This window comes from Pongo abelii, chromosome 18 (genome assembly GCF_028885655.2).
Source record: "Pongo abelii isolate AG06213 chromosome 18, NHGRI_mPonAbe1-v2.0_pri, whole genome shotgun sequence".
Classification (NCBI taxonomy): Eukaryota; Metazoa; Chordata; class Mammalia; order Primates; family Hominidae; genus Pongo; species Pongo abelii.
The window spans coordinates 49760727-49903482 of record NC_072003.2 but is presented as its reverse complement, the minus strand read 5'-3'; the positions used below and the strand labels follow the sequence as shown (position 1 = coordinate 49903482).

At 51.2% G+C, this 142756-nt stretch overlaps 2 protein-coding genes across 5 annotated transcripts in view; one reads left to right on the top strand and one right to left on the bottom strand.

The window, feature by feature from the left end:
* SNX20 (sorting nexin 20) overlaps positions 1-1759 on the top strand; it is a 7988-nt gene extending 6229 nt beyond the window's left edge. For both annotated transcript variants that reach the window (XM_054533901.1, XM_002826412.4), the window contains one exon: positions 1057-1759. In XM_054533901.1, coding sequence (XP_054389876.1) covers positions 1057-1725 — 669 coding nt within the window. In that variant the 3' untranslated portion in view covers positions 1726-1759. The remainder of the gene's footprint in view (positions 1-1056) is intronic.
* Positions 1760-25090: 23331 nt separating this feature from the next.
* Positions 25091-125499, bottom strand: NKD1 (NKD inhibitor of WNT signaling pathway 1). Of its 3 annotated transcripts, none has more exons than XM_054533900.2 (10): positions 124275-124359; positions 118772-119010; positions 117545-117897; positions 66483-66549; positions 53047-53153; positions 49194-49289; positions 44424-44571; positions 43847-43931; positions 42356-42483; positions 25091-41571 (listed from the first exon to the last, which is right to left on the bottom strand). In XM_054533900.2, the coding sequence occupies exons 3-10, from the start codon at positions 117566-117568 to the stop codon at positions 40982-40984; spliced, it is 1245 nt and encodes a 414-aa protein (XP_054389875.1). In that variant the 5' UTR covers positions 117569-117897; positions 118772-119010; positions 124275-124359; the 3' UTR covers positions 25091-40981. The 3 variants fall into 3 exon arrangements, with proteins under 3 accessions (XP_054389875.1, XP_054389874.1, XP_002826457.2); XM_002826411.6 differs by lacking the exons at positions 117545-117897; positions 118772-119010 and adding exons at positions 125083-125115; positions 125260-125499 and having other exon boundaries at positions 25092-41571; positions 124275-124408; XM_054533899.2 differs by having other exon boundaries at positions 117545-119010.
* Positions 125500-142756: the final 17257 nt, after the last annotated feature.

Genomic DNA, 142756 nt, shown 5'->3' with positions numbered 1-142756 from the left:
CTTACCTGGGACCAGGATAAATAACATAGCTACCACTGAATGCCAATGGCATGCCAGGCATAGCTCCATGTGGTTTCAGTGCATTAACTCATTTAATCCTCACTGGGTGAGGTAGGCACTATGCCTATCCTTGTTTTATGAATGAGAGAAGTGAGACTCGGAGAGGTTAAATTACTCATCTAAAACCACACAGCTAGACCATGGTAGGGCTATAATTATAACCCATGCAATCTGGCTCTGGAATCAGATGCATGGGTTATAATTGCCCTTAATATATAATTGCCTGTAATCAGGATTCTCTTGAAAGATAATTGAAAAGGATTGATTTTCTTACCATATAACGGCATCACCAGTGTACCTAAATGATGTTATATTGTACCTAAAACTAATTCCCAAGTGTGAAACATTTGGAAAACACAGCATCTCTGTTCAGAAAACAGAGGCCCAGTTTTAGCAAGTAAAGCCAAGAGGGACCCCAGCAACCTGCAGGGCAGGACCCTCTGCCCTTTCTCCTCCCAGATGTCCCCACCTTGCTGTGTTGTTGTTCCAGGGTTGACACGGCTGATGCCAATAGCAATTTAAAACAGAATTGGGCCAGGCGCAGTGGCTCATGCCTGTAATCTCAGCACTTTGGGAGGCCCAGGTAGGAGGATTGCTTGAGCCCAGGAGTTCGAGACCAGCCTGGGCAACACAGCCAGACCCCATCTTTAAAAAAAAAAATAAAAAAAATCTGTCGGGTAGTGGGTGTGCCTGTAGTCCCAGCTACTCAGGAGGCTCAGGTGGGCGAGTCAATTGAGCCCAGAAGTTCAAGGTTGCAGTGAGGTATGATCGCATCACTGTACTCCAGCCTGGGTAACAGTGCGAGACCCTGTCTCTAAAAATAAATAAATACATACATACATACATAAATACATAAACAAACAAACAATTGCATATAAGGATCGCCCGTTTTCAGGGCATGCTTTACACCAGCCTGGTTAACTTTACTCTGGGGGTGCTCCGTCCACCGCAGCCCCTGCTGGGAGGTGGCCACAGCTCTCTCTGGTTGCGCCCTAGGTGTACCAAATCATCGTTATCCAGACTGGGAGCTTTGACAACAACAAGGCCGTCTTGGAACGGCGCTATTCCGACTTCGCGAAGCTCCAGAAAGCGCTGCTGAAGACGTTCAGGGAGGAGATCGAAGACGTGGAGTTTCCCAGGAAGCACCTGACTGGGAACTTCGCGGAGGAGATGATCTGTGAGCGTCGGCGCGCCCTGCAAGAGTACCTGGGCCTGCTCTACGCCATCCGCTGCGTGCGCCGCTCCCGGGAGTTCCTGGACTTCCTCACGCGGCCGGAGCTGCGCGAGGCGTTCGGCTGCCTGCGGGCCGGCCAGTACCCGCGCGCCCTGGAGCTGCTGCTGCGAGTGCTGCCGCTGCAGGAGAAGCTCACCGCCCACTGCCCTGCGGCCGCCGTCCCGGCCCTGTGCGCCGTGCTGCTGTGCCACCGCGACCTCGACCGCCCCGCCGAGGCCTTCGCAGCTGGAGAGAGGGCCCTGCAGCGCCTGCAGGCCCGGGAGGGCCATCGCTACTACGCGCCTCTGCTAGACGCCATGATCCGCCTGGCCTACGCGCTGGGCAAGGACTTCGTGTCTCTGCAGGAGAGGCTGGAGGAGAGCCAGCTCCGGAGGCCCACGCCCCGAGGCATCACCCTGAAGGAGCTCACCGTGCGAGAATACCTGCACTGAGCTGGCCTGGGACCCCGCAGGGACACTGGAGATTTGGGGTCACCATGGCTCACAGTGGGCTGTTTGGGGTGCTTCTTTTTTTTTTTTTTTTTTTTTCCTTTTCTTTTTTGTTATTTGAGACAGTCTTGCTCTGTCACCCGGGCTGAAGTGCAGTGGCTCAATTATGGCTCACTGCAGCCTCAAACTCCTGGGCACAAGCAATCCTCCCACCTCAGCCTCCCAAGCAGCTGGGATTACAGGTGCACACCACCACACCAGGCTAATTTTTAATTTTTTTGTAGAGACAGGGTCTCTCTGTTGCCCCGGCTGGTCTCTAACTTCTGACCTTAAATGATCTTCCTGCCTCAGCTTCCCAAAACACTGGGGTTACAAGTGTGAGCCACCACCCCTGGCCTGGGGTTCATTTTTAATGGGAAAAGCCATTAGGGGCTCTAACTCGCTGGGTGACTTTGGACAAGCCCCTCCTCTGGTCCTCAATTTCCCCATCTGTATCAGACAGAGGTGCTCCTGGGACCCCTTGGAAGCCTCTGCTTGTGTCCCACGTCCCCTTGATGCCAGGGCCACTTCGTCTCCAAAACACAAAACCAACTGCCAAAACCATCCAGAGCAGTGTCCACCCCACCAGTATCTTCATGGGAAGCTGGAGGAGAAGTTTACCTCGCACATTCTAGACAAAACTTAATCCATTTGCTTGAAAACAGTTCCCTCCAGCTGCTCCAAGTCTTTTCTCTCTGTTCCTTCCACCTCAGAATTGCTTTAAAATATTTCCATCCATTATCCTACTACTATCTTAGTATTCTAGCCCTTCCGCCCAGTTGTAGACCTGACGAAGCAAAACAAAAGCTCACTTATTGCCCTCAAGAACAGCCTCTACACACACACACACACACACACACACACACACACACACACACACACACACACGGTGGGAGTTGTATGCCATCCTTTTGAAGGGTGGGAAGACCCTGGGCCAGAAAGTAATAATGGCATAAGATTCTGTGATACAAGGCATTTTTGGCAAGGGAAGTTGCCAACAATTTTTCTGGCTGGGATGGCATAGCACATTGTCTAGGGGTGGATTTTCATTCATAAGGCAGCTGTTCCCTGAATGGCTTCCCTGGGTTGTGTAGAAACAGCCCTGGGAGGAGGTGATACAACATACTTAATGGGGCCTCTGGGTAGAAAACAGACTGAATCCTCAACACTGCCCCTTTTGAGGGTCTGTGATCCTGGAACCTCTCTGATGGACTGGGATGCCCTTAACTGAGGTCTGCTGTCTGGAAAGGACACCACAGGCCCAGAATGAAGGGGTATCTGGACCAGTGACCTAGATTCAACACAGGGCTTGGAGCTGGTGGTACTGGCTGGTTTTGGCCCAATGCGTGTTGGAGGCTGGAAGCCCCTGAAGACCTAAACTGCCTGGATGAGCTTATTAGGGTGAATTAATGAGTCTGTAATTTGGGAACCTTAATGTGAGGCACCACTTAAGGAGAGGAACTTGGCCCAGCAAGTGATCACTCTAGAAGTGGACAACTATGCACTAGACTGCACCAGAATCTGTTCAACAGCGACACCTTGTGGTAACAACTGTAGACGCCCCATCAGGCTGGATGGGAAACTAGAAACAGACTGTCTCGTCTTTGGACAGATGTCCCTCAAATCTCCCAATCTACTCCAAGGAAAAGACACTTCAAGTGAGAGATATTGGACTTCTTGAAAATCTAGGCCTATGGAAAATTAAAGTGTTAAATGTAAAAATTAAAGAGCTATGAGTCTATTTGTAATGATGAAACAGATGATATTGATTTTGTCAGTTATTTCTTCAAATCTAAAATGCTATCAACTCTAAGATGCACCAAATGTTTACTAAGAAAGAAAAAATACCCAATATGGACAGTTTAATGGGGTATTCCAGCAAAAAACTGGAAAACCGAAGAGTTAGACCCCCGATGTGAGGGTTAACACCAAATAAACCTGTTGTACAGGAGGGGACATTAAGGAAATTTGCACAAATTAAACTTGGCACTGGGTGGAGTACAGGGAACTTCCTCTGAGAATCTGAACTGCAAGCAGGCACCCACGCATGTTTTAGGGCTGAATACACACAGCGTGGTCCAAAATCCCTCAAGCAGAGAAATCATGTTAAAGTGGTCTCAGATGGAGGTGTTCCAGGTGCCTCGAGACCTGGAGATCTTTATTCCCTGGGGCTGAAGGATGTCAGCATCAAGCCAGGCCTATAAGAAGTGTAGGATCCTGTTGAGTTCAGAGGTGCTGAAACGTGAAAAAGAAGTGCATCTCAAAATCACAGATAGATATGTGTGGGATGTGTGTGTGTGTGGTGTGCACAGAGAGAGAAAATACTTACATGGGAGTAAAGGAGCCTATAGAATCACATGGGGGGTTCCCCATCAGTACCTCTGAAGAGGGGTTGGCTTCCCACACAGTGCACAGGAAATGGATTTATTCAGGCTTCCCAAAAAGGGACTGGCCACATGGGGCAGCTTCAGGACCATCACCTTGCCTCTACCTGATGACACTCAATGCTGCCCCTCCTCGTGCTTCTGGCAGCCTTGGCCTGAGCATCCATGGGAGTTTCTTCTGGCCATAGACATTGTATCTTCATCCACTACAAGTTGTCTGATGGCCTGGAATGGCCTGCCACAGCCAGCTCCTCCTGGCATCTCCCATATGCTGCAGCAGTTAGAGCCCACTCATTCCTTGGGTTCCTGGAACAAGTCCTTGAATTCCTCAGGCCCCCACCTCCAGCAAGCTTTCCGGGGGGCCCACTGCAGCCCCACCGGGGTACCCCACCTCCCTGTTTGCCTGGGCCCTCTCCCACGTCACCTGTATTAGTCCTTGTTTCTAGGGGACCTTAGAGTGGTGGCAGCTGGGACTGAACATTCTTCTCCTGACCCCTCAAAAGCTGGGTCCACAGGAGAGGTGAGGAGTACCTGACCTCCATACCCAGGATGGAGCCTTGTTAGGAACACAGAATTTCAGGCCCCACTCTAGACCTGCTGAATCTGAGTCTAAACTTTAACAAGAGCATCCCCCACTGCCACAGGTGACTCTTACCTGCATACCTCAAAGGTTGAGAAGCCCAGTGTTGAACTGACTTGAAGGCACCTCGATGAAAATCATCCATGGAACTGGGCCATCTGTGGTCCTGGGTTCATCCCCATCCTTGTCTTCTCTCCACCCAGGCCCTCTACCATAGAGGTGCCCCATCCCAGGGGACTGCAGATGGGACCACCATGCCAGCCTCACAACCATACCTGCAAAACCACTCTGGGCATTTGGCCTGGAGCTTAAAGGGGTTCATTCCAATGAAGCCCTGCTGCAGCAGCCACTCCCCCCCACTGGCTGTGACGGAGTCCTGGGGTCTCCACTTTGAGCTGGGATTAGGCATCCTCATGAGACCCTGTCCCCTGGGATGCCGGCAGGTCCCTGCCAAGCCCACGATTGAAAACAAGCTCTGCAAGCAGCTCCCTGTGCGGTAAAAGTCAGGGCTCCCCAGGCCTACTGTGTGACCAGGCACTGCCGGGCCATTGATAGCACCGTCACTCCAGCTCTGCTTGAGACATATTCCTATCCCATTTTTCAGTTGAGGAAAATGGGATCATTTGTAACATTGTAACCTGAGGGGGTTAAGTGACTTGCCCAGGGTTACACAGCTAATAACTGGACCAGTAAATTAAGCCCAGGCTTTAATTTGACCCAAGCCCTACTTTCCTTGCTGAGCCCCACATTAAAGGATGTGGAGGAGAGGGGAAGGGATATGTTCCTGGTCCCCTCACCGAAATGGGTCGTTGATATGGTTTGGATGCATGGTTGTCACCTCCAAATCCCATGCTGAATGTGACTCCCAGTGTTCAAGGTGTCGCCTGGTGGGAGATGTTTGGGTCATGGGTCAGGTCCCTCATGGATGGCTTGGTGCCCTACCCTTGGTAATGAGTGAGTTCTCGCTCTGTTAGTTTACGTGAGAGCTGGTTGTTTAGAAGAGCCTGACATGGCTCTTGCTCCCTCTCTTGCCATGTAAGTCACGAACTCCCCCTTCCCCTTCCACCATGAGTGGAAGCTTCCTGAATCTTCACCAGAAGCCATGCCAGTGCCATGCTTCTTGTACAACCTGCACAACCGTGAGCCAAATAACCCTCTTTTCTTTATAAGCTACCCAACCTCAGGAATCCTTTATAGCAATGCAAAATGGACTGACACGCCTTTAAGGGTCATTTCACTCATCTCTGTTTACAGATGGGGAAATCAAGGCCTGGAGAGATGACTTACCCAGGGTCACATGGCGAGACAGGGACAGCACCAGAACCAGACCCGAGATGTCCACGTCAAAGTGACATGCTCTGAGAGGCAGCACACACAGAATAACCCTGCATCCAAATTCCAGAAAGCCCTTAGGGGTCATCCAGCTGGGCCTAGGGGTGCAGGGTCAGTGCTGAGGTCTGGGCAGGGCCTCTAGCCTCCCTGAGCTTTCTGGCTCCAGGCTGGGAGGCACAGTTCAGGGTGGACTGTGACCCCTTGGCCTAGAATGGCCTTAGCTCTGCTCTATAGTGGCTGTCCCCATAGCTGGAACTCTGTTTTGGAGCAGCAAAACCAGTTCCACCTGCTGGTAGGGGTAGGTTGGCTCCCAGCACATCCCCAGCAGGCCTCTCTTGGGCTCAAAAGCCAAGCTGTGCCCAGCAACGTCTCCAAATGCTTCCTGGCCCCCATGTAGTAACTGCATTTAGCTGCCTTCCCAGAAATTCCTGCATGCTCACACAGCCCTTCCCTCTGGGGCCCAACAATGCCACAGCCTGTTCTAGCAATCACCAGCTGTTTTCCTTTGAGCAGTCTCGTTTTACTTATGCACATTTACTTGAAAAAGAAACTTCCTATTACTATCCTAAATGGAAACTCAGAATCACTTGCTATAATTAGAAAGTAGCTATAAAAATAAACACAATGAAACCGATCACTGTTATTACACCCTAACCCGCTTTTACCTGAGACAGGCCCTGAGCCTGAGGCCGCTGGTAGACATTTGTTAAAAGAGAGACAGCCAGAGACAGGGAAATAAGCATTAGAGACCTGCAATCACCAAGCTGAGACTTCTCTTTGATTTACTCAGAAGGACTGGAAAATGTTGTCCTGTGAAAGGAGGTAAGTTTCTCACCACGTAGCGCTGATCATCCCGTGTTGCCTGTGCATTGCTGCAGACCATCTGGGGTCTTGCCGAAGCACCCTGGAGACTTTGCTCCCTGGTTTCCTGGTCCCCAAGCTGTGTGTTCAGCCCTGTGTGCTCTCCAGCTCCTAAGTCGTCAGCCTGGTTTCAGCTTTGATTGCCCACTCTTGGCTTTCAACCCATAGGCTCCGGCTCCTGACACCACACCCTGATATCAAGACCCTCAGATGGAGCGAGTGTTCTGGGCTGGTCGAAGCCTGAAGCCGCAGTATGTCCTTGTGTGGGTCCCCCCACCCATCTAGCTGTTGCCCCCATGGTAAGAGCAAGAAAATGCCCTCCCCTCCAAAAGTCCCCACACCAAGCCCCCATCTGTCAGCTCCCAGGTTCGGCCCCCTCACTAGCTCCAGGCTGGGAGGCACAGTTCAGGGCGGACTGTGGCCCCTCAGCATAGCATGGCCTTAGCTCTGCTCTCTAGTGGCTGTCCCTATAGCTAGAACTCTGTTTTGGAGCAGCAAAACTAGTTCCACCTGCTGGTAGGGCTAAGTTGACTCCCAACATGTCCCCAGCGTGTTGGTGTTGGGAACCTTGATCTAAGCTGCTCATTTTCTCAGTAACCAAAGATCCCTGGCACTCCTACGATGTCTCAGGCCTTATCTAGAGCTGGGGATACAGCAGTGACCAGGACAGAACTGGTCCCTGCCTCATGGAAGTGAAGTGTCAGGAGGCCACTCCCAAAGCAAATGGAAGCTGGGACAGAATGATGTCCTCAGCCAGGTGGTCGGGGAAGGCTTCTTAGAGGGGATGCTGTTCAAAGAATCGCAGAGCATACAAAGGAGCTGGCCCTGGGATCACAGATAGGGGAGAATTTTAGGCAAAGGGGTAGCAGGAGCACAGCCCTGAGGCAGGAAACTACACCCCCACCCTCGGGATCCTCAGTTCTGGTTTGCGCCCAGAAAGGGGGCAGATCCAGGACACACCCGGCCTGATGTGTCACACTGGCTGTGCCAGCTGAGAGAGTGGGCTCCAGGCACCACTAACAGAGAAGCCTTGCAAGGCAGGTCCATGCACCGCCCGCCTCCAGTTACCACTCATTGCAAAGGAAATGAGCTGGGAGCCTGTGTGTGGGCCGTGCAGACCCTTTTGGTTACAAGCCACAAAAACCCAGGTTAATCTGATGAGGAAGGAATTTATTATCTGTAAAGTCCAGGAGCAGGCTAGCTTTACACCAAGCAGGATCCAAGGACCCACACTTTGTCATCTCATGTCTCTCTCTCTCCCACTTTCGCTTTCTCTGTCTCTTCTTAGTTCTGCTTTCCTCCACTGTGCCTTCGCTCTCAGAGAGAGCTCTCCCCTGGCAGTGACAAGATGGCCGCAGCAGCTCCAGCAACCTCAGAGGACTCCCCCATCCAGGGTCCTTGTGAGCTCCTCATCTGTAGGATGTGCAGTAAACACTCACATGTCCTTTCCTGAGGATCCCAGTGGCTGGGGTGGGGGCCGAGGGGCAGCCCCTTCGCCCTCAGTGCAGCAACCTTGGTTAGCTCACCCATCAGGGCAGACTTGGGCAGAAATCATGTCTTGGCATATTGTTTTGTAATCTGTTTTTTAAATTGTCACTATATATTATGAGCATTTCCCTATAATATACAGTATTCTTCCACATTATGTTTAATGGTTTCATTGTATTCTAATGCATATTCTATAGTTATTTTAACCACCCCACAATGTTGCAAAATGCCCTTATTTGGGACAACACTGCTGCAAACACTTTGACCCATATGTCCTTTTTGTGTGCACTCTTATGGCAACTTCTAACCGTGGCATTTCTGAATCACGGACACTTTTTTGACTTCTACATATTTTATTTTTTTAGTTGACAAATATTGTATTTATGAATCATAAACACTTAATGATTTTGCTATTACTTAATTTTTCTCTCTTCGGAAAGGCTGTATTCACTCCTCCACCAGCTAAGTGTGAGAGAGGCCCTTGAACATTGCATAACAGTGGCTGTCGGCATTTTAAACTTTTTTTTTTTTAGATGGAGTCTTGCTCTGTGGCCAGGCTGGAGTGGAGTGGCATGGTCTTGGCTCACTGCAACTTCTGCCTCCTGGGTTCAAGTGATTCTCCTGCCTCAACCTCCCAAGCAGCTGGGATTACAGACGCCCGCCACCACGCCCGGCTAATTTTTGTATTTTTAGTAGAGACGGGGGTTTCACCATGTTGGCCAGGCTGGTCTCGAACTCCTGACATTGTAATCCACTCACCTCGGCCTCCCAAAGTGATGGGATTACAGCTGTGAGCCACCGCGCCTGGCCTTTAAACTGTTTTTTTTCTTTTTGAGACAGAGTCTCGTTCTTGTCTCCCAGCCTGGAGTGCAGTGGCGTGATATAGGCTCACTGCAACCTCCGCCTCCTGGGTTCAAGCGATTCTCCTGTCTCAGCTTCCTGAGTAGCTGGGATTACAGGCGCCCGCCACCACGCCCGGCTAATTTTTGTACTTTTTTTAGTGGAGACGGGGTTTCGCCATGTTGGCCAGGCTGGTCTCGAATTCCTGACCTCAGGTGATCTAAACTATTTTTACTGGTTTAATCTTTTTCCCTTTCCGCGGGGAGAAGACCGAGAGGATCTGATCCTGCAATTTAAAGAGTAGACAGCAGATGGCGCTGCCGCCTCGGCGGCTCCGAACGCATCGCCGCGGTGCGGGCGGAAAAAGCTGAAACAGCTGGGAAACCGAAACTTTCTCCAGGCTTCTGAAAGCCCTTAGACGGGATTTGAAATCATGCTGCAAAGAGAGCTTTGCTGCCTCTATAACCTCTGCCCAGCAAGTGTTGGTGGGGGGTCCCCTCCCAATCGGGGCGACCTCCACCTGGGGTTTGGGACCTCACTCCCTTTCTGCCCCTCCATCCTCTTCCCGGAGGCCCCAAAAGGCGGAGGCCGCCGCCCTCCACCTCCCGCAAGCGGAATCCTCAGGGTTTCACAAGAGAGGGCGCTGCAAATAGCCAGTATCAGCGCCCCCAGGAGCAGGACCGGCCATGGCTCCCGGGAAAGGGCTTAACTGCGCCTCTCTCGGTCTGGGGGGAGAGGCCCTTCCCCAGTAAGGTCCTTGCCACGTCGCTTTCCAGGGGGAGAGATTGAATGCTCCGCTCCTCCCAGATCCCATCTCCCACCTTTTCAGGACCCAGATGGCGTGGGGGGCTCCCCACCCATCTGCCTACTGAACTGGGGGAGTGAGAAGAGGACTCCCAGGGGACGACGCCACTAGTGACCTTTTAATTCACCAGTAGACACACAAGGCTATAGAGACTGTGAGTAATGTGGGTTGGATAAATAAGTAAAAGAAAGGAAAATGGAAGGAGGCTGGGAGGAAAAGAAAGGAGAAATGACATTCCCTGTTTGTTAGAGTATAAATGGTACAACCACTTAAGAAAACCATTTGGCACCATCCCTCAAAGCTGAACGTAAACTGCCCTATAAGTACCCAGCAATGCCGCCCTTAAGAATATACCCTATAGACAGATAGGCAAGCATGCTCACCAAAAGACATGTACCAGAACTGCACAGCAGGAACCGTTCCTGATACTGTCCCCCAGCTGGAAACAACCAAAGTGTCTGCGAACCATAAAACAGAGAAGGGAATTGTGGTATTCTTACGTGGAACATGAGGCAGTTATGAAACAAGCTATGCTTGGACACAAGGAAGTGGATGAACCTCACAAGAGACTGCATGAAAGAAGCCAGACACAGACCAGTGCAGCCTGTGTGGTTCCATTTCCTGAAGGCTAAGGACAGGTCGGACTCAACCAGAGGGCTGAAGGATGCTTGCTTAGATGGCAAAACTCCTGTACTAGGGTTCTCCAGAGAAAAAGAACCAAGAGCAGAGATAGATATGGATATGGACAAATAGTATATGTCTATATATTTGCATATAAAGAGATTTAGTATAAGCGATGAGCTCCTACAATTATGTAGGCTGAGAAGTCCCAGCATCTGCCATCTGCAAGCTGGAGACCCAGGAAGGCCGGTGGTGCAGTTTCAAAGCCTGAGAGCCAGCGAGCTGACAGTGTAGACTCCAGTCCGGGTCTGCAGGCCTGGGAACCAAGAATGCTAAGAGCAGGAGATCCAGGCTCCAGCTCGGCAGTCAGAGAGGAGGCAAATCCAACGGTCCTCTGCCTTTTTTGTTCCAAACAGGCCTTCAGTGAATTGGAAGACGCCCATTCACATAGGGGAAGACCGTCTGCCTCACTCAGGGCATCAACTCCAATGCTAATCTCTCCTAGCAGACATACCCAGAGATAATGTTTAAGCAGACATCCGGGCATCCCATGGCCCAGTTAAGCTGACATAAAATTAACCATCACAACTCCTGAAATTAAAAAAAGCAGAAAGGGTTACTATAAAAGTTGAGATGGTGGTTATCACTTCCAGGGGGTGAGGAGGTTTTGATTGGGATGGGGACAGTGAGGAGTCTCAGTTCTTACTCTTGGGTGATGATTATAAGCGTATTTGCTTAGTAATAATTTGCTAAGCTATACACTTTTATGCACTTTTCTGTGTGTTATATTTCACAATAAAAATATCTTAATAGGCTGGGTGCAGCAACTCACACCTGTAACCCCGGCACTTTGGGCGGCTGAGGTGGGAGGATCACTTGAGGCCAGGAGTTTGAGACCAGCCCAGCCAACATAGTGAGACCCTATCTCTACAAAAAGAAATTAAAATTTAAAAATGTTAAAATTGGCCGAGTGCGGTGGCTCACGCCTGTAATCCCAGCACTTTGGGAGGCCGAGGCGGACGGATCACCTAAAGTCAGGAGTTTGAGACCAGCCTGGCCAACACGGTGAAACCCTGTCTCTACTAAAAATACAAAAATTAGCTGGGTGTAGTGGCGGGAGCCTGTAATCCCAGCTACCTGAGAGGCTGAAGCAGGAGAATTTCTTGAACTCAGGAGGCAGAGGTTGCAGTGAGTCAAAACCGTGCCAATACCCTCCAGCCTGGGCAACAGAGTGAGACTCTGTCTCACAAAAACAAAAATCAAACAAAAAACAGAAAAAAAATGTTAAAATTAAAAAATATAAATATGTTAATAAAATAATAAATTGGGGCATCAAATATAAATTCAATATTTATTAAGCACCAAGTCTGATAGCAGTCAGACAGCTAGAATTTGAGCCTGAGGCTAGCACAGTGTTCTAATTCCAAAGCCCCAGATTCTCTAAGGAAAGAATCAGGAATAGCAACCAGCTAGGGGGCCAAAGTTCCTCACAGGCACCTCCTTAACATACTAGTGTGTGGTGAATTGCAGCGATGGCCTGGGTCTTCATCCCTTGTCTCCATGCCATTTGCCACACACATTTGCAGTTCTTCTCACTAAAGAAGCAGGTTTAATTTCCCTCCCCTTTGAGTCTGGGCTGTCCTGGACACTGGCTTTGGCCCATGTCATGTGGCAGAAGGGACAGTATGCCAGCTCCAAGCCTTGGCCTCAAGAGACCTCATGCATTTCACTTGCCCCCTTGAGCTTCTGTTGTCGTCATGAGAAGAAAATGCCCAGGGTATCCGGCTGGAGACACAGGATGAGGTGACACGTGGATCTGAGCCAAGGGCAACTGAGATCCGTTGATGCCAGCCCACTCTGACATGTGGGTGAACTCAGCCAAGATCAGCCAATTCTCAGCCATGTGTTTTGTGAACTCAACTCAGATGTTATTGTTGTTTTGGGGCTGTTTGTTATGTAGGAATAGCTAGCTGATACATTGTCTATAGACAGTAGTGAGATCTGGGGATGTGTTGGCACAGGGTTCCTGAAGGGACCTGTCTGGGATAGGAAGTGATCAGCACCAGTCCACCCAATGCTCCTGCCTTCCCTGGATTCGCTTCGAGGCTCCAAGCAGTCTCCACATAAATACAACCACCAATTACCCATGCCTTGTACGTGGAGGGCACTCATGCCAGGCCCTGGCTCAGTACCTTATGAACCTGGCCCACTTAACCCTTACAAGTGGCCCTATGAGGCAGGCCCTATTACTGCCTCCATTTTAAGGTGAAAGGACTGAAAACAAGAGCTTAGCCCACAGTCACATGGCTTGTAAGAGGCAGAGCTGGGATCTGACTTCAGAGCCTGTGCTTTACCCACTGTGCCACCCTGCCCGCCCATCCCAGCCTGCTCTCCTTGAAGCCGCTTCCCCAGCCTTGGGATGCCAAGCCTCTGGGCTCTCAAAAGAGTGCCACCTCGTCCCCCTGCTTGCTTTCTCCTCTCTCCCAGGGTCCCCCAGGGCCCCAGCATGAAGATCATGCTCAGCGGCATCATGCCCCAGAAGATGAAGGCTCCTGTGAATAAACACGAGGCCACTCTCCAGGAAGCGGTCAGCAGAAAGAACACTTAGTGACAACCTCTAAACAGGACGTGGGCTGTTGGAAGAACATTTGTCATTCTGTTGGAGAATCTTGGAATATTTGGGTTGGAAGGGATTACAGAGCTGCTCCAGTGCAAGGTACAGACTTTTTTTTTTTTTTTAAGCCACAGAGTCTTTTCTTCAAATGGAATTTGATGCAGAAACTCAACATGTAAAAGAGGCCAAAGCCAAGTTTGTATAGCTGGGAAGCAAGGGAGCTCTGCCTTAGGCCTGTCGAGGGCACCCCTAGGCTTTGATGCAGCACCATTTGGGAGCCACTGGGATGGTTTTGCTGATGGAAAAAGAGCCTCAGAGCCAGAGAAGGGATGAGTAGAAGAGCGAAGACTTGAACTCAGCTCTCCTACCTCCTGCCTCTAGGGTTGTTACTATTCCAAGTGTTTAGAAACAAAAGCATGCACCCCAAAAGAAAGGTGTAAACCTGATTTCTTTTTTAAACATGGATTTTTCAAAATGACGCATGTGGAGGCCAGGTACCATGGCTCATGTTTGTAATTTCCAGTACTTTGGGAAGCTGAGGTGGGAGGATGCCTGGAGGTCAGGAATTCGAGACCAGCCTGGGCAACATAATGAGATGCCATCTCTACAAAAAATTTAAAAATTAGCTGGGCATGGTGATGCGTGCCTATAGTCCCAGCTAATCGGGAGGCTGAGATGGGAGGATCACTTGAGCCCAGGAGTTCAAGGTTGCAGTGAGCTATGATTGTGCCACTGCACTTCAGCCTGGGTGACAAAGCAAGACCCTGTCTCAAAAAAAAAAAAAAAAAAAAAGTCTTGGAGTCATTGGGATGAAATCATCCAGTCATGAGATTTCAGGACCCCACTTCTATACAGCATCACCGTGTTTAGCAGAGGGTCCACTGAGACCCTTGGCTGTTTTCCTTGGGGGTCATCTCTCATGACTCCTCTCCCTGCACCTCACTGCACAGCCCTTGTGTAGCAGGCTTTCGGCAGAGCAGCTGCCGCCAAGACAGCTTTTCCCCAGTGTCTTTGCAGCCTCTTTACTCCGGGGCTATAGGCAGGCTGCAGGTGTCGGTCTACAGGTGTGATGAGATGCTCCAGAGCATTCCCCAGGTGGGGAGGGGCCAGAGGCGCCCGGGAGGGAGCACTGAACCGCAAGTCATGCATTAGGTGTCTCTGGGTTTTTCCTGCCTGGCTCTTTCTGGAAATAGCAGCTGGTTATTCTTCTTCAGGAGGACACCCCTCCCTGCTTTCATTCCACAGGGTTTAGATGGACTGGAGCACCGGCTGCACTTGGGCCAGTCCCTCCGCTTATTGGGGCTCCATTTCTCTATTTGTAGATTGTATGTTTCCTGGGGCTGCGGTAACAAACACAAACTGAGAGGTGTAAGCAAGTTCTGGAGACTAGGTGTCTGAAATCTAGGTGTTGGTGGGGCCATGCTCCCTCTGATGTTTTAGGGAAGAATCTGTTCCACGCCTCTCACCTGGCCTCTGGCAGCTTCCAGCAAAACTTGGCGTTCATCGCTTTGTAGCTGCTTCACTCCTGTCACTGCCTCTGTCTTCACAGGTCTTCTCTCTTCTGTGTGCTTCTGTGCCCGAATCTCCCTCTGATTTTTTTTTTTTAGAGATAAGCGTCTGGCTATGTTGCCAAGGCTAGTCTTGAACTCCTGGCTCAAGCGATCCCCCTGAGTAGCTGGGATTACAGGCATGAGCCAGCATGCCTAGCAAATTCCACGCCCAGCAAATTCCTCCCTTCTAATAAAAATACCAGTCACTGGATTAGGACCCACTCCAAGCCAGTGTGACCTCATTTGAACTTGGTTACATCTTCGAAGACCCTATTTCCTAATAAGGTCACATCACATGTACCAAGGGTTAGGGTTTGAACATATATTTACAGGGAACACAATTCAACCCACAACAGAAATGAAAGGGTTGTGCTAGGAGCATGCTCACCTGACATTCCTGGATTTTCTGAAATAAGTGATGTTTCAGGGACTGAACCAAATGGTAGTTGATCCAGCCTTACCTGCAGTGTCAAAGCTCTCACCCTTTCCCAGAGGGCCCCACAGCACCCTGTCTGGGCCACTCTTAAAGCACAGCTCCCTTTCTACTTCCTTTCCCCTATTAGAGGGCGGGATGGGTCTGTTTCACTCCTTATCCATTGGCCCCTGGACCCACATCCGGGGGTGGCGGAGCAAACACCAGGCCTTGAATCCACCTCCCAGTTTTTTCAGTCCTACCTTCTAATACGGCCCAACTCACCTCATCCCCAACAGCCTCACCAGTTCCATCCCGCCCAGGCACCACTGCCCCCAACTCTAACATCTCCCTCACCGTTTCCTTCCTGCCTTGCCTCCTCCAATCCACTCTCCACACAGCCGTCAGACAGCCCTTTCAAAATGATAAATGGATCATCTCACTCCCTGGCTCAAAGCTTTCAGGGGATTCCCCTTATTCTTAGTATAAAGTCCAAGCTTCTCCACTCAGCCTCCACATCTGGCCTCATCTGGCCCAGATGACCTCTCCCACTTGTGTCTGCCATCTTTTTTTTTTTTTTTTTTTTTTTTTGAGACAGAGTCCCATTCTGTCACCCAGGCTGCAGTGTAGTGGTGCAATCACAGCTCACTGTAGCCTCAATCTCCCTGGCTCAAGTGGCCCTCCCACCTCAGCCTCCCAAGGAGCTGGGACCACAGATGTGCACCACCATGCTTGGCTAATTTGTTAATTTTTTAAAAAATTTTATTGTGGAGACAAGGTCTTGCCATGTTGCTTAGGTTGGTCTTGAACTCCAGGCCTCAAGCGATCCTCTGGCCTCCACCTCCCAAACTGCTGAGATTATGGTTGTAAGCCACCGCACCCAGTCTGCGTTTGCCCTCTTGATCCTCAGAAACACTGACCACTTCTGTGGGGTGTTTTGCTCCTGTTGCTCCACATGCTGGCTGCACTCAGGAGGCCTTCCCTGACACTTCTCAATCTTTTTTTTTTTTTTTTTTTTTTTGAGACAGGATCTCACTCTGTTGCCCAGGCTGGAGTGCAGTAGCATGATCTCAGCTCACTGCAACCCCCACCTCCCAGGTTCAAGTGATTCTCCTGCCTCAGCCTACCAAGTAGCTGGGATTACAGGCGTGCACCACCACGCCTGACTAATTTTTGTAATTTTAGTAGAGACGGGGTTTTGCCATGTTGGCCAGACTAGTCTCGAACTCCTGACCTCAAGTGATCCACCCACCTCAGCCTCCCAAGGTGCTGGGATGACAGGCGTGAGCCACTGCACTCGGCCATATCTCCATTTTTAACAAGAGGGAAGCCCCCTCCTGCTGCTTAGGGCAGGCCACAGTGTCCAGCTAGAATCGATGGCCATGTTGTTTTTCACTGTATGTATTTTTGTGGTGGTTTTTCTTATTATGGGCTGATACCATTTCTTCCATTTATGGTGGTGACAGAAATGTTCCATATTAAATGGAAAGCAGAGCCAGGTGATGATGGATATGGCAGAAAATGTGAAGGAGGCCTGAGGGAAAGAAGGTAGATTCTGAATTCTGATCCGGCCCCTGATCCGGAATGGATGCTGAGGCTGAGAGAGGGAAAGGACGGGTCTGGAGTCACACACAGTGCCAGAGGCAACACCAGTTCTCAAGCTCGCAGCCCAGTGCTCCTTCTTCTGAGCTTTTAGCTGTACTGGGCTCCAATGCATAATGAATGGAATTCTGAGCTGCCGCTTTCCTCCCAGAAACCCCTCCCATCAAGTCCCTTGGGGCCCCTCTCCCCACCTCGGGGTCCCTTGGCCCATTTAAAACCCCAGGCTGCAGGTGAGTGTGTGGAGTACATCCTTTTTTAACAATACTCAGACAAGCAAGTCTGGTGCCTAGAAATCATGTTTCTGCTTTGAAACCTGCCACCGACTGCCTTTCCCACCTTCTGCTTAGCAAATCTTCACAGGCCGTGTTTTAAATACTCTTCCTCCTTTTGCTATGATCAAAGGAATTACTTGTTCCCCTGATAGGTGACAAAAGATGTCAGAGAAACGAATGAGAAAATGTGGTCGCAGCCCCCTTTCTTTCACCTGAAGGAAGGAGAATCGCAAGGCATCTTGGGCTGGGTGGCCTTTAGCATTGAGTAGGGTGGGGGTGCAGAGATAAGGGAGGAGGCTGCAGGCAAGGGCAGAGGAGGGGTCCTCAGGCAGGCTGATAATTTGGCGCCGGTAGTTGACATCAGTTGGGTGGGCCGCTCAGCCTGCATTTCCCCTTCTCCCGGGCAGAACTTCCTAATTTTGCTTTAGGGTACCCACCCTTCAGGAGGCACTGACTCCGTCCCCAGCGCTGGGGCTGTGTGTATGACTCAGACCTGGCCGCAGTGATGGGCTTCAAACTGGGCATGTGACCTAATCAGAACCAAACAGGAGCAATCCTGGGCTTTTTGAGATTGACTTCTCAGAGAAAGAGAAGACTCCCCTTCCTGCTGGGCTTGGGGTAGGGGCCTGAGCCTGGAGCTGCAGGGAGCTTGGCCAAGAGGAACTTCGGAAATGGAGCCAAAAGATGGGGTGGGAAATGGACAGATGCTGAGTCCTGTCCTGATGATCTCAAACTCCTAGATCAAGCTGCATCTGACTATGTAAACTGTCTTTTTTTTTTTTTTTTTGAGACAGGGTCTCAATCTGCCACCCAGGCTGGAGTGCAGTAGCACCATCTCAGCTCACTGCAACCTCTGCCTCCCAGCTCAAATGATCCTCCTACTTCAGCCTCCAAGTAGTTGGTAGCTGGGACTACAGGCGTGTGCCCCCACACCTGGCTTTTTTTTTTTTTTTTTTTTTTTTGAGACGGAGTCTCACTGTTGCCACCCGGGCTGGAGTGCAATGGCGCAATCTCGGCTCAAGGCAACCTCTGCCTCCCGGGTTCCAGCAATTCCCCCGCCTCAGCCTCCGCAGTAGTCACCACGCCTGGCAAATTTTTGTATTTTTTGTAGAGATAGGGTTTCACCATGTTGCCCAGGCTGGTCTCAAACTCCTGAGTTCAGGTAATCTGTTCGTCTCGGCTTCCCAAAGTGCTGGGATTACAGATATGAGCCACAGTCCCGGGCCTGAACTGTCTTTTTTGATTAACCTGTTATTTCTTTTCATTTGTGACAAAAGACAGTCATTTCTGATGACCTTTTATCACTTGAACGTGTATCTTCAGGCATTTCACCCCCTGCAACAATCCCTAAGGACTTGGCAAATACAGTTTTTTCTACCTCTAGCCACATTTCTAGGCACAATTTCAGCCCCTTCCAGGCTCATCACAGGCCAACACTGGAAGAGTCTCTATTAGAGGACACAAGTACAGACTGGGAAACTGAGGCCCTGTGTTGGTCTGTTTTGCATCACTATAAAGGAATACCTGAGGCTGGGTAATTCATAAAGAAAAAAGATGTATTTGGCTCAGCGTTCTGCAGGCTGTTCAGGAAGCATAGTCCTGGCCTCTGCTTCTAGTGAGGACCTCAGGAAGCTTTCACTTGTGGTGGAAGGTGAAGGGGAGCGGGCATCCCATGGTGACAGAGAGGGCAAGATAGAGACAGAGAGAGACGCCAGGCTCTTCTAAACAACCAGCTCTCCTGTGAACCTACAGAGAACCTATTCATTACCATGGGAAGGCACCAAGCCATTCATCAGGGATCTGCCTCCAGGACCCAAACGCCTCCCACCAGGTCCCACCGCCAACACTGGGGATCACATTTCAACATGAGATTTGGATGGGACACACATCCAAACCTTATCAGGCCCATTCAAATGGGATACCACAGAAAGAATTGCTGTCGTAGGTCACGCCTTTGCTGTGATCTCAGCCTGGGTGTCTTCCCACCCAGCAGACAGCCTGAAAAAACGATCAAAAGCCCTTGTAACCCTGTGAGTCCTGCAACCAGTGTCCCTCTCCTTTAACCTGACAGTCCCACTATACAGGTTCGGGAACTGAGCCAGCAGGGACAAGGAACTTCTGGCACACCAACTCTCACCTCCTTATTCTGGCACACACTCAGTGCTTCCTCCTTCATTTTTCAGCTAGGAGAGAGGGAGATTGACAACACTGATTATGCTTCTGGATCCAGCCATGCCTGAAGGCCCTAGAGCTAGCTCTTGGATCTTTCCAGAGCCAATCAATCCTCTTTTAGGCATAAACCACATTGAATTTGGATTCTGTTACTTGCAACCAAAAGAGTCCTGATTATGTAGCTGCTTTCAAGTCTCTGTGGGGCTGTGTGTCTGGGACAAAGACAGCAGTCCTGGAAGTCAGGAAGGCCTGACACAGGGAGATCAGGCTGCCCTGGACCAACCCCCAACCAAAGTTATCCCAGTGGGTTACAGGCCCTGGTAGCAGCTGGGGGCGGGGAAAGGCTGGCAGCATGGGGATGCAGTGAGGACCAGAATGAGCAGGGTGGGGCACCAATGCCAGGGCAAGGTGCTCTGGGATAGGGGCTGGTTTTCCAAGAACTGGGGGCATAGAAGCCTCAGACTGCTGGTTCTCCAAGTATGGTCCTCAGACCAGCAGCATCAGCATCATCTGGGAATTTGTTGGAGATGCACATTCTCAGGGCCTGCCTCAGACCCACCGAATTAGCAGCTCTGGGTGTGGGGCCAGCAAGGTGGGTTTTAACAAGGCCTCTGGGTGACTCCAATGTTGACTGCTGCTTGAGCGCCACTGCCTCAGACATTAAATGAATTAAATATGCTCAGAGAAGAAAGCAAATTATTTAGTATTGAGAACAGATGTGGGGGGCCCAGAGCATACTGTTCACAAGTGTCTAGGGGATGCTTCACAGCTACAGAGGCTGGGATAAGGACCCCCACACTTCTCCCCACAGGCCTGTATCAAGCAAGGTGGCAAAGCAAGGAAGGGCCACCACCTCCAAGTCCCTCCAGGCCCATTCTCCTGGGCCTCCTCCTGAGGACCCTCCTCCACCAAGAAGACCCCATACGACAGCCTGCCTTGTCTGGCACACAGAGAGGAGGGGATGGCCCAGGGGATGTGGGTGCCAGGCAGGGGTTGACCAGATGACCCTGAGCCTGTCAAACTAGGATCACACCAGCCAGATCCCTGAATCCAGCCCTCCCTCCCTCTCTAACGCCAGTTCAGAAACTCTGCCTTGTAGTCGGGATGGGCTGGGTCCTGTGGCAGGAACGTGTAAGTCTGCATATAGACAACAACCTTAACTCTCCGTGGCTTCATGCATCACAGGGTACTTCTCGTGCTCACGAAGTCCAGGGCAATGCAGGCGACTCTCCAGGATAATTTCTTTTCTTTTCTTTTTGAGACAGGGTCTCGCTCTGTTGCCAGCCTGAGAGCAGTGGCATAATCATGGCTCACTGCAGCCTCGACCTCCTGGACTCAAGTGATCCTCCCATCTCAGCCTCCCAAATAGTTGGGACTGACGCCCAGCTGATTTCTGTAACCAAGACCCTTTTCTTCCATGCCACAGCTCAGCAAACCAGGCTCCTCCTCTCTTGCAGCTGTGCCATGTCAACACAAGGCTTTAGGGGCAGAGAGAACTAAAGAGACACGAACTGGCTCTTAAATACTTTCATCCAGGCACTTCCATTCCCAGCCATAGGCCAGAATGAGCCTCATGATCATATGCAGGCAGGAGGGAGCTGGAGCACATGGGGAGTGTGTGCAGAGCCAGTGATCAATAGAAATCTCTGTCACCTGCCTGCTGGATGCCGCCAGCTGCGGTCCACTCTGCTACCTCCCATGGGATCACTACCTCTCAAAACACCTGCTGAGGACTGACCTGACATAGACCTGGCACTGTGCTCAGCACCGGGTCTCCCATAATGACCAGGACAGACATGGTCCCATCCCATTCCTTAAGGGGCTCATATCGGAGAAGGGAGGGGATTGAACAGACCCTCCTCAAAGTTTCCTGGCCCCCATTTCTGTGTCCCTTTTTTGTGAGCATCACCATCCTTCCTGACTCACAGACCAAGCTTAGTCAGCTCTCAACCCTGGAATGAGCCTCAGTTTTCTCATCTGTACAATGGGGATAAAAAGAGACTTAACAGAGGTCATCTGATGATCATGAGAAAGCGAGTCTCCAATTGGTGCAGCCTAAACAGCCACCAGGCAGTGGGACCAGGATTCAAGCTCCATCATCTGATTCCACCGCTTGAGTCTCTTCTGTGGCCCTTCTTCCTCCTTAGCTGGGTGGACCCTGCAGAGTTTGCCTCAAACATTGAAGCTTTTGCTAAGAAGGAGGGGATCTGAGAGTCCAACTTCCCAGCCACAGCCAAGGTGAGCCGGGCCTGGCCTTGAGCCAACTTGGTCCCCTGAAGACTGCCTGAACTAGCCCAGCCTGATCCCCAAGGCATCCCTGGAACTGGCCCCAGCTCAGGTCATTCCAGGAGGGCCACAGCAGCTGTCCTTCAACCCAGGACCCAGACAGGGCCAGCTCCAAGCCCCTCACTCCCACCACCCTTTCTCCACATGTAGATGTGGTCAAAAACCTTACCATGGGACTGGTAAGGCCACCACGGCCACCATTAGAAACCTGATCCTGAGTTGCTGATTAAAACCAGGAGGGGGTTTTAATCAGCTGAGGCCATATGCTATTTAACCAAAGATGAAAGCACGAGTGATAAGCATCGTCTCAGAAAGGATGTCATTAAAGGAAGAGCAGAACAGCAAGAGGCAGCTTTTATCATTAGAGAAGCCCCTTGCAAAGCTCTCGTGAGGGGCTTCGGGGAACATCTGGGCTCGGTCTATTATGCAGTACTTACAATGTCATTGTGTTTGACAACGGCTCCTGAGCCCACGCCACGCTAAACTTCTAAATATACAATTAATGTCTATTAATTATAGTTTTCAAATCAGCAAAATGAGCCTTCATTAACTTAATCGCCTCTTCTATTTTATCAGGAAATTGTACTCTTGGTGTTCATAATCCCCGCATCTGAAACCCCCCTTTGACAGGCGGCATGTGATGCTTGGCTGACTGTTTAAGGGAAGGCCTGCCTGTCCTCCCCACATCTAGGCACCCCACCTAATCCACCCTCGGCTATGAGATGTGAAGCCACTGAGGGCCTCCGAAGTATTCCAAAGGGTTTGTGAGCAGGCATGTGGTCCGGGAGATGGTGCTGGAAGTGAGGCGGCAGCTGTCATCATGGTACCTGGTCAAGCTGGAGCCCAGCTCAGATGGAACTGAATCTGAACCAGTATGTGTTGCGGGGATGATGTGGACAGGAAACTGGCCACTGCCTCCTGCATCTCTTTGGACCCTAGGCAGCCCTCCTTCTCACTGTCAGCAGCCTTGGGGATTATCTCGCTGCTCATAACAGCCGGTGTCTTATGATGTAATTAACCCCATTGCAGACATGGGCAAACTGAGACTTACAGAGGGGAAACGGTTTCCTCAGGACTGCAGAGAAAATTGTCGGCCAAGCTGAGCCTTCAACTCAGCTCATCTAATGCCCAAGAAAGGGTCTCACCCTGAGTTTGCATATATAATGGAGGTCACTGTTTTTCAGTGGACTTTCTCATCTTCTTCTCTCCCCTTGGCATGAAGAGTGCTCCCCTACCCCATGGCTTTTGGGCTTGGCCATGTGACTTGCTTTGGCCAATGGGATGGGAGTGAATGCCATGAGCTCAACCATGTAACTTGCTTTCACCAGTGGGAGAGGAATGAATGGAATCAGCTTGATGGTGTGGCTTGCTTTGGCCAGTGGGATGGGAGTGGATATGATGAACTTAGCCATGTGACTTAGTTTGGCCAATAGGATGGGAGTAGATAGGATGAGCTTGGCCATGTGACCTGCTTTGGCCAATGGGATGAAAGTTAATATGATGAGCCTGGGCCATGTGACTTGCTTTGACCAATGAGATGGGAGCAGATGTAATGGGCTTGGCCACGTGACTTCCTTTGGCCAATGGAACAGGAGTGGGTATGGTGTCCACCATAGCCCCTTCTTCTTGGGTGATCAGGAGATGTGCAGAGAAGAGGGGTGGAGAGAGAGAGAGAGAGCAGGTGAGAGTGTCTTTGGACCTAATTGGGTCAAATGCCTTAGACAACTTACACAACTTCCCAGCTTTACCGTCCTCTGGAATAAAATGGACGTGATAGAAAGGCCGCCTCCTAAGGTTGCTGTGAGGACGAAATGGGCAGTGCTTTGCCTGGAAGGCTGGAGAGTGGCTTTGCCTGGTGGGATTCTGGCACCATGGCACCTCAGAGGGCCCAGAGCAAGGAAATGGCTGTACCCCAACCCCAGCTCCATGGGTCGGCAAGCCCTGGACTGTTCAAACCCTGTTACAGCCTTCTATAAATGCAGATCGTCTTTATAGTTCTCTCCCCTTGGCTCCAACTTTGTTTCCATTGCCTTATTTTAAGCCCGTCACCTCATCTCATTTATGCCTTAAAGAAATTTATGGCTAAGTGGGGACAGCAGACAGGCAGCTGTGATCTGAGGCCTCTGCAAGAGGCCCAGGAGGGGCAGCTACCCAAGGCTTGGGGGTCAGGGAGGGCTTCCTGGAGGAGCGGGGTCTTGAAGAAGGAAGGGGGCAGATGTACTAGAGACCCACGGCCACCTGTCATTTCAGCTGCAGCTATTGAGGACAGTCTAGCAAGCACAGACTCACCTCATCCCCCCAGAACTGTACCTGGCCTTCCTGCCCATTCCCTGGGCCTTCTTCAGTCCTGCAGGAAGTGAAGGGGCATCAACACCCCCAGAGACACCCCCAAGACTCAGGCTGGGGCCAGTGGAGCACATGCTCCAGCCTTTCACCCTGCAGCCAGACACCCCAGGGTCACTCTGTCCTCATCCTAGAGGGCCACTGTCTCTAATGGTGACCTCAGCAAGGCACCCTCATGTCACTTTGTCACCTGCCATCTTGCCCTCCTGCCCCATCACTCCTCTCTTGAGCATCGCCCTACCAAAAACCTACCCCCAAGTCTCTGTCTTTAGGCCAGGCCTTGGGGAACCCAGGCTCAGGCCAGGAGCCGCTAGGTGAGAGGTGAGGACAAGCACTGCAGGGAGAAGGAGCAGCATATTCTGGGCTGGAAGAGAAAGGAAAGTCCTCCATTGTTTAAGGGTTGTCAGGGAGCACAGGGCAGTGGGTCAGAGGGGAAGGGCAGCAAGTCATGGAGGAAACAGGAGACAGGGAGCTAGTGGCTCCCGAGGGCCTGGTCTGCTGGGCTGAGAGCTGAGCCCTTGTCCTGAGGGCAATGAGATGGGTTTGTAGTAGGAGGTGCCATGGTCAGATTGGCGTTTTTGTTTTTGTTTTTTGTTTTGTTTTGAGACGGAGTTTTGCTTTTGTTGCCCAGGCTGGAATGCAATGGCGTGATCTCTGCTCGCTGCAACCTCCGCCTCCCAGGTTCAAGAGACTCTTCTGCCTCAGCCCCCCGAGTAGCTGGGATTACAGGCACCTGCCACCATGCCCAGATAATTTTTTGTATTTTTAGTAGAGACGGGGTTTCACCATGTTGGCCAAGCTCGTCTCGAACTCCTGACCTCAGGTGATCCACCTGTCTCGGCCTTTCAAAGTGCTGGGATTATAGGTGTGAGCCACTGCACCAGGCTGGTTTTTTGTTTTTTGTTTTTTGTGGAACAGAGTCTTGCCCTGTCTCCCAGGTTGGAGTGCAGTGGTGTGATCTCTGCTCACTGCACCCTCCACCTCCTGGTTCAAGTGATTCTCCTGCCTCAGCCTCCCGAGCAGCTGGGATTACAGGGATGTGCAACCACGCCTAGTGATTTGTTGTATTCTAGTAGAGACAGGATTTTGCCATGTTGCCCAGGCTGGTCTCAAATCCTGACCTCAAGTGATCCACCCACCTCGGCCTCCCAAGGTGCTGGGATTACAGGCATGAGCCACTGCACCTGGCCCAGATTGGCATTTTTAAAAGTGCTTTTTGTCTGCAGTGCGGGGACTGATGGGAGACAGCATGGCCAGTGGAGGAACCGTCCCCAGCCTGGGGAGAGCCGACAGGACTCTCTGCTAGGGTATGGAGGGGATGGGTAGAGTGGAAAAGGTCTCAGTAACCGGAGTGATGAGGGAAAGAAGAGTCAAGGATGGCACCCAAGCTTCTGGTCTGGGTTACTTGTTGGATTGTCTTGCCATCTGCTGAGCTAGGAGCAGGTTTTGGGGTAAGATGATGAGTTTGTTTTGAGGCATGTAGTTGGGACTCGTTGGCAGCAACCTAGAGACAGTCATGGCAGTGGATGAGATCCCAAGAAGTGAGTCCACGGAGAAGGCCAGGCAGCCAGCACTGAGATCTGAGCAACGCCACTATTTTTTAAATTTTTTTATTTTGAAATAATTATAAATTCTCAGAAAGTTGCAAACAAAGCCCAGTCAGGTCCCATGTACCAGTTTCACTGCCACCATCTTTAAAGGAGGATTAGACGAATCTGACTGCTAAAAGTGGCCCAGGGATTCTGGAGAAAATCCAACAGGTTTGCTATCAGGAAAGCAATTTCACTTACAATTCAGGTTTGACTGCTAGTGAAAGTGGTTGAAACAAGTGAGAAGTTGATTGCTTCCTCATATAATAGTCTAAATGTAGGTGTCCAAGCCTGGAATAGAGGTCCTGGTCCTCTAAGTTCTCAAGAACACAGGCTTCTTTTAGCCACTCCACATCTCTAGGGTGTTGTCCTCATGGTCCAAAATGGTGACTGGAATTCCAGCCATCACATCTGCTTTCCAGGCAGCAAAATGGAAGAAGGAACACAGAAGAACAGAGATGACAATAGGTATAAACAAGCTCTCTTTTTAAAGGAGATTCTCAGAGCTGCTACATGACACTTACTGTTGACTAGAGTTTAGTCACAAAATTTATTTGCGAAGGAGTCTGAGAACTGTAGTCTTTATTCTTGGGCTCAAAATCAGAGGCTCTGTTACAAGGAAGAAAGAGTATATCCAGGGGAGCAACTAGCTTCCTGTGCACAGAATCCAAGGGCAGAGGGTGTTCTGAAAGGGGGGATGTGTCAGTATCACAAAAATAATCAAGAAGTCAAGAAAGGTAGCAATGAAATGCCCAGTGGATTTAGGGACAAGAAAGTCCAGTGGCAACTTGGTGAGGATAATGGCAATTATCCATCTGACCCCAGAACCCTTGATTCTGAGTGCCTAATGTTTTCCAGAGTCAGCTTTTGTCCAGTGGATGGGGCAGAAAGACAGAAGTGTTGGAGTTGAGGGTGTTGGACCAAGAGTGCAAATCCAGGCCACAGGTGACAGTACAGCAGCAGGAAGTGGAAATGAGGGAATGAAAGGGACTCTAGGAAGAGCCAAGAGGGACTGACTGTGAGAAGGACAGGAATGAGGACACAAGGAGACGGCAGAGTGTGTGGCTTCCATGGTGTGGCATTTCTGGGTTCACAGTGGGGCCCAGGAGTGAGTGGCTACAGAAGAGAGAAAAGGAGGACTTCCTGGTGGTGGGGGCCATAACATTGAGAGATCGGGGTTCAGACACCTGCGGAAATCACCCAGGATGCTGGCAGGGTGTCAGGTAGAGGTGGACGCTGAGCCTTTGTGGAGTTTTCCCAGTTACTTCAACACCACTCCCAACTTTGCTGCCAAAAGAGCCTGTTTCATGTTCTTGTGGTTGACACCTGCCCCAAACCCTGAATGGTTCCCCCATGGATTCTCAGGAAATGTCCAAACCCCTCACCTTTTCCTTTGAGGTCCTTCTGTGATCACCTGGGATGGGTTATGATGCTTTCAACTCTAAGCAACAGGAACCCCAAGTAATAGACACTGCCTGTGCCTGGCTTGTATCCCCTGTAGGAATCATTTGTGTTTACTGGTCCAATTTCCAACTGCCGGTACCTGCAATTCTGCTGAAGCCTATGCCTATGCACAGAAATAGCCCTTGACCAATGACTGACAAGGATGGGTGGGTAAATACCTCAGCTCCCTCCCTGTGCAGGTGGGATAACTGAGGTATGTTCCATGTGGGCTCCTGGAGTGGAACTTCCCTTCCTTTCCTGCCTCACTTCCCCACTCTCCTCCTCGTCTTTCCCAGGACCACCGCAAAATCAACAACTTGCTCCTGAGTCTTCATCTCAGGATCTCCTCCTGAGAAAAACCAAATAACTAAAGTGCAGATGCTGGGTGGCTGCCAGGTCATGTATAAGTGCTTGCTCAACATCATTCCCAAGGACCCAGGACTCTCTGTGTGTGCTCTGTGGTCCTCAGGCTGTAGCAAGATGGCCACCATCATGACATGTTACAAGTTCCTCAACAGACTTCCCTTCAGATCTCATTGCCCAGAATAAGGTCACACATGATCTTTCCTGAATCAGTCACTGGCAAAGGTGAGGGCTTTGCCATGTCTGGCTTAGACAAATCACCTATGGACAGAAAGGATGATGGGGTCAACTACAGGGACCACACCACCATCCCATCACCTCTTCTAGTATGACTCTACCACTGTAGATATGTAATATAGTGAAAAGAAAGAGCTGGTTGTTGCTCCTTGCCAGCCAGCTGTGTGTTCTCACAATCTCACATTCATTCATTCATTCAACATGCACATATTGAATGTTGACTGTGTTCCTGCTAGTTACTGGGGCTGGGGATGTGGGAGACAAGAAAAGCACAGAGGGCTGAATGTGGTGGGGTCTGGGTGGCAGAGGCATGACCCTGGGGATATCCTGACCCAGCTGTTTTGCCATCTGAAATGTCCCACCCCACTGTCTTCCCCTCAGGATCATACCTGCCCCCTAGAGCCCCTCTCCTCCAGGAGGCCTTTTCTGATTTTCCCAAACCAGGGGGTTCCATCCTGCCTTGGAGCCCCCTTGGGTGTTCCAGGGTGTTCTTCTGGGCTGACACTGCCTTGGCTGGCTCTGAAGTGTCCTTGCATGCCCATTACAAGTGACAGTGTTCTTCTTGTTTTCCCCATTAAGGCTCCTAGAGGGAGGGCACTGTGTCCAGGGCCTGAGCCACAGCCAGGCAGCTCAACCCTGCAGGGCTGACCCACAGCCTGGGTGGACCCGCCCGGCCCCAGTCCCTGCCTCCCAGCACCTGCCGCAAGACTGCCTCCTCCCCTCCCCATGTCTCTCCCATCAATTTCTTATTTCATAAAAATCAATTTCTGTCCTGTTTTTGCCATGTACATAAAAGACTGTGGCATCAATTAGCCTTCGTTCTCTCTCTCCCCCTCTCTTTTTCTTCCTCGTCTTTTTTGGAAACCTCTTTGTAAGGAAAATCTCATATTTCAGCAATTTGCATTATCCACACACTCAGCTTTGAAGTTCTAAGTTATGGTAAGAAAAGGACCCACTTATCTGCCCATAAAAAATGTTCAAAGCTTATAAATTCCCTGAAACAGATGTACATTATCATTGGATTTGCCTTTCTTTTTGCTAGAGCATGCCTAATAGAGTTTCGGCCGCCCCCTGGCCCCCTTCCCCCGCCCCCGTTAGCATCTTGTCTCCACAGAAGCCTGCTCCCCACTGGGCCAGACCGACTTCAAAGGTCCCAGGCTTTCTGTTAGAAGCAAAGCACAAAGTGGGAACATAGGGGCCTTTTAAATCCCCCACGTTTAAGTCAATATCATGCCTCCCTCCTTTCCCCTCTCCTGGCAGAGGGACATAAGTCAGCCTTTCCCTTTCTGCCTTCACGAGAGCCAATTCAGCAACTAACAGAGAGAGGAAATCGGGGCCTCTTTCTCTCCAGTCTCTCTGTCTTTGCCGTTTCTTTCTTGCCAACTTTTCTTTTTGGTTCTTTCCTTCGCTTAAGAAGATGTTCAGCAGCACGGAAGGTAGTGCTGATCCCACATGTAAGCAAGCAAGCGGATCCTTGAGCACTTTCATGGGTAAGAATGTCATAAACAACGTGCATCCATTCGGTCACCGTGGGATCCTACCAAGAGAGCCTCCTCTCCGGGCTACTGTTTCCAATCCCTTCTCTGCGTGGTGGTGGCTAGAGTGTCACATCCTCTCTCTGCCAACTGACCTTCTAGCTTCCTGATGTGTCTCTTGGGGTGACGAGCAGACTCTCCACCATTCAGGCCCCCAGGTCCTGCCCATACCGGGCCTCCCCATTGCCAGCTGTACCCGGCCATACAGGCCTGCACCAGTTCATCAAGCGTTCATCCTCCATCCACCTTTGAGGCCCTTGTACCAGCTGCTCCCTCTAACTTTCCACCTGGCTAATTCTTCCTCACCCTTGAGGTCACCCCCTAAATGTGGCTTCCTGGAGAGTCCCTCTGCAGTCCCCCATCTCCATCATGTCCCCTCTATTATTCCCTCCCATGTCTCCCCAGAAGTTATCGCAGTGGATAAAAATGTCATTTCTGGGTGAAAGCAGTCCCTCTGTCCCCCACACTAGACTAAAGCTCCGCAAAGGTAAGTAGAGATGATGTCTGTTTTATCGAGTGCTGAACATGGTTCCTGACACATAGTACTTGATCACTAAATCTTTGAAAGTACGGATGAACAGAAAGCCTGGAGATGATGGTGGCAAAGGCCAGCCAGGCCTGAGCATGTCCTTTCTGGGCAGGAAGTGCCAAGTGTGGGTCTCTCTTTGCTCTGCCCACATCTTGCCCAGAAGCTCAGTTTTGGCAGCTCCTTGCCACTGGGGGGTGGTCACACCACAGAGACTGACCTGCAGTCTAACTAAACTGCTTAGCAAGACGGAGTGAGATACTCGAATGCCAAATTCTTTCTCCCCAGTGAAGAAAGGCGGGAGGAGGGAAGGAAGGGAAGGCGGAAAGTTCACATGCACCACACTGGAAATACTCTGGCCAGGAATTTCTGGACCAAATCACAATCAGATGCTGCCTTTTGAGGACAGAGTCAGAGGAAATGGAATCAGGTGATATTGGCTAAGATGGCCAGGGGTCCATCTGGAGAGGATCTGGCCAGGGCACTTGAGCCACTCAGAGTCACCCTGGGCCCCTGGACCTAGATGTGCTGAGAGCCCACAGGCCGAGCCCAGTGACACCATCTGAATATCCCCAGGAGGTTCTGGGTTTCCAGGCTGTCTGCATGCTGTCACCCTTCTCTGGTGGCAGCATCAACATTCCAACAACTCTCAGCATCAGGAAACCGCAAGAGGGGTGCCCCTTTTCCCATCTGTCTTTATGAATTCGATCAACAAAGACACATGGAGTGTCAACAGCCGGCCATGTGCTAGGTCCCGCTGGGGGCAGGTGGGGAGGCCAGGAATGTGTTGTCCTTCAGTCACTCAACAGACATTGAACAAGCGCCTGTCTTTGCTGGGCCTTTGGGATTACAAGATAATCTGGTGAACAAGTGCTTTGGTGGAAATCAAATAATTAGAGGCATAGATAAGTACGTACGGTGGATCCTCACCCTCCGTGGATTCTGTATTTATGAAATCGCCTATTCACTAAAATTTGTCTATCACCCAAAATCAATACTCATGGTGCATTCACTTCATTCGTGATATGCGCAGAGCAGTGAAAAGTTTGAGTGGCCCGACCACATGTTCTCAACTGAGGTCGAACAAGATGATGCTCTGTTTTCATGGTTCAGTTCTCATCCTATACGCAAACATCCTTCTCACAGTCTGTTTAGCATCATGCTTTGTGCATGTTTGTGCTTTGTGTTGGTGATTTGGCTGCTTAAAATGCTCCCCAGGCATGGCGCTGGAGTGCCATCTTGTGCTCTTAAGCACAGAAGGCTCTGATATGCCTTGCAGAGAAAATATGTATGCTAGATAAGCTTCATTCAGTCATGAGTTATAGAGCTGTTGGCTGAGTTCAATGTTAACAAATCAAAAATATATAGCAAATTAGGCATCTTCAAAAAGAAGCACACATAAAACAAGGTTATGCACTGATTGGTAATGAAAATGTTGTGACCAGGAGCTTGCAGGAACCTAACCCTATATTTCCCCTAGGATCAATAGTTCAGTATGCGCTAACTTAGTGTCAGAGGTGACTTTATAAGATGTAACTACTGCAATGAGTGAGAATCAACTACAGTTACAAACATGATCAATGTTATGAATGAAGGGGACCACAGGGCACCCTGAGAGCCTGGGGCACCATCTTGCTGAAGCTGAGGTCTCGGCCACACCAGCAGCCGCAGCTCCCCTTGCCTCACGTGTCCCTGGACTTGGCTGGAGTAATGACAGGCAAGGGAGTAGTACTGGTCTTTGTCAACCTGTATCAATGCCAGCAGGCTCCTGGAAAGGGAGGGTCATGTGGCTAGCATATGTCAGGCTTATGTTTAACCCTACCATGCATTAGCCACAAGTCAGGTAAGTTGCTTAACTGAACTGTAACTCTGTTTCCTCGTTGGTTTCCTCTCAAGGCTGTTTTGAGGACACTAGTGAATGTGGGCTGGGTGCACAGTAGGCACTCTGTAAGTGGCAGATATGGCAATGTGGATTCCTCAGCGATCCTGCAGCTTAGGAGTTGGGCAAGGACAGACCCAGATGCAGGGTAGCCAAGCACTGCTCCAGAGGCCGCCTCTTTCCCCAAGGAAGGCACTGCTGGCATGGCTTTCAGGCTGCCCATCCCCACCACTGCCCCTACTGTTTGTAGGACTTAGAGCTGCCACCCCCATAGTCTAGCTTCAAGCCAAGGGCAGTTTCATAATACAAATATGGTATTGAAGGCCAGAGACAGCAGGGGCTTGTCCAAGTTCACACCACAAGTCGGGTCTGGAAGGAACAGAGTGATCCCATCAAACTTGACAGGGAAAAGTCATGTCCTCAAGTGTTTCTTGAGTGTGTAGCAGAGGCGGCATGCCACAGCAGCTGTCTCACAGGGGGCTCTGCAGCCGGGGTGGGGGACAGGTACCCTTCATCCATCAGGACTGCACCTCTTTTCCCATGAGGCTTCTGGGGTTACATTCTCCTAACTGCAGCTACTGTTGCTGTTTTACTTATCGAGGGCCTATTACGTGCCAGGCTCTGTGCTGAACGCCTCACGCCCACTGGATCATTTACTCATAACAGCTCAGTGAGGTAGTTACCCCAATTAGCCCCATGTTAGAAAAAAACACCAAAGCACAGAGAGGGTGAGTCACTTGTCCCAAGTCACACATCTAGGAAGTAGTAGAACCAGGACTCAGCTCAGGTCCAAAGTCTCAACCATGGGCCAGTCTGCTTATCTCAGCCAAGCCCCCAAGCTGCATCCTGTGGTCCAGCTACTGGATCCTGCAACCTTCTCAAACTCTATCCATGAAGCCAAGTGCACAGGATCTAGGACATCAGGTCCAGAGAATTTGAGGCCACATCTTCCTGGATCTGCAGATGGGCAAGGACCAGACTCTAGCCTGAACAGTGAGATGCAGCCCAGAGAAGTGGGAATCCACAGACAGAGCCTGGCCTGAGACTCCTACTGAGACTGCCCATGTGGCCACCCGGGGAGTCCCCATCCCCTGCCCGATCAGCAGTCTTTCTGCTTCCCCCTCCAAGAGAGCTGGGGGCATTCATCCAGGAAGCCTGATATGTAACAAACTCCTTTCCCATTTCTTGCTTTGCTTAAATCTCCAAAGTCCCTGGAGCTGAAGCCAAGCGGGCCTCATTAGGTCCACTTTACAGAAAAGCAAACTGAGTCTCAAAGAGGGGAAGTCACTGAGTCAGGTACAATCCAGCCAGTCTTTTGAGTTGGGGCTTTCCACCTGTCTTGGCTGTTTAAGGAGTGCTGGGCGGGGTCTCACACAGCCTGGGACCCTTTGCCAGGGGTTCCAGCCCACCTTGCCCCATCTAAAGGAGGAGTGAGGCCACATTGTGAGGGTCTCCAGGACTGCCCCAAAGACTTCCCCATGAAAGTCCTCCCATGCCTGAAGCTGCTCCCTTAGCCATCCTCCTGTCTAACGATCTGCCCTGAACAGGTTTTTAAGTGGCATCACCGACCTCCAAAAATTAGGTGCTTGAGGCTGCGCCGGGGTCATGAGCTGAATCACATCAAAGCCAGGCCAAAAATCAGGCTGAGAGGGGCTCCAGGCACAGGGAAAAAGGCATGTGCACCATTGGACGGGGCGGGCGGATTGCAGCCGTGTGGGAATGGGAGACTGGGGTAAACACGCTTTCTGATTTTTACGAGAAAAGCCAAACATCCAGGTTTTTAGGTGAAACCCTCAGATTTTGGAAATTAATTAAAAATTTTTGAAACCCTTGATGGGTCAAACATGACACATCGATGGGCCAGGCTAGGTATGGTCCCGGTGAGCAGAGGATTGACTTCTGAAGGCTTAGAGTGGGCAGGGGACAGGAAGGCAGGGCAGAGTTCCAGACTCCACAGCTTCCTGGGGAGTGTGGCCCTGCGCAAGTTGGCCTCAGGCCCACTCCAACCCCTCTACCAGGCACCAAGAGACAGAGTTCAGCGCCGACCATTGAACTGGCCATGACAGGCCTGCTGACACAAGCAGACCACCCCCGCCAATGGCCTCTGTGGAGTTACCGACCAGTGTTGGAGGTTGCAGAAGCCCCCTCTCCAGACATCAGAGATGTCAGCCTCCCCCAAGTCCTTTGCAGACAGCTGAGGCCATGACTGGAAAAAGGACCTGCAAGCCGGTCTGTGCTCAGCTTTGGGAAGAACTGTCCATTTGGACTCCACACCCCCACCTGGAGTCTCAGGTCTCCCGTCTCTAAAATGGGAAGAGAAATTCTAGCCCTACTACAATGTGTGGTTGACCAAACTTTCACTGATTTCCGAGGAAAGAAAACAAAACAAAAAAAGACAACACAATGAGGTTGTTTTTTTTTTTTTCTTTTTAACTTCTTTTGGTTTTTCTTTAAACAGTAAGGGACTGCAGTTTTTTATTCTTTTTCTAATATCCTTATTTAGCAAAATTAAAAGTTGGCGATGATGTGTTGCTTTCCCAGACTTTTATTTGAAATGTGACTGCTCTGTAAAACTCCAGAGTCAAGGACTCATAGGCAGGAGGATGTCATAAATTAACAGGAAAGGATGAGAAATCTCCACTCCACTCCCTCCTCCCTCCCTTGATCGCTCATTCCCTCTCTTCCATTCATTAACCACCCACTACGTGCCATGCCCTAAGGAAGCAGCTATCTAAGAAGTCCCTGCCTGCAGGGGCTTTACAGTCCAGGAGGAAGGCAACCCACAGAGCCAGGATCCTGATAACCACTGCTGACTGCCCCTCTGCCTAGGCACCAGCTAAGGTGGCTCCAAAAAGTGAGGCCTTGTTGGGAAAGAAAAAAACAGCAAAGGTCAGCTTGGATGAACCCACCCAGAATTTTGCGATCAGAAATATCTAGAAAAGAGTTATTTTAGAAGAACAGGGGGATGCCAGGGCTTGGGGATGAGGAATGATGTTTTCAGTGCTTAGGGCCCCTGAAGGTCTTGGTCTTCCTGCTCAGAAGCCCAGGGGGTCCTGGGTTGCCTTCTCCAGTGCTTGCCTTTGGTTCCTGGCAGTTCCTCCAAGGCTGTTGTATTTTAGTCCTTCTTCTAAGCCTCGAATGCTCCTCCCTACCTACTTCTCTCCCTGATGTAGAGGCCGGGGAAGAGCTCTATGAAGGGTCTGACCAGATGTGACCCTAAAACAAACCCTACTAGGGGCAGGACAGGGCCCCCATAAGCTTGGAACCAAGCCTGAGTTTGCAGTACAGCAAAATGAGACAGCTGGTAGTCGCAACAAGCCCTAGTCTCCAAAGCCGGCCTTGACCAATGGCCCCCAAGCAGAGTGGGAAGATTGGGAAGAGAAGTTTTCAAGAAAGCCACTCATATCTCCCTAATTTCAGACCCTAGTCCTGAGCCAGAGGAGGGAAGAGAGTGTGTGGTCCATGCACCAGGGGCCACTGTGGACCCACCCTAGTTGGAGGACCTTAGGGGTCTCACTAAATGTGGCCGTCTTTCGCCATCTGTAATTTTAGGATGAGGGAGGAGAGGTGGGTTATCCAGAGGCCAGATGACAGGGCAACTAGAGAAAGAACTCAGCCCAAACACAGAGGGCTCTTACTAAATCTGCCAGCCTCATCCTCTGCTGCAGCATGGCTGCTTGCTCTAACATCCATGAAGTTTTTGGAGGTCGCTGGTGAGGCAGGGGGCAGGTGGAGTTGTCTCTGTCTCCCCTACCACATTAATGCACATCCTCCTCAAGGCAGGGCCACTGGGATTCCACCCCACGTGCACGAAGGCACAGGCAACAGGACTCTCAGACTGTGGTCTATGGGCCTAACCACAACACCATTTCCTGGAGGTGTGGAGCTTGTGAAAAACACTGATCCCTGCGCCTCACCCCTGACCCACCTCAGCTCATCTCTGGGGGTGGGCCTGGTATCTGCATTTCACATGCTCCCTGGGGGATTCTTACGGCCCCTGAAGTTAGGTATTTCCCTCAAATCGGGCCCTCTGGGGTCATTTGGGGGAAAATGCAAGGCTCTAGGGGCTTAGCTGGGCTGCCTAAGAAGTCACCTGGGGGCCTGAAACATCATGATGCCTGGGCCACACCCCAGACCCACCACTTAGCATCATCAGAGGTGGGACCCCTGCACTAGTATTTTGTGAAATCTCCACAGGTGATCCCAAGCATTCAGGGGATGAGAATTACTGGTGTGAGCATCCCCTCCACCTCCCTGACCCACCGCCAACAGGCTGGTCAATGCCAAAGTCACGTCTAAAGGGCCTCATGTCTAGATAGGGATCTGTGCTAGGCTCATGGGCTAAATGTGCCAGGATTCTTCTACTTTGTGGGAGACAGTGGAGGGAAGAGGAATCCCATTGGCTGGTCAGCTGGAGACAGGGAGTCTCCAACAGGCTCTGCCATTTCCTCCCCAGGGTCCCCATCTGCTACTGGCAAATGGGTCTCACCTATTCCCCCTTCTCATGCTGGAGGCAGATGCTAGGTATAGAAAGTCCTTTGTAGGGAAATACATAAATCAGGAAAATCATTTGGGGGTGTGAGCCCCTGAGCAGAGGGGTGGGGTACAAACGACTGCTGGTTTGGGAGATGATGAGACCAAACATCAGATCAGAGCCCCACACGAAGGTCCTGACTGTGGCAAGTGATCAAACTTTTCATGACTGCGGAAGAGTGTCCTGAGCACAGGTTTTAGAAGTTAATAAAGCGCGTGGCTGAAACATCTGTCTTTGCTCTGCAAAATGAGGCCCTGCACACATATGGAGAAGGGGTGCGTGTTGGGGGCTGGGTGCAGCTGGTCTGGGGAGGCCGAGGCAGGGGCCAGGAGGGTGGGTGCTGGGGTGTGGCTGGACAAGGGGCAGGCTGCCTTGGGGTCTTTCGGGTGTGCAGTGACCAGGAGTCTGCTGTGTGGCAGGTAGCACCATCTTTAACGAGGAGGTGAGGGTAGTGGGTGGAGGGCGTTCACAGCCTGCTGGTACTGAGCACCTCTCAGGGGTCCCCTTTCATTCCTGAGAGCACTGACAGGCCTCACAGAAGCCAGGTTATTAGTGCTGGCATCTGACAGACACACCAAAGTGCAGGCAGCCTTCCCCTCCTCCTGCCACACTTCAGAGGCTGCCTTGCCTCTCGCCCAGTAATAATTTGAGGTCTAAACACTGAGAAAACGGGGCTGGAGGGGTGAAAGAAACTGCTCCTAGCTGTTTCCTTTGCCAAAAAGTGTAATTAGCATGGCTGGATGTGAAGTGCAAGAGTCCCCTAGGCTCCTGACCCCTGGGCACTCCCAGGAGATGACAGCAGGCCCCAGTAGCTGGGATCCTCACCTGGCTGTCTGCCTTAAACACACCCAGTCCTAGGTACCCAGTGACAGATCAGCAGAAATCGGCATCCTCTCACCAGGAGTCTCCCCAGGGGAACCCCCATGCTCAGAGCTCAGGGGATGGGGCAGTGGCAACTGCTCCTCTGGAATGGTCTTCAGAAGATTTGCAAACAAGACCAAACCTCTCACCCACACCAGCCTGCAGGAAAATGTGCTCAAAACCTCACCAGCAATCATGGTTTCCCCTTCTAATTTTCCCTCCTTCCTTCCTTCCAACCTTCCTTCCTCTCTCTTTCTTCTTCCATTGATTCCTCATTATTCAGTATAACCTCTTTATGTATTTGAGATGAAGTCTCACTCTGTCGCCCAGGCTGGAGTACAGTGGTGCAATCTTAGCTCACTGCAATCTCTGCCTCCCAGGTTCAAACGATTCTCATGCCTCGGCCTCCCAAGTAGCTGAGATTACAGGCACGCACCACCATGCCCAGTTAATTTTTTGTATTTTTAGTAGAAACGGGGTTTCACCATGTTGCCCAGGTTGGTCTCGAACTCCTGACCTCAGGTGATCCACCCACCTCGGTCTCCCAAAGTGTTGGGATTACAGGCGTGAGCCACCATGCCCGGCCAGTATAACCTCTTTTAGAGGTCATGTACAATCGCATCAAAATTGAAATCACACTTGCTCTTGAACTCTGCAGTTCCACGTGGAAACTTTCTGTCGCCTGTGCTCCTGCCCGTGGGCACCGGGAGAGCTGTGTGCAAGGACTCTCAGCACAGTGTTCGCCAGAGCCTGGGATGAGAGATGACTCTTATGACCACCAGGAGGGGATGGGGCAAGCTAGTGACAGCACCTCTAGTCACAGAAGGCTAAGCAGCTGTTAGAGAGAAGGGGGCAGAGCTCTATGACCTAGGGAGGGAGATCTCCAAATATATTCAGTTACTGAAAAAAATAGCATAAGTATGAACACTATGCTCCTTGTGTAAAAATAAAAGGGTGGGGTGGGAAAAGGATTAAGCAGTAACTGCAGGGTTCCCCCCCTTAAAAATAGATCGGAAATAAATATTGCAAAATGTCAGCATTTGTAAATTCTGGGTGGTAAGTTCACAGTTAATGTTACACAATTTTCTGTTTTAAACTTTGTGTTTGAAATACTTTAAAAATTAACAAAATGCATATGGGGAGATATAGAAATGCATTTATTCTGGTAAAGAACAGCTAACACTTTCATAGTGTTCATAAGGGACAGGCACTCTCATGATTCCCGCCTTTATAAAGGAGAAACTGAGGCACAGTATTTCAGTTGAAGCACAGAGCTACAAAGAGGGAGTCAGGATTCGAACCTAGCAAGCTGGCGCCAAAGTCTGTGCTCACAACCCCTACATTACACTAAGGGGCCCTAGGCCACACCCAGAAAGCTGGCATCAGGGATGCTGGCAGGCCTGGGATGGAGGGAAGTTTACTTTTTACTGTACACCTTGTATATGTACTATTTGAACCTTCTACATGTGCACATTAATGTTTTTTTAAATAATGTTTTTAAAGTTGGGCAAGTCCCAGTTACCAAGAAGTAACAGAATCCTGACAGATGTGGCACTTAGGGAGGCAGAGGAACTGCTCTAAAACCAGTAGTCTCAACTCCTGGCTGGCCTCCAGGGTTGCAGCAATTCGGGGCGTGGGGTGCCATTACTTCCTGTCTGATCTGCACCCCTCCCCTCCTGTCTTCCGGTACAGACCCCACCCCCTTGCGGCAGGTTGGCCACGTGACCCCATCTCGGATGTCATGATTGGTCCAGCTATGGGTACCAGATCGAAGCCCAGCCAATCAGAATCCTGCCTTGGGCTTTACACTAATAGGTGGTCCTTTTCCTTATGGTTAGGGGACCCAGAAGGCCAGCAGCCAGGGCTCCCTGACAAAAGCATGTAGTTGAGTACAAGTATCAATCTGAGAGACAAGAGGGAGGGACAAGAACCAGTCTCTGCTGCATTCACATCCTGGACCCTGTCATCTCAAAGCCAGTTCCCTCCCTGCCTTCCAACTTGGTTTCATTCACTTCGGATTGAGTTGAGTTCTCACTGAACAGAAACCCACAACTCAAAACAAGGGCAGCCCATGGCCATGATTAAGCTCTGCACCAGTCGCGAAGGGATTGAGTGGGAGACCAGAATTCCAGCTCTGCCCTCTGTGCGGCCTCAAGGGAGTTATGAACTTCTGAGCCTCAGACATGCTTCCTGAGCTGCCACCAAGCTGCCTCATGGGGCTGTCCTAAGGATTAATGTATTAATCCAATCCCAGGCACATCAGTCATTAATAAAATTAAGAATATGGTGACAACCAAGCCCACTACCTTTGGAAGTTAACTCCTTACTAACTACATTAAACTCAAACTCGAGGCTCTGGAAAAGAGGATGCTAGCTGGGAGACAAAACGGCAGAAAGGAAGGTAGCTGGCGTCGCTTCTCCCTCTTGTGTCCCTCTAGATTCACTCTCCACTCTCCTCTCTGACCCGAGAACATGCCCCTGTGACCCACATCAACAAGCTCCCTTGGCCCGGTGGCTTCCAGTGGCCTCAGCCAATGGATTGAGGGGGGTAGGGGCAGGAAAGCAGGTCAGGATATTAATTTCCCTGGAGGGTCCCCATGACTGGCTGCATCCTTTAAGCAAAGGTCACAGCTCCTTCAGGTGCCCCTCTCACTCCTCCAGCAATCCTCTGTCTGCTAAAGATAACTCCTTCCCCACTCAGGCACAGGGGTGGGAATAGCGCCCCACACTGCTAGCCCCGGGGTTCTGCACTCTCCTGGGGGGCTTAGCCCACACTTCGTAAATACTGCCTTTATTAAGCTCTGCTCAAATTACCTAATTTGAGTGTGTAATCTGCTTTTCTCTGAGACCCTGGCTAGCTGACTGGTTCTTTTTCAGGTTTCTCCAGGCTCTGGCCAGACAAAATCCTTCTCTGCAGAGGTTGCTGCTCCAGGGTCCCAACTCTGGCCACAGTCCCCTTTTCCCTCCAAGCTTCTATATCCCAGCAGTTCTCTCCAAAATCCATCAGACCCCAAAACCCGAGAATGGACCTCTGATGAAAGCATCTGAGAGCTGTCCAGCCCCAAAAGGAGACAAGCAGGGTCACATCTGGGTTCCAGAAGCGTCCAGAGAAGCAAACCACTGATTTATACACACCAGAAAAGATACCTGAGAGTGTATATTTATAGAAAGATACATAGAAATGGACAGATGGCGTCTATCTATAGATACAGAAAGCTCTGTTAGAGAACCGTGTAGGTACGTATATATCTGCCACATCCTCCACCACAACCAACAGCATACAATTGCCTGGATCTTGGAAAACCACACTTGTTTAAGTGGTTGGTTCCCTCCCTAGCAGTTTCCAAAATGAGAAGGATGGTCTCAGGGATAGTCCTTAAATATGTGTGTGTATCACTCTTAAGTAGAGAGGAAAAGAAGGAGAAGGAAGAGAAGTGGATTTTCATGTTGTGCATGGCAGAAGAGATGGGACCGCTTCGGGGAAAAGGGCTTGATCCCACTGGAAAAGCATGAAAGACAACTCCAGAAAAGACAGCTAAGGTTTCTAGGTTAGGACATAAAAACACAACAGCAAGACGTTCGCACTCTGCAGTCCACTGAAATCCCTTGTAGCACATTACAATCAGTTAAGGGCAAAATAAAATCAGAATAATACTAAGAGGTAGCAGCTGTTTATCTTCTCGGAGATTTCGAGGGTCTCTGGAAGCCGGGCCAGGTAAGGGTGCTCTCCTGGAAGAGGCTGGGGTGGGGCAGAGTTGGGGCTGAGGGCTCCCTGGCTCTGGGAAGGGTGTGGGTTGATCCACACAGATGCTGCAGATCCCGAGCCCCGAGGGAGCCTCTGCCCGTTACAGGCCACTCCGAACCAGAGTCATTTCCTGGGCTAGTTATGCAGTCCCCACAACATATAAATAAAAGTTTAGTTCTGTGTTTCCATAGATCTTCTACATGAAGGCTAGCTAAATATTAGTGGAGTAACAATAATTATTAATAACAATAATCATCATAATAACAATAATTAATAGAATAATAATGCCTTGGGGTGTCGGGGGTGGGGTCCTTCATATGGCAGGGTGGGGCCCTGGGGAGGGGCTCTATGTCTGGTAGAAGTGGTGGTAATGGTGGTGATGTTCATGGTGGTGGTGGTGCTCATGTCTCTGGACCGGCTGCCCGCCCTGGCTCTCGTACACCACCACGGCGGGCAGCTCCCGCAGGTGCTCCCGCCCCAGGACGGGGCCGCCTGAGGCCAGTGGTGCCTGCAGGCCCCGGCAGCCCTGCTGGCTCTCCTTGGCTCGGTGCTTGTGCTTCTTGTGCCCGAGGGGGGCTAGGGAGGGGAGGAGGGCCGGGCTGGCAGCCAGGTGGGCGGAGGGGGACACCGCAGGGATGGCGGGTCCCAGAGGGGGCTTGTTTCTTGCCCCTCTGGCCACGTGGCCCACACCCACACTCTTGCCCTGGGCCTTGGGGGACCTCACAAAGTGCTTGCTCCCGTCCTGGGTGCCCCGGAGCTGTTGCTGGAGCTCCGAGACCTTGGCGATTGGGGTGTCAAGGAAGTGGAAGGAGCCCGGGTCCACGCCTTGGGGCTTTCGGTGTGGGACGTGGATGGCTTCCGGCTCATGGGAGCGAGATCGAGTGGGATTGGAGGTGCGGGGGGGCAGTTCTGACTTCTGGGCCACGGAAGGGGAGCCTAGGAACCAATTCAACAGACATTTAATGAGCACCTACTGTGTGCTGGGGCTTGCGCTGTACCCCAGACATCACCCCCGCCCCCCAGTTCTCCAAAACCAGAGCTACCCCCCAGTGCCCCAACTGCCCCTCACTGCCTTGCACGAAAACTCTCTGAAATGGAACTTTCCCATCTGCTAAGTGGGAAGAACTGGTTCTTTGGTAGGTCTTCAAAAATACTCTCCGAGAGGGAGCCGAGAAAGACAGATGGCAGCAGAGACCCTGAAAACTGTCTAAGGTCACTGGGGCAAGAAAGAACTCTAAGTATATTGCTAAAAACATACAGAAGTAACTCATAGAGGAATTAAACATATGAAGAGAAAGGGGGGAAGGGAGTTGTGGGAGTGAAATTGAGCAAGAGGTCAACATATGTCAAGGCTGATAAAGACACAGCAGCGCTGTACTTAGGGAAACCGAAGTTCTTGCTGGAAGAAACAGCTAGGAGAGGTAAAAGTGGTTGCCCCGGGAACAGGGCTTGGGTGGGATGGGATGGGGCACAGAACTGTTGTTTGTCATTGGGTGCTAAGCCTTTAGATACTATTTGATTTTGTTCAATTTTGTGCATGTATTACTTTAATTTTGAAACCATTTTTAACGTCACTTTCTCCAAGAAGTCTTTGATCTGTCCCATAATAGCTGTCTTACCGAAGCCTGGGGTAGCAGTGAACACCACCCGCATGGCCCGCCTGGCCCGTCCAGCCACGCCCTGCCCTCATCGCCCATTGCAGGGTGCTCGAGTCCCTTACCAGGCCCAAACTGGGACGTGTAGTTTTCTATCCCGGCGAGATCTAAGTAGTGGTTTCTCCTCTCGATGTTCTCATCTACACAATGGTGGTAGCAGCCAGACTGCTCCAGGCGGCTGTCACCCTGGAACCTACGGCAGGGGAGGCAAGTGAGTGGGGTAACACCAACCACCAGGTGGGGGCAAGCGCATAGGCTACTGGGAAGCCCCCAGAACGAACTCTGGACCCTTCATTCATTTCCTTCTTGGCCTTCGGAGAGGGTGGGGAGGAACAGTCCTCTATACAAACTGTGCCTCCATTTCCCTCCTTGCCAATGGAGAGACAGACCATAGACCACAGCCCACGGCCCGACCTCCCTGCAGCTTCTGGGAGGAGTGGACGGGGTTTTGCTCTGAACAGGTTCAAAGCAAACGTGAGAGGTTATTGGTCAACTTCTAAGAATCCCCCAGTGCCAGGCTTCAAGCCACATGTGCCCACTGCAGGTAGGCGACCTAACCCCTGGCCTGGTTCCCCAGGGGGTGCGGGCAGCAGAAGCCCCTTAAACTGTTGGAGTTGGGCCTGGCAGACCCCATGACCTGCCCTACGGCCCAGGATGGGCCTCACCAGTGTGTGAGTGTGTGTGTGCACACGCATGTGTGACTTACACAGTGTGTATGGAGGGGTGGGGAGAGATGCTGCCAGAGGCTTTCTTTTTCCCCTGCAGGGCTCGGGGCTCCCTAGCCTTCTCCTCCAAGGACCTCTTCGATCTGCTCCCATCCTGGCTTCCTTCCCACACAACACAGTACCACCTTCCCCCAGGATCTCCAGCCAGCCTGGGTCCCTCTGATTCTCAGCCCTGTCCCCACACCTGGCTGTGACTCTGCTTGAACTGTTTTTTCTTTCCCCTAAGCGAGTACTAATCCAGCTCCGGTCATTCCCTTACCATTTGCACACTAGAGGTTAACACAGCCTTATGCCTGCCGTGTCACTGTGGTTTACTCAATCCCTTTCTTTAAACAATCTCTCTTTCCTTCCTCCCTTGCAGCTGAAGAAGTAGCAGGTGAAAGGTAACTACAGCCTCGTAATTCCTTATCCACCATTCCGAAATCCAAAAAGCCGGAAAACTAAGAGTTGTCATAACCCATGCGGCAGCCAGGCCCACCCTAAAGGGATGGGAAGGTGTTTACAGTCTTTATCTCACTTAGTGTGAATATCCAATCATCTCCCAGCAGAAACAGCAACTCGTCAGAGCCCGATGCACTGCTGAGAGCACCTTTCCAAAGCCCAAAAAATGCTGGCCTCCAGTCCTGTCTGCCCAAGATGTGTTCCATAAAAGGATGTGGACTACATGTAGTTATTTATTAAGATTTTCATTTGATTTATGAGTCTGTGCATCAAAAGTGTTGGCTCCCTGAAGAGAACACAGACCAGAGCAAAACTTTCTGCTCTGAATCCTTCAGATGCAGGTACACAGCTGGTGCTCGACATACGCTCATGTGCACCATGCCCACATACCTGAGCGGGGCTCGCTGCTTCTTCTCCCAGCTCCGCAGGTCCTCAGTGGGCTTGGTCTCTGCTCGGGGCCTTGTGCTCTGCAGGTCTGAGTCCGGCCCGAGAAGCACAGGAGACACCAGGTGAGCCACCTGCTCCCACCCTCCCCAGGGCTGCCTGGCGTGCAGCTGCTTTGCAAGGCCACTGTGGGAGGGTGCCCTGAGCTGGGGCTAAATAAAGGGGTCTCAAGGCTACCTGCCCTGGACACATCCCCATCTAGCCTCACCTCCTCCCCGACTCCCCCTCCAGCCTCACCTCCTTCCAGCTGGCCTCAAGGCTTGCAGACGCCGTGCTGCCCATAACACCAGCCTTTACTCCAGCTGCATGGCTCTGCCTATATGAGGCCTCTCACCCAGAATCCCTTCCCTCCCCTTCCCATCCTTCCTCCTACCCCTTCAAGGACCCATTTGAACCCCACCTGTCCACAAAGCAGCTGCCCCAGAAAGCCCACAGATTCCCTTCCGGCCCTCCCAGGAAGGCTCTGGTCCTTCCTGAGAGATAGGAGGACATTGTTTCCCAGGCTTAGCCCTGCAGCCCTCACCAGCCTGATTGACAAGGACGCTCCTCTTGCTCTGGCTGCCATCGGGGGCCACGGTGAGCTTTACCCGCAGCATCTTGCTGGATGTCGGGGAGTGGTTCACAGAGGAGTCCACCACCTCATAGATGGTGTGCAGCAAGCTGGTGATGTCCTGAATGGGAGGGAAGTGGAGACCCATGCAGGGTTTCAGTCACAGGGCCTTGAAAATAGAAACCAGAGGGCCTGGTGGACGCTGCAGGCCTGAACCCCTCTGGCTGCCCCAAAGCAGACCTAAGGCAGAAACCTGGATGTCAGGTTCGTTTGGGAGGAGATCCTAGGAAGCAGAAGTGAGGAAGCAGGGAGAGAGAAGAGGAAAATCCCATAAGAGAAAAGGAAAAGGGCAGGTTACAGCCAGGGACAACTGGGGCTCAGTTGCACCGGGGCCCTGGAGGGAGAGTGTGGAGCCCACCTTGGAACAGCCTCATCTAGATAGAGGGAGGGTTTAGAAATGGACTCTCATTTCTCATTGCCTGAGAGCTCCCCAAGGATGCTACATTCCCTGTACTTTGGATTTCTGTTTGTTTGTTTGTTTGAGATGGGGGTCTCACTCTGTCACCCAGGCTAGAGTGCAGGGGTGTGATTGTGGCTCACTGCAGCCTCGAACTCCCAGTCTCAAGCGATCCTCCAGCCTCAGCCTCCCTAAGTGCTGGGATTACAGATGTGAGCCATAAGCCACTGTGCCCCACCCTCCCTTGTGCTTTTGGGCTTCCCTGCAGGGGCCAAGCCAACTCATTGTACCCGAGAAAGCTCTTATAGTGGGCACCATCCACCATGGCAGCAGGTGAATTTTGAGGTGGGCCCAGGGAAAATGAAGTGGGGGCATCAACAGCATCTGCTTCGGGTTCGAAATGAAAAATGGAAAGGGAGATGTGTCCCTGCTATGGGCTGAATTGTGGCTCCCCACTCACTTGCAGATCCACAGGTTGAAGCCTGAAGCCGGAACCCCCAATGTGATTGTATTTGGAGTAGGGAGATAACTAAGGTTAAAGGAGGTCATGAAGGCGGGACCATGATAGGATCAGGGCCTTTAGAAGAAGAGGAGAGCTAGGGATATGGCTCACACCTGGAATCCCAGCACTTTGGGAGGCCGAAGTGGGAGGATCACTTCAGCCCAGAAGTTCAAGACCAGCCTGGGCAACATAACATTCTCTATAAAAATTAAAAATAATAAAAAAAAAAAATCCATGTGTGGTGGTGCACACCTGTAGTCCCAGCTACTTGGGAGGCTGAGGTGGGAGGATCACTTGAGCCTAGGAGTTTGAGGCTGCAGTGAGCCGTGAGCACACCGCTGCACTCCAGCCTGGGCAACAGTGCAAGATCCCATCTCTTGTAAAAAAAAAAAAAAAAAAAAAAGGAAGAGACACCAGAAGAGGTCTCTCCACCATGTGAGGGCACAGTGAGAAGGTGGCCACCTGCAAGCCAGGAAGCAAGCCCTCACCAGGAACTGAAGCAGGTGTCCCCTTGGTCTTGGACTTCCAGCCTCCAGAACCGTGAGGAATAAATTTCTGCTAAGCCACCCAGTCTGTGGTATCTTATTACGGCAGCTTGAGCTGGCTGAGACTGTCCCTAAAAGATAAACTAATTTGTGAGAACTTGACCAAATCTCACCTCCTCTCCAAGCCTCAGGTACCCCTCAACCAGAACAGGGGTGTCCATGCAATGTCTTCCGGGTGTCTCAAAACCCTTCTGATTGGGGCTGGAGGGCACCGATTCTCCTCACTAGGCCCTTTCTATCTGGGTATCTGCTGTGGTCACTTGTCTGGTGTTGGGGTGCGGGGCAATGTCCTACTTTAAATGGCACTGGAAACCTCTGGAGAAGACATTGTTTCTCTATGAAGCAGATCCATCCATGGTCAGTTACCTGCCCAGCAATCCTTCACCTCCTGCCTGTAAGTCCCACAGGCTGAAGTAGCTGAGGCAACCCCAGCACAGCCCCAGCCAGGCAGGCATGTGGGTGGGTGGCCCAGAGTAGTGGGGGCCGACAGAGGCGCTGACCCTGTCCTGGGAGGCACAGCCGCTCAGCTCAGTTGACTTGTCCTTTGACAATGCAGGTGGGAGGGGGTCACACAGAAAAGCCAGAAATCCAGGATCTTCTGTTAAATCTTCAAAATCGCTGATCTTGGCAACTGATTTTTAACAAAACCTTTTGGGGGACCAGACCAGAACATCTAGGGGCCAGATTGAAATTGTGGGGGCCACAAGTTTGAGACCCAGGCTCCAGGCACTCCCTAGCTGCCTTGCTCATCTCAGGGAGGGATCCCACTTCTTCCGACGAGGCCTGCAGAGGACTCTCCTTGTTCCTCCTTTCCTTCCCTCTGGCTTCTCCATAAGGCCCCGTCTGCTCACTCTCTCTATCTTGGGCAGCCCATGAAGGAGGTTTCATTATACAGATGAGGCAGCTGATGGCCGCTCACTTCATCCCCCAAACTTCTGATACCTTAGAGGACCTGGAGCCCTGGAGTGTGATCAGGGTGGGGGTGGTCCCAGCAGACCGAGAGTCTCAGAGCCTATGTGCTTTGGCAATTCTAGCTTGAAAATCAACCTCACTGACGACACAGGGCAGACACGCAAGAATCGGTGTGCTCAGTATTTCCTGCATGAACGAACGCCTGAAGGAGGAGCAGGTCTTCTTTCTGATTGGAAATCTGGCCCACACCCCAGCTCTGGGCTGCAGATGCCGTGAGGTGGGAGTCCATCTGCCCTGGCACTCAGAAGGCGTGGAAGGGAACTGTATTTACAGCCAAATTTGAGGGGTGGCGTCAGGGCTAAAAATAGACCAGGGAAACACCAGATCGGTCCTCTCTCCACTCAAAACCACTCCCTGGCTCCTCGCTGGGAGGAAGACATGACCCAGTGAACAATTTCTCCAGGGCCGGGCTGGGCCACCTTCCTTGGAAACCCTCTCTCCCTTCCTCTCATTACCAAAGCAGTGAAGGACAATGCAGGTTGAAGCTGTCAGCAATCATCTTGCTACTGCCAAGGGGACAGTCTGCCTCACAAGAAGGGAAATAGAGCTGAGGAATAGAGGAAATAGACTGAGGAAACAGAGCAGTGATGAACACCTTGTCCTGAAGCCACCGAGCCTCTGTGTCAAGCCATCCCCAAAGTCAGACCTCGGACCAAATTTCAGTTACATGAGCCAATCTATTTCTTTTTTTTTTTTTTTTTTTGAATACAGCAGTTGGAGCATGTATTCTGTCACTTACATGTCAAGTCCTGGGTGCTTAAAAAGTCACAACTTCCTCCTCCAACCTGTTGAAACAGCCCCTAAACCATAGCCTGAGGAGGAGGTGACCTTTTTAACCCAGAACTCACATATGGCAGCATAAAGGTGAACTTCTCCTGCACTATCCACAGAGAAGAAAACACTCGCCCTGACCCAGGATGAGGAGACCAGACAGCAAAGCTTCAATGTCTCTCTGGGAATACGAGGCCCCCACATGCTGGACAAGAAGCAGGTGGAGCCCAGACGTGCTAACCTGCGACTGCCGTGCAGGTGCATGTAACCTCAGATCTGTAACAGGTCTCGTGCCTGAAGATGGGGTCCTCTCGGGGAGGGACAGGTCGTCAGAGAGGGACAGGGGAGGAAAAGGAATGAGGAAGCAGAAGGAAGGATACCAACCCTCCAGCGGTGCCCTCAGGACCTGAAGTCAAATCCAGGTTGCCTGCCAGGGCCTCCAAGGCCCCAGAAGTCTGGCCCTGCTGGATCCCCAGCCACATCTGTGTCTCTTCTGCTGATTGGCCACCACAGCCACCTCCTTCAGTTCCTTAAACACCCTGAGCCCCTGGCCTCTGCCTGCCCAGGACTCCCCCAGGGCTGTGCATGCTGCGTGGCTCAGATCCCTTGCCGCCTCCTCCAGGAGGCCTCCCCTGGACCCTCCAGGAGGCCTCCCCTGGACCTTCCAGCCAGTCTGTGTCACAGCACCTGTTTATTTCCTTCACTGAACACGTCACTGCTCACAGTTATCCTACAATTGTTTGGATCTGCCTCTTGTCAGAAGGTCAAAGCTCCAGGGCGAGGAACGTGTCTGTTTTGTTCCCTGCTGTGTCCTCGTGCCTAGTACCTAGCACCCAATAGATGCACACAGTTGGTGCTCAATATGCAAAGACACAGGCAGGAAGGAGAGAGCTGCGGGAGGAGGGCCCTGAGTGAGAGAGATCGGCCTGCAGAGGGATAAGGAAGAAGAGGTTCGGGATGAGGCTGTGACCAGAGCTGTGACTGCAGAGCCGCTGGCAGGGCCCTTAGCATTGGAGGTGCTCATTCCTGTAGCCTCAAAACAAGGTGATGTGTGGCCTCTTTGTGCCCCCACCCCCAAGCTCCTGGGCAGCATGGCTGAGCGAGGGAGGTGGCCTGTGGTGGTGCCAGCCCCACCCCTAGAGCTCTGGGACTGTGGAGAGAGGGAAGCAGGACAGGACTTGGTTGGGGCCTTGGGGCCTTCTCCAGAGAGGCCCTGGGGCTCTGCACCTGCCACCCCACTTCTTTCCCGGGAGGGACAGTGCCTGGGCTGAGAGCAGGGGAGCTGCCTTCCCTCCCTGTCCTCTTTTCCCACTTGCCAGCAGCTCTGGGACGCCCTCCAGATCTCGCAGGAGCTCCCAGAAACTCCCTGGCTGTTACAGCCATCCCTGAGGGGCAGGACTGATGCAGGGGTGAGAAGTGGCAATGGCGGGGTGCTGTGCCCAGGCCGTGTGCCTGCAGGCATGATACACGGCAAGAGGCCAAGCAGGTGCACTCACCTCTCGGGTGACCTTGCCATTGTTGTCAAAGTCATACAGGGTGAAGGTCCACTCCTGCCGGCTGTCCTCCTCCACGGACACGTCACACTGGAGCTCCTGGATGCAGAGAGATGGGCGGGGCTTGTCCCCTATCTGTGGCAACACTGACTGGGTGGTGGAAGCCTGGGCCTAGAGGCCAGGCCAAGGGGCGGCCACCTGTCCTCTGCCCTCCCCAGACCTTGAGTGGACAGGGAGCACCTTGGCCAAGACAGAACTGGCCCAGGAGGGCAGCCAGAGCCCAGGCAGGGGAGGTTTGACCTGGGGAGGGATGCCTGCAGGGGTGCCTGCTGGTCTGTGGGTCTTCAAAGACAAAGGAAAAACAGGGGGGGTCTCAAGAGGCACTGGGGCCTCAGAAAAGCTGAACTTGGACCAAGGGCAAGAAGCTACTAGAAGGCAAAGGGGCAGCAACTTGGGAGCCCCAGCAGGATGCTGGGGTAGGAGAGCATGAGCATGAGGGGCTCAGGTGTCAGTCAGCCCCGGGCCCAGGCCCCTGCAGGGCCCTCCACAGCTGTGTGACCCTGGGCATGTCACTGCCCTCTGCTGTGCCTCAGTTTCTCTTTGTATACATTATGGAAAATGACAGCCTCTCTCTCACGAGGTTGCTGGGAAGATTAAATGCCCCACCCACCTGCCCTCAGCCCAGCTGTTTCCCTGCAGCTGTGGTGGGGACAGTTCCCGACCTCCTGCCTCATGTACACTTTTCTGTCTCAGGGCAGCCCTGAAGAGCCTGGGAAGGAATGCCCAGAGGCAACGGAACAAGGGAGGGACAGGAGGCAGTGGAAACGCCAGACCTCCTCACCCCTCCCTGGGACAAATCTGAGTGCATGCTACATGGCTCCTAGGAGGCTCTCCAGCAGTCAGAGCCCACAAATAAACCCAGCCTTCACTGGCTTCCCTCCTTCCTTGCACCTGCGCCCCAGGATCGCCTCCCCTACACACTGCCTGCTCCCAGTGCCGTGTGGTCAGTTCTGCTTAGGGGAATTGGAAACAGGAAGTGGAGGGTAAATGCTGGTGTCATTTATACCCGTGCTTGGAGCACTGTCTGGCACATGGAAAAGCTCAATCAACGGTAGTAGCTGTTATTTTTGCTGTAATGATTAACAGTCATTGAAATAATTGTTTCAATCAATAATCAATGAAACAATCATTTCATTATTATCATTTTCAGCAACCTGAAGTGTCTGACCCCAGGGAATGTGAGCCACGAAGTGGTGAGCTGGTCACCGGAGGGCTGTGTGCAGAGGCTGGCTGAGTGTCAGACGGACAGTTCTAGGAAGCATGCTGTTCAGCAGGAAAGGGCTCCACAAATGGCCTTTCAGATCCATAAGATTCTATGGAAACAAGACCATTTTGTTCCATGGCATGCCAAAGTCCACCTCTCCTTCCACCATCAGGAAGGTGGCGCCTGGCTGGCCTGGCAGGAGTAAGGCTCAGCTCCCCAGAGAGGGAAAGGCACCTGCCTACAAACGCTAGTGGAGTGAGCCCCAGCACGGCGTCCTGGCCCTGGCTGCTGCAGCTCTAAGCTGTTTCCCTCCAGCAATTCCCGGGTGCCCACGCTGAGTTCAAAGCCAGCCTTGCTTCAGCCACGCCCGTTTGATACCTGCCAAGGGCCCTCATTGCTCTCTGAGGCACTGTTTCATGTGGCATGACACACGTGCCTACATACATACCCCTACACACACACACGCATACCCCTACACACGTACCTACACACACGCATACCTACACAGGTACACCCCTATATGTGCACACCCTATGCTCACATACCTGTGTACACACACACACACACACACACACACACAGCATTTACCTGTTTCCAAGACAGCTTGGGTCTGAGCTTCAGAAACATGAGTTGAGTAACTGGCCACTTGTCCCACCTGTCACATGCGGGTCTCCTAGGCCTCTCCCACACCCCACCTGGGCTTCTCAGTTGAGTCCTGCCCGTGGACCACAGCTCAGTCCCAAGCCTGCCCCTCCAGAAGCAAGCACACTTGGGCTTCCAGGGAGGCAGGATGCCTGGGCCCAGTCTTCCTTCTGCCACTGAGTTCAGCCCTGGGCTTTGCCAAGCTCCCCAAAAGACCCTACAAGGACCCAGGTGGGCTTAGGGCGGGGCTGGGCTCCAGGAAGAAGCTGGCAGCCCTAACTCCTACTAGACACTACCTATCCTCCTCAGGCGAGCCTTCAAGCCTCCTGGAGGCTGGAGTGCTAGTGTGCTATGTGGGGAGAACAAGCTGTGTGGTGTGGCCTGTGCAGGATGGTGGGGCATGGCAGGGAGATGACACTGGAAAGGGGGTAAGATCGGTCACCAGGGACCCTGCACACAGGGCGTCTCCCCCATGACCCACCATCCAGCACAGGCCACATCACGCCACTCACTCTCTCCACACAGCACGCTGGCACTTCAGCCTCCAGGCCTTTGCTCCTGCAGCTCCCTCTGCCTGAAAGGCCCTTCTCACCCCAAAGGCTCCCCTGTGCACCCCTCGCCCAACTCCTATCCCTATGCTCAGAGCCTCACCCACCTCCCCAGTCTCTATCCACAGCCGCTGTTCCCTCCTCCAGGCACCACACAGAGCCTGGAAATGCCAACTGTCCATTACCACACACCCCTCGGCCTGACCCCACTCCGGGCTCCCAGATCTCATCTCATCACTGACTGTACAGCCACTGGGTTTGGGGCACTCAACTGTCCCCTGGTCACACTGTGCACTCCTTGACAGCAGGAACTACACCCAGTCTAAGCTGGGTACCCTGGCAATAAGCCGGTGCCAATCAGCCTTGGTCAGAAAGAGGGACACCCTCTTAAGCACTTTAGACCTTTAGGCGCACGAACTCGTGATGCTGACAACAGCCCAATGTGACAGACATCACCATTATCCCCACCTTACAGGCGAGGCACATGAGGCCACTGAGACTTTAGGGAACTTGCCCCAAAGTCACAGAGCTACTAAGTGTATAGCTGGGATTTGAACCCAGGCCTGCTGACTCTAGAGCTATGCCCTGGTGGTCTCAGGAAGGCAAACAGAGGGAAGGAGGGAGGGAGCAAGGAGGGCAGAGCAGTGGGGAAGCTCCATGCAGCAGGCCTGGGCCTGGCTGTCAGCACCGGGCACTGTGCTGGGTGCACAGGAGCGTGCTACACTATCAGGCGGTGGGGAACAGACTGTGCAGCCACTGGGTCTGGGGCACTCAACTGTCCCCTTCTCACCCCAAAGGCCCTTCTCTTCCCAAAGACTCCCCTGTGCATCCCTCTCCCAACTCCTACCCCTACGCTCAGAGCCTCACCAACCTCTGCCCACAGCCGCTACTCCCTCCTCCAAGCACTGCACAGAGCCACAGGGAGGCACATCCTTGGTGTTGCCCACATGGGGAAACTGAGGCCCAGAGAGCGTCAGGTTCCTGCCCGTGCCTCCTGTTCACCCATCCCACCTGACAGCCCCCACAGGCACCCCCAGAACAGCCTCAAGAGTTGGAAGGGAAGGTTTCACCGAGGAAACTGAGGTCCAGAGAGGTGACAGCAACAGCAGGGCCAGAGTCCTGCCTCCCTCGTCTACTCTCATGCCCTCTCCCAGGCTGCTGGGCACACCCCGCATGGAGGGGCTGGGGCTGGGCTGAGGGGGTGGGCAGCGGTGAGTCCCTGGGGTCTGCCCTGAGCCAGGACGGCCCCAGATGTGGCAGAAAGAACCTCCCACAGAGGGTGCTGTTCATGCAGGGGAGGGGCCTTCCTGTCTGGAAGGGCCTCAGCTTCCCTCCTCCCGAAGCCCCAAGCTGAGAAAACCCATCTCATCTCCCCAGGACCCAGCACCAAAAGGAAACTTACTTCAAACTTCAGCTGTTTCTTGGAGCCTGGGCAGGGTTCACTCACTCTCTCCATCTTCTTCTCATCTCCGCTGCCCAGCCCGTCAGTCTTCTCAGGAGGCAGGGCCACTGTCAGGGAGGCAGGCGAGGGAGCATGAGAGCAGGGTCTAGACGCCATGTGGCCACGCTCACTGCACCTTTGTCCTCCAGGCCTGGCCTGGACATTCTTGCCAGGGGGCTGGGCCCGCTCCTGCCCTGCCCATTTGCTGGGGTCAACATCACACTACTCTGGCACCTGGTACTGCCTGGGGAGACCTTCCCCCAACATAGTGCACCCACTTGCACCGTGGGGGGCCCCCTCAGGCCCCCACCAGCCTATGACTTCTGCCCTGTGGAGGCACACAGCCACCCAGAGCAGTGTCAGGCCAGAGGGCAGATGGATGAGAGTGGAGGGGTGCTTCTGGAGCTCAGCGAGGGAGCTTAGGGATCATAGCCATTTTCTGCAGTCTCACTGCCTTCTGTGTTGACATTTTGGCCTCCTCAAAGGTGCCACCCACCTGAGCACAGCCTACGGCACCTTGGTGGATGGCCAGGAGGAGTGCCAGAAACAGAGTTCAACTGGGTTGGCAAAGATGTGCACACATGCACTCGTCCACATACATGTATGCACAAGCACACATGCACACACATACACACGCACATGCACACATATGTACACTCATGCATCACACCTGCTCGCACACATATGCACACACACATGCACACACACTCGCATGTACACAAAAGGCATCTTCAGGGAGCACGCTCATCCTGAACCTTGCATTTGGCGTCTGCTCACCCCAGGTCCTCCCCTCTCTGCCAAAGGTCACGGTCCTGTGTGTGGCCTGCCAGGAACTGTGGGAGGGTGAGTGTGAAATCCCAGGACCTACTGACAGTATTTTCCTGAAGATGCCAGCTCAGGGTAGCATCGTCGTCCTTGACCTAGGATCCAGACTACAAAGTGCCATCAATTCTTGGAATGTCCCATAAGCCTCCTTTAGTCCCTTCTGCCATTTTGTCTCTGTCTGATGGGGGGCTGGGCTTTGCCAGAGACATGTTTTCCAGTCTACACCAACAGCTCCTCTCATCTGATTCCTTCTGTTGCCCTGGGGTAGTAAATTTGTTGTCCTGTTTTAAAGGTGAAGAAACAGCCTGGCTCCTACTCCGGGAAGGGACCCTGGCCCCTCCACCCTGACCCAAGGGTGGCCAGGGGGTCATGTGAGGAGCTGAGACTCCCCAGTCAGAGAGGAAGGCAAGGCAGGACTTTCTTGGGAAGTCAGCAGCCTGGAGAAATGAGGCCACTGGGCCAGGAAACTAGATGGGGGATTTGTGTCTCTCCGATCCCACACTCCCACCACACTCACACACCCTAGCTTTGCAAGCAAGGACCCAAGGGCAGTCCCTGGGCCAGGCACAGTGGAGATGCCCCCAGTGGGCCTGGGCCCCAGCTCTCCTGCTCTGCTCCGGTCCTGCGGGCTGGGAGCTCTCTCCTCTGCAGTTAACTAAGGTACTTCCCCTGGTGTCCTTGCGCCTTGGCGCCACTGTACATAAAGATGAGGCAGCAATGACTAAGCACTTGCTGTTTACCAACTCCATCCTCATGAAGCCCTGTGAGGCAGTTATTACGATTAGCTCCATTTTCCAGATGGGGAAACTGAGGCTTGGAGCGGATAAGTGCCTCACTAGTAAATGACAGAACTGGGATTTGAACCCAGGTAGCCTGAATCATGCTCACAATCAGTCCACTAGGCTGCCCCTCCATGCCTTTCAAGGCTCAATTCGGGAGACTTGGTGCTTCTCTCAGCCTGTCTCTCTCTGTCTCATGGAGGCCAGCCAGCCAGGGCAGTGGTCATCTCCATGTGGGTTTTGTTCTCTGGCACTGTGTGACCCTGGGTGGATCACATACCTTCTCTAGATGTCTCAGTTTCCCCAACTGTAAAATGAGGAAGCTACCAACCCCTTCCCCAGAGGATTCTTGTGTGGATGCAACAAGCTCTGATCATAACGAGCTAAGACCCCCAGTGCACTAGGTCTGGCCATGAGTAGTAACAGTCAGGGGACTGATGGCCCCATCCCACTGACTCTTGGGAACAGGTCAGTTAGCAGCTAAGTTTTCTCAAAACTGAGGCTTTAGGAATGCAAATGGACACAAAAGCATTATATCAAATACATACAGCCTGTGCGGGCAGCTTTGGACAAGGCCCTTGACTCCTCTGGACCTCAGTCCCCTTGTCTGTAAAATGGGAATATGATGGCCTCACCTTCACAGGGCTGTTGGGGAAGGGCAATGAAGAAAGTGCTTACTGAGCACAGTGGCCGGCACACAGTAAGTGCTCGACAAATGCTGGCTTTGCCAAGGATGTCTGCCAGCTGACAGCCCAGATCCCAACGATCCTGCTTGACCCCAAACTGCCCCACTGGAGAAACCAGAGTAATATCACGGCCTGCAGCATCCTCTACTCACCCCTCCCAGGCAGGGGGAAAGAAGAGAAAGAAAAAGAAGAAAGAAAAACAAAGCCCAGCTCCATCTTCAAAGCTGCTGCCTCTCTCTGCAGAGGTCCTGGCTGGAGATGCAAGCTGGCCAGGCTTGTCGAAACCAAACTTCAAGTTCAAAGGGAAGTTATCAGAAAACCACCTTCAGGTTCAATGTTGCCTTTCATGTTCCACTTGATAAAATCCAAAGAAAAGGAACCTCTGTCCCTGCTCTCTCCTCCTCTGGAGCACTCTTCCCCCGCCGTGCACGGACAGCCTGTCTTCCCTCAGGACCTCCCCTTTCCTTCCTTTCTCCTCACCTGAAGGGGCTGGAAAACATCCCCCTCGACCCCTCATATGTCTTCCCCAAAGACCAGTGTGGCCCGGATTGTCCTCTCTTCACCAGTGGCTCCCTCATCCCATCCCAGCTCAGAAAGCCACCCGGACATCCACAGGTCAGCTGACGGTCAGTGAACCCGCCAGGGGCCCCTTCCAGCATGAGGCCTGTGATCCATCCTGCCCTGGGGCTGTGGGGGTCAGGAACAAGGACAGTCAGCACTCTCTATCCCCACCAAAGAAGGTCGTTCACCCTCTTATTGTCCCCTAACCAGTAGCTAGAAGAGGTGGCAGAGAACCGGCCATGCAGACCCCAATGCCAGGGGCAGGCGCCAGGCCTCATCCACATATGCGCCCTCTGAAACTAAACTAAGTCAAGCCACCACGGCCCCCAGCCAGCCCTGTGCAGAAGAAACCACCCTCCACCCATCAGTGAGCGCAGGCCCACTGGAGGGGGGTGAGGGGGACTGGTGCTCGCTGCAGGCCGCCCAGGCCACGCCAAGGGGGATTGCACTGAAGATATTTCTGTTGAGATCAGCTTTAGCACCAGAGTCTGAGTCCATTCTCTGCCTCTGATTCCTCTTTAGGCCAGCCATTTTTCCCCTTGGGAAATTATCTTTTGGGGGCCTAATTTCAGGGGGTGCTGATCATACTGATCACTCTTCAATTGAAAGTCTGAGGAACTACAGGAGACACTGCTCATTTGGAAGAAAAAAGGAAAGCAGGGGACCAGGTGGGGAAAAAAGGCCTTTCACTTGCCTAAGAAGCACTTTTGGGTGACTTAGAGCAGGAGGTGGCAAACTACACTTGCTGAGCCAAACCTGGCCCACCTCCTGTTTTTGTAAATAAAGTTTTATTGGGACACAGCCATGCTCATTTGCATTGTCCATGGCTTCTTTCACTCTGTGACAGCAGAGTTGAACTGTTGCAACAGAGCCCACAAAGTCTAAAATACATACTATCTGGCCCTTCATGAAAAAGTCTGTGGATTGATTGCTGCTTTAGATGTGTGCCACCCTCCACTTCCACCAGGATATGTGCTTGATGAGCAGGGCACAGACAGTTTCACCTATTACTTGCCTGCTTGGCTGGAAACTCTTGTGCAATACACAACCTGCCCAACCATACAGTGGCCGTGGAAGAAAGAAAATGTCAACTCTGCTTTCTTAAGGCCTATTGTCAGCCCATATGAATCTGGGGGGTTGGTAATGGTTTGTGGAGCTCCTTCTCTTTGGAAACTGCTCCCTGTCCCTCCTCACACCACAGACACGAGGAGTCAGCTTGCTGTGTTTACCAAATGACGGTTCTCTCCCCATTAGCTCCCAGCCTGGCAGCTCTCCACCCTCAGCAACTGCCAGATTAAATGCATTACTTGACCATCTTCACCCGGCTCCCTTTGATGTTCCCTTCTCAAGCTTCAAAATACCTTTTGGAGGGAGATCAGACAGGATTAAACAGAATTACTAATTAATTAAGCAAAGTTAAATTTAAATTTTAAACACTGTTTGTTGTGTTAGCCAAAAGCCTGAACAGAACAGACTTTTTTCCTCCGCTGAGATCAAAGAGTCTCTTCCCTCTCCCCTCCCCCAGTTTAAAAAAAGGGAGGGGTGGGGAGGAAGAGAGAGCGAAAGAAGAGAGTGAGGAAATACCTGAATGGTGACAACTTTGACTGTGGGTCTAGACACCCCTCCCGCCTCCCCATGGGCCCAATGGGAGGCTCCTTGGGGACCGCATGCTGTGAGAGCCACAGTCACTCAGGACTGTTTACCCTGGCAAATGGCAGTGACCCACGGAGCAGGATGGCACAGTCCACCCAGCCCAAGCTGCTGACAGCTGGCGCCACCCAAACAGCAAGAGAAGAAGGCCTGTGAAATAAAACAGACCTGCCTTCCTCAACAGTCCGATAGGGTGAGCTCCTCGGGGCTCTTCCCCTTGGTCCGGGGTCACTTGAGGTCACTAGGAGACCGGCTCCAAGAAGCAGGCTGTGCACTGTACAACCCCAGGTGGTGCCACTCACATGACCAATACCCTAGATATGTGTATTGCTTATGACATCCTTTGGACAGATGGCAGAAAGGTGTCTTGAGGAGGGGCAGCTTTTTTCTAATTTGCATGAATGCATCCGGAGCTAGCGGGGTGCTATCTCCCGCCATTCAGTCTAGCACTTTATTCTGTACAGTCCTATCTGGGATCTTCTGATTGTTTCACAGGAGCCTCCACATCTGCACAGGCAGAAAGCAAGTTTCTTGAGATCTGGTGCCTTCTAGGCTTCTGCTCCCGGGTTTCCCAATGCCTAGCACTTCCCATACGTGCATAGGGCAGAGATTCCGCCAGGCCTGCTGAACTACAGCACATTCTCCAGGTAGGCATAAGGAAGCTTGGCTACATAACAAATATGCCATACCTTCTGCCTTGATGGAGACTGGGAAGTGCCATGGGGAGGTGGGGAGTTGAAATTTAGGTAAAAATCCAAACCTGGGATGATACCAGTAAATGCCAGCTTATCTTAACACAATCCAGAAAGGCCTGGTGCATATGAAACTTGGAAAGAAGAGACAAATTTGAAACACAGTTATGACTAAATCAGCCCCACTAAAGATCAGAAATTACTAACACTTCAAATGCATGGCAGACCCCTCTCTTAGCCTAGTTACCTGGCAAGTTCTTCTCAGTGAATACAATGTAAGATTTAACACAAGCCAGAACTTCCTTGCTAGAGTCTGGATGCTCGCCCTGACATATCCACAGTCCTTTCTCAATTGTCCACGTACAGATTATCTGCTGCAAATATTTCAGTCTCAGGGTTGCTTGCCAAGATGTTTGAGTCCACAACCTTCTGACAGCAGCTGTTCGAGGGAATGCAGATGAATTTTAATATTAGCCTCTGCCAAATATAATTAGGCGGGTAAATCTGCTGCCAGTAAAAAGAGAAAGATATCATATGTGCATTCCAGGCCAAATGGTTTCTTGCAGTATCTGTATCAGGCTCTCCCTAGGGAATGAGGGTCCTAGTGATCCCACCTCTGTTTGCAAACACAGCCACATACTTTGGTGGGCTGCACGGAGAGGCTGGTGAAGTTAGTAGTACCACACATTATTCCATTAAGTCCTCTTAACACTGTGCAGGGTGTGCTACTGTTGGCATCGTACAAAAGGGGAAACTGAGCTTAAAAACCAAAACTGCTTATGCTGTTTCCCTTCTTAAACCCCTCCAGTGGCCCCCTTTCCCCTAAGGAGGGGTCCAAAGGCTTCTACGACCCAGCTGCTGCCACCTCTCAGTCCCGTCTCTCTGTGGAACTGCTTTCCCTTTTCTGAGCATGCCATGCTCTCACGCTGTTATCCCTGCCAAGAACACTCTTTCCAGCTCTGCAATTCCCACTCATCCTTCAGGTCTTCAGTTTAAGCCTCCCTTCCTCTGAGCAGCATGCTGTCACACCCTCAGGGCTAGGTTAGGATTCCCTGCTCAGTGAGCCTTATTACACCATTATTATATCACTCATTTAATCATCAGAATCTTCCATCAGCCCAATATCTATACCCTGAGATATACATATCTATAGCGCAGTGTCTATCACACTATAGGTACTGCATCATCATCAGCATCATCAAAATGAAACAACGGTAAGTAGCAGAACCAAGATTTGAACCCAGAAGTTGTGGAACAAAGAGAACTAAATCCCAGTTTCCCAACTCCTCAACCACTGGCCTGTCCACTCTGTCAGACCACAATAGCAGACACCTGTTCCTGCCTGTCCAGCAATCCTTCTCCTCCTTCTGATAATAGCATCTGGCTTTCCTCCGCAGAGCCACTCATCCCCTACTCTCAGTCTAGTTTATGGAGACTGATCCCACTCCAGGGTCGCACTGTACTTAGTAACCCCACCTGACCCAGCTTGTTTCATCCTGAAGGCCACGTGGCTGGTCCTAGGTCAGTATGAAAGGAGAGTTTATGAAGAAGCTAATGAAGCTAGGCTTCTGGGCCCTCTCACCTACACAGGCCCTTTCCAAGTCAGAACGGGTCTTTGCAAGGTGTTTATGTGGTCATATGTGTTTGTATTTGTAACATTTTCCAAATTAGGCATTTTATCCTCAATCTATTAAGATTGTCATCTAACCATTCTGACATCCTGTGCTTGTGTGAGGTGATACTAGGGGAAATACAGGCATTTCTGGACATGAGCTAAGGAGAGACTGAGTTGGTGAGATATTTATTTTGGTTTGGCCTCCGAAAGCTTCAGGTCCCACAAAACCTAGATCTACCCTGGTCAAGTGACCAGTAAAGTGGTCAGTAAAGTGAGTCCAACATGTGCAAGAACCCCTGTGACCTGGGAACTTTCTTCTACCTGACAGGGCTGTGCTCATAGGATAGGAGTGCCCAGAGCTGGGTACTGCCACCCTCGCCCCCTGCGGGGGAGAAGCTACCAGGGGACAGAGGGAGAGATGATTGAGAGGGACAGAGAGGGTCAGCGAGAGAGACACGTGTGTGAATGTGTGAGTATATGTGCATGTGTGAGAGTGTGTGTGTGTGTGTGTGTGTGTGTGTGTGCATGCAAGTGTCCATGACACGGTTTTAGCTCCAGAATCCAAACAGGCCTTTTTAGGCAAGATCTACCCTAGGATTTTTCAATTTCATGAGCCAAAAGTTTAAGTGAGTTTCCAAAAGAACCGAAAGAATCCTGACTTAACAAATCCATCTCTCTGAGATCCTGCTTTTTAGGAAAAACCACCAGCACCAGCACCACAGCAGTAATTCACTCACCCAGGGCAGTCCCTCTAGAGCGATTTCCAGCTTTTTCACCAGTGGGTGTCTGCCCCTTCCTGAGACCAGAAACGCCACCAGGGCCTTCTTCTCCACCATCCTGCCTCCCAGCTGCATTTTACTGCCACTAGATTTTGCTTATGGACCAATTGTAACTGAGGGGAAACAAAAAACGGGGAAAAGGGGGTGGGGGAGGAAATCCTTCTCAACAAATAACATTCTGGCCTTTTTTTCCTCATCAGAGCATAAGGCTGGTGGCCACTCGGCTTTGAGATCTGAACAGGATTGAGACGAAACATCTGTTCAGGGAGGGAGGGGGAAGCCCCGGGAGAGAGAGAGGGGGAAAGGGGAGAAAAAGCCTTCTGTGGGCTAAAAATATCACGTCCCTTCCACTCTCCCCCGCCCATCCCCACCCAAGTTAAAACATGTGATGAAATTCGGCTTTTACAATCTAACCCCGAGCTACTTGAAACTATTAAAGCCTCTCCGGTATCTGACACAAGTCAGAATTTCCACTGTTCCAGCTGAGCTTTTATGAGGAGCAGACTTGAGAGAAACTGCCAAGGTAACAAAGTCTGCTTGTTCTCTGTCACCGCTGCAACTCAGCTTCTTGGGGGACTGCAGGGGAGTGGAGAGTCAGGGCTGCTGACACACCCCGACAGGACAAGCTCTGAACTGAGGGAGAGGAGCCGGCGGGACACGGGCACCTGCCCCTCCATCTGGGGGTCCCCGCTGCCCTCCCATGAACTCCTCTTTCTCCCAGCCTTCCTGGGAAGCCACCGCCAGCCCTGTGTATTGAGGAGCCTTGTCCGGGAGTCCCGGGCAACGTCCGTGGCTACTTCCTGAGAAGTCTTGACTCGCTCTCTCTCTCTGTTTCTTGTCCAACTGCTCCCTGAACCCCAAGCTCCAATCACCAGGTATCCCACGGCCTCCTCAGTACCTCTCCTTGGATGTTAAATGGGCATCTTGAACCCAACTGGTCCAAAAACGGGAGGCTTGATGGTCACCCGCCAAAACCTCCACCTCAGAAGTGACACTGCCAAATCCTTAGTTCCTGAAACCAAAAGTCTAAGATGCATCCCTGATCTCTGTCGTTCCCTCAACCCCCTTCTCACCAGCTCCAACCTCCAGCCCCATGGACCTCTCCCCAGCCCCAAGCTCCCAGGCTAGGCCAGCACCATCTCTTCTCGCCTGCAACCCTGCAATCACCTCCTGGTTTCATTGCCCCCTTCCTCCCTGCCCATGGGCAGTCCCTCCCAGAAGCCAGAATTCACTTCTTAAAACAGAGGTCAGAATCCAGCAGTCACCAACCCAACCATCTGGGCAGAACCACACAACCTAAGGGCATGGTCCCACACTTGCTGACCACCCCACTCTCATTCCTGATGCCACATCGACCTCCTTTCTGGTCTTCCCCAAACACCAAGTTCCCTCCACTCTGGGGTTCTGCTCACTCCTAGCTGCTCTCCCCCTACATTCTTCCATGGCTGGCTCCTTCCTGACATCTGCATCTCAGATGAAACATCGCCTTCCCAGAAAAGCCTCCTCACTCTACCTCTCCCTGGGTTTTACCTCTTAGCAGAGAACCACTACCAGAAACTTCCATGCTCCTTCGCAGATTTATGTATTCATCCCTGCCTCCCTCCTGTGGATGTCGTGACTGCTGGGCCTGCCTACCTTGCTCGTGCCTGTGAACCCAGGGCCCAGTAGAGCCCCTAGCTGCAGCAAATGCCCAGCACATACTGAATGGTGAGGAATGAGGGGCCAGATTCTGTTCTCAGTCTGCTGTGTGACCTTGGACAGGTCACTTCCCTCTCTGGGCTTCAGTTTTCCAACTACAGATGAAAGGACTACAAGCCTCTCAAGTCCCTTTGCCCAACATCTGACCCCTGGGAGCCTGGACGGACTGGCCCAGGCTCCAACACGGTACACAGGACCTGCCTAAGAGGCCGGAGGGGGAGGGGTCGCCGGCTTTCAGTGAGGCAGAGGGAGGGGTCACCTGCTTTCAGTGACTACAGGGTGTTGACTTTCCTTCTTCAGTGAGTGTTTATTTATTGAGCACATACAGCATGCCAGACCCTACTCCAGGCACCGGGAGTATGGGGAGGCCTTTGGAGATTCTAATAGGATTAAAGAAGCTTTGCAAAGAGGTCCTCTTTGATCTGGGCTAGGTAAATGATTATAAACATGGGCTGGCACCTCTTCAAGAAAACTGAACCCAGGAAACAAGAATCATGGCAGCTCAAGTGTGCTGGGCACTTACTCTGTACCAGGGCCACCCTTGGGACCTACATCCATCACCTCACTGTCTTCACAATAACCCTGGCAAAGAAGTGCTACAAGGAACCCAGTGAGGAAATTGAGCCACAGGGAAGTGACTCGCCCAAGGTCACACAGTGAGTGTGGGTAAGCCAGGCTGGAATGGGGTCTGAGCTGCGAATTCATAGAAAGTCAGAATGAAGGGAAGGAGAGATGAGGAAGGCAAAGTTAGGGACCATTGCAGAGCTGAACAGCTCCCGAGCTCCCAGAGTGCTGCTCAGCCCCCGCCAGGCCTCAGTCTTAACACTGCTCCCTGCTGGGCAGAGCCACCAACTCCAGGCACATCCACCCTTGGGCTGAGGAAGCAGAGACCACCCCGCGGGCTGCCACATCCGCACGCCAGGCCAGTAGGGAGGGGGCAGCAGGGCCAAAGCAAGGCCTGCCCTGGAAGCCGGGAGGCCTGGGCCTGGTCCCGAGGAGGAGAGGCTGCCTGACTTCAGTGGCTCTGAGCATCTCCTTTAGGGAGCAGGGACCCTGCAGGCTGGACCGTGCCCTGCAGAGCAGGCTTCCTAGAGAAGATGCCGGAGAGTGGGGAAATAGAAACCAGGCACTTGAGGATGCAGAGGGACAACGAGCAAAGGCCCAGAGATGAAACACAGAGATAGCCAAGAAGCTGGGCAGGGGCAGGGTTCACCAGGTGAGAGGCAGGGGGGACCTGGAGAGAGGGAGAGGGGAGAGGGGAGAGGGGGATGAAGCAGTGGCTGCAGCACCCTCAGACACAGTGACTCCTGGAGGCCATGCAGGGGAACGCGGCCTGGCCACCCATTCTCCCCATGGGGCCCAAGCTGCAGGCTGCGACTACCTGGAGCCCTGCCCAGCTGTGGGGGCAGGGAGGCCAGGTGTGCGCTGAAGGTGAGCATGGGGTCACCCCTCCCTGGTCCTCAGACCTCAGCTGGGTCAGCTGAGGAGGGGTACCTCTCCCCTTCTCCCCACGAAAGCCTCACCTCACCAGCCCTGCCACGCCCAGCCAGCTCTCAGAGCTTGGGACTTTTGATGTTTACTTTGTTCTTTCCCCAGTTCAAAAGGAGCTCTGCAGCCCTGGCCCTCGCACCAAACCCAGCCTTAATCTCCCATCCCTCCTGCTCCCAGCTGGCCAGTTAAGGCGGTTAAGACGCTGGATTAGGGCCGGCTTTACATAACAACGCGGGAGCTAAAGCCATCCTCTCCTGGGATGGCTAAAAGACTTCTTTTTATCTTCACGCCTCAGATGGCCTTTTTTCTCTCTTAAACAGCTCTCCAGCCCGCCAAGAGGCAATGAACTTGGCCAACAGGAAGACAAAGAAGAGATTCAGGATTCGGCTTGTTCTCCCTTAGTCAGTAGCACAGAGGGACCCCCCAGCCCCAGGTCCAGAGCAGGCAGCTGGTTTTCTGTGGCCAGAACTCAGTAGCACCTGCTCTCACCAGACCTAGCCATGTGGTGGCCTACCATCCACACCATATCCCCCACCCTGGGGTGGGCAGCCTCGGACCACAGGACCAAGGGTGCCAGAGCACCACAGATGGTCACTGGGCCCAGGGTCCCTCATGGGGTCTTAAGGGCCACAAGGACAGGTCCAGATGCCCACCTGACTCAAACCAGAGCAGCTCCACTCCTACTGCCTTATTTACGGTTTTCACCTTTAAATACTGACATTAGTTTTTAATTTCATAAGGAATACAAAATTGTGGTTTTTTTGATTTTTTAAAAAATATAATTTTAGAATTATTGATAATAGAGACAGGGTCTCACTATGTTGCCCAGGCTGGTCTTGAACTCATGAGCTCAAGCGATCCTCCAGCCTCAGCCTCCCAAAGTGCTGAGATTATAGGCTTGAGCCACCATGCCCAACTATGTTCTTATACAAGTTTAACCATGAAATGCAGATAACACAGACTTAAGTCTCCTCCCATGTTTGGAAAGAGCTATGGTTATCATCTGTCTAGGCCTCTATCCACACAGTCATATGCATATGTGGTACCCTAAGAAACTCCTGAAGATGGTCTGGTGCCTTTTTTTCACATAAAAGATATTAGACTGTATGCACACACAAAGCTTTCTGTTCATGGGACTCCTCCCCCTTGATCTGGGGCTTGCTTACATTTGAGCAAAGTTTGCTAGATACCTGGCTCTCCAGCCTGCCTCCAACTTCTAGGCAACGGAGTGAGTACCTTCAAACAGTGCTTCTTCGAGTACAGTGTTCATGCAAGTCACCTGGGGAGCTTGTTAAAATGCAGATCGGATTCAGCAGGCCTGGGCTGGAGCTGAGATTCTATATTTATAACAACTCTCAGGCCAGATGTGGCCACGGTCCTCAGGTCTGGCCCATGCTTCCCTTGAGAACTTCCCAGAACTGTCTGCTCTCCTCTTGTGGCCCTTCAGACCCCTGCAGGGCTGGATCCCCCTCCACAGACCCTTGCATCATGGCCCCCCAGCTCTCCAGCCAGCTGTCTGCCCTGGTCTCAGCAGAGAGGTCCTTCCTTATTCTTATAAGGCAGCCCCCCATTTGGTGATTTCTTTCCCTGTTTCTGAATTTAAAATCTTCCATTCAGGAAACACTCTGCTTCACACTGTCATCCGTTCCTGGCACCAACTCTGGGAGCCAAGCAAGGCAAAGACCCTTGTTCCCATTCTATAGATCTGGAAACTGAGGCTCAGAAAGGTGGGGTGGCCTGCCCAAAGTCAAACCAGCACACCAGCAGCCAGCAGACCCTCTACTTAAGCGTCCTGATTCTCTCTACAACACGGCACTTCACCATGAAGAAAGCAAGCAGCGGCCAGGTGCGGTGGCTCAGGCCTGTAACCCCAGCACTTTGGGAGGCCAAGGTGGGAAGGTCACTCGAGGCCAGAAGTTCAAGACCAGTCTGGGCCACATAGTGAGACCCCATCTCTACAGAAAAATTTAAAAATTAACTTGGCATGGTGGCTTGCAACTGTAGTCCTAGCTACTTGAGAGGCTGAGGTGAGAGGATCACTTGAGCCCAGGTCGAGGCTGCAGTGAGCTACGATTACCTACTGCACTCCAGCCTGGAGTAGGTAATCCTACTCAGAGTAGAGCAAGACCCCGTCTCAAGAAAGGAAGAAGGACGACAGAGGAGAGAGGTAAAAGCCTGGCTGTGTGTGTGTGTACACACTCATGCACCAAGAGAGTGACACGATGGAGGAAACAGAATAGGCACTGTGTGTAATGCTTACTCCATGCCCAACACTGCCTGATCACACTTCACACATCACTCTGAGCAGCTACTCTTATTATCCCCAGAGGAGCAGCGGAGTTTCAACAACCTGTCCGAGGTCCCCCAGCTAATCCGGTGCAGGGCCAGGACGTGGACCTAGGTGACCAGACCCCCATCTGGGCTTGGACCTACGAAGTGCCACACCTGTCTCTTACTCCTCTCCTCCATCCCACCCTCCAGTCCACCCCCACCCAGAGTCACAAGGTCCCTGTTGTGCCCTCCATCTGCAGATTTTCTGGAGTACACAGGGCACACGGCCAGCTGGACACCCGCTTCCCCCACTCGCTGCTGCTGGGAAGAGAGCAATGGACTCCGAATACCTTCCAGCCGGAAGTCGTCCTCCTCTTCCTCGCTGAGCGTGTCTCTCAACACGTCACCCACGAGCTCCTAGAAGAAGACAGAGCAGACGCATTGAGCAGGGGTTAGGGGGAGCCCAGTGCTGGGACATTAAAAGCGGCGCCATGAGGACCCTGGGCTGATTCTTCTGATTGGAATTCAGGTCAACTGAGGCAGATCCTATTGCACCTAAAAAGTTAAGCGCTAAGGTGGGTCCCTCCTTCCCTTAACATAAACCCACATGCATCAGCACAACATTCAGGCCCCCGCAGGCTATGGCTCCACTGGGTCTTCCATCATGCCTCCCATATTTCACCAACACACATGCCTTCCGGAAACCAGCCTGATTCCTTGCACACACCCTGCCCGTTCCCCACCAGTGAGTTAAGGATATCTGGGATCTCATCCCAACCAACCTGACCAGGAGGTGTCAAGCTAGCAAGGGCAGTGTTGCTGGTCCACGGGCTGGGAAATTTCTAGGATATCAACAAAGGCCCCATCTGTCTGACCCACCCTAGCAGGATAACTCCAAATATGGAAGAAGCTAGACCATACCTTGTCAAACTGTCTTCTGTATTTATTGGTATTCTGCCAGAAGAGTTCTATGATCAAAGAAGACTGTTTTAAACAAAGTTAAACAAGATCTCTTACAGCAGGACTTATCAGGACTTTTACTATGGTTCTAAACACTGAATCTTCAAGTGCTAGCATATTTTGCATTCTCCAAACTTATTTAGATCATGGAGCTTCGTTTTTCAAACGCATCACATGATATGCATGTCCCAAGAAACCCACTTTAGGAAATACTCCTGTTATGGGAGGACAGACAAGGGTTTGGGGGATGATGATGCTATGGTAGTGCTTCTCAAAACACAAAATGACAAGCAATAAAAAAGCCCAAACTCAGCAGCTGTCACCAACTTCTCTTTGTGAAAATAAAAGACAAAAAAACAAAACAAAAACAAAACCCAACCCTCTCCTTAGGGGAAAAAAAATTCCACACCTCAGATGATGCTTAAAAAAATACCAGTCCTCATCTTGATGAACAAAAGAAAAAACACAGCTTTGTATTGCTCATCTCATCAACTGGACACAGCTGGAGGTAAGCCTCTTGCTTTTTTTTGTTTTTTGTTTTAAAGACAAACAGCTAACATTTTGTGGCTGTTCTCTTTCTTCTTTCAAATCTTTCTAGGGCATTACACACTCTTTCTTAAAAGCTGTTAAAATGTGGCCATTCAGACTCCGGTGTCCCATTTACTTCAAAACCAGGCTACTTTATTGCTCCAGTCAGGATGGCTTCCCTCTCCTCCTCCGCCAATTATTATAATCATCGAACATTTCCTGGGCTTGTAAACTGGCTGTTTGTGTTAACAGAGCCCGAGTTGACAGGGGAGCTGGGAGACGATGACAGGAAAGGGATGCACACAGGTGGCATCATTAGATGGCTGGGACGCCCCAGCAGCCAATTAAAGCCCGTCTTTCATGCAGGAGAGAGACGGGTGCCGCCGCCCCCTGAAAGGCTGGTAGGCAGAGCTTCCTCGAGGAAACAGGCGACAGTCTTCAAGAGAATCTGTGCACCTCTTCACGCTGAGGTCTTCTGCAGAGAGGGGCTCTGCGCCTGCCACCCTGACTGCACTGCAGCCAGGTGACAGCATCAATGAAACGTCTGAGTACTCGTGTCTTTTTACTGGCACACTTGGAAGAGTTTAAAGACTCCAGACATCGCCACCAACAAGGCAGCCGTGTGGGACCCTGTGACGATGACCGCGTGTGCTCAAGGCACCCGTCACCACCGATGACAGCTTCAGCACTCCCTGCTCAGAGGACCAAGCTCTCTGACACACTCAGAAAGCAGAGTTCTGGCAAGTTCTGGCATAGGCTTCTCACCACTCAACAGTACCCTGCTCTGGAGAACACTGGAAAGCCCCCTGGAGCCATGGTCCATGGACGCACTGTGCTGTGCCAATGCTCAACTTTGCAAAAATTCATCTCCCCAGCCAGGCGCAGTGGCTCACGCCTGTAATCCTAGCACTTCAGGAGGCCGAGGCAGGTGGATCACGAGGTCAGGCAACCTGGCCAACATAATGAAACCCCATCTCTACTAAAAGTACAAAACATTAGCCAGGCGTGGTGGCAGGTGCCTGTAATCCCAACTACTTGGGGGGCTGAGGCAGAAGAATCGCTTGAACCCGGGAGATGGAGGCTGCAGTGAGCTGAGATTGCGCCACTGCACTCCAGCCCGGGTGACAGTGCGAGACTCCGTCTCAAAAAAAAAAAAAAATTCATCTCCCCAACTGAGCCACACGGCCCAGGGTCTATGGCGTGCAGCGTGCATGCTCCTAGAGCTTTGAGTCTCTAGGCCAGAAGCCATGTGGGATGTTGAGCCAAACACAGGATCACATCCTGGCTGTACCGCCTGCCTCGCCTTTGGACCTCAGTCTACTTATTTGTAAAATGAGCAGAGTTATCAACCATAATAATAATCAAACAGCTGACACTTACTGTGCATTTTCCATGTGTCAGGCACCATGCTAGGCACTTTATAGTCATTCCTCAGTACCTGTTGGCGACTGGTTCCAAAACTCCCTGAGGCTATCAAAATCTGTAGATGCTCAAGTCCCTTATATAAATGGTGTAGTATTTGCATATAAACTACAAACATCCTGCCCTATACTTTAAATCACCTCTAGATTACTTACAATACCTAACACAGTGTAAATGCTATGGAGATGGTTGTTATACTGTATTGCTTAGGGAATAAGGACAAGAAAAGTCTGTATGTGTTCAGTACGGATGCTTTTTTGTTTCCAAATATTTTCTATCTATGGTTGGCTGAATCAACAAATACAGAGCCCATGGATAAGGAGGGCCAACTGTGTAAGCGTGTATTTATTAGCCCCTTGAATCATCACAACAGCCCTGGTCTTTCCATCTCTCAAGAAATAGATGCTCATTAAAATGATTTGCAAATTGTAAAGCGAGAGGTATAATCATTACTGTTATTTTCTACAAAGAAAGTGGCCTCAACCCTGAAGTACTGTATGAAACCGGAAACAGTTCTAATGACAGTCACCCGTCATCTACCAAGTGCTCATAGTGTACGAGGTACTGACCAATGGGATCTTCATGGGAGGCTCCGGAGAATGGCCTCCCCACAGCCCTGCGTCTAAGCGGCTAGGAGGCTCCAAGAGGCTGAGACTCCCTCTGGATCACCTGCCAGCAAGGGGCGGAACGGGGACTTGAGCCAGCTCCTTCAGATGCCTCAGCCCCGGCTCCTACTCATGCAACCAGGGCTCCTGTGGGCATGGGAGCTGAGGTGGCCAGGAGTCCTGGCACCTACCAGGGACCAAGGATCACACCTAAAGGAGTGCAAGAAAAATAGCCCAGCTGGCAGCTCCAGTGGGTGAGTGGTCAAGGGCTCCCATCTGCCTAGCAGGACTCAAAGCTCCCCTGCTCCTCCCCACAACTTGGGGACTTGGCCCTGCCCTCAAGCTGAGCCCTGGCTGGCAGCCCCACATGTCAGGGCCAGGGCCAGGCCCTTGGCACCATCCTTCGGGAAGGCAGGTGTTGCCAGGAGACACATTCAGACCTTCGACGGCGCCACTGGAAGCTGCTGTGCAGAGGGCATGGAACTGGAGGGGGTCAGACCTTGGTTCAAATCCCAGCTCTGCTTCACACATGCTGCGCCACCTGGGGGAAGGAACTTTATCTCTAGTGCACCTCAGTCTCCCCATTTGTAAACAGGGGCGACAGCAATCAGGATATCTGGAGGGAGTGGGGCTATGAGGAGTGAGGAAGTCATTGCATGTGAAGCGCTTAGCAGGACAGCTGAAAGCATGAGTGGGGTTCATCAGGTCAGTAGTTACTGTTTATGACTCCTGCTATTGTTATTGTATGGCGACCAGAACACTGCTGGGACAAGCCGAGAGACTCGCCAGACCCCAGGTGCCCTCACAGACACCTGGAAACATGCCACATCCTGTCCAGGACCCTGTTTTCAGGGGACTGCATTTCAACCTCGTGTCAATCCTTTCAGGTATTCCAAAGGACTGCCATGATTACCCTGTTTTACAGATGAGATGATTGAGGCACAGAGAGGTTAAGTGACTTGCCCAAGGTCACACAGCTAGTAAGTGCCAGAGCCTGAGTCCACACCCTTCACCACTGCACCTGGGAAACCCACATGTGGGGCTTGGCTGCTGTGGTGACCCTCCTCCACTTATTTTGTCTACTTAGTTGTCACTCTGTGATCCCAGGCCCCTCCCCTCTGGCCTTCAGGACAGTGGGCCTTAGCCTCTGCTGCAAATTCTGATCAAAGACCTTCCTGGGTCTCCAGGGCCCCTGCTCCACGTGACCGGGGGCTGGGCTGCTCCTGTCTAATGGCCTGGATTGGTGGCCTCTCAGGCCACATGCCCAGATATGCCACCTTCCTAAGTCCCAGTGGTGCCCCATCAGCTGGCCCTGGGAGCCCCTCCTCTGCTCTACACTGGGCCCCAGGAAGAGAGGCCAGCTCCTCCGGGCACAGGGTGTGCGGCCAGCACCAGTCCAGAGCCCAGAATCCAGGCACGATACCTTATAAGGCCTCCGGGGATGGGAAAACCACATCAAAGCAGCCTTGGGGAGCGAGCTGGAGTTTGGTTGGGGTTTTTCCTCTGTCTTTGAGACTTCCTACTTCTGAATGTAACATCTTCCCCCACCGCCTGCCCCAGCAGTGCTTTGTCAATCTTTCTGTTCTCTAAGAGTTAACAGATGTTGGTGCCACGGGTTTCAAAGCAAACTCCCGGTGCCCACAGAACACGGCACAACTCACAGATTCCAAGAATGTACAGGGTTGGGATGTGCCGGGGAAAGAGGAGGGGGGCAGGGCCCAGGCCACCCTGTAACCCTTAGATCCAAGCAGCCTACCCTGGAGCTGCCCCAGGAGATTCCTGGCGAGCTCTCTCTTCCCAGCACACTGAGGCCGCAGCCCGGCCAAGCACTCTCAAGGCCTTGCTGAGAGCAAGCTCTTGCCTTCCTCTTGTCTCCTCTCGGGAGGCAGGACAGAGATGCTCCACTCCTCAGCATCCAGATCGAGCTGGCAGTCGGGGCGCCCGGGCTCCAGGCCCAGTCCCACCCTCGGCAGCCAAGTGGCAGCAGACACATTACTTAACTTCTCCGGCCTCCATTTTCCCCTTCTGTAAAATGAGGATTTTGATGTCAAAGAGCAGTCAATGAGAAAAAGTAGACAGCATGCGTAGGATGGTGTCTGATGCGAAGCTGGAAGCACTAACATCGGTTTCTCTCCTCTTCCCAACACAGGCTCGGGAACATTCTCACATTCCATCCTAATGCCTGGCGAGCCAGTGCCTCAATGTCCACCCTGTGACGATGCTCACATGTGTGTCCAGGAGGCACATTCAAATCCAGTGATGTTTAGGGCAATGCACTTCCTGTTAACCCGCAGTCAGGAACACCCTGGATGCCCTCAAAGGCATGTGGGCTGGATCTCCGCAGAGGAGCGCCACACAAGAGGGACTCCAAAAGAACAAGACAGACCTGCAGATCTCCCGGGCAGAGGACCAGACCACAGGACGGGCAAAGGGGCCATCACAGGAGGACACGCAGACTGTGCTGCTACCTGTACACAGAGGAGAGCACCAAACCCATGTATGCCATGAGATTGTCCCCGTGTGGGTGAACATGCGGAAGACGACAGCCACGGTGACCTCCAGAGAGGGGAGGGCAGACAGAGGCAGAGGGTGTGGGGGGTCATAAACCCCAGCCTTATCAGAAGTGTTCTCATGTTTAACTGATGAGTATATTACTTGGGTAATTAAAACCCAATTTAGTAAAACCGCAGATAATAACCCACTTTACAAAAGAAAACAAAAGCTGGGAGATTAAGTAACAAGTCCAAGGTTTCATGGAAAGTAACAGAGTCGGGTAGCCCCCTCCAGGCCTCGGCCCCCTCGTCTCTAGAATGGGGAGGCCAGACAAGATGATGCTTACAGTTCCCTGGAGCACAGACCTTCTGGGGTTCCAGCCCACACCCCATCAATGGGCAGATCTCTTCTCTAGGGCTATACCCAGGAAACAAGAGGAAAACCGGGACTGTCCATTTTCTGGGCCTCAAGTTCTACGTCTCTCACATATACCTCTCCCCTGCGGACCGGTTATCTCTGCCCACACAGCCTCCCTCTCATTCCCAGGCCCCCAGGGCTTTCCTGGGCCTCCGGAGCCCACTCTGCCTACAAGCTCGGCAGGCTGAAAGTGCTAGGAAATTACCCAGCCCATCCCAACACTATACAACATGCAGGCCAGTGATACAAAAATAATCCTCATCAAAGGGCAGAGAGATGGAAAGAGGGCATGGCAGGCAGCCATTTGGGAGGGCTCCTGGAGGCCTGGACCCAGGGATGGGAGAGGCTGGGGGCATCCTCCTCCCCAGGAGAGGAAAACAGACTCGCCCCTCCTTGCCTGGGTCATCAGAACCCAGGCCTCAACATGCTGCTTCCAAAGGTAAATGGCATCTCTTTCCAAAGGAGCCAAAATATAGGGCAGAGTCCTCAGCCACTCCCCTGAAGACCCCTGAGCCCACCACAGCCACAGGTCACCTGGTGGTGGCTCCTGGCTCTGCCCACCAGGCCTGTCCCCTGGATGCAGCCCAGCCAACTGGAACCCTCCCCCGGGACCCCTCCTTCGGGAGCTGACGGGAACGAGCTCTTCTCTGGTGCCAAGGCTGCATCTCATCTCATCGGCAGCTTCTCAGACACAGCTCATTCAAGGAGGCAGCTCACACAGAGACAGAGGCCAGTACTGGGACCAGCCTCAGGCCCAGCCTTCTCCAGAAGGAGGCTGCCTGTGGGCAGGACTCTGGGTCTGTTTTGCCCTCGAACAGCGCCTGGTACCACGCAGGCACTCGAAAAAGTGTCTGTTTGGTGAACCCTGGGGCAGGGCCACCCTAACCCGCCCTTCCCCACTGATGGGACGGTCATAGAAGCCACTAAACGGACTTTGCTGCTTCCAGCAATTCAGGTCGGGTTTCCGTTACTTGCAACTAAAAGCTCTGACTCCCACAGCTCCCAGAAGCAATCCACAGCCTCCTCAAAGCTAAATCCAGGATTCCCAGGCAAGCTTGGGAGCCAGTGGAGCGAGCTCCTGCCGCCCTGCTGTATCGCGGGCCCCTGTAGGAGCTTCACCCGCAGACTCCACTCAGAGCTGTGGAGGCTGAGGCGGGAAGGAAGATAGGCTCCTGGGGCTGCACACACAGACCAGGCCTTTTGTGTTTGGCCTGCAAGGACCAGGCCTTCAAGACGCCAAAGACATTGAGCAGCAATTAAAATTCCTCAGATTTCTCCTGGACTATTTTTATCTGCCCAAGATGCAATCGACGTGCTCCTAACTGTAGATCACCAGCCTTCAGCTCCCCACATCCTGGGGACCCCAGCCTGAGCCTGCTTCCTGGGCTTGAGAGTTTGCACAGGGAAGGTGGACAGCCAGCAACGAGTGGGACGGCAAGGCTGGCAGGAAGGACTTCAGACCCTGGGCCTGACTCTGAAACCACCATACTCCCTTCCTCCAGCCCTCAGGCCTGAGACCAGACAGGGTGCACATAATCCCTAGAGACGGGTTGCCCAATCCTGAACCTCAGCCAGCCTCAGTCACCAAAGGGCCAGCAAAGGCCACTTCCTGGGCTGTCACTCCAGCAAGTCACAGGCATCCACATGCCACGGTCATGCCTTCCTCCAGAGCCATGTCTCTGGGCTACCATGAGTACTTAAATGCTTCTCTTTAAATTGGCTCTCTCTCTCTTTTTAACCTAGTCTTGCCATAAAGCAATAAGATCAATAAAATCACAGGTGTTGGGGGCCTTGGTTTGGTTTGGTTTGGTTTGGTTCTTAGATGGGGGTTTCACTCTGTCCCCCAGGATGGAGTGCAGTCACATGATCACAGCTCACTGCAGCCTCCAACTCCTGGGCTCAAGTGACTCTCCTGAGTATCTGCAACTCCCACCGACACAGGCCACCATGCCCAGCTAATTTTTTAAAACTTTTTGTAGAGACAGAGTCTCGCTATGTTGCCCAGGTTAGGTGTTTTTTGTTGTTTTTGTTTGTTTGTTTTGTTTTGTTTTTTTAAGGACAATTCATATTGAACAAATTCAGAATCATTAAAATATAAGACACCCACCACTTACCCCTCCAACCCCTCAATAGGACATCAACCATTGAACCATGCTTTCAGAAAGACATGATTTAAAGAACCCACCCCCTGGCCCCCACAGTGGTCAGGCTGGTTCCAACAAGTAGGAAGAGGGTGGGTGGGGGAGAGACACCAGGCAAGGTGGGCACCAGGAGAGGCCACCAACCTTCCCACCTGGCCACCCTCCTTGAAGACTCATGGCTTCAGTGTGATTTCTGAGCATGGAGAAAAAATGATAATGGGGGAAAAAAAAAACCAAAACACCAAAACCAACAACAGAAAAGAGTAAATCTTGACATCACCCAGAATGCTCCCTGATCTCAAACTGCTGGCATTTCAGAGCCCTTAAGAGATGAACCAATGTAGGGCCCATTGTCCAGAGCCAGGCAGGGCATGGGGCGGGGAGACTTTGTTGTCTGTCTGACCACAATTTTCCGACTAGACAGTGTTCAAAGGCATTTCTACAGTGGAAACTGGGATCTGATGGGCGTGTTGGGGCCTGGGGGTAACTGAGGTCATGAATATAAAAGACTCAGTGATGATGATAACCAGACTTAGTCAGTGTGTGACATCTGCCAAGTGTTCCATGAAGCACGTTTGGGGCATCACCGACCAAGTGCTCCCCACAGCCCTAGAAGCTGGGCTCTGTGATGACCCCCACTTTGGCTGTGAGGAAACTGAGGCTTAGAGAGGTTAAGTGACTCACTCGAGTTGTCAGTCAGGTCTGGGTTTGAGCCTTGGTTCTTCTGCTTTATACTGTGTGACTTTGTACAAATGAATCTACCTGACTGTGCCTCAGTTTCCCCAGCTGAAAGTGGAAATGACAGCCCCCACCTGGCAGGGCAGTTGTGAGAGGAATGGAGAGTATGTGTACAGTGCTTGGTGAGTGGCCTGGCTCAAATAGCTTGTCCCAAGTCACAGCTGTCACCTCCTTCTCCCTCCGGGCCCTGGTCTTTCATTCTCTTCCCTCACATGCTCTCTTCTGTCCTGGTTTTTGTCAGGGATGCCATAGCGGATCAAAGCCCAGCCCAGCACTGCCTCATCACCCCAGAAGGCCTCAGGCGACTCCACTTCTGGCCAGCTGCAGAGAGCAGAGAGAGTGCACTCAGCGCTTGTCGGACGGAGTCTCTGCCCTCCCACCCACTGCTGACCACACACACACGGCCTTCCCACCCACCACTGACCTCTCTAAGCCACTGCCCACCACACCACTGACCCCACCACACCACTGATCCTGCCCTGCCACTGCTCACCACACCACTGCACACTGCACCACTGACCCCACTATGCCACTGCACATCACACCACTGATCCTGCCACACCACTGCCCACCACACCACTGCACACTGCACCACTGACCCCACTATGCCACTGCACATCGCACCACTGATCCTGCCACACCACTGCCCACCACACCACTGCACACTGCACCACTGACCCCACTATGCCACTGCACATCGCACCACTGATCCTGCCACACCACTGCCCACCACACCACTGGACCCACCATGCCACCACCTGCCACACTGCTGACTAGCCCGGCCACTGGCCCGCCACGCCACACAGCCGAGTGCTGATAAGAGGAGAGGCCCGAGGGCCTGTGGCGTGCCTCTGATCACCAAGCAGCTGAGGCGGCATCTGCCAGCAGTTCCTGGCCCTGGGACAGGCCCCCGGTCTGCTGCCAGGGTCTAGCGCGTGTGACCTGCCGACAGGGTGGCCCTGAGCCAGGCTGCTTATGACAGGCAGCACTGTCATCTGGCCCCAAGGAAGGGTGCCCCACAGCCATAGGCCACCTCACTGTGGGGAAAGGATGTGTGCTTCTGCCCAGGGAAGGGGCTTGGGGACCCAAGAAGCCTGGAATTTCTTGCTTAGCCTCAGGAATGAAGGGCTTGAGCTTCTTGCTTTTCTGAACCTAAACAAAATAGATGAAGTAAGAGCCTCTTGATTCCTATACCCTGAGGCCTCATTTTACAGACAGGACAAGAGTGTCCATGAGCACAGGTGTGCACACACACACACACACACACAGAGTCCACCCATGCGGCCCTGCAGTGCCCTGGAGAAACCATCTTGCAGAAGCCATGCTCCTACCCACTCTGATCCCATCAGCCCTGGGCCTCCCATTCTCATCTCCTGGCCCCTTCTGTCCCCTTGTCCCCAAAACAGCTCTATAAGAAACTTGTCACCATCCCTCTCACAGGCCAGACTGCCCACTCAGAGCCTCCCAGACCTGGGCCGTCCTGTCCCCTTCACCCGGAGCGCCCTCCTCCCTCTACTGCCAGTGAAGTCTTTTGCCTTCTCCCAAGCCACTATGGATTTCGACTTCCCACCATCCCCAACCACCAGATAAGGATATAATCAAGAGGGTCACACTGGCGGCTTCCAGAGGACTCAGTTCATTCTGAAACTCAGCAGTCTGCATGCTGCCAGGGCTGTGATCGAAAGTCTCAGTGGCCACATCTATAAAATGAGGGCACCGATCCCACCCGCCTGCCATGCAGCAGTGCACGATGATCACACCAAAGGTGGGTGTGGAAAAGCCGAGAAGGTGAGAGGGGCCATTTGGGAATGAGGGCCCAGGGTCCACAGTGCTGTCAGATAGGAAGTGGCTGAGGAACAGCCTAGTCCCCTCCTGTGGTGTTAATAACAAAAAGGTGCATTTTCCAGAACATTTCTGGAAGGCCACACTCCACTTCAGAAATGGGAACTGGGGCGCTGTCTCCTTCAGCTGTCCGATTTTCTGGGTGATTTGAATTTTATATTTATATTCTCTCTTTTTAAACCAAGAACATTCAACCCTTTTATACTGAAAAAAAAAAAAAAACTGTTTTCAAAGCGGTTTTTCCATTAAAACAAATGATGTGGCTCTACCTCCTGTTTGATGTCACCAAGTTGCTCAACAGGCACCTCAAACTTCATGAGTCCAAACCAGATGCCCGGCGGCCCCCAAACCTGTCCTCCCCAGTGTACACACAGGGCAGCTCCCTGCTTCCTTCACTCTGGCCAGACACCCCAGAGGCTTCCGCACATCCTGTTGGCTCTCCCTCAAAACACACCCTGAAACCAATCGTTGCCACCTCCTCCACTTCTGCCATGCGTTCCAGGCCACAGTCCTCTTGAATAGTGACAACCATTTTCTATTCTCCACCCTCGTCGCCACCCCAACCCCTACCCAATTCCCCAAAGTCCCACCAAAGCCCATCAAAGCCCCACCCAATTTGTCTGCCCTATCACCTCCCTCACCCCTTCTGTTCCTCCCCGTTCACTCACTCGCCTGCAGCCACACAGGCGTCCTTGCTGTTTCTCCAACAGGTTCAGCTCATTCCCCACTCAGGGTCTTCACACATGCTTTTCCCTGTACCCGGAAGGCTCTTCCTCTGGATAGCCCCTCCCTTCTGCCCCTCCTTCAGGTTTGGGCTCATTATCACCTTGTCACCTAGGTGAGGTCTTCCCAAATCTCTTATTTAAAACTGCAGCCCTCTCTCCCACACTCCCTTCTTTATTTATCTATGGGGCATTCCCACCATCTGACACATTATGTATCAACGCCTGACGGCGGAGGCACTCAACCAGCGTGTGTTGAACCACCAAACGCAGCTCTTATTTACTGACTCAGAAAAACACGCCCTGCATTTTCTTGAAAGAAAAAAGCAGTTGCCAAAGAGCAGAGAAAATGTGATTGCATTTCCTAACATTATCTGCACGTGTTTCCATGCGCTGTAGTAGGAGGCACACGTCTGCAGAGATGGGCACCAAAATGCTCCCAGAAATGGTGCCTGGTGCCGGATTCCAGGTCACCCAATGGTCTTCCATGAACACACATGATTACTTCTACAATCAGAAATTACAGCAAAGTGTTCTGAAGGAAAAAAAATGCTAAAACATACAAAAATGGGCACCCAAGTTGGTTCTAGAAAGACTCACACTCAGAAGTCTGCTAAAAGGATCTTGGCCCTAGCAGTGGCAAGACCTACAGCTTTCTGGTGAAATGGGTGGCCTCCTGATTCCAGCTGGGAGGGAAGGTGGAGACTCTGGACTTTGGGCCACCCAGACCCCATTGCTCCCTTCCACAGCCACACAGTGCACCCAGGCCACAAAGAGGCCACAGCCACACCCCTGCCTGCTTCTCACTGCTCTCGCCGTACATGCATAGGAAGCCAGGGGCTGTGTAATGCAGACAGCGCTTTGATTCCAGAAATGGCACGAGACATAGCTGAGCATGCAAGCCAGGTTGTCACTGGGGGCTCGGGGGGAGCAGGGTGGCACTCTCTCCTGCCCATCCCAACCAGCACACATCAAATTTTGCTGTTGCCATTCTCAGGCAACCAAAGATCTCAAAGCAAAAAGTATGGGGATCTAGAAGGCCACTGCCTGCCCCTGCAGGTCCAGTCAACAGCCCACATCAGGGGCCTGTGTCACCACAGGGTGGTCACCTGGGAAGCCAGTGAGGTCTGGGAGAGGCCGTATGGTCAGCATGGAAGGTTTGAGGCCACTCTTGGGCCTGGGGATAAGAAGGTCTTCATGACAGTGACTCCACCCATCACACCTGTACCTCACCCATCATCACACCTGTACCTCACCCGACAACCCCAGGAGGCCCACGTGTGAGCTATTGCTGTTTTTACAGATGGGGAGACTGAGAGTCATAGGGGAGGCAAGAGAGTGGTAAGGCTGGGAGAAACGGAGCACTCCTGAGAGGAAGGCCAGGGCTCTCAGGACATGCCCCTGGGTGTTCCTGGATCTGGAAGACAGGCCTCTGCTGTCTGAGCCCCACATTTCCACCAGGACCACCAGCATCAGGCCAGGCCAGAGCCTTTGTTCAGAGGTTCTGACCTGCAAGAAGGACCCAGCCCCTCTGAGAATGTCCCCCTAGAAAAATGCCATGCAAAGAAAATTGCACATTGAATTTCAGGGGGTTCATGAAACTCCCCACTACAAGTCCTTTTGTGAATTTTAGTTTAGGAACCTCTGAGAGTCCAGATGGGGAAACTAAGGGCTCAAAAAGGGACAGGACTTGCCCAGGGTCACAAAGCCAAAGAGGAGCAGAGCCAGGATCCGAATATAGAGGACCCACAGCTGGCAGCAAAGAACCAGCAAGCGATGAGTTCCCTCGGGGAGCAGAGGCACAGGACAAGAGCCCCCACACGCCCTGACTGCCAAGGTCTGGAGCACCCAGACCAACAAGCCCACCCTTGGACGGTTTCTCCACAAGCACTGTCTCAGGCAACCAAACATTTCAAAGGAAAACGTAGTGGGTCCAGGCATGGGGGCCCAGGACGTTTGGGGAATGCTGCGTGGACTTCTCAAGCCTTTCCAGACCACCTGCAGCAGGCCTCCCACGAGGTGCTCACAGATCAGGGGTCTCCTTACTTCTTTAGACCCTTTGATAGCAGTCCACCTCCCCAGGGCACTGTGTGCACGTGCAGATCCCCCTGGGTCTGTGTGCCCCCCCCGCCTTCCCTATGTGCTCCCTCCCAGCAGCTCACACCTGGGGCCCTCTTCAGAGGCCTGCCCTAGGGCTATGTCTGCAGATTCAGAGAACTGCCGTGTCCCCACCCCAGGTGGCCCTGAGCCTGGTGCAGAAGAATGAAAGCCCATACCTCCTGTCAGGACAAACTCAGAAGCATAATTTATACCCCAGAGCTCCCCCAGAGGGTCAGACTGAAGCCCAGACTTTGCCTGAAATGGCACCTGTGCTTGGCTTCTTCCTCTTGTCTGTCCTGCTTCCTCCACTGCCTCACTGCCCTGGGTCAGTGTCCTGAGTGAATCACTCGCACGTGACCCTCACCTCAGGCTCTGTTTCTGCAGTCCCTGACCTCACAGGGCATTCCCCTGAACTACGCAGGTAGTTGGAGGAATCCTGACCCACTTGGTGAATTCACAGGGAGTACGCAGGCCAATGAATTGCAAGCTGGTTGGTCTCAGACAAAGCAGGTGGAACATCAGTCCAGCCCAGAAAGGCAATGGTCACACTGTGGCCAATCCAGCTACGTGAGGGGCCAGGGACCCTGATGCCAGGGCTCAGGCCTGAGAGGCAGAAAAATGGAAATGGACATTTTCTTCCCACCCCACCCCGCCCCTTCCCAGCCCCACTTCAGGAAACCCCCTCCCCATCTTTCAGAGCCTAATTCGAGTGCAAGAAGCTTGTTCTAAGCACCTCGTGCCCCAAGAACCTCTCTCATTCAGCCGGCGCGTTTCAGGCTGGCTTCACAGACTGTAAGTTCGGGAGGAAGCTGAGGCTGTAGGAAGCTCTTTGTCCCTCATCTGGCTCCTGCAGTGGGCATCTGCAATTCGGAAGCTCCTGGTCTCCAGCCCCCCTTCCTCCTTCTTCTGGGAACACTTTGATTTTCCTTGGCAGCTTTCTAGACCTCACGAATAAAAACACAGGACATTCAGTTTAGTTTGAATATCAGATAACAGATCATTGTGTAGCATAAGTATGTCCCATGCGGTATTTGGGATAGACTTAAAACACAAAAAAATGAAGTGCTATTTATCTGAAATTCAAATTTAACTGTGTGGCCTATATTTTATCTGGAAACCCTGCCCCTCCATTCCTCTCGCCCACATGGTGTGGGCAGGCTGATTTCTCCCCGTAAACACCAGGTAGGGCACATGACCCAGGCCTGCCTGGTAAGAGCTTCGCACCACGCCAGCCATGAGAGCTGGTCAGGGCCGGGCACACAACCCAAGCTAGGCCAAGGAGAGGCAATCCCAGGACATCTTCTTTCTCTCTGTTGACATTGGTGAGATGTGAGCTGAGAGCCTGACCCTGCTGAGAGCACTTTACCACCTCACAGAGAAATTCTAGCTATGAAAAAAGCTAATACCCAGGAAAACAGAGCCACGAGGGGATGCAAAAGGGGTCCTAACAACATCATTCGAGCCCCTGGATCAAATGGTGCCTGAAGCTAGTACCTCCCCTACATTTTTCAATGATGTGGACCACAAAATCTCCCCTTTTGGCTTAAGCGAGTGTGAGCTTATTCTCCTCGTAAGCCAGTGAGTGAGTCCTGCTCACTCGCTCCTCCTCACCCTTGCCACCTGGGCATGAGGCTGGGCAGAGTCTATGCTCAGAGAACATGTTTAATTTCACTAAGGAGGGTGGTATGGGGCAATGGGAGAGCCTGAGCTCTCCAGTCAAGCAGGCACGGTTCCCGGCCCCACTCAGTCCCATCCTTGTTCTAAGCCCTTGCACAACAAACTCTCCATGAGCCTTGGTTTCCCTATTTGTGAGATAAACATAGATACTTATACCTGGACTGCCCATATAATGCTAGTGCCCTAACCAAGACACTTTAGAGAGACAAAGGGAGTGCTGTTCATACCCAGGTTGGGAGAGACTGAAACTGCCCCGGGTAAAGGGACCAGGGATGCCGTCCCTACAACTGACCCTGACTGTCTCCACCCCCTTCTGCACTAGCCCTCCCCCACAGCCCACGCCTTCAATTCTGCCCCTCTCCCCCTCCCCATCACCACCCTCTGTGCAGGATGCTCCCCTACTCGCTGCTTCTCGCTGCCTCCTAATTCATTCTTCCAGCCTCAGAGAAGCCATCCCTGGAGCCCTGGGCTCTGTGTGGGCCCCACTCTGCGTCCTCCTTGCAGCCTTTGGCGCTCTGCGAGACAACTGCTTGTGGCTTTCAGGCTCCCCAGCCAGCAAAATTCATTGAGGACAGGGTCCGTACATTTCTTCCTCATTACTGAAGGCCCTTACAGAGCTGGCACGGTGCCTGGAAAACGACACATAAAATAGCAGACAAAAAAGGACACCGCTAACCCTCTCTTCCTCCTCTCTGCAGGCTCTGTATTTTCTCTGTGCATCGATAAAACCATCCTGGCTGCGATGCCAGGCAGGGACAAGTGAAACTATGAATCATGGAGTGGGGAGGGCATGGGGCAGGGCTAGGACCCACCCCCAGTGGGCCCAGGACATGCTGGCGATGTTCTCAGAACCAGTGACTCGGGGACGGTGGCCTTAGAAGGCCCCGCCCAGCCCAGCAGCCCCCAGGCGGCGGCAGCGGCAGTGCGCTGGCCTTGGGACAGCTTTCATTGATCCAAGGCCAACGTGGACTGGACCTGAGCCGGCTGCCTATTCCAGCATCCAGCCCTGGCCCCTGCTCAAAACACAGGCCTGGCGTCTCCCTGCGGCCTTAGCCAGCTCTGTCCTCAGCAGCAGCCAAGTCACTGCCCAGAATGCAAATGGGGCAGGTGCAATGGGCCTCTCTAATCTGAGACCAAGGCCATCACATCCCACACACAGCCCAGGTTGTTCCACAGACAAGCAGACAGGGTCCCCTTGGGTTGTTTGGCCCCCACCCACACAGCTTTCCTGCCTATCCCCGGGCAGCCACCCCACCTGATTTCTTGGTTCAGCCAGGCATATAGCCTGAGGTCAATTACCTGGAGAACGCATTGCCACACCAGCTTCCTGGCTCGCACCCCAGCCCAGGTGGCACACGCTCGTTTTATTTTCACAGGACTCCTCCCTGGCTCCACAGCCTTCACTGGCTCCCTGCTTCAATCAACTCAAAACCCTCTGAAGTCTTGCCATAGCTTCTCAGTCCAGCTCACTGCGAAACAAATGGTTATGGTAGGGAAAAATGCTAGCCTGGGAGCTGGGCGTTCTGCCTCAGTTTCCCCATCTGTACAAAAAGAGGAAGCATGGCAAGAGGGTATCTCCAAAGGCTTTATTGCTACAATAAACCATGACTCCACAGGCTCAGGAGACGGCCAATTCAGCCAGGCCCCAGGCTCCGTTCCTCCTCTGCTGTCTTCAGGCCACCCAGAAGGGCCACTGCCCACTTGCAAAGCCAATGATCCGTCCTCAGTACCGTCTGTCTCAGGAGGCACAAGTATTTTGAAGAGAAGGAAAGAAAAGTGTGGATGTGAATGCTTCCCTCAACTCTGCATCTATCCAGCACCCAACCCTCCCAGCGCCAGACACCCTGCCCCCAGGGGAGCTACAGTGGCTACAGATGGAGAGAGAAGTGCACCTCACAGGCTGAGGAACAAACAGCAAATATCTACCTGCATGGAACACCAGGAAGGACCCCATCAGCCTCAGCCTAACAGTCAGTACCTTAAAAAAGAATTATCAGGTTAATTTAAAAAAAGGCTTCATTCTGGCCGGGCGCAGTGGCTCATGCCTGTAATACCAGCACTTTGGGAGGCTGAGGCAGGCAGATCACTTGAGGTCAGGAGTTCGAGACCAGCCTGGCCAACAAGGTTAAACTCCGCCTCTACTAAAAAAAAAAAAAAAAAAAAAAAAAAATAGCTGGGCATGGTGGCAGGCGCCTGTAATCCCAGCTACTAGCTACTCAGGAAGCTGAGGCAGAAGAATCACTTGAACCTTGGAGGTGGAGGTTGCAGTGAGCTGAGATTGTGCCACTGCACTCCAGCCTGGGCAACAAAGTGAGACTCCATCTCAAAAAAAAAAAAAAAAGTTTAATCCTAATGGCCACAAACTCATAATGGCAGTAAAGGAGCAAACAGCATTGCCAAGTGGTGTGGGGCCCAGACCATGCCCCCACATGGCCTGAGGCTTGGGTCCTAGCTCTGTCACCTACAGGTTGTGTGATGCTGGGCAAACTAATAAACTTCTTTGTACCTTAGTTTCCTCCTCTGTATGATGGGTAAATAATAATATCCGCCTTGTGGAGTTGCTGGGAGCATTAAATTAGGTCACATTTGTAAAGCGCTTGTAACAATACCTTGTTCCTTAGAAGCACCATATAAATGCTTGTTAAATAAATAAAAATGAAGGTGAATATAAAGTACATAAAGACACACTTGTAATGTAAAAGAAGGATGACCATCCCAAGAAAAAGAAGGATGACTGTTTCTAAACATCTTTAGCATTCATTGGTTTTAACATATAGGAGGGTGTGAACATATGTGGGGATTTTTTTCTTCCTGCATCAGGCATAGGCCAGACTTACATGAGGATCTGATGTGTTCTAATATTATTTGAACAAACACAAAAGTATCAGTATGGGGAGATGAGGTTGAGCCCAAGAGTTCTGGAAAAGGTTGGGCCTCCTCCAAAAATGGGAAAGCTGGATCGGCAGGAGAGGTCACCTATAGTATCAAGGTCAAAAGAGCGTTCAGGGCCAGGCGCAGTGGCTCATTCCTGTAATCCCAGCACTTTGGGAGGCCAAGGCAGGAGGATCACTTGAGCCCAGGGGTTCAAGACCAGCCTGGGAATCATAGCAAGACCTGTCTCTACAAAGAATTTAAAAAATTAGCCTGGCATGGTGGCGTGCACCTGTAGTCCCAGCTACTCAGGAGGCTGAGGCAGGAGGATTGCTTGAGCTCAGGAGTGGGAGGCTGCAGTCAGCTGGGATGTTGCCATTGCACTCCAGCCTGGACAACAGAGCAAGACCCTGTCTCAAAAAGAGAAAAGAAAAAAAAGTGAAGAGAAGAGAAGAGAAGAGAAGAGAAAAGAAAAAAAGCAAGCATTCAGCAAAGGCCTCCAACATGGTGCATTTGCCCACTGCCTTTATAGGGGAGCGTGAACTACCCAGACTTGGGCCACCACCTCTGGAGGGATGAATCCTCGGGGCGGCTCCACTAATGACAGGTTGGAACTAGCAAGGCACAGCCCTGCCTTAATGGTGCCCCCGACCAGGCTGACTAGAGTGGGCTACAAGTGCCGGCTGCCCAGAGCTTCCACCGTGCAGCACCTCAGGGCATGCTGGGCTATAGAAAAGCAAAACCAAACAAAACCCATGAGGAAGGCGTGGGCTTAAAAAGCTCTTTTTCACCACCAGTGAAGTTTAATGCTTAAAAAGGAAGTCAAGAAACTCGACTGGTGCTTGCATCTGAGGGACTGGTGCGAGGAAACTCATTTCCGTATTCTCTCTACTTTCATGTCTGTCTGAAATGTTCTACGAGAAATAGTATTAAAAAGGGGAACTTAGTCTAAAGAACAGGGGCTTGAGTTTAAACCATCTTGGGAGAAGCAGCCAGGCCCAAGGCTCACCAAGAGTCACCCGGGCAACAAGGAAGATCTGAGCCTTGGGGTTGGAGAAGACATTAGGTTTCCTTTAGGCACAGTGAGGTCGCAGCAAAATAGGAAGACCAAATGGTGTGCCACACCAACCATGTGCCAGACGCTCTCCCAAGCGCCCCATGTTTATAACTCATTTAATCATCACAACGACCATTAGGTAGACATTGCTACTTCCCCATTCTACAAACAAGGAAACAGGCAGACAGTAGTTAAGAAATTTGAGGCCAGGTATGGTGGCTCATGCCTGTAATCCCAGCACTTTGGGAGGCTGAGGCAGGTGGATCCCTTGAGGTCAGGAGTTTGAGACCAGCCTGGCCAACATAGTGAAACCCCATCTCTACCAAAAATACAAAAATTAGCCGGGCGTGATGGCTGGCGCTGGTAATCCCAGCTAATCGGGAAGCTGAGGTGGGAGAACTCTCTTGAACCCAGGAGGTGGAGGTTGCAATGAGCCGAGATCATGCCACTGCTCTCCAGCCTGGGCAACAGAGCAAGACTTTGTCAAAAAAAAAAAAAAAAAAAAAGCAGAAGAAAAGAAACTTGACCAAGTAGCTAACAAGTGGCAGCCCTGGGATTTCAACCCAGCCTACCTGGGTGCACGAGGCTGAGCTCTAGCCACCCTGCTGAGCTGCTGCTTCATTTCAGCCAAGAGCAGATCTCAGCCCAGTGGGGTCAGACGCAGAAACAATGGCAAAACAATGGATTAAAGCTATAGCCTCAACAGCATAGCTTTGGCATGGGCTTATTTGCAAGGGCAGACAAGCTGATAACTACTGTTACCTGCTGTTAGGGTATGTGATCTGTCATTCTAAACTTGTAGTCTCAGTCCCAGTTATTTAAGTTAACTTGAAATCAGCATTTAAATCTTTAAGAAATACTGGTTCCTCTATTAGACATGTAAGTTGAATGAACTGAGCAATAAACAAAATACTGAAGGGTGTACGTTTTCCTTTCCATGTACAAATGTGGCCTGGACATTAAGGAATCCCATCAGTACCAGGGCACCAGCCATTCCCATTTCATTTGCTGTCCACCTGAATCAGCCACACCTGCCCTGAGGACATTTGTGCTAGGGCAGTTGTCCTCAACCTTTTTGGCACCAGGGACCGGTTTTATGGAAGACAATTTTTCCATGGATGGGGGCAGAGGGAGAGGGGTAGGCAGATGGTTTCGGGATGAAACTGTTCCACCTCAGATCATGAGGCATTTGATAGATTTCCATAAGGAGCACACAACCTGGATCCCTTGTATGCACAGTTCATGATAGGGTTTGCACTCCTGTGAGAATCTAATACCACTGCTGATTTTGACAGGAGGTGGAGCTCAGACGCTCACCTCCTGTAGTGCTGCCCAGTTCCTAATGGGCCACAGACCTGTACCTGCCCATGGCCCAGGGTTTAGGGATCCCTGCTCTAGGGGACTCTTTGGGATTCCATTTACTGATTCAACTCTGGACTTAGGACCATGATACATCCCAGCTGTAGGAGCAGAGGGAAGTCCAGAGGTAAAGCATCTCTCCTTAGTGACCCACACCTTCTTTCAGATCCATCAAGATATATGCAAACTGCAGAGCAATTTTTCCATGTCAGACATAGAAGCCAGAGAACAAAAGTTACCTGGAAAGCCTAGATAATGCTTTTCCCCTCAAAGTAATACAATGTTGGGCTATGTTAATAGAAGTATTACATCTATATTTTGGGAGGTGATGATTCTACTACTTTCTACTAGGTTAGGTGCCACCTGGAAACAAAATTTCATATATAAAGAAAGACATAGCTACACCAGCCTTGCTATTCAAAGTGTGGACTGATTGCTAGCAGTCTTGACATAGTATAGGAAGTGGTCAGAAATGCAGAGTCTCAGGCCCCATCTACCCTAAAAATCAGAATCTGCATTTTTGCATCATCCCCACACAATTCATATACACATTCAAGTTTGAGAGACCCTGGTATAGGGACGACCAGAAAGATGACTGCATGATTACAGCTAATATTGACATACCCAGCACGTACCAAGCCCTATTTTAATACGCGTGAGTACTTTATATCCACACAGCTTTGGAGTCGTGGAGCTGATGGCATAATGGTGCCATCAGGGGTACCAAGGGGTACTCAAGGAACAGTGAGAACCCACGATGACCTGAGAGATAGAACGGAAGAAGCCAGCTTCCTGCCTTCACACAGGGACAGAATGACTCCCTCACCAGAGGAAGAAGGACAATTCTCCATATTTCTTGAAGGCAGAGCAGGACTAATGACACATAGGGCCCAAATTCTCTATCATTCCAGGAGTTAGAGTTGTCCAACAAAGGACAATCAAGGGAGTGAGCTTCTTGTCACAGGAGGTATCCAAGCAGAGGCTGGGAGGCCTTCTGTACAGGATGCACAGAAGAGGATTCCCATTTCACAAAGGAGTCAGTCTTGATGGGTTGAACTTTTCTCTCTAATTGCAAGGCCAGGAAGGCGTCTTCTGTATCTACTGGGAACCGGAAGGTGGGTGTGCTCCCATTCCCCACCAAAAGCTGCCTGTGGGTTGCTATGGCCTATGACATCCTAGGAAGCCTCTGTGGTCTCAAAAGTCAGAACAGAAGATGGGGCCTATTATTAACCCTTCAGCCCCAGCACCTCCCTCAACCTAGATCGCAGACACGTGGCTCACGGTGGTCCTCAGGTAATAAGCAGAGCTAACTGAGCCCTGGCTGGAGATGGGAGGGGAGGTAGCGAGACAGCCATCCACCCCCTGCCCAAACAAGGAGACGCCTCTGTGACTCAGTGATCCACGTTTTCTCAAACAGGGAAACTCTTTGAAGAAGTCCCCCATCCACTCACCAGTGGGCCACCACCTTCACTAACCATATCCCACTCGCTAGTATCTTCAAGCGACTGCAAGTTTTGCTCTGTTCACAGAAGAACGAGGTGAAAATGAAAAAACTTTGATGGGAATTTGCCCTCGAAAATGTCAAAGGCCAGGGAAATGGATCTGGCATGGAGGCGGCAGGGCTGAGGGTCAGAGTCTGACCACCGGGGTCAAACTTTCAGCTCCACCCTGGGTGGAGGGTGAATCTAAGACCTCCCTGAGCCTTATATTCTTGTCTGGAACATGAAGATGAGAATAATCCCTGCCTCGTGAAACCTTAGAGCAATGCCTAGCATGCTGTAAGCACCACATCCAATAAACCCCAACAGTGGACAGGAACAGAACCCTTTTGAAGAGGGAGCTTTACTGAGTATGTTCGTTAAACAGGGCACAGACTCGATGAAATGACAAACATACAGCAATCAGCACATCTGTGACACCCAGGGGTCACTCGTTCAATGCTAGGTGTTATCATGGTCCTTCCCACTGCTATCAGTTATTACTATTACCAAATTCCCAATGGAGACAAGACCACAGTGTCACAGACCACAGTGTCCAGCCCAGGAGGAGGAGGTACAGAGAGGAGGAATGCAAGACTCTGAGGGCTGGGGCGGGAATAACTTGGGGCGTGGGGAAGGCCCTGCCTGGGTAAACGCTTGGCGGCTGGATCTTGGAGGCAGCAAGGCCTCTGGAGAGCCAGCTCCACGGCCTCAGAAGTCAGGCCAGCTTTCAGTTCCCGGCATCCGGGCCCCACGTCCCCCATCGGGCCTGCTGCCCAGGGTACTCAGATTCTTCCAAGGCCCAGGATGCACGTCCAAAGCAGTCTCTCAGACTCAGGCCCCGAATTCCTTGGCCGGCAGGGTTCACGTCTCCATGCGGCTGACAGAGCCCAGCTGCCGGGCGCCTTCTCCTCTGCTCCCACCAAGGCCCTGCCAGCCCCTGAGCCCAGGAATTGGGAAGTGCCAGCATCCCTAGCTCCTGCCCCAGCCACGTAATCAGTGCAAGCACCCGTGAGGGACTTTAGCTATCTCCCTTGGTTCCTCTGCACCTGGACAGTGGCAGGTACTACATGTTCAAAATCGGAATCTAATGACAGGTTTCCACATACACCACCTTTGTGACCTTCTCCAGGGACTGGAAGGAAATCCCATGAAAGAACAAGTTTTACAGAAAAATTAACAAAAAAGAATCCTCTGTGTTCTCCAAAGCAGCATACCCCAAATCTGGCAGCACTCAGACTCTTGACGACAGCAAGGGAGAATGCCATGCCTGGGCTCGGCAGCAGGTGCCTTCAATCGGGGGTCCATGCAGCCAGGCCCACATCTTGGACCTCAGTCAGGGCACCTGGGCCTCATTACGATCTACAGACGACAGCCCAGAGCCCTCAGATACATAGGTGCTATAGGATAAGTGTAGGGGTGTCAAGAAGCTGCTGTCCACACTCAGAGAGGGCTCAGCAGGGGACATCCTAAATGAAAGAGACCCTTGTTTATCCATAGAGGTCAAAGGAAAGAAACCAAACAGCCCCAGTAGGTCTCAATTCTCCATGTGTCTATGGCCTTGGGTTGCTTATAAGCTGGCTGGTATTTTAATAATTGCTAACATTTACCAAGGGCTACTCTGTGCCAGACACCATGCCACATGCTTTACATTTATCCCCTTTTCAAACCCTTGCAACATCCCTTCTATTATCATATCCATTTGACAGATGAGAAAACTGAGGCACAGGTTAAATAATGCCCCAAAGTTACACATTTGGAAAGCGGCAAAGGTAGGACCTTGCCCAATTCTAGGACCTATGGGCTGGGAAAAGACCCTTCAACCAAACTGGGGTAGGCTGATTACATTCCTGTACTAATTTGTTCATGCCTCCCTGATTCCATACCCTTTTGGGGGAGCCCTCCCACACTGAGACTGGACTTAGCCATGTGACTTGCTCTAGCAGATGGGATGGTAGTGAATGTGATACAGAAACTTGATAAGGCACTGGGGAGTCCACTTCCTCTCTCAGACCTTGTCCCTGCAATGAGAAACGCCTGGCCTTGCCTGCTGGAGGGATAGGACATACACGAGGAGAGGCCACTGGTCCCAGTCAATTCTGATCTAGACCAGGAAGCTGTGGCCAACTGTCTTGAAGCATGAGCAAGCCCAGCCCAGATCAACCCAGCCCAGGTCCATACAGCTCCCACCTACCCACAAATGTGGGAGGAAAAACGAAGTCTTAGGGTGGTTTGCAACATGGCAACAGCTAACTGATATGCCAACTGCATTGCCTCTTCTCTATTGACACAGGAAAATAACTGCCTGAGAATTAAGATCGTGAGTGAGAAAGACATTTAAATCAAAGGGTTTGCTTTAAATGAGGGATTGTCAAAAAGTTACTGTGTTTAGATCAGGATTCGAATTCTAGAATTCTTGACAATACCCATGAAGGGATCAAGCCACATCGGGAGTCACAACTCTATTCGCTCCATCACACCTGTGTCGTGTCCCTTAAATGGAACCCTTTATTGATCTGTTCTCCTCTTTTATATACTTAAAAGGCAATGCTCTACCACGTGCCAGGGGACACAGCATCTTTCTTCCATGCCAGCCTGACATGAAGCTACACCTCTGTGTCAGCTATCCATCATTGTGTAAAAAAAACCGCTCCTGAACTTAGTGACTTAAAACCATCATTTTACTATCTCTCCTGATGCTTTGGGCAAACTGGCCTCAGCTGGGCAGTTGTGCTGGTAGCTCCTGAGTCTTGTGTGGTTGCAGGGGAAGGAAGGCTGGGGCTGCTGTCATCAGGAGTTTGTCTGGTCTGGAATACCCCAAATGGCTCATGTCTGATGCCTTGGCAGGGGTGGCTGGAAGGCTGGGCTCAGCTGGGACACTAACTGGGACATTGGGAGAACTGGGCCTCTCTCTTGCCCTGTTCTGTCTCAGAGCCTCACTCTCCACGTGACCTCTCCAAGTGGTTTCTCCAGCAAGGTAGCTGGACCTCTCATAGGGCAGCTTGGGGCTCTCGAAAGCACAAAAGCAAAAGCTGCCAGGCTTTCTTAGGCGTCCCTCCCACTGCCTCTGTTGGTTAAAGCAGTTACAGGGGCCACCTAGATTCCAAGTGGGGAGTAAACTCTGCCTCTCAGTGGGAGGGCAACATGTTGCAGCCACTTTAAGCCACCTAACCTCTCACCTCCTACACACAGCCCCCTCTGCCTAACACCCAAGTCGGTAGCAGCACACATCCTGAAGTGGAGCAATAATGCATTTTTTTTTCCCTGGGATGGAGTCTCGCGCTGTCGCCAGGCTGGAGTGCAGTGGCGCAATCTCGGCTCACTGCAACCTCTGCCTCCAGGGTTCAAGCGATTCTCCTGCCTCAGCCTCCCGAGTAGCTGGGATTACAGGCGCCCACCACCACACCTGGCTAAGTTTTGTATTTTTAGTAGAGTCAGGGTTTCACCATGTTGGCCAGGCTAGTCTCGAACTCCTGACCTTGTGATCCACCCACCTCGGCCTCCCAAAGTGCTAGGATTACAGGCGTGAGCCACTGCACCTGGCCACAATAATGCATTTTTACCCCAATGCACACTGGGCAGCAGGCCTGGGATGGGTCTGCAGCATATGTATTCCCAGCAGAACCATAGATAATTCATGAATAAACATTAAGACAAAGGTAGCAGCCTTGGAACCCCAGAATCCCTGCTGTGTCACAAGAGTGCCCCAAGGTGCCATTCCAGAATGAATGAATGTGTGGGATGACCACTGAATGGCAATGTTCCTCTCCCTGCACATACACAGGGATGTCTGGAAGGTATGAGGCAACCACATTCTTTGCAGATACCTCAGTCTGAAAATGGGCACCTGCAAGATCCAGACTCCCCTGGGAGGGTCCACTTTAGGATATGTGGGAGGGGGCAGCTCTCTCTCAGGGCATTTTGAATCTCATTTTGGCTGGGGCTCTAGGCACAGGCCTGAGGGACTGCTGTAGGGAGGACAGCCCTGCGAGAGTCCTTAATCATCTAACTAAAACCACCTTCAAGGCATAATTAGCAGACAGCTCCAGATTCATGATCTGAGGCCCACTGACTCTAGTGGACTAGTTAGGTGAGACATCTTTGGGCGGGCAACACACTCTGGCCTTCTCAGAAACATCCCAGAGAGCTCAGCAGATCAAGGCTGGCATCTGGTCCATGAGCTGCCTTACGATGGCTGGGCAAAGAGACAAACGCATTACTGGGCAAGAACTACACACAGCTTCCAGAGATCAACAAGGCAATCCCTTCCACCCCAGCAGCCCCAAACAACCAATCCTTGCAACACTCGGATCCTGGACACAAAATCCTTTGCTCTGAGCAATCAGCAACATGCTCTCTGCCTCCTGAACCACCCTGCCCTTTCCAAATCAAGGCTAACAGCAATAAATGGCACGCATGGCTACACACACAATTCTGCCCTCCCCAGATCCCACTCCTCTGTAAGCTAACAGCCACTGAAAGCTGCTACAAGACAGCACCTCATTATCCTGGATCAGAAAAATAAATCACCAGCTCTGTGGAAGCCCCAAAAGTACTCAGGGCCTCAAACCCACTACAGATAGCAGACACTTGCTGTTTAGCCAGTTCTCTCCATCCAAGGTGCCTCTGAGTAAGTGGCAGGGGTCCCACACAGCAATAGGAGCTGGCAGAAGGCAAAGCCTTAGCAAAGAAAAAGTCTGCATCTTTGGGAAGCCCTCGATGCCTCTGACATAATAGCAGGTACAGGCAGGAATGCAATAGACATGCTGAGTGAATGCAAGAGAAAGCCCCCTAGAGAATGAGAGCACTCAAACCCTGCAGCACTGTTTGCCAAAGGGCTCCCTGGCCAGAGAAGCTTGGGAAACTGGTACCTAAACTGAAGGAATCCTGAGTAATACGAAAACTCCATATTCCAGATTCACAATGCACATTAGGACAATGAAGGCTCTGAGAATTCCTGCAGTTAAGGAACTTATTTAATGGGTAGTTGTAGCAATTGTTTCACAACACTAATTTTGCAAAGAATCTTTTTTTCCCCAGAATCTCCAGTGGGATAATATATTTAGGAAATATTGTCCCTGGTAAGCAATACATCAGTACAGGGCAGATACCGCAAGCCCCAATCCCATAGGAGCTAAGAAGCTAAGTTATTTAAATAAGTTAAATGGGGGCAAGTTTAATATTTGCATAAGAGGCATATGGAAACACTCTTCATCTCCATGAAGAAATATGCTCTAATTTTTCAGAAAACAACCATTTTGGTTCATCTTTTCTCTTCCATCTTTGATAGCAATTGTTTCCTATGAGAGAAATAGAAACATTTATTTAAAAGCAATATAGTTCTATAAGAAAACCAATGCGCAAAGGCAATGATGAAAAAAACAGAGAAAAATGAGAAACAGGGTTGGTGGGTGCTGCAGGGGCTCTGGGGGACACAGGCCCTGTCCAAGAGCACAGCCACATTCAGCTCCACTTGAACATTGCCAGGCTAAGAGGTTGATGCCAATGATATTAGCTTTTCCAATTTTTAAAAAGAAGTCAGAAATCTGGAGTTCTGAGTGAAATTCCTCATTTTTAAATGTTGGCTCAAATTGTTTCAAAATTGAAAGGGTCAAACAGAACATTCCTGGGAGCTAGAGTCAGCTCACCAGGTTGCAATTTCTGCCAAAAATGACAGAGTAATGCTCATTCATCTGGTGCTGCCACCCGTTTCCCAAGCTTCTCTGGCCAGGGAACCCTTTGGCAAGGGTTTGAGTGCTCTTATTCTCTCGAGTGCTTTCTCTTGCATTCACTGAGCGTGTGTGCCGCATTCCCTGCGTGTACCTGCTATTATGTCAGTTGCATTGAAGGCCTCCCAAAGATGCAGACTTTGCCTTTGCTAAGGCACTGCTCTAAGCACTGGGCCCTCGCCTCTCCTTGGGCAGGCCCCGGCATGTGTGGGAAGGAGTGAGCACAGAGCATGAGGCCAGAATGGCCAGTCCATCAAGGGGATCCATCATGGTGTCATGACAACACTCCCTAAGGTCCTTTTCAGAAATAGAATTCATTCTCAAATCAAAACTAAAAACAGAAAGCCCACCTGGAGAGGCCAACGAAGGAAGACACAGTCCACGGGACTGAGAGAGTGCATGTGTAGCGGGTTGGGGTGCATGCTTAGTGGGTTAGAGTGCATGCTTAGTGGGTTAGAGTGCATGTGTAGCGACTAGCTGGTGGGACCAAGACAGTGCCTGTGTAGCTGGTAGCCCGTGGGACTGAGAGAGTGCATGTGTGTAGCAGGTTAGGGTGCGTGTGTAGCAGGTACCCATGGGACCAAGAGAGTGCATGTGCAGCAGGTAGTCTGTGGGACCAAGACAGTGCATGTGTGGCGGGTTAGAGTGCATGTGTAGCAGGTAGCCCAGGGGACTAAGACAGTGCATGTGTGGCGGGTTAGAGTGCGTGTGTAGCAGGTAGCCCAAGGGACTAAGACACTGCATGTGTGGCGGGTAAGAGTGCGTGTGTAGCAGGTAGCCCAGGGGACTAAGACAGTGCATGTGTGGCGGGTTAGAGTGCGTGTATAGCAGGTAGCCCGCAGGAGTAAGACAGTGCATGTGTGGCGGGTTAGAGTGCGTGTATAGCGGGTAGCCCGCAGGACTAAGACAGTGCATGTGTAGCGGGTAGCCCGCGTGACTGAGAGAGTGCATGTGTGGCGGGTTAGAGTGCATGTATAGCGGGTAGCCCGCAGGACTGAGACAGTGCATGTGTGGTGGGTTAGAGTGGTAGCGGGTAGCCTGTGGGACTGAGACAGTGCATGTGTAGCAGGTTAGAGTGCGTGTATAGTGGGCAACCCGTGGGACTGAGAGAGTGCATGTGTAGCAGGAACACATGCACAATGATGGCCTTATTAGACCCTCATAACAGCCCATGTGATATGTGGCTGAGGCTTTATTTAAATATTTCTTTCTTTCTTTTTAAAGATGAGGTTCATGGATGTCAAGTGACTTCTCCAGGTGATCATAGTGACATTTGCATTCCCAGAGACAAAAGCAGTCCCTGATGAGATAAGGCAGTGACCGAGACATAGCCAGCCAGTGGTCTTGCATCCAGGCCAGCCAGCTACTAAGCTGCCCAGGAGAACTACAGGCTGCAGAAGGCCTCCTGATCACCTGCAGAATCATAGGAGATGGAATGCTGCTCTCACACATTTCTCAGAAGCTGACTGACAGACACTGCAATATGAGAAATGTACACAGTGTGGGTATCTGATCAGAACCTGGGTGTGAGTCTCTCAGCAGAGCACTAGTAGATCCCCAGGGGAACATCACTCCACACAGTAAAAGAGGCAGAATCTTCTGGAACATGGAGCTGGACATGGCCAGCTGAAGAAGCAGAAGCCAGCAGAAAAGGAGGCTCAGGTACCAAGGGCACCTGCAAAGGGAACAACGACTCAAGCTGGTACTATGGCAGAGATGGCTACCTGCCCCCAAATATTCCTACTTCCTCTTCCACAGTGTAGAGTTGTCAGCAGAAGGTAGCTGCCCAGATGGGACTACATTTCCCAGCACCTCTTTCATCAGGGTGGGGCCATGTGATTAGTTCTTACCAATGGAACATGAGCAGAAGTGGTACAGAATGATTCACAGTCAGGGATCTTAAGCAGTGGGAAGAGTTTTTCTACTCTCTTATTTCCCTTTCACCAGGTAGAAGCTGAGAACTCAGAGGCTCTCACAGATGAACAAGCCACAACATAGAAGGAGCCTGGACCACTAAGTCACTCATTTTCCAACCAAGATACCTGTTTTGGACTGGTCCATGAGTGATAAATAAAACTCTAAACTTCAATGTCAAGGTGTCTTTACTACAACAACCAGAGTTGCCCCACCTAAAACACAAGTGGAAAGAAAGAAGAATACATGGGTCAAGAACACAAGCGGAAAGAAAGAAGAATACATGGGTCAAGAAAATAAGTCCTCACTGGGGTAAGAAGCTCAAGGCAAAAGCAATACAGGAAAAAATCTATCTGCTAAATCAGGTCAGTCACCACCTCCTACATACAATGCCTCCCACCTGAATGCCTCTACGTAAAGGTCAACTTTAAGACCCCTGGGTGCTTAGCTATGCCTACCTTGATTAAGAATGGCTTACAAAGACAAATACTGCGTGATCTCATTTATATGTGGAATCTAAAACGGGCAAACTCAAAGAAGCGGAGTGGAACGGTGGTTGCCAGAGGCTAGGGAAAGGAGGAAATGGAAAGGGGTGATGGCCAAGGGGTATAAAGTTTCAGTTATGCAAGATAAATAGGTTCTGGAGATCTACTGCACAGCATTGTGCCTATAGCTAACAGTACTCCATTATATATTTAAAATTTTCTAAGAGGGCAGATCTTAAGTGTTCTTTCTCTATCTCTTTCACACAAATAATAATAATAAAGAGGGCAGGAGGAAACTTGGGCAGATTATAGACATGTCTATGGCCTTGATGGTAGTGATGGTTTCATGAGTGTACACTTATTCCCAAACCCAACAAGTTATATATATTAATTAAGCATAGCTTTGTACAAGTCAATCATATATCAATAAAGTGATTTTTTAAAATAAAGAACGACTTATGAGAACTCATTTAGGGAAAAAAGAAGGTTATTTACCAAATATACTCTACCCACCCACCCAACAACCCTCCGCTGGGAAGGTATTCCTACTATCTCCATCAACAAGTGAGGGCCACAAGGTCAGGAGGTGTAGTGACTTGGCCAAGGTCATGAAACTGGTAGAGGCAGAGCTTGGTTTTAACTTAAGACCCTATTCCTTCCACCAACCCAACCTGCTCTGAATGGTGTAAAATATTTGTATCATTTCCTACAAATCACTTTCTGCCTTGTATAGGGCCAGCCAGGTATGGTGGCCTCCCCAACACAATGGGCACCTCCTGAAGGCAGGGACTCAGGCCATCCATCAGTGCAGTCTCACAGGGCCCAGCAGGGGCCTTTCATCACTGACTGCAGGGAGTCACATGCTGCTTGACTTCATGCCCTCACCTGTTGATGGAGATGGTAGGACTACTTTCCCAGTGGGTCACTGGGTGGGTAGACAGAGTACACTTGGTAAATAACTTTCTTTTTTTCCCAAAATGAGTTTTTCTAAGTCATTCTTAAAAAAAAAAAAAAAAAAAAGCACTTTATTGAGATATGATTGACTTGTAAAAAGCTATACTTATTTAATATACACAACTCAATGAATTTGGGGATAAGGGTACACCCATGAAATCATCACCACCGTAAAAGCCACAGGCATACCCACAATCTCCCCAAGTTTCCGGCAGCAGCTCTCAGGCCAAATTCTGGTGCATTTTCAGGATACTCAGGAGGCTTACACCCCAAATCCTGTCCTCTAACCCAGCTCTCTCCACCAAGGATAATCAGAAACATAACAAAAGGCACTGCTTCCACTTCTGAACAATCACCATTTGATCATAGCAATCTGGCTATGGATGGATAATCTTATGAGTCATTCATTATCAATATTTAAACCAGGAATTACCATAACTAGGGGTTGCATCTTCTTTGTCATCTGGAGGAGGAGAGGAGAGGGAGTGACTGAATGTCTTCATGTAATTGGATATGGGGGTGAGTATAGCTGCTCCTCCCAGCTCTGCTCTGAGGCTTGCGAAGGCAATACCCACATCTGCCGCCACTAAGCCTCCATCTGTCCAGGGCCTGTTCATGGCCTGGGTGGGACCCTCAGGAGAGTAAGGGCAAATTAGCATATAGTCCCAACAAAAGGCAGGAATAAGCCAAGAAGCTAGCAATCAATTCTGGGAACTCAGAATCTTCTAGAATATTCTTGAGCCCAGGTAGGAGGCTTGGTGGGCTCTGCAGCCCAGATGCTCCCCTACGGCACGGCTTCTCCACCTTGGCACTGTTTACATTTGGGGCCAAGGTCATTCTTTGTTGCAGGGGGCGTCCTGTGCACTGCAGGGTGGTTGGCAGTATCCCTGACCTCCACCCACTAGAGGCCAGCAGCACCCCCCCACCCAGCCATGACAATGAGGGATATACCCAGACATCCTGTGTCCTGTGCACTGCAGGATGGTTGGCAGTATCCCTGACCTCCACCCACTAGAGGCCAGCAGCACCCCCAACCCAGCCATGACAATGAGGGATGTACCCAGATATCGCCAAATGTCCTGTGCTACCGTGGAGAACCCCTGCTCCAAAGGATGCAACAAATGGTGGCCATGCCAGAATTTAGGCCTGGTGTTTTCCCATCTTCCATTTTCTCCTATCTGGATTTTTATGTGATATGTCTCCATTTTTAAAGTTTGGCAATTAATTAAATATTTTTATGCTGCAAAAGCCAAAAAGCATGTGTACAGGTCACTGGCCAGAGCCTCCACCAAGCCCTCTGCTAAGTCCAGACGGAAAATGAAAAAGCACATAACCCACTTCTCAGTGTTCGAGCTCCTGAGTTCAACAGCAAGTCCGTCCCCACGGCCCTGGGAAGGAGCCCTGGAAAGGGAGGCCCATGTTATTTCTCGGGGGGATATTACCACAAGATCACCTGTCAAAGGGGCTTTTCAAATCCCTTCTCCCAGGAACACAGACAACCCCATTTGTTCTTTCTCCCCCAAAATACAATTACCCTGGTGCTGATGTTCTGAAAGCCAGGCCCTAAGCCGGCTCTGGCCTATGAAGCAAACACTTGTGAACCACCCGCCTATAAAACCAGCCAGCCTCTGGGCACTGGTGAATCTTTTAGTGCCAACATTAACCCAGAAGACTGGCCTCCCTATCTCTCAGCCCCTAGTTAAAGAACTTGATCTGAGCAAGTTTCCTTTCCTTGCAGCGAAAATCTGGGTTACTAGGGGGAGGGCAGTAGAGAATCTAATGAATCTTAGAATATACTTCTTGGCTAAAGGAAAAAAAAAAACACACCTACTTACTGGTGTCATGAAACAACTTTCCAGCTCTCTCAGAAGACAGCTGGGTTCAGAAGTTACTATTGTATTCAAGCTGTATTAAATCAAGCTGTGAGAAGCACCAGGGTTATGCTTTTAAAGAATGCCCTGAGCCAATTCTGATGTTTAAAGGGAAAAGGAAAAAGTTTCCAAGGCTTCCATAAATTCCAAGGAGAGGAAGTTTCAAACTTGGGTGTTCACAGACCATGGCCCCCACATGGAAACAGCTTGGTTTCATGTATTTGGTTTTACTGTTCAAACTTTAGGGTCTTTTAACTTTTTATTTTTACAGGGCTCAGAAGAAAAGGGAGAGGGAGCCATTTGCTCACCAAGTGCCAAAGAAAACCCAAGCGCCTCCCTCAGAGGGCCTCTGCCCGGGACGACAACGAGGCAAGGATGTGGGGAGGGGACCCCCTGGCTCCTGGCACACCCCAGGCACAGCTCCTCCTGCCTGCTGGAGGCCAGGCCTGCGAGGCAAGCTGCTAATGAACTCCAACAAGATCAATCCAAGGCGAGACCACGCTGCACTGCCACTCGGCCGCGCCTGGGCCTCGGCCACCAGCAGCAGGAGGAGCAAAATGGAGAGTTTCCAAAAACAAGATGAGGCCCAGCCAAGTCCCAAGGAATCCTAAATTTAGTCCCTGGGGGAAGACGGCTGTGTCGACTCAGCCAGGACACCAGTGAGGCCCAGCATCCTTTGAAATGTCAACCAAACTAAACAGGCCCTCCCAGGACACCTCAGCCCCCAGTTCTGACTCACACCCACATTTCCAATCCCTAGCCCCCACTGTCCAAGGCCTGTGTACCTAGGAGGTTGGGCAAGACAAGGGAGGTATACCCATTTGACAGGAGAGAAAACTGAGTCCCAAAAGAGGTAGTGGTGAGGTAGAATGAACATAGGCAGTCCTGCATTTGGATCCAGCATCAAGTTCTATCACCCAATACCCATGTGACTAGGAAGAAGGCATTCTCCCACTTGGAGCCTCAGTTTTACCATCTGTAAAATGGGAGTGAGACTGTCTATTTCAAAAAGTACTGAAAAGACATAAAATTTTAAAATTTCTATGTATATATAGACACACGTGCATTATATATACATACATATATGTCATATACGTGTGCGTTAAAAAGAGACTGCTGGGCTGCACCCCAGACATATATAGTCAACAGCTGTTGTTTGTGCCAGCTCAGTACCCTCACCCCCGCCCCCGCTCCCCTCTCAGCCCCTGTGGCTGAGGCCAGCCCAACCTGTTTCCGTGAGAGTTCTCAGACACCTAACTGAATCAGAATCACCAGGAGCTGAACCCAGGTTATTCAATTTTCCCCAAGCTATTCTAATACACAGAGACAGTTTTAGGAGCAGCTGCCAGATACATTCAGAAGATCCAAGTGGCTAAGCTCAGAGAGGGTGCGACCCTCCTCCTAGCCCTCAGGAAGCAGTACATCTGCAAAGGGTCTCAGATTCTAAAGGGCTGTCAGGGTGGAACCCTCTCCCAGCTCTGAGCCAAGATGCAGAACCCAGAAGGGGAGGTCCTGAGGGGCAGAGACCAGCAGAACTCTGATCTGACCCCAGAAAGCACTTGCTGGCTCTTTCCCCCGCAGCACCCGGCTTCACACTGCAGGGCAGGTCAAGGGGATGAAGAAGAGCCCAGAAGCTCCAAAGCACCTCGCTTTAACCTGATGGGGGGAGGAGGAACAGGGAATGTCCACCTGCCCACAGGGCAACTTCAGCATCAGGAGGTCTCCATAGCAACCCTCCAGCTGGAGTCATTGAGCCACCTGTGCAGGCGGGCACCACAGGGATTGAGATTGGGTGGTGCTGAAGGTAGAGGTGCAGGTTCCAGCAAAGAAAGAAATAACAAAGACCTTCCCATGGCGGGGAAAAGACTTCCAGAAAGGACTTTCTTCTTGGAGGGAATGATAATTAGTCATAAGAGCAGCCTTACTGAGCACCTCCAAGCCACACAGTTTCACCGATTCACACACCAACTCCAGGAGGAAGGTTCAACTACTAGTTTCACTTTACAGATGGGGAAACTGAGGTCTCAGAAACATTAGGAAAGTTGCCTATGTTTGCACAACTGCTAGGCAGCAGGCCCAGAACTCAAACTCATCTGATTCCAGAGCCCACTCTCACACCCTCTTCTGCACGGGGCAGGTCAGCACCCCTTCCGACCTCATGATTCTGTGGGCTCCAGAGACTGACTTTGGTCAGCACTCTTTCTAACCTCCACATCTCCTGGGCTTGAAAGAAACTGGCTTTGGATCTGTCTCTGTCGGACTCAGGGACAAGCTCAAGCTCAGACACCGTGCTGCACCTAAGCTGGGTAAGAAGACGAACCATAGGGGTGGTGAGCACTCATTTTTAGAGATGGGCGAACTGGTGCAGAGAGGATTTCTCTGATTCCCAGAGTCCCACAGCAGATCCCCTGAACCCCTCCCCACCAATCTGCCACCTCCCCTCAGTTAGAGCACAAAACACAGGGCGGAGCAGACAACTCCACTACCCCCAGCCATTGAGCCAGGCCCACGTAACACACGGGGTTCATTCCCCAAAAAAATCCAAGATGGAAGCAACTACCCCCACCCTCTAGTTTACAGACAGGATAGCTGAAGCTCAGAGATTGAAAGAACTTGTCCAAAGCACACAGCAAAGCAATTTCATTCTCCAAGGATTAACAGATGCCTATATGTGTCAGGCCCTGTGCAAGGCCGTGGAGCCCCAGGAGTTAATGACAATATCCTGCCCCCTGCCACCAGAGGGGTGACAATACCCTGCCCCATGCCACCACAGGTTAATAACAATATCCACAATTCCTTGCTGTTCCTGTGGGAGGTGAGCAGTAACTCAACTGCCACATGAATAAGTCACAAATGACCAACGGTGGTGAGCATTCCAATGACGCAGAAGGAACAGGATGTTAGGAGAAGGAACCACAGTGAAAGCTGCTCCAAGGCACATGTGAGAGCTCCATCCTGGAGGGTGAGCTGGGGAGAAACAAGGGAGAGTACTGGGAAGCATCTCCAGCTGCAGGAACAGAGCTTGCAAAGGCCCCGAGGTGGGCATGTGATGGGTGTGTTCCAGAAGGGAGCAGGGCGGCTGGGACGGAGTGAGGGGAAGGGCAGCCGGGGATGAGAAGCAGGAAAGGGGCAGGTTGTGCTCAGCCTTATGGACCATGGGAAGGAATTTAGATGTTCCTCTAAGGACTGTGGGAAGCCGCAGTAGAGATTCAAGTAGGAGAGGGAGTGGATCTCATTGGGTTCTGCAAAGTCAGCCTGGCTGAAGCAGGGAGAAGAAATTCAGAGGCTGCTGGAGTCCTCCAGGAGCAACAGGATGATGGCTTAGAAGAGGATGGGGACCGTGGTGAGCAGTGGGCAAATCTGAGATTCACAGAGTCATACATGGATGAAAGGTGTCCATCTGGCAGCTCTGCAGGGAAGGAAGGGGAGGAGTTAGGAATGACCCCCCAGGATGCCTCTCTGAGCAACAGATGAATGGAGAGCCCTTCACGGGGACTGGGAGGCTGGGAGCGCAGATGGGTCTCAAGAGTTGGTGGGGAAGGCTGCTTCTGACAGGCTGTTTGGGTGTGTGAGCGGCAGTGAGTGGAGGGCACTCAGGTCTTCGGAGCACTTGAAACTCCCAAGGTCCCTACCAACCCCCAAAGCCTCCATGTGCACAAACCCTGGTTCCACCAGGCTGTGTGGCCAGCTGCTCGTCCTCATCCTGGCTGCATTGCTGACCTGCCCCTCTCCGGATCACATCTCCCCACAGGAGGCAGGGCCCTGGCCTCTGTGTCTCTCAAACGGTGATCTCCAAAGACAGAATTTGGGTTTGTTATAGGAGGGCTGCCACCTGCAGCCCCCTAGGCCAGAGCCCATGTCACTGACAATTTCCAAGGCCTTGAAAGGGACCTTTAATCCAACTGTCTGTGTTGAGCAGGCCATAGGCAGCCCCTCCTTCCCCTCCACTTTCCCCTCAGCTCTCCCTTCAAAGGCAGCCCCAGGGAGGAGATGTCCAGCATAGCCTGGCCCTGACAGCAGGATAGTTGCACACCCAGGAGGGTCTGCCATGAGCCTAGTGAAGGCTACCACCAGCCAGCCCTCAGTGCGGAAGCCTCCCTGTGCCTGGCGCAGGGCTGCTATGGCTGCGGCGGGGGGCTGCATCACTCCAATACCTGCCAGCCACATTCCACCCTCAGCATAAGGTGCTGCACAGATGTTACAGCACTCCCGGCAACGCATTTCCCAGATGGAAAAACCAAGGCTAATAGACACGGTCACTCCACAGATCCTGGGAGTGGAAGTCCTACCCCGTTCTGCCTCCAAAGGCTGGCCGAGCTAGTCACACAGCGCGTGAATAATAACCGTCCTACATATCACCTGCTTTCTGTGGCTAGCTACGGAGCTAAGTGTTTCACAGGCATTCTCATCTGATGTACACAACAGCTTCATGGGCTAAGCACCATTCTCACTCCCATTTTACAGATGAAGAAACAGAGGCACAGAGAGGTTAAGGCACTCGCCCAAAGGTCACACAGCTAGTAAGTGGCAGGGCCAGCATCTGAATCGGGCCTGGCTATCTCTGGGGCCAGTACAGTGTATCTCAGTTCCCATTATCTTCCCTCTTCATACAGAGCCTGTGTAGACCATAACATTTTAATACCACAGGTATTTTGTGAATCTGTTTATATACTGGATGTATATCTGTGTTTTATACTTAAAAAGACTAAGACTCCTTTGCCCCCCAAGAACCAATTTCTGCCTCCATGGGGTCAACATCATCCCCATGGAGTCGAGGCCAGTGCTGTGTGACAGGAACAGAATACAAGCCACACATGTAATTTTAAAGTTCTAATAGCCACATTAAAAAACAAAGAAACAGGTGACATTAATTTTAACAATGTTATTTAAGCCAGTATATCCAAAATACCGACATTTCAAAATACTATCGTTATATGTGATTTTTTTTAATTATTAATAAAAAAAAGTTGACATCCTTTTCCTTTTCTACGTTAAGATTTTGAAATCCCCTGAGCACTCCCAATCCAGACCCGCCCTATTTCAAACACTCAGTGGCTGCATCACGACAGAGGCTGCCATGGTAGGCAGTGCCCGCCCAGCTCCAACCACTCTGCTAAAGCAATGTTCCACATCTTCCCCAAAACTCCTGAAAATCCATCTATGTAGGACTTCCTCCATCCAAGGAACCCCATCACTCCTAACCAGAGGGTTCCACTTAATAAGTTCTTGGACCTTATTGTCTACAGACAAGACACCATGCTAAAAAGCTCACAAGATAACAACAAGGAGTAAGAACTGGCCTCTGCCCTCAAGCAGCCTACAATCTAAGTGAGAGGAAAGGAGTGAAATAATTACCAACCCTACTGCACACCAGGCTCTGGGGCTTCTCACCCATTCTCTTAATCTTCATCCTCATCCTGGAATATGGGTTCTATTATTACCATCATCCCATTTTATTGGTAAGGAAATTGAGGCTTGACAGACCATGGATCTTGCCCAGGGTTTACCTATTTGACTTGGCCAACCCAGGGCAGAACAAAGGAGATGTTAGCAAAGCCATGTGGAAGCTTTTAAGAACAAGGAGGGCAGCTTCAGGGAGGGTGTGAGTGAACTTGGAGGCAGCATGAAAGGGAAGAAGGAAGCAGAGAGCCAAGGATAAAGCAGGCGTGTATGTATTTGCAGGGAACACAGAAGCAATAAGTTCATTTCTGATGGGCGAAACTGCACAAGCAGAACCTTGGAAGCAAGAAAAGAGGCCAGAATTCTGGGCGCTAAAACGCTGTAGCATGAAGCTGGTGCACAGGGCATGGTATGAGGACAGTCCAAGTTCTATCACCCAGTCATGGGAAAGCATCCACTGCCCAACCCATACACCGTAATGTCAGCGGAATCTGACTTCCCAAAATATTTATCAGAAGGCGCTGGGCACCAGACTCCATTCTGTAAACCTGGATGCTGTTCCAAAGCTGAGACGATACATCTCCCAGAGAACCAGATAAACTCTCCCTCACATTCTAAATAATGAAGGGAAGGTGGGGAAGAGAAGGAGATAAATCAACCTTCGCCAACTGCCCAACTTAAAGGGATTATGGTCAGAAGCAAGACGGGAGCAAGGGGGCCATCTCTTTATCAGGCACACGGCTGCTCCAGACACAGACAAAACTTCTAGCATGCATCCTTCTTCCACGTTGGGGGAGAGAAGCACCCAGTCCTAATACACAAAGGTCAGACCCATCCTCCAGGGGGGCAGAATTTCAAGCCAATCTATTTCTCCCTAATTTCCAAGAGAGAACAGTCCCTTCCATGTACAGAGGTGCTGACTGGAGCTCAAAGAATGAGGCCCATAAATCTCCAACCTGCTAAGGAGGCCCAGATTTCAAAGCTCCCAGTGCGCCGGCCCACTGCACTCAAAGGCACAAGCAAAGGAAGCTGTGGGATGAGTAGATTCAGGAATGTGGATGAAGGAAGACCCCTCTCTCTCGCTGCCAACGATCACCATAGACATTATGGACTGAATAAATGAGGAAGCGCTTGACACAGATGCTCTCACTTAATCCTCCTGAAAGCCCATGAGGCAGGTCCTGCTGTTATCACCAGTTTACAACAAGAAATGACAGAATCATATGGCCGGGAAATGGCAACACCAGCTCTAACCTGGACTTCCTGTGTCTCCAGCTGGGGCCCCCCATAGGCTGGCCTACCACTCTCAGTTTCTTCCCCTCTCTGATATTCGGTCCTGGTTTCAAGCCCAGTGCTAACCACCTCTCTTCCCTGTTCCATACCCTTAGGCTTCCATGTGCTTGCAAAATAAGCCCTAAATCCCCAGAGATGGTTAAGAAAAGGTAGGTGGGCACTCAGGGGGCCCCCAGGCCTCCGCAAGCCAACTCATGTCACCCACTCCCAACTCCAAAAATGCAGCCCACCCTCTCAAGGGGCCCATCCAAGAAGCGGGCTTTCTGGCATCATATTTTCCTCCCACAGAATGTGAGAATAAAGGGCTCTTTGCTTGTCTCCTGAAATAACTGGCTCTTGCCATAAAGCAATCTTCTGCCCAGTAAAAATATTTCTGTAAAACTTGGTAACTCTATCTGCGGTTCCTTTTCTGAAAGTCAAAAATCTTGGGGAGTGAAATATGGCAGAGGCCAGCTTTGTGACAAGCTCATGAAGTCATGTCTACCCGAGACAGGCCCTCCTTAACACTGTGATTAATTTGCTGTTAACCACAGGGAGTTTGTGTCTTAATATACTCAAAGCAAAGCACCACTTCACATTTCTACCAGAACAATACCCACCACCCCAGACCTGGTGTCCAGCCAGGCAGGTAGCGGAGCCATGGCTGGGATCTGGGGCCGGAAAAGACTCAGTTGAGATCGGGGACTCTGCCAAAGGGCCATAACACACAAGGAAGCTGTCACCTGTGGCCTGTCCTTGGCCAAGGAGGAGGTACAGCTTATAAAATAAGTGAGGGATGTCCCGAGATCAGAGTGTAAAAGGCACTCACAGCTAAACCAAACTAACTCCAAGACACCTAGAGAAGCCCCTGAAACCTCCCTAGGGCTGGGTTTTCCCATCTATAAATGGGGAGCAATCATCTCAGGGATACTCCTGAGCAATCAAATGTGATGTCCCCTCTCAACATCTTCTTCCGACAAACGGCAATCATGCCCCTTCCAGGTGCTATTTTCGGCCCCAAAGAAATGGAGATGGGTTTACTGGGAATCTTCCAGAACACAGCAGCAGATCCAGAGGCCTTAAAGGGCTACTGAGTACGTCTGCTGGGTGCTCACTGCATGCTAACACTTCAATGGCCATATGCATTACTTCATCATTTAATCTTTGAAACAACTCCAAACGGTGGGCATTCTGTTCCTCTTTTTATAGGTAAGAAAACTAAGGCCCAGCATCAACACAGTTCAGTATAAACCCAAGTCTGAAGCCTGGTCCTAAGCTCTATGCACCCCTCAAATTGGGAGATCACATAGGGAAAAAGGAGTGAAGTAATGCAATTAAGTCTTTAAAAAAAAAAAGGGGGGGGGGCCATAAAAACTAAAACAGGAGTTCCTAACCTGGGGCCATGGGTGCCCTGAAATTGGACTGACGGATGTAAGAGCATTTACCTAAGGAGAGAGACACAAGAGATTTGGTGGATTCCCAAAAGGGTCTTGTTACTCACTCCTTGAGGGTTAAAAATCATCAACCTATGATCATCATAGAGAGGTCAGAAGCTTGAAAGGAAGGCTGTAACCCAGGTGGGCTGCATGGGGGAGGTGGCAAACCACCTAGGCTCTTCCAAGATCCAATGGCAATGGGTGGATCAACGGTCAGCTACCTAGCTGCCCTGTCCTTACCCAGCCTTGCCAGCTGCTGACCAGAGCCTTGTTCAGTGATTCTGATTCCAGGGCCAGGCCGTCCACAGCTGTTGGCTCCACCCACACAGTGTGCTTTCTACAGCCTTCTCCTCTCAAGTCAGTTTCTCATTAGGGAGGTTCAAGGGATGTGGGGAAGGGGGTGATCCGAGCCTCCACTCCAGGACAGGCATGTGACCCAGGACTGTCAGAGGCACAGGGATGGGTTCTGGGATGTGACCCAAGTCAAAACAATGGGAGCTCCGCCTGGGCTTTTGCTGGAACTTTCTTCTCTAACAACTGAAGCTGGAAGTCTGGACTGCTGGGAGCCAAGTTGCCATTACCTGGGAAGGGTGTGCCTAAGGATGAAGCCAATCTAAAAGAAAGCAGAGATGAAGACACAGATTGCTGTCCTGGGATACAGTTTGGGCTGGAGGATCCAGCTGTAACTGAAGTCCACTCCCTGGTTACACAAGCCAAGAACTTGACTGTATGAAACAGTTGACATGGGCTTGAAATCCAAAAGGTCCCAACGGATCCACAGAGAAAGGTCACACCTACTTAACTACAAGTTCCCCCTGAAGCTGCTTTCCTCCTCGATTTTGTAGACACCAGCCAGAGGGAAAAACTCCAGCTTTGCCAGAAAAATAGCAGAGCCACACCTGGTGATCGTGTCACGATGTGCAGTGTGCGTCGGGGGCACAGGGGAAGGGGTAGAAGCAAAAATGCACACTGTTGCTCTAAAGCCGACCACAGGCAGAAGCCCACGAATGATCTAAATGCCCAGCAGTAAGAAATCAATGTAATGATGTTCTGTCCTTATAACAGAAGGCTTGATAGCCATGAAAAACAATAAGATTATACATTCTGATATGAAATGATTTCAAAGGTAAGTTTAAAAAGTTATGTATTAAGAAAGCAAGGTGCGGAGACAGATGTATACATGAATCTTAAGTTAAAAGAAAATATTTAAGGTCTGTATCACTTTTCATTGTAGTTGTTGTGGAGAGACATGGTCTCGCTCTGTCACTCAGGCTAAGTGCAGTGGTGCAAACATGGCTCACTGCAGCCTCGAACTCCTGGGCCCAAACCATCCTCCTGCCTCAGCCTCCTAAGTAGCTGGGACTACAGGCACACATCACAAACCTGGCTAGTTTTTTGTTGTTACTGTTGTTGTTTTAAGAGATGGGGTCCCGCTACATTGCCCAGGCTGGTCTCAAACTCCTGGGCTCAAGCAATCCTCCCACTCTGGCCTCCCAAAGTGCTGTGATTACAAGCATGAGCCACTGCACCTGGCTTCTATATCACCTTTTTTTTTTTTTTTTTGAGATGGAGTCTCACTCTGTTGCCCAGACTGGAGTGCAGTGGTGCAATCTCAGCTCACTGCAAGCTCTGCCTCCCGGGTTCACACCATTCTCCTGCCTCAGCCTCCTGAGTAGCTGGGACTACAGGTGCTCACCACCACACCTGGGTAATCTTTTGTATTTTTAGTAGAGATGAGGTTTCACCGTGTTAGCCAGGATGGTCTCGATCTCCTGACCTTGTGATCCGCCCACCTTGGCCTCCCAAAGTGCTGGGATTACAGGCATGAGCCACCGCACCCAGCCTCTATATCACTTTTTTATGGTTCTCCACCTTAAATGAATTTTTCAGTTAACCTACAAATACCAGTGCTTCCTGGTCTTGTTGGCCAAGACAGCTTCTGCTGTCCGTGCAGGGATAAGCATGCACAAACAGAGCATGGCTAGAAGTATCTTGAGGAGCCCACTACAGCAGATGCCTCCAAAGGGGGAAGCTGGGAGGTAGAGGTGGCAGGAGGCTTCCTGTATACTGCATACCTTCAGTACTATTTTGGATTTTCTTTTCTTTTTTTTTTTAACCATGCGTACGACTTAATTTACGGAAAGGAAAAAGGTGAGGACTCTTTCTGAAGGGCAGAGGCTCTCTTCAAAGGCACAGAACAGCCTGGCTCCATAAAAGAGGTGGGGACTTGGACAGAACAGAACAGAATCCCTGCCCCTCTGCAGCTGTGTGCCCTCTGGCCAAGCTGCATGGCCCCTCTGAACCTCATCCACCTGGAAAATGTTCTTGAGGATCTGCCATGTGCCAATCAGTGCAAAAGGCCCAGGGATACAAGAGTGAGCCACAAAGAACCTGACCTGTGGACTTTACAGTCTGGCCTCAGTTTCCCCATAATAATAATTTTGATCCTGGCCACATTTCTGTGAATATTAAATGCCTGACAAAGCCCTGTGAGGAAGGCTTTGCAAGCCATAAAGCCCTGGGTAAATCCTGGCCGGAAAACAGCCACCCACTCAATGCTGCTGCCTCCAACTCAGCAGGGAGTTTACCTTCCAATGCCCCAGACCCAGAGCCAAGAGGACGAGACCCCAGTAGCAGCTTCTGAGCAGAACCTCCAAGGTTAAGAAGGCTAGAAAGGCCCCGATTTGTGACAACACAAGAAGGTGCTCTGATCCAACCATCTAGAAGGAAGACCATGATCATTCCCCACCATGGCCATGGCTGCGGCCAGCCAGGGCTAACCAAGCCTGAACAAAGCTATGTTACAAGGAACGGGCTCTGGACAGGCCCCAAAGGGGGTTAACCAGTGCTTCCTGTGGGGGAGAGCTTTCTTTCCACGACCACCTGCTGTGAATCACTCCTTTGCACTCCTTTGACGCATCCCTGCCCACTGAGGATGGAGTTTAGCCTGACACACAGGGTCTTTTCCATGGGTCCAGGGCTGTGCCCACTGAGGATGGAGTTTAGCCTGACACGCAGGATCTTCTCCATGCATCCAGGGCTGTGCTGTCCAATGCGGTAGCCACTAGCCTCATGGGGCTATTTAAGTTCACATTTAAATTCATTCAAATAAAATATATCTTAAAAGGCAGTCTCTGAGTCCCAGTGGTCACATTCTAAGCCACATGTTCCCAGAGCGGACAATGCAGACACAGAACATTTCCATCATCAGAAAGTTCTACTGGTCAGCACAGTATAGAGGTCGCTTCCACAGCCCCTTCTTCTTCCCATTCTACAGTGGGAGACCTAGCAGCTCTTTCAAGAGAGGCAGGTGTCAGTGACTGCCAGGGAAGCTCTAAATTCACTTGCAAGTTTAAGCAGCCACAGTATGGGGATGTGGGAAGAGGAGAGAAAACCATGGAGCGAGAGCTTGTCATGAGTGAGGGCCTGCACTGGCTTCTCTGCAGGGTCGCTCATTAGGTCCTGCTACACTACAAATGGGGACTGCCCTCCTCCTCATCCCTCACCAACTCCTGCACCCTCCTGTCACCTTTCCTTCAGGGTCCAGTCGGCCCAGCTGTTGCCCAGTACAGAAAGGTTCTGACTCAGGCTCAGGAAACCCCAAGGACTCTACATTTTGAACAGCACCCAAGAGATTCAGATGTAGGTGGTCCTCAGCCACACCAAGTCCTCCCCAGCCCCACACCCTCTGGCTGTTGTCTTCTCTCTCCACTCCTGATAAAGCTTCTCCATACAGTTGCCTACACATGCTGTTTCCTCATCTGTCATTCACTTTTAAAATACATCACCTTTTTGAAAAATACAAAAAGTAGCACATGCTCATTTTTTTAAATCAAACAACCTAAAAATGTACAAAATGAAAAGCAAAATTCTCCACTCCTCAGGGAAATAGTCCTTGATAGTGTACTCTTCCAGATCTTTCTCTATGCACCTGCAGATACATAGTGACACAGGCCTGAATAGACTTTTTCACACTGTAAGAAACAGGACCATGGCCTATGAATGTTTTGCACTTGCTTTGCTCATTCAGCAGCGTTTCAGGGTCTGTTTCCTGTCAGCAAGAGAGGCCCTTACTCGCTGGGCTTTGACCAGTTGCAGAGAGCTCAATGAGAAGTCCACACCACTGTTACCTTGTACCCTAGTGATGGATGTTTGAGTTGTCAAAAACTTTTCATTCTTCCAAATGCAGCCATGAATGTTCTTGTAAGTATGTGCTTCTGCTCCCCTGCACATATTTCTTAGTCCCTTCGTAAGCCATCCAAGTCTCACCTCTGCTGTCACTTCACCAAGACAGTTCCTGCCAGACCCAACAGTGATTGCCGGGATCCTAAACCCAAGGGACACATCCCAGTCCTTTTCTATAACTCCACTCTCTCTGCAAGAGACCACCTATTCTCTGGTAGACTGTGTGGATGGCCCCCAGTGAATCCCACTTCCCAGTATTTATGCCCCTGTGTAGTTCCTTCCCCTAAATCTGGGCTGGACCTGTGACTTGCTTTAATGAAGAGAAAGTGTTGTTGCTAATTCCAGGCCTAAACCTTAAAAAGTCCTGGCAGTTTTTGCTTCTATACTCTTGGGAAAGACAGCCACCATGTAAGTCTGATTACCCTGAGACTGCCATACTGTGAGGAAGCCCAAGCTACCCATGAGGTGAGGCCAACTAGAAGAGAACTGAAGCTCCAGACATGTCACTCATTTGGAGCTGCTGCAGTCAGCCCCTTGCTGTTAGAGCCACACTAACTGTGCCACATGGAGCCACAGACAAGTTGACCCTCCCAGGTTGGGTACAAAGTGCATACTCTTAAGCAAGTCACAAAGTGATCAAGTCACTAATTTTTGGACTTTTTTTTTTACAGCAGTAGAAACAAAGCCTTCTCCTTTCCTTTAATGCATTTTTGAGAGGAGGAAGCAGAAGGCAGGAGAGGTCATAATAGATACCTCATAGCTAAGCTGGAGGCACCCCCAGGCTCAGGGTTCCCAGCGCAGCATTGTGTCCAACCCCTGATGACTCAGCCATGTCTGTCTTTCTCCTGGGATGAAGCTGCTGCTGTTGGATGAAGCCATGGGGCCACCCCATGGGACTGCTCATCCTCTTCATTCCCTAAGCAAAGGGAGTGAGCCAGCAGCAAGCACCCACAGCATCCCTGGGAGCACTGACCCAGGCCCAAAAGTCAACAAACCAAACAGCTTGGAAAGCACAGAGAGGTCAGGAAAGTTGCCCTAGGTCACACTACTAGTGAGAAGTAAAGCCAGGGCTCAAAACCAGGCATTCAGGCTCAGGGCCTGCACCAGTGACCCACACCAGCGTTTTTCTAATACTCTGATTATGATCTATAGTAAGAATTATATTTTATAATATGCCTCTGCTATAGATAGATAGATAGATAGATAGATAGATAGATAAATATAGATATATATGTATGGGTTTGGGTACAGGTGTGTGTGAAGTGTGTGTATACATTTTTTTTTTAACTAGAATAAAAAATTACACAAAACAATATTTACTCTTACTATATATAATGTTTTCTCATATTTTTACTCTATTTCATTTTGGTCACCAAATTGATGTCATGAACCATGAATGGGGCTGAGACATACAGTTGAAAAAAAAAAAAAACTTGCCTAAACTGATTTAAGATGGCTCTAAAATCACACTGAGTGATCTGAATTTGAATCTTGCTGAAGCAAGATTCCACTTCCAAGTCAAGTGACCTTGGGCAAGATGGTTGACTTCTTTAAAGCCTCAGTTTCCCTATGGGTAAGATGGGCATAATAATAACAGTGGCCTCATAACAGTGCTCTGAGAATCCAGCACTATGAACAGTGCTTGGCCCGGAGCCTGGCACACAGCAGACACGCAGCAAGCAGCGGCTACGCTGTTACCACCTCCTCTTCGGGCTGCAGCTCCCAGACTCAGCACGGGGCTATGCACACAGTGGGCAGCTCGCGGGCACACTGAGCCTGCAGCCACTGAGAAAGCAGGCACGTGCCCAGGACCAGCTGAGGCAGTGGGTGCCTTTGGACTTTCCAGGGCAGGGAGCAAGCAGAGAAAGTCCCCAGTGCCCGCTGAAAAGGCAACTTTGTTCCTGGATTATAGTAGTTCTCTTCAATCATCTTTTTGCCTTTGAAGGGGGAAAGAAGGGTAAAACAACAAAGTCAGGGTCAAAAACTGTCCTGGAACAAGGCTCCCTCTGGAAACCAGGCATGGAATGGGCATGGCACCACACACCAGCACCCCCAAACCCACTCAGTGGAGCCACCGCAAGCCGAGGCCTCTGAGTGAGGGGCCCACCAGCCCACGCAGCCTTCTGAAGTTAGAAAAACATCCTCCGGCCTGAGCCCATTAGGGAGGCTGTGGCCTGAGGGAAGACAGCCCCATCCTGCTAACAGGGTCCTTTTATGCTCTGCCTCTCCCCTCCCCAGGGCCCCAGCTCTATGCTCAAGGCCAGAAGGCTTGGGCAGCCCAGCAGGCCAGCCAATCCGCTCCAGGGTGACACTATTTCTTGTGACTGAGAGGTTCTCCTCCCTACCTCTTCCAACCTGACCAGAAAGCTAGAGTCCACAGACACCAGTAACACTTCATGGAAGACTTGCGGCAAGGAGACAAGGCCTCATGACGGGATGCAACATACAGTGGTACCACCCAGCCCAGCAGGCACTGCCCACTCCCTGCTGCTGCACCACATAGTTCTGCCCTAACACCTCAGAGACTGGAATGTGGTTCCAAGTCAGACACCGAGAAGGAGGCTGAAGACTTTCTCTGTGCACCAACCCTGCATGCCTCCTGCCTTTTGCACATCCCGTGCCTTCTGCCTGGAATACTTTTAATAAACCTTTCCCCACCTAGCTATTTCCTATTTATTCTTTGGGTCTTAATGACTTATGCATCACTCCCTAATCCGAAGTAGAATCCTCCCTTATTCTCCTTCCCCATCCTTTTCCTTCACCGCACTTAGCACACTGGTACCACACTTAGCACACATCCAGGTGATCACTAGCAAACAACACTGGCAAGCTGCGAAAGAAGGGGTGACATCTCCTTTATTCTTTAACTTGCTAAAATGAACCCATTTCTACCCTTAAAACAACCCAATGAGGTAGGAACCATTACTCTACCCATTCCACAGATGTGAAAACAGAATCAGAGATGAGCCATCACTTGGCCCAAGGCCACCGAGCTGGGGAGAAGCGCAGCTGGGACTCAGATCCAGGAAGTCTGATTCTGCAAGTTCTAAGCACACCTCTGGCACCTTCTATGGGCACACGCTGATCTTCAGCATAAAGTCTCCTAGCCCACATCTTTGTTTTGTTGTTTGTTTGTTTGAGACAGAGCTTCACTCTTGTCACCCAGGCTGGAGTGCAATGGCACGATCTTGGCTCACTGCAACCTCCATCTCCCGGGTTCAAGGAATTCTCCTGCCTCGGCCTCCCAAGTAGCTGGGATTATAGGTGCCCACCACCATGCCCGGCTATTTTTTTTTTTTTTTTTTTTTTGTATTTTTAGTAGAGACGGGGTTTCGTCATGTTGGCCAGGCTGGTCTCAAACTCCTGACCTCAGGTGATCCACCAACCTCGGCCTCCCATCCCAGCCCACATCTTTACTTATCCTTCCTGTGCCTCCCACATTGCTCTCCCACCAGACTGAAATACACTGTGCACAGCTTCCTGGCAATGAGCCTTTGCTTGGCCTGCACTCTCTGCCTTGGATGCAGCCTGCATCCAGCTCTCCCTGGCTGGGCTAGTGACTCTAATTTGCTGGGCCTGCCTCCTCATCTATGCGATAGCGGAATAACACCTAAGGCAGTTGTGAGGATTCTACAAGAGAATGCATGGAAAGTATTAGGCACAATGTTTGGTGCATATGATACTCACTCGTGTGTCCTTTTATCGCTAACATACTGCTTCTCTACCACCACCACCATCAGAATCTTAAAGGTCTAAATCAGCAAACACAAGCCAGGGTACTACAGGCCAAATCCAGTCGTCTGAGTCACCCAAAGAAAGTGTTTTCTAAAAATTTTAATTGGTTAACAATAATTTTTTAAATTGGAAAAGTTTCACATAAAAATTCAGACAGCTGGATTTTCTTAATGATCAGCCCATGTGGCAACACCAAGGCCATATTCCCACATGGCAGTGATCGGCTGGGGTTGAGTGGCACTGCCCCCTTGAGGCAGGGTGTTTATCCCCCGGGGGGCACCCTGGTTCCCACCCCTCTCAGATGTCTCCCACTGAGCCTGTGGCATTCATTCATATGACCTCTCTGGCTCCTGTAGGTCCTTAAGTTTCTAACCCCTGATCTCAGTCTTACCATTCTTCAAATCCCTACTCACATGCCTACCTCCTTCAAAAAAACCCTTCCCAAACTCCACAGCCCTGTGCTTCCCTTATGGTTTTATAACTTTAACAGTTAACTTGCACTGAGTACTTCATGCAAAGATACAAAGTAAAATATTAGCCTATCAAATGCGGTCACATTTAAAAGAATAATCTATCATGACAAAGAATTTTGGAGGGCCAAGAAGGTTGCACTAGGAAATTCAGCAATGTAAATCAAGCATACAAATCACACACCACATTAGCAAAGAATGATCCATTCCATCTGCATCCCAACAGCATGTGACAAAATTCAATAATTATTCCTGATTTTACAAAGCTCAGAAAGCCAGGATTTGAAGGAAGCTTTCTTAAACAAAAAGTATCACACTTGGTAGTTATTAAACAGAGTACGAGATTCTAACCAATGCAATGAGATTCTAACCAATGCAATGAGATTCTAACCAATGCAATAAGAGAAGAAAAATCGATGAAAGGCCATGGGGAGAGCTTAGTTCCACTCTCACAGAGGCAAGAACTATGTCCTAGTCCTCACAATTTCCACAACACCCTAAGCACAGTACATGGGATAGATAAAGCCGTCAAATACTTGTGGAATGAATAACGCCCCAGATGAGTTCTGATCCCTGGTACATGTTCTCAAAACATCCAGTACTTTTTGGAGGCACATAACACAACGTAAATTGCACAACTTGTTTATGAAAATATTTCTGTTTTCCTGCGAGATGGTAAGTTCTATGAAATCAAGGCCTTCACTCTAGGTACCAAGCACAGGTGTCCCTGGCCTAAAGCAGGTACTCAATGCCGCTGCAAGAGACATGAGGGCCTACTGGAGGGTCCAGGGTGGGAGGAGGCCGAAGATCTAAGGCTACCTGTTGGGTACTGTGCTTATTACCTGGGGGATGAAATAACCTGCACACGAAACTCCCATGACACACAATTTACCTATATAACAAACCTGTACATGTACCCTGAACCTAAAATAAAAGTTAAAAAATATATATAAGGCTGGGCACAGTGGTTCATGCCTGCAATCCCAGCACTTTGGGAGGCCAAGGCAGGAGGATCATTTGAGGCCAGGAGTTTAAGACCAGCCTGGGCAACATAGTAAGTCCCTGTCTCTAAATTAAAAAAAAAAAAAAAAAACCCTACTGCAGATGCATGAATGAATGCACTCAATAGACAGTGCTAAATTATCGTGATTTTATTCTACTTCTCAGCTGGAGAATCTGAAGCCCAGGCAGGGAGACTTTGGCTGAGGCCACACCAATGTGAAGCCCTCTCAGTACCCTGGTGTTCTCTGAAAGGCGTCGGCCACACACACACGCCACAGCCCATGTGACTTAACAAGTAAGGAAAGCAAAGCCCAGACCCATGCCTCAGAGCCCTCTAAACAAACACATCCAGGACCCACCCCGGTGGGCCAAGCCGCCACCGCTCTGAGGCTGGGGATGACTTCAGTGCGGAGACCTGAGGCTTTCCTCCCAGAGCCCCACAACTGGTGCCCACACGGCTAAACAGCTCCCTTCTGCCTTCCCAGGAAGCTATCAAAGAATTACTTATGTCTCTGGAAGTTCTTGTTTAGAGAAGGTTCTCCACCCCACCTGGGCTTGGCAGGAGCACAGCATCACCAGGCTGCCCTTCGGAGCTGCTCAGGCTTGCCTCCAGCCCCTGGAGGAGCTCAGCCATCCTTCACGCGGAGAGTCGAAGTCATGAAGCAGCGGGAAGCTTCCCAGGATAAACGGAGCAGGGTGACATCAAAGTCCTCCTTCCAGATTAAACAACTGAGGCCTTCAACTCTCGCTGGCGTTCCTTCCAGGATATTCTGGGCTCCTGCCTCAGTTCTCCCTCCGATGGAATGGCAGATATTTTGTTTGTGAGAGACTGAATTTTTTCCTTCCTCAGGGAGAGGGTTGGCGGGAAGGGACATGGGGAGGGAGAGGAAGAGAAAGAACGTCTGTGAGAGACAAGAGCAGCAAAAAGAACACGTGTGAGTGGGCAAGAGAGAGGGAAGGCAGGGAGGCAGCCAGAAGTGCCTGGTTTGGAATCCAACAAGTGATGTGAAAAGTCCAAAAGTGTCTAAACCCAAGCATCTTGTGATTCACAGCCATGGGGCAAGGCTGCAGGACCCCACAGCTCACCACTACCAGGGGGGCTGCACATCCTGTCTCGGACAGCCCTGCTCAAACCACATGGGGGACCCTCTTTCCATAGGCACAGGCGCGCTGCAGCTCTGGGGCACGATTAGCTCTCTCTGGGCTTTGCTGGTCACTCCCTCTTGTTCCCTGGTCCCTGAAGAGCCTCATTCTTGAGCAGCAATCCCACCCCACAGGTCCCCCGCAGCCCTGACAGCTGAGCTGGAGCCCTGCAGCTGACCTCCTCCCCCAACACTACAGCAGGGCCACCAACCCCAATAGGCCAGGTTGCGCCCCCAAGGACCTGTCCATGACACAGGGGCAGCACGCTGACTGCCCGCCCTGCTCCACCCAACATACCTGTCCAGAGCGACAGACAGGTAACTCAGATGCGCCAAGAGCCACCAACGCACGAGGCTTTCCACAGACAGTGCCAGGAATGACTTCCAGTTCCCACAGGCTGCAGAGCCACTTAGAGGCCACATTCCCTTCTTGATTACCCTCTTGATTCCACACAGAAGCCTCCCGGCAATCCCCCACCCCATCCTACAAGGGCAGCTTGAGCCTGGGGTCTCGGTCAGCTCTTCCCCCCACCTCCAACTCCTTCCTCCTCTTTCCTCAGCCTCAGCGGCCCATCCTGCCCCCTCCCTCCCAGAGTGCCTCTGTGTGGCCCTAGGAGTGGGCCTGGGTACTCACTGCTGCTTTGTCCCCTTCATCGGACTGGATGCCGCAGGAGGGCAGGAACCACATCTCTCTTATTCTCCACTGTATCCCCAGAGCCTGGCCCAGTTAGGGACTTATTAATTCATAATTAATAACAAGGCCAAGTGTGGTGGCTCACATGTGTAATCCTAGCACTTTGGGAGGCTGATGTGGGAGGATGGTTTGAGGCCAGGAGTTCAATCCAGCCTGGGCAACAAAGCAAGACCCGATCTCTACAAAAAATAAAAATAAAAATAAATTAGCCGGACACAGCGGCGTGCACCTATAGTCCCAGCTACTCAGGAGGCTGAGGCAGGAGGATCAATGTGAGGCCACAGTGAGCTATGACGCCACTCCACCCCAGCCTGGGTGGCAGAGTGAAACTATGTCTCTAAAAAATAATAATAATAAACAAAGAATTATCGATAATAATTTATATTAATTCATTAAGCTGAGTGCCTAAAAGAAAAGGCCTGGTTCCACCCTTCCACTCCAGACACGAGGACCTGGGAAAAGACGGAATTTGGAAGCAGAAATTAAAGGAAAGAAGCTGACCAGGGAAGAGGAGCTGGGGAAAAAGGAGGCAGGGAGGGTGACATAATCTATCTTCATTTCTTTCTTCATTTTTTGCTGCTGACAGTTCAGCCTTGATGTTTCATGCCCTCGTGGGGACAGTTTGATCCCAGAGTGTACCTGAGCTTCCTGGTACAAACAACAACACTTTCCATAGATCCATCCATCCCCACCTTCCAACATCCCCACTGGGCAAGCAGAGGAAACATCCCCTGAGTTCTAGGACCTTGCAGGACCCACAGCAGGTGCCTCCTGGATTTGATTTCCCCCGGATTTCCTACAAAACTGTGAATGAAGAGGGTGCTCTTGGGCTCTAGAGAACAGAAGGCATGCACAGTCTGGCTCAGGGGCATCCAGCCTCCTTCCCCAAGAAGAAAAGTCTCAAAATGAGGACAAGACACTCCTCGAAGCCTCTACCAGAGACCACATCACAAAGACCCATTAAAGCGCTAAGAAGATGACACCCATGGCCGCCACCCACCCATCCTGAGGGACCTATGGAAAGCCAGAAGGTCCCCCCCACTCCCCAGGACTCTGCCCAGCCCAAGCTCTCCCAGCCTCTGCTTCCCATCCCCCAGGAGGAAAGACAGTGCCCAGGCTGGGCCAGGCAGCTGGCCCTGGTGCCCGTGAGCAGAGGGGACCCTCCCTGGAGAACTCAAAAATGCCAGTGAACAAGGCCCAAACACCTCCACCCTGAGTCCTTCTCCAGCCTTAAAGCAAATCATCTTTTAATCCTGAAACACCAAATATTTAATTTATGCTCTACCTCAAATGTCAAGCCCACCTCCCAGCACATAGCTTTGAAACCACGTAAAGAAGCCTAACACTTTCCATATGGCAAAGACATGGGGCCTTTTAATTGTGCCAACTGGTATCATTCAAGGGTAATTCCTTTGGAATCCGGCACTCGGGCAACAGCTGGGCCAGCCTCCAATCTCATCACCCAACCCCACACGTCCCCATGGGCTCCAAGTGAGCCTGCACCCTCCTCATCTTCTCCAAATATCAAAATGCACTAGGTGCCCCCAGTCAAATTACCAAACTGCCTGGCAGCCGCCTTTGATCCAGAGGCAGGCTTGCCTGCACCACGGCTCTCAGCCTATTTCTTCAGGCAGCTCTGCTGTAAAAGAACAAAAGGGCCAACTGGGGCCGTGGGGAGGAGATTGTTTTAAATCTGGTTGTACATATTCACAATCGGCCTGTGAGCATATACAGAGGCACACAGGTCTTCACCAAGGGTTTCCCACCAGATACCTGAGTCCATTGCACTATTTAATCAACCTATTAAGCTTTTTCACTTGTCCATTCTATTTTCCACACCCAGTGTTTCCAATTGGTTTTCTTCTCTAACTGCTTGTTGCTGCTTCATGTTTCCAGCATCCTCCGTTTCTCTCTGAGTTTATGATGCTTATTTTGCTTTCTAATTGTTTAACATGGTGTTCTTTGCCATGTGTGCTGATCAGTTTATTGCTCCTCTTCCACAGTACTCGTGCACCTCCCATTTCTCATTCCTTTTCTCCTATGAGTCCATATTCCCTTGGACTTGCTCATGTCCCCATGGAAAGGGCAAAAGCCCAGCCCTTGGCCTGCGTCCCTCCAAGTGAGCCTGCCATGAGAGTGGGGGAGGCAGAGAGCCTCTGGCGCTCTTATCCCAGCCCTATCACTCCCTGTTTGTAGGCCCCCATCTCCAACCCTACAAATGTCTTCAGTGAATCTCCCAGTAGGTTCCCTTCCTTCCCAGGTTCAACAGTTACAATCCCATCATAACCCGCCAGGAATGAAAATATTATTACACCCATTTTGCAGATGAGCTAACTAAGGTATACAAGGGCAAAATGGTTTGCACAGGTGACAAATAACTAGGACAGAGCCTGACCTCATTTATTTCTGTATTTAAGAGGGCAGACTTAGTTTAATGCCAGCATGGTCACCCTTTCACATCTCAGGACCCTGCATGCAACTTGGACTCATCTGGGACATTTCCCAAGCCCCTCAGACCCCATCAGGAAGGAAGAGGGCAAACAGGGGCCACTCCTGCTTCTGCCGGCCCCACGACTGGCTCATCTTGAAGCACCCCCTCTCTGGGAGTTTTGTATGTAGCACCCTCCAGGCGGATGCCCTGGCACAGGGCTTCTCTACAAATGGCTTCTCCTAGAAAGTGCTCCAGAAAGGGAGAAACACACAGTCCACACCAGCGGGCTGTCAACACTACAAGGTTATGGGGAGGATTGAGATAATGTAAGCAAAGTGCTTGACACATATAGGCACTTAATAAATACTAGTTATCATTGCAATAACAGTAATACTAGTTGGATGAGCCACTGTGTCTCCAGCCACTTAGCTGACAGGCCACGTAAAGGACTAGAGGCAGAGACTAGCCCCAAAACAGGCCTGGGGTTGGTGGGAGGACCTCTGCCAGCTCTTGGAAACCAGCAGACTTTGGAGCCCACGCCCTCCTACATCCTGATGATATCATGGAAGAACCTACCAGCTACCCCTTTGGCACCAGAGGGAATCAGGGAAATGAACTAGCCTGAGGGTTGCCCATTGCTGTCCTGTTCAATATCTCAGTGCTTCCCAAACTTTGGGCATTCCGTTCCCACATTCACAATTTTGACCACTTGTACTTAATATTTTTCTCCGAATCGACTTCATGTTAGACTCTTTTTTAACTTAGCTTCATCCTAAGCAATAATATCTGCAAAATCATGGGTTTGATGTCCTAGTTAATTTTTCTTCTGGTAAAAAAAAAAAAAATAGATAACTATTAAGATTTAAAATGTTCCCCCAGGTACCACCTGAAATCACCTGGAGGATGCCTGGAGTGCTGTTCCACACCCTGGGCTCCCCCTGAAGTTCTGACTCCTTATCCCTACCTCTGCAGACACACTGGCTGGGCCATCTGGGGCCAAGGTTGGTGAAAACCCAGGCGTCTGGGTCCCCAGCAGCAAGAACAACTCCCAAGGAGACAGAGGCCGGCCCCCTGCTTAACAACTTTGATGGCTGGGGCCCACCCTCCAACCACCTGACACATGTCACGCCAATGGCTCTGAGCCTCACATCTTCAAAAGTACTTTGAACAAACATTAATGACCTCTCGGCGTTTCTCTGAGAGAGGGGCCAAGGGAGGGAGGGGGACAGGCACCATCCCATGCTGTCCTCAGCTGGGGGAAGAAACCAGGCAACAGAATTCCGTGACTTCACCAAAGCCACAGACTTAAGCTGGGGCCCCCTCCCCACCCTCCCTCACTTCCCCCAATGGCAACTTTTACTGGTCTGCATTCCTCTCACTGGGAACACTACTATTTAATTAAAAACGACAGACTTTTGTTTTCCTCTCCCTCTTTCCTCCTCCCTCCCATCCTCCCAGACTGGATGCCAAGGAGACCCACCAAAAACATGCGGGTAACATTTGTTATGGCTTTGAAGATAAAAGTCAATTGAAGTAAGCCCTCGCTGTATTTCAAGTTTTCCCTCTAGCATGGAGCAAGCTGCCTGGCAGTTTAGAAAAAAAAGAAAAGAAAAAGAAAAAGGAGGGACTGCAAATAAATGTCATTCTGCAGGAATACTTTGTAAAAATAAACAGACTGAAAAAACCCAAAACTTGATTAATGGAAATCCACTCAGTTGGCCTCTGTCTGGAGCTGCAAATGCATTTGTTCATACGGCTAAATTAGACCATTTTCGTTGGCCTTTAAATAAATAAGTAGATCAAAAACTAGAAAGGGCAGGGGAAGAAGGGGAGGTTTGTAGTTCTGTTTTTAAAGGGCCCCAACTGCAGTGCCCCCCGCCCACCAAGATTTGACCTCTACTAGGGGACAGCAGCTCCAAGTCCGACCCGGCCAACAGAAGACAGAGAAGCCCCCAGCTAAGCAGTGGCGGTGGAGGAGGACAGGGGAGCTTCTCCTAGGCCCAGAGGTTATTTCATCCACACACAGGAACTGGCTTTATCCACAGGTCCACCTCCCGACACCAGCACTGCAAGCGAGCTGCCAGGTCCCACCACCCAAATACACACACATCTGAAGTCTCCACTGGCCTCTCCCCAGCCCATGGATAAGACCAAAGAACTAACCAGACCTGAGACTCAGTCTATTCCCCTTCTAAGTTAAAAAAAAAAAAAAAATTAAATGTCACATCAAAAAGTTGATTCATCCTTTGATCCTAGGCTTGCGCGAGTTCCACGCAGACCGCCTGAAAGCCCCGTGCAGAGTTCCGGAGCTCACAGGACATCTGTGAACGCCAAGTCCCAGGCCAGGAGCTGGGGCTGGACTCACTCATTCCCATCACACTTAGTGCTCCTCCAGGAACTCCAGCCTCGTGGACACACGGGGTGAAGGCTCAGGGCTGTGCCCAGGCTACAGTGGAATGAGGTCCTCTATCTCATATGCCAAGTAAGGGGTCTTCCAGGTCTCAGTCCCCCTAGATCTACCACCCAGAGGGCCGCCTGCTCTGCTGGGGTTCCTGTACGGGTGGCACTGATGAATGCCACAGACAATCAGAACATATGCAGATCCTGGGGCCAGCACAGCTCTGCCTTCCACCCAGACACCCCTAATACCCCCTTCTCTCTAGCCCCTAGTCCACCTCCACCTTTGACTGCTGGTGGCAGAAACAAGGTAGAAGTCAGAGCAGGCCCCCAAATCCCTCCGGTACAGACACGATTCCCCATCAACTGGACCTTCACCACCTCCCCAGCTAGGACGTTTCCTCCAGGCAGCCCTCTGCCTCCAGCTGGGCACTTCGAGGTTCTCCAAGGCATGCGCGCAGAGGGTCGCGTTGGTGGGGCAGGGGGCAGCTGAGAAGAGATTTTCAGACCCAGAAGCTGTGCAGGAAAGTGCTCAAAGTTGGGGTGCATGGGTTTGGGGACCCATCTCTGAGGCTGAAAGGAGGCCAGGAGGTGGGGCAGGGTGGGGAATCATACCCGGGTGCTTCGGCCTATGGTGCCCGCCAACCGCAGCTGTCGGGGTCCCGAGACACCGCCCTGGCAGCGCTGTCTCCCGATCCACTCCTCGATGCCCTTCCGAGCCCAGGCAGCGCTCACGGCGAAGCTGTCACCTGGGGCGGGGACGACATGAAGCCCCTGAGTCTGGCTCCAGGGGCCAAAAGTTACCCCCGCGGGGGGGAGAAGGAGGCGCGGTGGGAGGCGAAGGGCGACGGCATGGGGGCCAGGAGGGGGTTCGCGGGCTGGGGCAGGAGCCAAGAGAGGGACGCGGGTAAGTAAAGGGGGGTTCAGCAAAGCCCTAGGAGCGAGGAGTCAGAAGGGGGCAAGAGGGGTGAGCAGTACCCCAGGAGGACGGGTTTGGGGATCAGACCAGGGAGCACTGGCAGCCAGGACTGCGGAGGAGAGGGCTAGGGGTCAGGAGAGGGGCCGCAGTAGGTGCAGGAGCCAGGATATCGGAAGAAGGCGCCGGGGGGCAGGAATAGGGGGCAGGGTCTTGCGGGGAGGCGCTTGGGGGTCTGAAGAGAGGGCGCCGTGAGAGCCGAGGGCAGGGACGCGGGAGGGGGAGGGGTTGAGGGTCAGCGGTGGGAGCGCAGGACCGCGGGGAGCGGGTAGGAGGGACAGAGGAGGGGGCGCGAAGGCTGCTCCGGGAGCGGGCTTGGGGGGCCGGTGGCCGGAACTGGGGCTTGGGGGTGGCCCTGGTCATAAGACCTGGCGGGCTGGACCGTTCTGCCGCGGCCGCGGTGTCCCCCGCATCCATCCCCGAGGTCTGCGCCCCGCGCGCCCCTACCTTCCGGGCTCTCCCTGCGCTTGCACACGGCGGCTGCAGGCACATCGCGAGGCGGCGGCGGCGGCGGCGGCGGCGGCGGCGGCGGCGGGAGAAGGAAAGAAAGGAAGGGAGAGAGTTAGCGACCGCGGCGGCGACGGCGGCGGGGCCCGGGGCGAGCGCGCGGGCGGGGGCACTGACCCGGCTTGGAGTGAAGTTTCCCCATGCTGGGGCTGCGGCGGCCGGGAGCGTCCCTAAGCCATGCGCCCGGCCGGCGGGCCTGGCGCCTCCCCTGGCTCTCCTCCTCCCGTAGCAGCCCCCGAGCCGAGCGGAGCCCGAGGCGGCGCCGGGACGCGCTCCTGCCGCCGTCGCCGCGGCCCGACTGACGCCCGGGAGCGCCGAGCCCCCAGTCAGCCGCCGCGGCCCGAGCCTCCCCGCGCGCCCATTGGCCGGTGCGGCGCATCAAAGGCAAGGCTGGTTGCGGCGGGGGAGGGGCCGGAGGCGGGGAATGGGCGGGGACAGGGGCGGGGCGCGGACGGGAGGGGCCGGACACAGTCCGCGCTCCCTGCCGCGGTCTGGGGCCGGGGGCCGAGCGCCGGGGCTGGAGACCCGGCGGGGCGGCTTGTCCAGGAGGCGTATTGGGACAGAAGAGCCCGGCCATCGCTAACTGTACTGTCACTTCCCTCCGCTCCAGGTTCCCTCTAAACGGGCAGGGCGGGACTCGGCGGCTCCAATTTACAGGTGGGGAAACTGAGGTCGGGAGCTGAGACCTTAGCTGCTCAGGTGCAAGCTTCGGCAGCGCTGCCTTTTCCCAGTCTTCCCACGACCTACCTTCTGCAGAAAGTGTTCATTACCCGCCCCGTGCCCCGCCCCCCCCCCACCGCACTCCTCTAGTTTCTTATTTGGGGAGTCCAGGAGGAGCCCCAGCGCACCCGGGCCAGTGTGGGCCCAGCCCTCTCCAGGCAGCGACAAATGTCCAAAGCGCCCCGTTATCAGCCAATCTCTCGGATCTCCTCGTCCGGGGGCCCGTGGGTGCCCGCCCGGGTCGGGGCGCGCTGCCAAACTGCGCGGCCCGGAAGGGGGTAACCGCTGGGTCTTTGATCTTCCTTGGTTTCCGCTCCCCGCTGCAGTTCGCCAGACCCAAGAGTTTGTTTGTTTTGTCTGGGGAGGTCTCTGCGGGGAGGTCGCTTGGGGGGAGGAGGGGTAGTGGCGGTCGACATCAAGGGATTCCACCCCACGTTTGTGGCTCTCAGAACGCCTGCCCCTTCTGGGGACACTGTGGGTCCGTGTTACGCTCGTCCTGGCACCAGGCAGCTCGGGCGTGGGAAAAGAAAACCCGGAGCTCAGAGTGAGACCAGCCCCGACCTTTGGAGTGGATTCCCTGTGCTCAGTTTTGTGATCTGTATAATGGAGGCTCCATTCTGCCCTTTTTGCCGACTCTCTAGAGCAGCACTGCCCAATAGAAATATAATGTGGGCCACATTTGTAATTTTAAATTTTCTCGTCGCCGCATCTTTTAGAAGTAAAAAGAACTAGATGAAATATTAATAATATGTTTCGCTTAACTCAATACAGTCAGCCCTCCCTATTCACAGGTTCCACATCTGCGGTGTCAAACATCTGTGGACTGAAAAGATGCAGAAAGAATAATGCAGCAAAAATAAAGACTAAAAAACTTTTTAATACAGTATAACAACTATTTACATAACATTTACATTGTATTAGGAATTACAAGGAATCTAGAGATGATTTAAAGTATTCAGAAGGATGTGTGTAGGTTATATGCAAATACTACAGGACATTTTATATAAGGGACTTGACATCTGGGGATTTGGGTATCCTCTTGGATCCTGAAACCAGTCCCCAGAGACACCAAGGGAACACCGTATATCCAAAATAGTATAATTTCAAGATATAATGAGATATTTTACATTCTTTGTATTGCGCTAAGTCTTTAAAATTCAGTGTGTATTTTACACTTAAAACACATCTCAAAGACTAGCCATATTGCAAGTGATCATTTGCACTTGGCTAGTGGCTACTGCATTGGGCAGCATCGCTCCGGAAGATCTACATGTCTCAAAAGGACATTAGGAATTCACTGCCCCCCAAAGTCATAAATCTCTTCATCCAAGTGTCTTAGTTTCATGTTCCAAGCTTCCTTTTTTACACACCCTTTTTGGTGGAAACAAAGGCTAATGTTATAAGCAGGTACATTAAAATCCTGTTGGCCGGGTGGTTTCATTTGAAGAGTGCTGAAACCACAAAAATATATTACTGTTGTCATTTTTATGTTACAATTCTTCATTCAGTACTTCTGATGCGCCAGTCCTCGTCCTCCATCATGTGTAGCCCTCACAACCACTCTCTGATGCAGACTCATACTTATTCTAGAAAGGAGGGAACCTATTCAACTCAGAGAGGTGAACTCACTTGCCCAAGGTCACACAGTTCATACATGACCCAATTAGGAACTGAACTCCAATCTGTTGATTTCATTGCCCAGGCTTGTTTTCACTACATCAGGTTGTCCCAACACAGTGCAAAACTAACGTTCCACCACTAGAAAGAGAATCTCCCATTTGGAAACAAATATGAAGGGCCAGCTATGTGACAACTATTGTTTTAGGCACTCAAGATACATTGGTGAACAAAATACACAACTGCCACTCTCATCAAACTCCCACTCACCTAGGGGAAGATAGGCAAGAAACAATAAATGCAATGAATGAGTAAACAGTGTGGTAAGTTACACCAGGGGTAACAGGCCATGTTTCTTTCTTTCCATCCCATAAGGACCTGGCAGCAAACAATTTTGCCCTCTGGGGGACACTTAGTAATGCCTGGAGGCATCTAGTGGGTAGAGGCCAGGGTTGCTGCTACACATCCCACGATGCATAAGGCAGCCCCCCCACCCCACCAGAACAAATGATCCAGCATCAAATGTGGGTAATGCTGAAGTAAGAACCCCTGAGCTGTAGGAACATGAAAAAGTGGGGCAGAACTGCAGGGGTCAGGTATAGGAGGGAGGCAGGGGTTTGAGCATCTGAGTTGGAGTGGGCACCCTCTTTCAGACCCCTCAAAAGGCAATGGAATTTGTCTGGAGTTCCTGTTTGCCTTTCTCACCCCTCCCTACTGGTACCAGGGTGCCTCTAAATCAAAGCAAAACTTGGAGCATCCTTTCTCACAGTGCTTAGAAAGTTGGTTACTTTCTTAAACCAGTCCTGGCTTTCTTCTTCCATGAGAAAAAAGTATCCCCTCTTCCCCTTGGGAATTTCTTTTTACAGTTCAAAAAGAGATAAAAGCAAGAACTAAAACTGCAGTTAGCAGTTTGAGTCTTGCGGGGAGTAAATCCCAAATGTCCAGCCCAGATACAAAGCCCCCCTCCACCTTCACCCTGGTGCCTCCCAGCCCAGCAGGCGCCTGGGACTTCACTGCTATTGGAATCATGACACCCCTACCCGGATCTCGGGTGAGAACCCAAGAGATGGGCCTTGTGGCAAAATGTTAGCCTGTCCAGGGCTCTGAGAAGAGGGTCTCCAGGGGCCACCAGCATGCTGTCCACCTGGGGTGGCCATTCGGCCTCCGAGGGCTTCCCACCCCATAACTCACTGTCTTTTCATGTGTTTTAATAATTTATCTGGCCCATTTCTTGGGCTGTATACTTACAGTGACACATCTTTTTCTTTGAAGATTTCCTATCCTTTGGGGGAGGAGAATGGGAAAGGAAGGCAAGGAAGAGATAAGAGAGAGAGATTATAACAGAAACGGGTTTCATGGGGCTTGAGATTTAACAAGGCTGGTTTAGGTGAAATCTGTCAGACATAGAGCTGGGAGATTTAAAAAAAAAAAAAAAAAAAAAAAAACCCTACATCAACCGAGTTGGTTGCCCCAGTGCTTGTCCCCAAAGTTAAGCCATCTGATCTGGCCCCTTCAAATGCTACTTCCTAAAGGAAGCCCTCCTTGACCTTCCAACCTGAAGGGCTCTCCTCTGCTCTGATTAGCCAAGGTTTCCCTGCCTCCTCCCATCTCCACTTATTTTACGGATGAGGCTGTTTCACTCCTGGAGCCAGGGCTCCTTGAGGCCAGGGTTCTTGCCTTACTTGCATCTCTGAATGCAATGCCGAACACAGCACTGCCTATAGCAGGTGCCATCACACCTGCTGTGGAAGGAGACAAACTCTCTCTGCCCAGCCTCAGCCAGGAGCATGTTGTGGTCAATAAGGAGGGAGTACTGCCAAGAATACTATCTGGGATATATGAAGGAGAAAATCAGTTCCCAAGTCTCCACTGATTCCTCCTGGATCCCTGGAGTTGCTTTATTTTATAGTTCCCTGGTGAGTTTTGGCATTGCGAAGGGGCCTGGAAGCCTAGTTTGGGTGAGGAGGGGAAAGGTAGACTACTCTGCATGAGAAAATATCAGGCATTTTGGAGGGAAAGGGAAAAGAAAGGTCTCAAAGGAAACAGCACAAGAAGAGAGTGATAATGGAGCCTAAGAAGGCACAGCCAGCAAGGTGGGGACTGGCCAATTCACTTTTGGGACAGTGAGCTCTACCATGCAATTGGCAGTGCTCTCTTCTTCCTTTCTTACTCCAAGCCCTCAGCAAAATCCTAGCCACTTCCCTGGGTTAGTGGCACAGGACAAAATTAAGGAATCAGAAAGATGACTCCCACAGGTAATTAATGGGGCCAACAGCAATCTTCAGAGTGGAGATATCCTGCAGGAGAAAAGATGGGAGCCAGAGGCAGCCAAGAGGCATCAGGCCTTGGATATGAGATGGAGGAGGCTGGGCTTCCCCAAGAACTAGGGCTGGGGTCTCCAAGCCACTCTGTTTGGGTACTAAAGGCAGAGGGAACAGCACATGCAAAGGCCCTGAAGTGGGGACTGCCATGGGTGTTTTGGAAACAGCAAAGAGGCCCCTGGCTCTGGAGAAGAGAGCATGGTTTGGGAGTAGAGGAGAGAAGATGAGGTTGGAGATGACTGGGCCAAAGGACTGCTGCTTGAGTACAGTCTGGATGTCGGTTGAATTGAATTGAATTTTTGTGCCACCAACTCCTCCTGGGTTCAGGATGTTTGAGCAAGTTTAGAGCACAGGCTTCCCAGGTAAGCCTGGAGGAGAGAGAAAGCCAGGCCAGCCTCACCGTCTCCTTGGCAGGCGCCTTGTTCTCCTCCCAGCCCTGCCTCTCTGCTCTTCTTCACACTGGGCAGAGAAGCTATATTAGTCCGTTCTCAGGCTGCTATAAGAACATACCAGAACTGGGCAATTTAAAAAGGAAAGAGGTTTAATTGACTCACAGTTCTGCATGGCTGGGGAGGCCTCAGGAAACTTACAATCATGACAGAAGGTGAAGCAAACACGTCCTTCTTCACATAGCAGCAGGAGAGAGAGGTGCCGAGCAAGGGGGGAAAAGCCCCTTATAAAACCATCAGATCCTGTGAGAACTCACTATCACAAGAACAGCATGGGGTTAACCGCCCTCATGATTCAATTACCTCCACCTGATCCTGCCCTTGACATATGGGGATCATTACAACTCAAGGTGAGTTTTGGGTGGGAACCCAGAGCCAAACCGTATCAGAAGCCTTTCTAGTCACAGCACCAGTCTTTGACTATTCCCAGACTTTGTTAACAAAAGAGCAAAAGAAGCCCCTATCTTTTTAAGCCTTTGTTTTCCAGTTACATGCAGCCAGCCTGACTACCACACAGCCTCTCCAACTGTAAAATAGAAGGACGGGTCCAGAAGATTAGCACTTCCCATAATGCGTTCCCCCGACCACTGGTTTGTGAGATGCTATTATTATGTGAAAGAAAGGACTCCATGAGAAACTTTGGGCAGCCCTAGCTTAGCCAAAAGAAGACAAGTTTTTTCCTGCAGGACTTGTCAGAGCTTTCATTGAGTAGCCAAGCTTTGTGATTCTCTAAGAGGAGAGCATCGTCACAAGCAGGGTTTCTTAAACTCACCAGACCAGGAAACCATTTCTGGAAAACAAGTTCATGGAACATGCTTTGGAAAATACTGGACCAGATGACTTTTAAGGTTTCTTCCCATCTGAGATTCCAACTACTGACTCCAGGAGCCTAGACTGGGAGGGTGATAGGAAGGAAAGCTCAGTGAGGGGAGAGCCAGTGTGGAAAGGTTCCCTGAAGGAGACCATCTGCAAGTGTTGATAGTGTGTATTTCATGTGTTTTTGGACATATTTGTCCACTTACACCCCTCTGTAAGTGTTCAGCAATTGAACACTTACTATGCAAGTGCCTCCCATTGGTACACAGTTCTTAAGACCACAGCTCAAGGAGTGAAGGAAAAGTGGTCACTATAGCAAAGCTCATAGTTAATTTTCCTGTATCACCTGCCTTCCCTTTCAGCTTAGCTTCCTCCTCCTCCTCCTTCTTCCATGACACAGAACACATCTTCAAGGTGGCCCCTGCCACCATGTTGGTAACACCTGACTCCTTCACCCCTTAGCCAGAGCTGATTGGATGCCTGACCCATTGGCCCAACCCATCAGGATCTCTTTGCAGAATCTGAATGGAGAGGCCAGGGGCCTGCAGTCCACTTCCTGGTGGTGTCTACAGCTGGAGAGCTCCATAGCCCCAGGGGTTGGAGCAGCTTCTTGGGGTCGCTGTGGGCTGAAAAATAAGCAGGGAGAAGCAGGAGTAAGAACTATTAGGGGAAGCAATGATAGTAAACCCCATGGAGAGAGAGACACAGACTGACTGGTCCCTGACTAACTGTATGTGCTGACCTTGGATCCCTCCTTGTAAGACTCTTAATCCCCCTTTCTTGAGCTAGGGTCAAATAGCCTAGAGGAGGGCTCCCTGGAATTTAATGTTCATATGAATTCACTGGGATCTTGTTGAGATGCAGTGTGAGTGGAGCCTGAGAGTCATTTCTCACCAGCTCCCAGGTGAGGCTGATGGTGCTGGTATATAGACCACACACACTTGGAGGCTCTAGAAAGTTAAGCCTTCTCAGAAGCAACCAAGGTTACATAGCTTGCCCTTGCCTCGCATAAGCAGCCGTGCTGGGGAGGAGATGGAGAGGCCAAAGTCAGGGAGGAGGCAACCAAGAAATAAAGGTGGGTGTTTCTCTTTTATTTATCATGTCATTCAATGAAGATTTGTTGGGGGCCTAATTTACATCAGGCTCTTGTGTCCACAAAACAGACAAAAATGCCTGTCCTCATGAAGTTTATATTCTCATAGAGGAAGACAGACAATAAATACACAAGTCAGTGAAATATGTGGTGTGTCTATGGGAGAAAAAATTCAAGTGATAAAGAGAAAGAAAAAATACCAGGGCAGGAGCTAATGATTTTAGATAGACAGGTCAGAGAGGATAAGCTTTGTGCAAAGACTTGAAAATGAGGAAGAAACAGAGGGAACAGCATGTGCAAAGGGCCTGAGGTAAGGATATGCCAGGAATGTTTTGGAAACAGCAAAGAGGCCCCTGGCTCTGGAGCAGAGAGACCACAGTTTGGGAGTATTGGGAAGAAGATGAGGTTGGAGGTGACGGGGACAGATCATGAGACCCTTATAGGTGTCATCAAAAACTTCAGCCTTCCTGGAGAAAGACAGAGTTGTGGCCAGGCATGGTGGCTCACGCCTGTAATCCCAGCACTTTGGGAAGCTGAGGTGGGTTGATCCCTTGCAGCCAGAAGATTGAGGCCAGCCTGGGTAACATGACAAAATCCCGTCTCTACAAAAAATACTTTTAAAAAGTAGCCAGGTATGGTGATGCATGTCTGTATTCCAAGCTACTAGGGAGGCTGAGGTGGGAGGATTGCTTGAGCCCAGGAGGCAGAGGTTGCAGTGAGCTGAGACTGCACCACTGCACTCAAGCCTGGGCAACAGAGTGAGACCCTGTCTCAAAAAAAAGAGACAGTAGTAACCAGAGCAACTGGGCTGCTGTGTTGAGAATAAGTGTGGGTCACAGGGCTATGGTGGGGCACCAGGCCTGAGATGATGGCGACTTAGACCAGGTGATGGCAGTGGAGGAGGTAAAAGAAGTTGGACACTGAATGTATTTTGAAATTAGAGGCAACAGCATTAGCAAATGTATTGGATGTGGAGTGGGAGAGAAACAGAGAAACTAAGGAAGCCGCCAAGATGTGGGGCCTAAGCAACTCCAAGGATGGAGCTGCCATGAACTGCGATGAGGAAGCCTGTGGGTGGAGCTGGTCTGCCAGGCAAGGAAGAAGAGGAGCTCCGTTTGGCACGTTCTTTTGAGACGAGCGTTGAGTGTCCTGGCAGTGTGATCGAGTGGCAAGTTGGATCTATGAACCTAGAGTACAGAAGCAAGCTGCAGGCTGCAGATATGTGCCCAGGCATCATAAGCATGCAGATGGAATTGAAAGCCCAACACTGGATGTGATGCCCTGGGGAATGACTGTGGACAGAGAACAGAAGAGGGCCAAGGAGAGAGCCCCAGGGCCTTGCAAAGATGAGAGGTTGGCAAGTGTCGCAGCCCACAGACACCCATGAATTCCGCCTGCCTCCTGCGCGTCCCAGCACCAGGGCGGCCTCTTGGCTTCCGTTCCCATCCTAGAGAACCCCCTCTTCCATACCTGCTCGCCACCCCCTCTCCCTGCATCCCCTGGCAGGCAGGGTTCCTGGCTCCACATCTGAACTCTCAAAGCACTTCTTTGTTCAAACCAACTCTAGAGATAAATGAGACAATGTGTGTAAAACGCTTAGGGCATCCAGCCGAGGGGACCTCAGCAGATGCTCGCTCTCTCTGATGCCCTGCTTAGAACAGCATCGCCCTCTCTGCCTCCACTGAGGTCCTGACCCTGAGTTAATCCTCTCTGCTCCTTCCTGGCATCACACTGCGGCTGGCACACAGTAGGGGCTTTTGAAATGCTTTGCTGTAGGCCTGAAGGGCTGAACACACAGGCCCATCTGGCCAGAGGTGACGCTGCCCCCACAGCTTCCCCTGGCCTTCCCCAGGCCCCCCTCCCACATCATTTTGTTTCTTCTGACTGTGCCCAAGACAAGGTCACTGTCACCTTTTCATTCCAAGAAGCCCTTGCCAGTATCACATCCACCCCTGGCGAGGGCAGGAAGGCAGACGGAGGCTGCTGCTGGTGGAGGGGGTGGGCAGCCACTGTCGCCCCCTTCCTCTGAAACCACAAGGGACAGGGGTGTTTTCTTCTCCTCTGCAGAACTGAGAATTCCCATTTGCATCTTCCAGCAGCAAGCCGGGGTACATCCTCCACCTGGCGCCTCATTCAACATCATTTCTGCGGACTTCTCTGGGTGACAAGTATCTTTGTGTTGAGCACCCCCCCTCCAGCCCCTCCCGTTCTCCCTGGATTCTGACTCTCTCGCAGGCTTCCGCCTGCACAAAGGGACCATTGAGAGGCAGGCTGTAGGACGCCGCCTTTGATCTGAGGTTCTAATAACGTGTGTATGTTTGTGTCCCAAAACAGGGCAGCAGCTTCACTGGCTCACGGAGGCAGGGGGAAGAGGAGAAAGTGGGCAGATCGTTACACTGGAGGCTTGGTCGTGAGCATTGGTTGGCACGTTTGGAGGGCACCCCCACAGATTCTCGTTCCACAGGCAAAGACCCTGGCATGGTCATGATTTGCCAAACCAAGACCTGTGAGGTCAGTGGGATGGCCCGGGTGCTCCATAGAGTCAGGGGTTGCAGGTTCACCAGGGGAAGGGCACGAGTCATAAGGGAGGGGGACTTGGACCAGGTGGATCTGGTGGCAAACTGAGCAGCATATACCCAACACAAAGGAACAGTGGCTGCTGCACACCGGCTGCCAGCTGCAGGCCCAGGGCTGCTAGATCTTTTGATTTTTCAAGAATAGCTGGAAATCCAGGTTTCTAGGTGAAATCTCCAAATTGTAAAATACCGGCAACTAATTTTAAAAACTTGAAGCCATGGTGCAGGCCAAATGAAATGCGCACCTCTGCAGGAATCCAGCCTGCGCCTGCCGGCTTCACCCTCTGCTTGGGTGGACTCACCCGGAGAAAATGAGCCCTAGAGGCAGGGAAGTGTCAGGAAGAGAAATAACTCAGACCAGGCTGTCTCCGAGAGGGGAAAGGAGGGGTGGGGATGCCGGACGGGGGCCTGCTGCCCCAGTGTTCCCCAAATCCCCTCACTGCCTCCGGCATGATTTCTCTGGTCCCTGAGCAAATGGGTGCCTAGTCCCTCCCATGTGCAAGGACAGCGCTGGGCATGGGGGATACAGGAATGAGTTAGACAGGGCCTCTGCCTGCCCTCAAGTCCACTCAGGGAGATAGAAGTATGAGAAACTGAACTCTACCAAGGCCCCACTGGTACCAGGCCCTGTGTAAAGGGCCATATGCCATGTGTTCTCTCCTGCTATCCTGAGAGTCCCCGAGGGAGAAGAGATGATGATACCATCTCCGCTTTACAGATGAGGAAATGGGATCAAGGAGAATAGAAAAAGCTCCTCAACCCAGTAACAAAGACTAGATTCAAACTCCACTACTTGTTAGCGAAGCCCTCATATGTGGACGCCACTCCACACCATCTCAGGGACTGCAAGATGGGTCCCTCAGGTTTAGGCCATGGAACTCCGTGAGTTGTGCAGTGCATAACCTATACAACTGTACGCACTGACCCTGTGGTAGAACAGAAAAATTACAACATATTAAGTGTTCATCAAAGTATGTATAAAGCCCTGAGGCTGAGCCCAGGAATGTCAAGGCTGGGGCTTTTCTAAGATCCCTTTTCCAACACAAATTTTGCTTCTGGTGAAGAAACACCTTCCTTCTTTGCCCAGACCTGCTGCCTTCCTTCAGTATCTAAGAGAAGTAAAGACCAAGCAGAACATATTCATTACTTGGCTCTACCATTTGCCCTCAGTTTTCCCATCTGTGAATGGGGACAGTAGGATCATCCTTGCAAAGTTACTGCTAGGAAACAAATCGAACATGCCTGAAACAACTGGGGAGGAATCTCAGGTGAAATGTAATGGCTCTGACTTTGTCACTTGTCAGCTGGGCGACCTTGACCACCTACTCATTCATGCTCACTTCTTTGCCTGTAAATGGCATGCAGTGCACGGCTCAGAATGGGCTCTCAGCAGGGGTTAGCTGTCATCCACGTGGCCTCATTCTCCCTCTTTATCATTCTCTCTATGGCCTCCCACCAGTGGAAACACACTCAGAAGGGGCCATGCCCCTCTCCTGCATACAACTTTCCATGGCTTCCACTTTCTTCAAGCATCCGGCAAACACCTTGAAGACCTCACTGGGCAGCACAGCACTGGCCTTTCCAGTGGCACTTGCAACAAAGGAGCAAAGTGACAGAGCTCCCTGCAATGTGAAGTGAGCTGGGGCCACACTACCTGCTGCCGCCTGTCCTCAGACACTGTTCCCTTGAGTGGGGTGAGGAGGTGGGGTGGGACCAATGCTCCTCCATCCATTGCCTTGAGTCTCTCCAGGGGTAACCCTGGGGGAAGGAGGGCCTAGTCACAACACCTTATCTGGGGTTGGCAGGTCAGGGTCAGGCCCTAAGAGAATGGAGCAGGCCTCAAAGAAGAAAAGAGGAAGGGAAGGAAGGGCTGAAAATGGGGCCTGGGAGCTCCTTCCTCCTGTGCTCCCTGCTCCTCCCCTAACACCTTAACCTTCTCTTTTGTAAAAGGATGCTACGGGTCCTCTTGAACTACACAGCCCAAATGGCTAAGGGGGAAGAGTGAACCTTTGAAAAGCTCCTTAGCCTCATTAAAAACCTGGAAAATGGAAACTAAATAGCATAAGATATTTTGAAAGGATTTACTTATTTATTTATTTATTTATTTATTTATTTATTTATTGAGACAGGGCCTCACTCTGTCACACAGGCTGGAGTTCAGTGGCACGATCATAGCTCACTACAACCTCAACCTCCCAGGCTCAAGCAACCCTCTTGCCTTAGCCTCTGGAGTAACTGGGACTACAGGCATGCACCACCATACTTAGCTAATTTTTTTGTAAGTTTGTAGAGATGGGGTCTTGCTACGTTGCCCCAGCTGGTCTTGAACTCCTGGCTCAGAAGATCCTCTCACCTCAGCCTCCCAAACCATTGGGATTATGGGCATGAGCCACCACGTCCAGCCTGAAAGGGTTTTAAACAATGGAAAGCTGTAGTTACCATCAAAACCAGTACATCATTCAATTCACTGCTTGAGTGCGCATGTAACATTCTGGATATTTCTTTTTCCTTTTTTTTGAGACGGAGTCTGGCTCTGTCACCCAGGCTGGACTGCAGCTGCACGATCTCAGCTCACTGCAACCTCTGCCTCCTGGGTTCAAGAGATTCTCTTGTCTTAGCCTCTGAAGTAGCTGGGATTACAGGCACCTGCCACCACGCCCAGCTAATTTTTGTATTTTAGCGGAGATGGGGTTTCGCCATGTTGGCCAGGTTGGTCTCAAACTCTTGACCTCAGGTGATCCACCCACCTCGGCCTCCCAAAGTGCTGGGATTATAGGCATGAGCCATCGCACCTGGCCCATTCTGGATATTTCTAGCTTCAGATGAAAATAATTTAGATTTCAAACATTTTTCGTTGCCAATATAAATGCCAGGTTTTCTGTTCTTAAAAAATCCTGAGATGTGCTAGAATAATGAAAGACAGTGCTGGGACGTCCAGGCTCCTCCTCATCTCGCACCCCAGGCCTCCCTGAGCTCCACCATCTGGCCAGTTCCTCGGGTACCCACGCAGCCTCCTGAGCCTGGGTCCTCTCTGTGCGGTTCCCCTCAGAGCACTCCCAACTCCTGACTCCTGCCCACCTGTCAGTCCCAGCATAGATGCTACTTCTTCCTCCACAAGCCAGCTGGAGCCCTAGGGAGGTCTCACCTTCACCCCGGGTGGCTTAGCAGGAGCAGCAAGTTCCTTATTCCCCATACCCTCTACGCAGTATCCAGAAAAAATTCTGGAGACAGCTGTTAAAATAATAATAGGAAAGGCTGCTTAGGAAAGAAGGGGCTGAGGCTCGGGTTTGCAGGAGAGGCAGGAGTGGGGAGGGCTCCCACTTCTATGTAGCCACCCCATGAAGATCAGTCCCCAGCCAACCTCTGGCCAGAGGGCCAACTCCATGTGACCTGTGGAACACGTGTGGCGACGGACTGCGCGTCTCTGTGTGGCCCTCCAAGGTGACCCCCCGAGGGGCTGTCATGCTGCCATGCACCAGGTGCAGGACAGGCACCAAGCGGGGTGCCCTGGGCAATGTTGAGATGAAATCAACCTCCAGGAGATTAGGTGCATTCGGGGAGTGCCACCAGGCACTCAAATAACTATAGGTCGAGGTAAGCCATGAGATAATATATGGAAGCTCTTGGCACAGAACCTGGCAAACCGGAGGCATATAATAAAGCGGCTCTCATTATCATTATTACAATAGCATCAAAAAGTAACGCTTTCTTCAGGACTTTTTGATTGTAAGGTACACTGTCAGAACCCAACTGAAACTAGTCCAAGAAGAAGGGAAACTTATGCGCTCACATAAGCCAGGTGTTGGGAGAAGAGATCAAGAGCAGCTTCAGTCTTAGAACGTAACAACCTTGCTTTGAGAGTGAAAAGATAATTCTTCCCCAGCTCAGGTGAAAAAAGTCCTAGGGAAGGAATCTGATTGGTGGAACTTGGATCATGTGTCTATTCCTGGACCAATCACTGTGGGAGTTTGATTAGTCCACATGATTGAGTCTTTTGCCCAATCCTGTGGCCAGATGGAGTTGATTGGTGACCACACCCCAACCACAGTCTGGATGGGAAGAATCAAGTCACCCAAAGGAAGAGGGATGTGGGACATTATCTTACTTAAGGAAGGCGGATTGTCCTCATAACAGAATTCAGGGTCTGTCCAATGCACAGAACTCAGGGTCTGCCTGAGAAGTCTTAGTCTAACATTATGGATGGAGATAGCAAGTCTCATATTTTATGGAATAGCTTGCCCAAGGTCACATGATTTATAAGTGGTGGCCCTGGGACGCCTCTATAAGTTTCCTTACATCTAATCCCCAGGAGCCTGGCATTCCGAAGGAAGAGAATGACCATAGGCAGGCATTAATGTTTCCCACGGCTGAGTCAGCCTCCTGCCTGAGCCAGTCCCGCCATGTCCGGAACCAAGCCCGGTCTTTGGAGATGACTTTAAATGGATGGACTTGGCCTCTAGGTCAAAGCACAGGAATGAGAAACTGAACAATCCGAGGAACAAGTTAACAACCATCTTTGGCCCGGAAACACAGGTGACCTCGAGACCAGAAGCCCCAGATCTGAAGGAAAGCCAGCTTAGCCAGGGAGCTGGAGGAAAAAAAAAATACTTTAGTGAAAAAAGAAATAAAAATATACATCATACACTGCCTCAGGATTGCCCTTTAAGGCTTGACCTTAGTGATGTTCGGTAAGGTGATTTTTGGATTCTCTCCCATTGAGCGGAACTATAGGACATCCTTCACCAGATGGCCCTGGGCCAAGGATGGAGGGAAATCATGACGTGATGCTGCCAACCCGACTCCTACCTGGATCAGCTGACACCACTGGGGGGAGGCCTGTGCCACCCTGGCAGGGGAATAGTTCAGTCTCTGATAATATCTGCAAGAACTTAATGCTTCAGGGTAATCAGAGGCCAGTCTCTGTCCATCTCCCTGACCTGTGTATACCACATCCCATCCTGGCTTCTGCACCTCTTAACTCCCAGGAGCATCCAGTATTTTTCTTTTTCCATCTCATCTGCTATCAAAACTTATCTGTCCTGAGCCCGCTTCCATTAGTGCTCTATGAGAAGCCCGGCTCATCTGACTAGGATGTGATGCTATTAGGGTTGTGAGTGTCCTGGGCAAAGGTGCCAATCATCTTTCCCTTCCAGAGAACACATGCAACGCCTAGCAGAGAGGCTGCCCCATGTCAGAACCCCATGGCTGGCTCTAGGGATTGAAGTGATCATCCTGACAGATGCTCAGGGCAACACCTTCTTGGCATCCCCAGTTCTTCCTTCCATGAACAATGAGGTGCCAAGTCCTGTCCACTCTCCCTAAACCTTTCTTGAGTCTGCATCCCTCCCTCAGCACTGCTACTGTCCAGGTGTGATTAAAGGTGGACATACATTATTCATCACTCTCCCCATGAAGCCCTTGCCTCTGGGCTGGCCCTGTGGCCACTGAACTAGCAGAATGTGGTAGAGCAATGCCATGCTCGTGCTGGCCCTAGCCTTTAAGAGGACAAGAAGTTCTTGTTTTCTCCCTCTTGGATTGCACACTTCTGGAACCTTCCGTCTCAGGACCCAGCTTCTGTGCTGGAAGTTCAAGCCACATGGAGAGGTCATGTATGTGTGTCAGTTGACAGCCTCAGTTGAGCTTCCAGAAGACAGCCAACCACAGCTGCTAGCCATGGGTGTGTACCATCCAGGATGTCTGGCCCAAATGGATCCCCAGTGACTGCAGTCCCATGGAGCAGAACTACCCTACCGAGCCCAGTCAAGCCCCAGAGTCACAAGAGCTCATAAAACAGGTACTGTTTTGGCTGGGCATGGTGGCTCATGCCTGTAATCCCAGCACTTTGAGAGGCTGAGGTGGGCAGATCATGAGGTCAGGAGTTCGAGACCAGCCCGGTCAACATAGTGAAACCCTATCTCTACTAAAAATACAAAAATTAGCCAGGTGTGGTGGCACGTGCCTGTAATCCCAGCTCCTCAGGAGGCTGAGGCAAGAGAATTGCTTGAACCCGGGAGGTGGAGGTTGCAGTGAGCCGAAATCGTGCCACTGCACTCCAGCCTGGGTGACAGAGTGAGACTCCATCTCAAAAAAAGAAAAAAACAAACCAAAAAAAACAGGTATTGTTTTGAGCCACGGAGTCTTGTGCTGATTTCTTACACAGCAATAGGTGCCCGAAACACTGGGTTCAAGTCCTCATCATCCCTTCTGGGTCATTTGCAAGTTTGCTAACTAACAAATCTGCCAGCCTCCACCGCCACCTATTTCCCAAGGTTATTTTCCAAGCCCAGAACTGCTCATGTCATTCTTCTGCTCAAAAGCCTTCAATGGCTTCTCATTGTCCATAGTGGTACTTAGTACTTACCCCGTGAGACTGCACATCAGCATCACCAGGGCAGCTTCTTCAAAATACAGATATTCCAGCTGGGAACGGGGGCTCATGCCTGAGAGGCCAAGGCGGGTGGATCACTTGAGACCAGGAGTTCAAGACCAGCCTGGACAACATTGCAAGACTACAGCTATACGCAAAATAAAAATAAAAATTAGCTGGGCATAGTGGCGCATGCCTGTAGTCTCATGTATTCAGGAGGCTAAAGCAGGAGGATCACTTGAGCCCAGGAGTTTGAGGCTGCAGTGAGCTATGATCACACTACTGTACTCCAGCCTGGGTGACAGAGCAAGACCTTGTCTCTAAAAAATTTAAAAAAAAAAACAAAATTCCACTCAGAGGGTTGGAATCAGGATATCAGGTGTGAAAAAACACCCCCTGTGTGATAGATGAAATTATTAGTCCACAATTCTTCCTTGTCTCCCTGTATCATGGTTCACTGTGAGCAGACAGGACCACCCCACACCACTGATGTTGGACTTCACTGTGTGATGCGTTCTGCTCAGTTGAATATGGGTAGAAGTGATGCTGTGCCACTTCCAAGCCAAGGTCTGAAGAGGCATTGCACATTTCCACTCCTATCTCTTGCACTCCAGCTCTTCACCATGAGTTTGCTCCAGATGGACACTACCCTTTCAACCTGAGTCCCCAAATTACAAACATACAGAACAGGCTTGAACCCATCCCGTACCCTGGCCCAAGTTCAGCCAATACTAATCAAGTTCGTCAGAGTCACCCCAGGTGATTTGCAGACCTGTAGTGAGAAAAATAAATTTTTGTTGTTGTATGCCCTGGTTGGGGTGGGAGGTCACTTGTTATGTAGCATTATTGTGGTAATAGCTAACCAAAGTATCAGATGATCCTAAGGATGCTTAAGCAGGCATGTCCCTGCTTAAGAACCACTAGACCAAAGGCTAAAGTCACAAACAATTCATCTGGCAATTGAGACCTTCCTTGGTCTTGTTTCCATCTGGCCTCATCTCCCAGCTTCCTCTTCTGAACCAATCAAGGTTCTGGGTGCTAAAACAGAATCCAATGCTCATGAACCCTAACAGAAAAAGGACTCCAAGGTGGCTGTAAAATCAAACTGAGAAAAAAATGAATGGAAAGCAGGGAAAGTCAGGCAGGTGTGGCCAGGGTCAGAAGAGGCCACAGGCATAGTCGAGGTGGAGAAAGAGACCACCGCTGGTTACCTGTGCAACAGGTGCTGGATCCTCAAGCTGCTGTTTGCAAGGAGGGTATCTCCAGCTCTCCCTGCTCCTTTGGAGAGGGAAGCATCCCATTGGCCAGCCATGCCTTGGCCATCAAAGAGAAAGAGAACATGTGTTAGGCACCTAAAGGGGACAGGGGTCCCACACTGGGCAGCCAAGATCCCCACAAACATCCCCAGTAAGCTTCACATTCCCTACCAATAGGAACTGAGTTGATATGTGTAGAGCTCTTCAACTTTTCCTGGCATGTAGTAAATGCCATGTGAAGTTCTTAAAATAAATATTAAATATACAACTTTTAGACTATTGGCTAAATAAGACGCTTTGATTGTTCTTTTCAAGGACAACTCAAAAGCCACCCCTTCTCTGAGACCTTTCCTGATCAGGTGGAAAGTGATGTTTCTTTTCTCAATGCCTCCAACACGC

Bases quoted from the DNA above. Each gene is read 5' to 3' on its own strand.
- NKD1 (XM_002826411.6), bottom strand. From the start codon at position 125,284: ATGGGGAAACTTCACTCCAAGCCGG. The intron at 124,409-125,082 runs GTAGGGGCGCGC...TCCCCGCCCCAG, and splicing joins GCGCAGGGAGAGCCCGGAAG to GTGACAGCTTCGCCGTGAGC. The intron at 53,154-66,482 runs GTATTCGGAGTC...CCTCCCTGACAG, and splicing joins GGACGACTTCCGGCTGGAAG to TGGCCCTGCCTCCTGAGAAG.